The sequence below is a fragment of the Pseudophryne corroboree genome, chromosome 1, assembly GCF_028390025.1.
Source record: "Pseudophryne corroboree isolate aPseCor3 chromosome 1, aPseCor3.hap2, whole genome shotgun sequence".
Taxonomy (NCBI): domain Eukaryota; kingdom Metazoa; phylum Chordata; class Amphibia; order Anura; family Myobatrachidae; genus Pseudophryne; species Pseudophryne corroboree.
In genome coordinates this window covers 663429390-663573568 of record NC_086444.1, presented here as the reverse complement: position 1 = coordinate 663573568, position 144179 = coordinate 663429390, and positions in this window count along the sequence as shown.

Sequence of the window (144179 nt, the reverse complement as noted above, 5' to 3'; positions counted from 1 at the left end):
CTAAACGTGTCATCATACATTTCAGTGATATTATCTAACAAATTTGCAAGCGCAGATATGTATTTATAATTCAACACTCCTCTGGCGGTGCGAGTGATGTCTAACGCGATTAGAAACTGAATACCGGTGGATTCATGGATCATGTCAGAGGCCGGATGCTCTGTTCTTTCTATCAGGTGCCGTTTAACTACGTGCTCGTAATGGGTGTGAGTATAAGGAGTTTGGGCAACACGGTGTATGTCTTTCATTTTGTCATGTGATACAGTCATTACTTCAGGCAGTACTTTTCCAATATAACACAATCCTTCAGAGTTTGGGGCAAGCCAATTATACGCCTTTCTCCCGCATATGAAATATGCATCATCGGGGAGAACATATGGGACGGAGTAGGACATAACCATATTACACACCTTCCATGTGAAATCTCCTAACCCTAATTCTTCCATCTGCTTAGTACACGTATCAGGTTGTACGATATGTACACAGTATCCTGGTGATACCTCTCCAACTCTCGTAATCCTATTTCCTAAGGTATACCTATATCGGAAAGATTTTCCTCTACTGGCTATGTGGCGTATTAGCTCTGTATCTGTAGGCATTCTATCTGCTCTATGCGAAAAGGTCATGGTTTGGTTACTCCATGACACTTCCCAATTTCCTGGTTTTCGGGGATTGGAGATGTTAAAACATAATAGGGACCTATCCACATGGTATTGGTGGAGCTTCAAACTAGGAGGGCTGGAGATATTAAACCTCCTGTCCACCGGTCTCCCACCACTTAACTCAAGTACCTCCCCTAACGTTAAAGGAAATGGTACTAGCCCTGATTTGCTATGACCTTGAGGTACTTGAGAGCATACCCAACAATCTGTTTTATTTAACACACTACCCACTAAGGAGTGATAGTCACTCAATGGATGCCGGTCCATATGGATATTAAAACTGGATTGGCATTTCTTAATGCACCCATCCTCCACTACGTTGTCACAGAGCCTACAGATACAGTTTTCTTCAGCTAACAATCCTTCACAATTTCTTCTATTGTCAATGCTATCGGATCGTTTTCTGATACTCGCCTTTACTTGTTGGTTAAGTTGTTCTTGGAAAATTACGCCTCCATCTTTATCATCAGAACCCATTCCAGAACCTCTCTCGACCTCCATGGTACTCTCGCCGGAACAGACTGCTCTGGTCAACATCATGGTCAACAGGAAAATCCGGATCACAGTCTCTTGGGGCAAGTCCATCTTGTAGGAGGAAACGGAGAAGAATGAGAAGGGGGAAAAAATAATTTGAGGGAGAGGGGATGGGAAGTTGGAGAAAAACAATAAAAGGGAACAGGGGATCGACAACTGCTTTTGGTCTTGTGATTTTCAATGCTCAGGTGCCGCCTCAATCCTCCTGGAACAGACACTCCAGTGATACAACCTCTACCGTCTGTTCCTTATCACGGGACCTCTCTGGATCAGCAACCTTCTTACAGTGGGACGAATGAACCCAAGTCTCTCTCTCAGCAACCTTCAATGCTGTAGTGCTAGTCAATAAGACCTGGTATGGTCCTTCCCATCTGTCAATAAGGCAACCTGAGCGTAGAAAATTCTGTATCATTACATAATCCCCAGGTTCAATGTCATGACAATTACTATCTGGTAAATCAGGAATCACCAACTTCAGATTATCATTTTGATTCCTTAACTGTTTACTCATGTTAATCAAGTATTTTACAGTCACTTCATTGTTACACTTCAAATCATCCTGAGGGTTAATCATAACATGCGGTTGTCGACCAAACAAGATTTCAAAGGGAGACAGATTAAGAGGGGACCTGGGAGTGGTTCTGATGCTGTACAGTACAATGGGTAAAGCTTCTGGCCATGTCAATCCTGTCTCTGCCATCACTTTACTCAGTTTATTTTTAATAGTGCTGTTCACTCTTTCCACTTTCGCACTCGCCTGTGGACGGTATGGAGTGTGCAGCTTGCTATCAATTCCCATCAATTTACACATTCCTTGAAAGACATCACCTGTAAAATGGGTACCCCTATCACTTTCGATAATTCTAGGGATACCATATCTACATACAAATTCCTGCACAATTTTCTTAGCAGTAAACATAGCGGTATTTGTGGCCGCCGGAAATGCTTCGACCCAATTTGAGAAAACATCTATACAAACAAGTACATATTTCAAATTTCGACAAGGGGGTAATTGTATAAAGTCAATCTGTATTACCTGGAAAGGGCCGCCGGCAGGTGGGATATGAGATGGTTCTGTAGGTATTGCCTTTCCGATGTTCTTTCTCAAACAGGTAAGGCATGACATTGCTCTTTTACTCGCATGAGATGAAAATCCTGGGGCACACCAATATGCTCTTACCAACTTGCACATCCCTTCCTTGCCCAGATGAGTCAGCCCGTGAGCTGCCTCAGCTAAACATGGAAGGTATGCTCTGGGGGCCACTGGTTTACCGTGTCCATCCGTCCAGAGTCCTGAGGACTCCTGGCCATATCCTTTTGCCTTCCAGACTGCCTTTTCCTGTGTGGAACACAAATTTTGCATCTCACACAACTTCTGTGTGTTGATGGTATTAAATACCATCAGTTGTGTGGTGTCTGTCTGTCTGGGGGTACCAGCTGCTAACTTAGCAGCTTCGTCTGCTCGGCTGTTACCAAGTGATACTGGGTCTTGGCTATATGTGTGTGCTTTACATTTGATAACAGCCACTCTGTCGGGTTCCTGTATCGCTGTTAGAAGCCTTTTTATGTGAGCTGCATGCGCTATCGGTGTACCAGCTGCCGTCATGAAATTTCTGAGGCGCCATAGGGCTCCGAAATCATGGACTACCCCGAATGCGTATCTAGAGTCGGTGTAGATATTGGCTGATTTGCCCTTAGCCAATTCACATGCTCTGGTTATGGCGACCAGTTCAGCAACCTGGGCTGAGTGAGGTGGGCCTAGCGGTTCCGCTTCTATGGTGCCTTGGTCATCTACGACTGCGTATCCAGTACACAAGTCTCCCGAGTCTGACTGTCTATGACAACTACCGTCCGTGTAGAACGTAAGTTCTACATCTTCCAGTGGGTTGTCACTGATGTCAGGCCTTGCGGTAAAATTTTGGGTCAAATATTCCATACAATCATGTGTGTCTTCCTTTGTATTAAATCCTCCTTCCCCACCACTCTCATCCTCCACCCTTTGTGCCTGTCCAGGCACGCCTGGGAGATATGTTGCAGGATTTAATGCACTGCATCTCCTTATGGTGATGTTTACGGGGGCCATTAGTGCCAATTCCCATCTTGTAAACCGCGCTGATGAGACGTGCCTGGTTTGGGCAGAATTCAGCAAGGCTGACACTGCATGTGGTGTATGAATTGTGAGGTTGTGACCTAGCACGACATCTTCGCTTTTCGTTACTAGCAATGCTATCGCAGCAACGCTTCGCAAGCATGTGGGGAGGGATCGCGCTACCGTGTCTAGCTGAGCGCTGTAATATGCTACTGGCCTGCTGGCATCACCGTGCTTTTGGGTTAGTACGCCTGCCGCGCAACCAGCACTTTCTGTTCCGTATAGCTCAAAGGGTTTCCCATAGTCTGGCATACCTAATGCTGGTGCCTGCGTTAGGCACTGTTTAAGTCTCTCAAATACCGTCTCAGACTCGTCTGTATGCGAAATCCGATCAGGTTTGTTTGAGGAGACCATCTCCTGCAAAGGTAACGCTAGAATGTAAAATCCTGGGATCCAGTTACGGCAATACCCACACATTCCTAAAAACGTTCTGATCTGTTGCTGGGTTTGTGGCAGAGTCATGTCTCTAATTGCTTGAATTCTATCAGCGGTCAGGTGTCTCAGTCCTTGTGTTAGACAGTGTCCCAAATATTTTACCTTAGTTTGGCATAATTGCAACTTGTCTTTGGAAACCTTGTGTCCTGTGTCTGAAAGATGAAACAGGAGCTGTTTCGTATCCTTCAGGGATGCTTCCAATGAATCAGAACACAGTAGTAGATCATCCACGTACTGTATTAATACTGATCCACTCTCTGGTTGGAAAGACTGTAAACAATCATGCAAAGCCTGGGAAAATATACTTGGACTGTCTATGAAACCTTGTGGTAATCGAGTCCATGTGTATTGGACTCCTCTGTATGTGAATGCAAACAAATATTGGCTGTCAGGGTGCAGAGGTACCGAAAAGAAAGCGGAGCAGAGGTCAATAACAGTGAAAAATTTCGCAGTGGGAGGGATTTGCATAAGGATGACAGTTGGATTTGGCACTACGGGGAACTGACTCTCAACTATTTTGTTAATCCCCCTTAGATCCTGCACTAGCCGGTAACCCCTCCCCCCACTCTTTTTCACAGGGAAGATGGGACTATTGGCAGTGCTGGACGTTCTTACCAGAATGCCCTGTTGTAGCAAGCGCTCTATTACTGGGTAAACTCCTAACTCCACCTCTGGCTTCAGAGGGTACTGTGGGATTTTTGGAGCTATCCTACCATCTTTTACTTGTACAACTACCGGAGCTACGTTTGCCATTAATCCAGTGTCCTGTCCATCTTTAGTCCAAAGTGACTCTGGTATCTGAGATGTCATTTCTTCTACTTGGGAGGGAGTCCTATTTGTCATAGTGGTATGTGACATTAATTTTGATGGGGAGTCTAACATGTCTCGCACTTCCTGAGCGTGATTCTCAGGTATGTCCAAGAATACACCTTCAGGAGTACAATAAATGACGCACCCCATTTTACACAGTAAGTCTCTTCCCAGGAGATTAGTCGGTGCCGATGCAGCCAGCAAAAAGGAATGCTTGGTATGTAAAGGCCCTATTGTAATCTCGGCTGGTTTGCTAACAGGGTAATGCTGGACTACTCCTGTTACTCCCATGGCTGGAATTGTCCTACCAGTGGTTCTCATGCCCACTGTCGAATTTATCACTGATTTGGCCGCCCCCGTATCTACAAGAAAGTTTAATGATTTACCAGCTACATTAATTGCAACTTCGGGTTCACTTCCAAGGCTTGCAATCAATTTTACTGGCTGCAGATTACAGGTATGGCCACACCCCTATTGGGTATGGTGACCTCCCTGAATCCCGCTGGCAGCAACTACTTGTGAGGGAGTTAGCTGGGAACTACCAGAGGCGTGCCAGTCTCTGTTCGGGGGGTATCTTTTTGTTTCCCCTGTATGTGGCTCATGACTCCGTCTCTGTGGACCCTGATCCCAATGTCGTGTGTCGTGTCGTTGTCTAGGGGGTTGATAAGATTTTTGTACATTTCTCGATCTACAGTCTCGTGCAAAGTGTCCTTGTTTGTGACAAAAATAACATGTTACCACATTTGACTTACCCACAGGGTTTGGTGATATTAACACAGGCTGTTTTGTGGTCAGGGCCTGTATACTTACTGACATTAACTTATCACCTTGTGACTCCCTGTGTCTGGTGATATTCCTGTCGTGATCAATAGCAGCCTCTCTCAAAGTAGCCACAGACAGACCTCGCCAACATGGTTGTGTGGTCTGTACCCTAGTCTTTAATGACTCTTTTAAACCATCCATCAGTACCGATACTGCTACTTCTCGATGGTTTATGTTTGTTTTAATGTCCTCTATGCCTGTGTATTTTGCCATCTCTGATAATGCTCTGTGAAAATACTCTGCAGCTGTTTCTGACTCCTTTTGTTTAATGGAGAATATCTTGTTCCATTTAACTACCGCTGGGAAATACTCCTTTAACTGTAAACTTATTCTTTTTACATTATCTTTGTTGTACACATCTGTAAGAGGTACATCCTGATCTAATCCACAGTCAGCTAAAAATTGAGTTGCGTCGACATTGGAGGGTAAACAAGCTCTTAGCAGTACTTGCCAATCTTTATTATTGGGCTCTAAAGTGTTTCCTAGGTCTCTGATGTATTTTTGGCTAGCAACTAAATCTTTTCTAGGGTCAGGGAATTCAGACACTATGGTCCTTAATTCCATTCGGGTAAACGGGCTATACATGGCGATGTTCCTAACAGGAGTGACTCCTGAAGTGTCCGTTTTCCCATTTGGCACTACTATTACCTTAACAGGATTAATTCTAACAACATCATTCTGTGTAGATTCTGCAGTTTGTGGTGAAATAGTTTCAGCATAGTGTATGGTGCCGTACTTACCCGTTGATACGACCTCACCTGTCCCTCCGCTAGGGGGCTTTGTTACTAATCTTATGGGTTGGGCCGTGCCTACTGTTGTTTCTGATATGGTGGCTGCTAGAGAGAGCGCTGATATTGTTGCCGATTCGTCCTCTTGATCACACTCCTGGGGAAAGTTCAAAACAGGGTACAACTTGCACGGGTTAATACTTGCCTTGGTTAATTGGTTAACATTATCTTTAACATTTACACAGTTGCTAAGTGTTTGTTTGTTACACCTTAGTGCGTCATTCTCCGCAACCAATTTTTCTCCCGTTATGTATGGTGGCGGTGGGGCCGTGGCTATCAGTTTCCTGATCGAGCCAGATCCCGCCGCCTGAGCCAATCCTCTCTGTATGTCACCCTCCTGTTGCCACAACTGCAAATAATCATAATGCTTGATTCGTCTCTTTGCTGATTTAATGAGACATATCCTTCTCCTTAAATTCGTTAACACTTCTGTGCTGAAGCTACCTACTCTTGGGAATTTCTCCCCGTCATGTACTGTCATTCTCTCCCATTCATCACATAAAGCTTCTGTGTGACTTCCGTACTTTTCACACATTACGTACCTTGCCGACCCGACTGGTCGGTTTATAGAATCAACCCGAACCGAGGTTGATCGCCCCCTTCCTGAACAACTGGCCCCCATAATTTGCAGGTGTTACGGAACCTTACAAAAAACCAAGATATTCACGATAGGTTGGCGGTGAAGTTTACCGAGCACCTCACTCACTCGCCCACGCCGACCAATACGACCTGATCACACTGATATAGTGCTGGCGTACTCGACCCAGGGCCCCTATTAACCTTTGTTTACTGGAACATGTGAGTGTGATCCGCAGAGCATTAACCCTTTCCAGTAAAGGTGTGGTTGTCAGATAGTTCCTGAGTGACCAGCGAACTTCCCTTTTTGAAAAAATAAAAAATTACACAAATCACGTTAGAATGTACAAATAGCGTTTATGACCTTCGTACACAAATAGTACTGGTCAGGTTTACTAATGCACACAATTACGTGCGGTACAATCGTTCAGCACATAAGCAACTAATCTTATGTACGGAGCGACCAGCGGAATCGAAAATTGCGGCTGCGAATTCCTTCAGCAAGAGCTTGTATGGCCTATATGGGTGTTGCACCAACCCTTTTTTTTGGTGTTGTGCCTGTGGACTCTATAGCGGACTTCCTTGTCTGCTGTACCTAGACCTACTGGTCTGTTATGACCTCCTGGTCTGCTACAGTATGACCTCCTGGTCTGCTATACTCTAATGCTCAAATTTTATGTTTAACCAAGGATGCCTCCCTAGCCACCGTGCATGTCACTTACACGTATGTACCTCACGAGAACTCGATGATTTCTTTTGGTTCAATCCTCAAAATTGTAAAAACAAACACTCACTCACCACATATACACTTTTGTTTCTATTTCTATTTCTGCGCAGAAATTTCTCTTTAGACCAGATGTGTTACAAATTAGGAGAAGGATCTATTAATTTAAATTTCGAATTTAAAATAGATTTGCGCTACTTATCGCCTGTTGCGCTATTTATCGCTTGTTGCGTTACTTAAAAATCAACACTATCGTGTGACTTGAGTTACGTGGGCGTACCCAGACGCTCCGTTGCGTAATTTACGCTGCGTGCGTCGGCCTTTGCGTACGCGAGTCTCAGCCCTTTGTTAGAGACACGTGTACACAAAACCAATGTCCACCGTAACACAACTAACACGTTTATCAATGTAGATGATCCTCGATCATCTACCGCGCACCACACCAATCTCTCCTTTTACCTTTAGGTAGAGCTGTGTGTATTTCTATACCTTAACTGTATTACCTTTACTCTTTAACTATGAAATAGCGGCAAATCTCTCTTAGTACGTTTATCAATTATACAATGGCAAACAGGAGAGTGATATATGAAAATACACGAATGAAAAGAAATGCAGATATGCGTGCGTGTGTACGCAAGACAGAAATAAACAGTTTTAAAAAGACACTATCGTTTTGTTCTTACCTCCGGTCCCGGATTCCTTCAGCACCCTTTACTAAGTGAAGCAGACGCTTATCCAAACAGCACTACGAGGAATATGACCTCCCGCCCTTTGCTGCTGGATAATGTCTGCTGTATCTACCTAGTGCAGATATGTGAAGGACGGGCGAGCCGCCAATTGATAAAGCTCAATTTATCTTATATAAAACCCTTTATGAGGTCTAAGAACACTGGCCCTCATTCCGAGTCGTTCGCTCGGTATTTTTCATCGCATCGCAATGAAAATCCGCTTAGTACGCATGCGCAATATTCGCACTGTGACTGCGCCAAGTAATTTAACAATGAAGATAGTATTTTTACTCACGGCTTTTTCATCGCTCCGGCGATCGTAATGTGATTGACAGGAAATGGGTGTTACTGGGCGGAAACACGGCGTTTTATGGGCGTGTGGATGAAAACGCTACCGTTTCCAGAAAAAACGCAGGAGTGGCTGGAGAAACGGGGGAGTGTCTGAGCGAACGCTGGGTGTGTTTGTGACGTCAAACCTGGAACGACAAGCACTGAACTGATCGCACAGGCAGAGTAAGGTTGAAGTTACTCAGAAACTGCAAAGTAGTTTGTAATCGCAATATTGCGATTACATCGGTCGCAATTTTAAGAAGCTAAGATACACTCCCAGTAGGCGTAGGCTTAGCGTGTGTAACTCTGCTAAATTCGCCTTGCGACCGATCAACTCGGAATGAGGGCCACTGTACGCTATTCACGTATGGAGTACCGTAAGGGTACGCTCGTTGCGTAGCAATCGCTTAGCCGTAGTCGAGACGCTCAAGCGTCACGTTCGCTCACGGCCAAGAGATCACAGGCAGGCACGCTATTGGCTGCCGTCTAACGTAATGATTCGCTATAGCGTAGCGGACGCTCGGGACCACGAGGAGATCACCAGCGGCGCTGACGCTCACAATGTTAAACCTTTATATCTAAACCATAAACAATGTAATATGCTGTAAAGCCTTAGTGTAGAGATAGGGTGTAGATGCAACCTAGTGTAACCTTATTAACTTAAAAGCTGTTTGAGCGTCACCGACGCTCTGAGAATACTAAACACTATAAGAAATACACAGATACCTGGGCTTAGGGTCCAACGCCTAATATATATATATATTATGAATGATATACTTGCAAAAGAATTAACACAATACAAGTCATACACTACAATATAACATAGACTACCTAACCAGATAACTACACAGGAAATACAATACAATACAATACAATTATGTTTTAAGGGAAAATAAGAGAGAAAGAGGAGAAGAGAGAGAGAGAGAGAGAGAAATGGCCCACAATAACAGTAAGAACAATATGATTGCGGAGAAACACTTACGCACAAGGGGAACGATCGCATGCGCCTCTGGACATCCAGCTCCCGATTTTCAGCAATGATAACCGTTGAAGAGTGAGAGCTGGATGTGATCGGCTTGTCTATTTATGCCCCACACACAATACAATTCAATGGTCCCTACAATCTCATTGTTCATTGGACACAGGAATTCAGCTTCGCACTATAACAAAAGGTCATAGGTTGATTCATACAGGTGGGCTGTGACGATTTCCAACAGCTCAGGTGGGTGGGATACTGGGTTTCCCGCCGCATGGCTAAGTAAGAGCAAATAATAGTAAATGGACATAAACTTCTTATGTCCATAACTATTCGCACGAGCGATTAATCCGCTCCAAACCAACACCGGAATATTGCTAATTAAATACTCTTCCGATGGGTACTAAACATCACTGTATGACCCCTGTTAGACCCTTCGTACAATACAAAGAGGGATCTCTCTGTCCAGGAACATGCTATATTAACTAAACTTTCAGAATCTATCAAAGGGACCATGATCTACAAAATACATTATATAGTGAAAATATGTAACGATTGAGTCGCACGCTACGATCACATAAACTCTACCGTAAATACGCATACCGTGCGCCTGCGGGTGCCCGCGACTGTGAGTATGCGCACGTACGGGAGAGCGCACGCATGCGCAGCGCGGACGTGTATGAGGTGCAAATATGGCAGTGTGTATAGAGATATTTTTCTGACTTTGACACCAGTGACAGCCAGGACAGCCAGGACAGCACCCCTAACAGCACATGAAACTTCAATGAAAGCCAGGACAGCACCCCTAACATCACACTGACCCCACATGACATCACCACCCACAGAGAGACAGAGGTCTGTCTCACTCACTCTCCAAGTCTGGAGTGAAAATGGCAGCAATGCACGGCTGTTTATATGGAATTCAAAACCCGTGCAAATCCGACAGCGTGATGATGATGTTTATCCTCATTCTGGTTTCCGAGTCTGGTGGGAAGTCCCGAGCCGGACTTTGGATTCTGGCTCGGAACATGAAGTCCAGGGGTTTTGGTTCTCTGAGAACCCGCTCATCTCTAATTATACTGCAATGGGCAGGATGTACCAACCTCTTGCGGAATATCCCGCCACACATCTCACCAACACTAATCACATATGTATTAACCTATGCGACTATTACCACAAAGGGCAACTCTCCCAATAAAATCCACCCTTTGCAGTGGCCACAGGTCCCTGGGATTCCGGGTTTATGACCCGGGAGTCATTTGTGATTTTGCAGTGACGCAGGTGGCCGTGAGGGATGCTGGGGGGATCCGTTTATAGGTTTCTATAGGGTAATGCCAGCTGGTCTTACCCTACGCATCAGAAAACCAGTTGCGGGGCTTTAGTACATATGGAAAATGTGGTAAAACACGAAAAAGGTTTTTTTTCCCGCATTTCCCCGTTAGTACATCCCGCCCATGTGAGATCCATTATGTATGTTATAGCACAGGCACCACACTGGTGAGGAGCTGCAGAAATACATTTACTACATAAGATTACAAATTTAACATTTCGACATTGGGGTGTATTCAATTCAAGTCAGAAAGACAACAGTTTCTGACTTTTTTTGTCAAATAGAGTTACGTCCTATTCAATTTTCCGACAGGTTGGCAATCCCAACTTGTCGCAAAACACGTGGATCTGTGGATAAGCCGTGGATACACATGTTTTGTCGGATTTGCGGCCAAATCCGACAGCTTTAAACCCCGTTTTCAACAATGTCAATCCGACTTTAAAAAAAAGTCAGATTGAGATTGTCGAGGTCGCCCAAGTCCTGTCGGATTTGGACGTAAATTGAATACTGCATTGTTGGATCCTTTCTGTTGGAAAGAGATTTAGCTGTAAAGAGTTTATATTCATGCGGCGATGCAGCGGCCACATAATCTATTCATGATGAGTCTGGGATTTCCGTGGATGACAATGAGAGTTTGAGCACTGGGATAAAGCAGAGAAAATGACAATAAAGTAAAGAGCAAAGTTCCATCAATAGGGTGCAGCGGTGATAACAGATTAATTAATGTTATAGTAGAATAGAAAGCAGTGTCCAGCACAACACGTGCAATCATCGACCTGACCGCTCGGACGTGGCCCTGGAGCTGAGCAGATGTTATATGAGAGTCCTCCTGCGTCATCCTCCAGATGTGTCTCAGTATAGATCTGACGCTGAGCCCGATACACAGACACGTCATAGACAAGGGCAGACAGAATCTGATCAGCGAGCTGCTGACAATATAACCAGTATTCCAGGTATTATCACAACCATCCAGACTGGGCGCACCAGTGTGATTTCTGGGACAGTCAGTGGTCATTGTAAATAAGATTGGAACGTTCACGACCAAGGAAAATAGCAGCGATCCCATTATGAGATGAGGAACAGAAGACGGGAACCTTGATTTGATACGAAGGAATAGCTGGTTGGTAGCATTCACCAGTCTGACGCAGTAGAAGACGGAGAGCCAGGTGGTGTTCCAGAAACTGACAGCAAATAGGGAATTCTGTAACATATACAAGAATAATACTATGTGTTTGTCCAGCATCAGATATATCCCAGAGTGTTCTAGATAATAATACACAGTCTGGATTGCCTGGAAGAGGAGATTGGTCAGCAGGGTAACAAAGTGGATTTTCTCACAAACACCCGGATTGCTGGTCTCTCTCCAGTGTCTGATGTACACAATGAAAACTGCGCAGCAAACGATGGTCCCGGATATCCCAATAATCATTGAAATCATTAATTTAGTAATATTCACAGGAAACATCTTTGTCTCTCAGTGTCTGATCTTTGTGTGATTGCCCTTTAGCAATGATTGATTACACAGAGGCAGGAGCGTCATATTAATATGAGCATCTGATGCAAATATACTCAGTACCTGGATCACAGGTGTGCGCTGCGTATAATGGACGGTGCATACAGTATATATTCAGGTTACACAGTGACACTTGGCTTCATCTGATTCCTGAATATTTAAAATCAGGAAAATGTTATCTGAGGAAAGTTTCCCCTAGAACAGAAGCCACGTCATATGATATTCTTTCATTTGCATTTTATTTTTATCATAGAGATTAAACTGATGACAGAATCTGGAGAAGAAGTGTTTGTTTTACTACTTACATATCTATAAAATATTGTACTTGGAATTAGTGACCAGCGCAGTATTTGCAACACTCCGTGTATTATGAATTGCGTATATTACAGAGATAACTAATTGCACTAGGTTTAATTTAAGATTTACATAAGATTTGTATGATAGACAGATGGAGTTGTGGAGGTAAATGCAATAGGTTGTGATTCTATTAAATGTGCGAGATTCCTGCCAAAAACATGCGAGTTTCCAATTGCCGTATGTACTGTAATAAGCTTCAGGAATATGTAATCTCACACGAAACTCGCATCAACCATTCTCGGACCGGAAAAACAGACCATACAGAAGTTGTCCATGTTAAACATACAACTGGATGCTATATATATATATATATATATATATATTAGAGATGAGCGGGTTCGGTTCCGGAACTGAACCCTCCCGAACTTTGCCTTCCGAGTCCGGATCCGAGCCCGGCTCGGGTTCTCCCGCCTGACGCGGAAACCCGAACGAGGCAAAACGTCATCATCCCGCTGTAGGATTCTCGCAGGATTTGGATTCCATATAAGGAGCCGCGCGTTGCGCCCATTTTCACTCCAGTCTCGGAGAGTGAGAGGACGTGTATTCAGTGTGCTCAGTCTCTGTTTATTGGGGCAGGAAAGTGGGGTGACAAGTGTTGTGCTGCTCAGTCCAGTCCATATAGCCAGTGTAGCTATAAAGTGGTGCTGTTTTGTGCAGACCAGTCCATTGTAGTCAGTGTATTGTGCTGTATCAGTCCAGCAATTCACAGTGTTGTTGTTCTCTGCTGCCGTATATCAATAATTCCAGTATATATATCAGTAATTCCAGTGACGATATACGCTGCTGCTATATATCCACTGCTGCAGTATAACAATTATAACAGAAAACAAACAAACAAAACAGGACCCCGCCTCATTATCCACCTTGATTAAGGTATCTACACCAGCATCTCTTTTCCGAGTTCCCACGGACTTCTCTATCGGCACTCTGGTTCCCGCAAGCCGCATACACCAGCCTGCGGCTCTCATCTGTTATATCGGCCTCACTTGCTACAACAGCCCGGCAGTCATCGGCCTCACTTGCTACAACAGCCCGGCGGTCATCACCATCTCCTTGCTGCATAGCACTAGAGGGCAACGCAGGACTAAGAACCGGGGACGCCCGGTTTCGGACCAGCCCACAGGAGAGGTACAAATTATAAGCAGCAGAGCTATGTGACAGGAACTTTGTGCATTACCTGGGACCATTCCTTATTCAATCACACAAATGAATCCACAAGTGTTAACCTTGTGAGTGATTACAGGATCTTCAGCAAGTTCAATTTACAAGCTGCTTATAAAATCTCATAAGATGTCTATATTTATCAAGGTGTGTTCTATAAACATCCTAGTGATATTTGGTGGACCCCTTCATTTAAAGTAAAGCCTTCTTTACCTCTAATACCAAGAAATAAAGACACGGAGACTTGAATTTGGCAGAAAAATTGCTAGCTATTTATTTGACCCTAACCATAGCAAACCTGTAAATGAAAACTTTGTTAAGATGCCGATTCAGCCGGCATATGGTGGCAGAAAAAAGAACGGCTCTATTAAACTAACGCTAACCTTAAAATGCTAAAATTCGAAACCATCCTAATTTAACTACAAACTATCAAACTCGGTAATAGGTGACAACTCAACCCCCACAGTGACTACCCACCCTGATGGGTGCCCTGCCGCTGCCTCCCGGACGGGTGGTCGAGCGGCCAATAAGTCGATGGAGGTGAGTGCACCTAAACCACACCAAACTGTAAATCACTACAGCTTACCATACAACTACAAACTGCCGTTCTTTTCCGCCAACAGCGAAAGACTCTTCCCCAGAGTCTTCGCACCGCCACCATAACCTCACCCTAACTCCTGCAACACTAGACACAGATCCTCCAGGAAAAGCATCATCCCCTCATTGGATAGATGCACACCATCAGGCCGAAAAAGGTGGCTGTCTCGGAACCGAATCCTAGGGTGGTGAACTACTTTGCCTCCGTGGGACAGCACCCACTTCGCCACCGCCCCATTCACCTTTTTTCTGGCCTCATCAATTACGCGACCGTCCGCCACACCTCGCCAATTCAACCTTGGCACCATCAAGGAGAACACCAATACGCAATTGGTCCATGTTGCGGCCACACTTGCCAGATCCTGTATCATGGCCCACCGCAGCTCCAAAGACGTCCTCTTCCCCAGGTCGTTGCCACCTAGATGGACAACTAGCACCCTAGGGACTCCATGCTTGCTGGCCTGACTGACTAGTCTACTTCGCAGATCTTTCCACATCATCCCTCGCCAACCAAGCCAACGAACTCCCTGAGCCCTAGGAAACATCTGAGCCCCCTCCGAGGCCAGAAACTTGGCGGCCCAATACACATAAGAGTGGCCAACCACCCAAATAGCCAAGTCATCTTCAAACCAACCTGAAGAGGAGGAAAAGGGGGTAAAATTGGTTACTAATTATCAATATCTTGTTTATTAAATGCCCTCATTGCATTAACCTGAAGGATCTGCCAAAAAGAAAAATTGGAGTTTTTGTCTATTGCAGAAGTCACGGCCTAGCCGATCTGCACAAGCTTCTAGCCATTTTGAAGCGAACATGAACACACAATGGGAAAAATCGAATTAAAATAAGAAATTAAACGGTTGGGGGGGGGGTATAAAATGGGAAAAACATGTAAGAACTCAGCTGGAGGTGAAAGCGTAAAACCTGCTGAGGGACTTTGATTAGAACTGATCAGCCAAATTGTGGATTAGAATTCAGTCCGTCAAGTCAGGCAAAAATCGCAAAAGAACTCCAGACCCCCGCTGCCGGCTCATGCCAGCAACGGCGAGTAGCTAATCCCTGAGTAGGATAAAAAGGGGGGACAAACAAACGCACAACACCATAACGCACTGAACTATAACAACATGATTATACAACTGTAATTAAACAAAAACCACGCGCAAGCCAACATCTCATGCAACGGGGCGAATATATCGTCTGTAACTCGACGACTTCCATCGCCCCCACCGCCTGGATTTCAGCCATGGAAAATCCCGCCGCCGCAGCCGACGTCGCAGCCCCTATGCGGAAGGAATGCGTCCCGAACGCAGCGGGTGGAAGGCCCAAGCTCGCCAGACAGCGACCCAGCATCCAACGAAATTGATACTTCGTCACCGGCAGCCCGTCATAATGCAGCAGCCATGACCCCCGACCGTCAGGCCGTACTGCCTCATACTGCACTGCCAACCTTACTGGGCAAATGCTCTCCTCAAGTGCCGGAACCAAGGTGACCCATCGACCTTTCCCCACTTGGTCCGTCTTAGAGCGCCGCAATCTGCATAGCAAGGACCTCTCACCCACCACCACGTCCCTGACCAGCATGCGCGAATCTGCTCGCTTAGAAGGCGCTACCAATTCCGAAACCCTAAAGGCCCCGTGGTAAGCCATTGAGAACGCCAAACTGAACAACAGCGACTCGAACATGGACGACGCGACGCCTCCAACCGCCCTGATGACAGCCGGCAACAAAGCCGCATCAATGGGCCGCCTCCTGTCAGGCGGCGTCGGCGCGACTCGCGCCCATCCTTTCATCGCCTTCAGCAGAATCTCGCTTTTTGTCACGTCAGGGACGCCCTTTATTTTGCTGAAAAACTAAATACCAGCCAAGTACCGGGATACCACCGCTCTGGACCTACCCGAAACATACAGCTGCCAAATAAAAGAAAGCATCATCCGATGCCCGCTCTTACCTTGTTGATTTCGTCCACGAACAAACTCCTTCCACTCGCTCCAAGCTTGTCCGTAAGCCTTAAGCGTGGTTGGCGCGACTGACCGCAACGCTAGACCCTCCAGTCCGGCTTGATCACCTGCCAAACATAACCGGGACAATGAAAACCATGCTCGTCGGCCTCAAAACCTTTCCCACTGCCCTCGCGACAAAGCGTCGGCAATTCCGTTCTCCAGACCGAGCACATGCTGCGCGCGGAACAACAGGTTCCTACGTAGGCATGTCAATAGCAACTGTCCCAGCACCCTCAGCACCGCCAGCGACTTTGCCCTCTGGTTATTTATCGCATGCACCACGCCCAGATTGTCACATCTAAACAAGATGCTGCGATGAGCCAGCCGATCGCCCCAGACCTCCAGCGCCACCATAATGGGGAAAAGCTCCAGAAGCAACAGGTCCTTAGTTAAACCTTCGCGATGCCATTCCGCCGGCCATGAGGCCGCGCACCAAAATCCCTCCAGATAGCAACCGAATCCAGAGGCACCCGCTGCGTCGGTGAACAGCTGCAACCTAGCGCTGTCCACCGTTGGCGCCTGCCATATACACACCCCGTTGAAGTCCTCCAGGAACGAGGCCCATACGGCCAAATCCCTCTTAATCTCGGAGGACAATCGCACGAAATGGTGTGGTCTGGCACACCCCGCAGTTGCCCTTTCTAGCTTCCGGCAGAAAACCCTGCCCATCGGGATTACCCGACAAGCAAAGTTCAACATGCCCAGCAAGGACTGCGCGTGCCGCAGTGTGACTTTACGCGACCCCTCGAACCGGCAAATAGCGTCACGGAGCTTCACCACCTTGTCCCGAGGCAGCCGACACGATCCCGCCACAGTGTCAATCTCAATCCCCAAAAAGGACAAACAGGAGGCCGGTCCCTCTGTTTTATCCTCGGCCATGGGAACGCCGAAGTGGAAAAACAGAGCTCGGATGCTGAAAAGCAAGTCGCCGCACCGTGAAGAATTTGCCGGACCCGCACACAGGAAGTCATCGAGGTAATGGGCGACCCCATGACCCCCCGACGAAGACTCCACGCACCAATGTAGAAACGAGCTAAACCGTTCGAAAAACGAGCATGAAACGGAACATCCCATCGGCAAACATTTGTCGATGAAATACTCCATTCCTATCCGAAAACCCATAAAACGGAATGAGTCCGGATGTAACGGCAGCAACCGAAAAGCGGACTCAACATCAATCTTAGCCATGAGGGCCCCAGTCCCGTAACTGCGGACCAGCTCCAGCGCCTCATCAAACGACTGATACACCACCGAGCAATGAGCCGGCGGTATCGCGTCATTGACCGACGCACCCAACGTGTAAGAAAGATGCTGAATGAGCCGAAAAGCGCCTGGAGTCTTCTTGGGAACCACCCCCACTGGAGAGATGACCAAACCATCCACCGGGGGCGATGTAAACGGTCCCTCCATCCTGCCCAACCTGACCTCCTTATCGACTTTCTCCCGCAGCACCAACAGCAAGGCATGGGCAGACTGGAGGTTCCGCTGGGCCCGCACCGACACCTCGCTCGCAACAGGCAAGCGAAAACCAAAACGAAAACCGGAAAACAAAAATTTTGCATCCGCCCTATTTGGATACCAATCCAACCACTTGCCCATCGTATCCAAATTAATTGGCGTTGGAGCTCTGCGGAGCGCTCCCGCCCGCGGCCTGTCTCGGGTAAGTTTGCTTACCCCGGGCACCCTGACGACTGCCTTTGAAGCAAGAGGAGGCTGGGTGGGGTCCGCCACATTGCAAGCACGAGTGTCGAAAACGACACTGCTTGCCGAAGGAACAGGCCGCGTTGTTGAACGAGAAACATTTCCCTTTTGTGGCGGCTTGCCCCCCTGCACGGACGGCCGACCTACCTGGCTTGGCCGATTCGCCGTCTGCGCCGGACCCCAGGGCGGACGACCCCGCGCGGTACCCGTCCGCCCCCGCGTTCCGGGGCTCCTTAGCCTGTTGCGAAGCTCGAGTGACCTTGAGCCAGACTTCCACGTCCTTACACCCAAAGTCCATGACTTGCAACCCATCCTGCTTCTCCCTGAATTCCTGGTCATACCGACGCCATTCGGAGCCCGAAGATGTGCGCTGCATGTCGTGTATGAGATGCAGGTACCGAATGATGTTCATGTGCTCGTCCGGTCTATCTTCCAGGTAACAAGCCGCGAAGACCCAAAAACCGGCCAGCCAGTTATCGAAGGTACGGAAGGCCTCGGCCCCGATGCCCTTCTTTGCTGCCGCCGCCTTATACTCCTTCTTCGCGTCCTTCGTCAAGACGAACACATCAACAAAGTCCCCCCTGCAAATCTTCCTATGGCAGCTATCCCTCAGCCCCCGCATCACTGCCGTGTAGTCGCAGCGAACAACACCGGGCAAATCGCGGCGTTTCTTGGCCCTGCGAGCTTCCTCGCTCAGCCGCTTGCGCCTCTTCCGCCTCTTCTGCTGTCCCGCCGCCCTCTTGGCGAATTTCGTCGCACGCTTCTTCGCCCTAGTCGTACTACTAACGTCAGACGCCGGCAACGACAGAGAAGATGAAGAGGAGGAAGAGGAAGAATTACGAGAACTAGAGCTCGTGGAGGAGCCCGATACCGACTGCACCCCCTCACCTGATGCCGTCGACTGCCCCGACACGGAATCCTCCGGTGTGGCCAAACCGACGTCTTCCTCCTAGGACTCTGCCATCTCCACTTCCCTGCGATCCCCTGTAGAAGAGAAAGGAGCGGAGGACCCAGCAAGCAATCGCGGCGCATGCCGAGCAATACGTGAGGGGGGCGTCGCCGCCGCGCGCCCCTGCCCGTCCTGTCCCGGACCATGATCCATTTCTGCGGCGGCCGCCCCGAGCTCCCGGCAGGCGCGGGCAACTCGCTGCGCCGCCGAAACCCTCCGCTCACTGGACCCGCCTGCCACCGCAGGTGTGCCGGAACTTGCAGCTACCCTCGGGGAAGCAGCCGCGGCCAGCGGCCCTAATGCCACCACCACCGTGGCCAGGGCCGACGCCAGCGCTCCGGAGGGGTCCTGACCGCCCCAAAACGCGGCATCGGACCCCGAGGGACCTCCAGCTGGGGCCCGCGCGCGACCACTTGCTCGACGCCCAACAGGCATTAACCGGGCACCCGACGCCCGCTGCCCCGGCGGGGAAAAGGGGGCGTCCCTGACCGACTGCGAACCAGTCCCCCACCAAACCCCACCTCTACCGGGGGACTGGTCGTCGGTGCCAGCGCTGCCCTCACTCTCCACCTCCACATACGCCCCCTCCCCCTGAGGATCGGAGCTATCTCCGGCCGCTGGGGGGGAGCCGCTGCGAGACCGGGCATCGCGTGCAGCAGCCCTGCGGCCACTAACCCATTCCCTGTCCCCCCTCCTCCCCCGCAGGCCGCTGGATTCCGGCTCCAGGGGAGTGAATTGGGGAGACAGAGAAACCTGCGGCGCAGCAGCGCGCGCACGCGTGCGCACGGCGCCGCTTGCAGTGGGCACGGGCTTGCGCGCATCCCGTGCGCGCGCCCCGTCCCCGCGCGCTGCAACACCCCTTTGCGTAGACCCTGCCTCCTGTTGTGCAGCCCTGCTGCCTCCTATACGTGCCCTGCCTCTCCTCCCCCCCCCGGCCCCCGCCGGACTCCGGCTGCCGGGGAGTGATCTGGGGAGACACTGGGGCTAGCGGCGCCGCTGCGCGCGCACATGCATCCTGCCATCGAGCTCCCGTCTGAAGTCCCCGTGTCACCTGCCGCGCGAGGCTCCGTAACAAGCCCCGCGCGGCGAGCAGCTGACCCCCGCCCGGCCTCCCCCCCCCCCCGCCTGGCACTTCCACTCGGCCTCGGCAAGGGGGGAGTGATAGGGGCCGAGTACGGATCTACCGCGGGCGCCGGACACCGCTGCTACGTCTCCCGCACTCGGTGGCGAGGGCTGCTGCCCGTCCTCCGGGCGGCCTGACCGGACCTCCGGCCTACCCCGCCGCCCGCACCCGCCCGGCAGAGCCGGCCCGGCCCCCAGCGGCGAGGCTGACCTGGTCCGCTGCGCTGCGTTCCTGCCCGAGCCCATGGAGGCCCCAAGGGACGGAGCCCCGTCCCCCAGGCCTGCCACCCCTTCCTCGGGTCCAGCTCCACCGCCAGAAGCGCGGTACCGAGCTGGGGTACCGAGCTGGGGTCCCGGCGGAACGACGAGGGCGAGAAGCCATGACAGCTAAAGGAATGCAGGGGAGAGCTACCAAGAACAAATCCTCTGATAATTACAATCACAAATTGGGGAGCTCTGCTATGCAGCACTCACCCACTCATAAGGCAATTCACCGACAAGAGAGAGCAAAATGGCCTAGCCTTCCCTATATATATTAAACCCTCCCCTTTTCCAAAGGCTGTACTTTCCTCACAGCTAGGTCCACCCCTCACAAGATGTTTAACTCATTCCTTTCCTATGCAGTCAATTCTCTCTCCTTATATAGCCATACACATTAACTATTTTACATCATTGGTATTATTATCAGCATGTTTTTATTAAGTGTTCTGGTTAATAAATTGTGTTAATTTTTTTAAACGTCGGCTCTCATTAATTTCTTTCCCTGTTACATGGCGCAGCCGTTTCTTTGTTTTCTGTGATTTCTCTATGACACTCACCTAGTGTTGTCGGCCGCGCATTATATCAGGGGAATTCTCTAACATTGCACAGTCTACTAGTTGGGCGCTTATAAGCAGTCATATAGTTTTTTGGTTCTTAACAATTATAACAACCTGTTGGGCTGCATCAGACCAGTGGTAGTGTCCTGTGTCATCAGTAATTCCAGAGGCAATATACGCTGCTGCTTTATATCAACTGCTGCAGTATAACAATTATAACAACCTGTTGGGCTGCATCAGACCAGTGGTAGTGTCCTGTGTCATCAGTAATTCCAGAGGCAATATACGCTGCTGCTTTATATCAACTGCTGCAGTATAACAATTATAACAACCTGTTTGGCTGCATCAGACCAGTGGTAGTGTCCTGTGTCATCAGTAATTCCAGTGACGATATACGCTGCTGCTATATGTCCACTGCTGCAGTATAACAATTATAAAAGCCTGTTTGGCTGCATCAGACCAGTGGTAGTGTCCTGTGTCATTAGTAATTCCAGAGGCGATATACGCTGCTGCTATATATATCCACTGCTGCAGTATAACAATTATAACAACCTGTTTGGCTGCATCAGACCAGTGGTAGTGTCCTGTGTCATCAGTAATTCCAGTGACGATATACGCTGCTGCTATATATCCAATGCTGCAGTATAACAATTATAACAACCTGTTTGGCTGCATCAGACCAGTGGTAGTGTCCTGTGTCATCAGTAATTCCAGTGACGATATACGCTGCTGCTATATATCCAATGCTGCAGTATAACAATTATAACAACCTGTTTGGCTGCATCAGACCAGTGGTAGTGTCCTGTGTCATCAGTAATTCCAGTGACGATATACGCTGCTGCTATATATCCAATGCTGCAGTATAACAATTATAACAACCTGTTAGGCTGCATCAGACCAGTGGTAGTGTCCTGTGTCATCAGTAATTCCAGAGGCGATATACGCTGCTGCTATATATCCAATGCTGCAGTATAACAATTATAACAACCTGTTTGGCTGCATCAGACCAGTGGTAGTGTCCTGTGTCATCAGTAATTCCAGAGGCAATATACGCTGCTGCTATATATACGCTGCTGCAGTATAACAATTATAACAACCTGTTAGGCTGCATCAGACCAGTGGTAGTGTCCTGTGTCATCAGTAATTCCAGTCATTCCTGTGACGCATATTGTCTCATATAACTCCCAAAAAATAATGGAGAACAAAAATTTAGAGGAGAAAATAGGGAAAGATCAAGAAGAACCACTTCCTCCTAGTGCTGAAGCTGCTGCCACTAGCCATGACATAGACGATGAAATGCCATCAATGTCGTCTGCCAAGGCCGATGCCCAATGTGATAGTAGAGGGCATGTAAAATCCAAAAAGCCAAAGTTCAGCAAAAAGACCCAAAAAAAGAAATTTAAATGGTCTGAGGAGAAAGGTAAACTTGCCAATATGCCATTTACGACACGGAGTAGCAAGGAACGGCTGAAGCCCTGGCCTATGTTCATGACTAGTGGTTCAGCTTCACATGACGATGGACGTAGCATTACAGTGATTTTACCAATTAATATCAGTGATTTATCATTATTGCAGTGATCTTGCCAATTTATTCCAGTGATTTGGACGTAGCATTACAGTGATTTTACCAATTAATATCAGTGATTTTGTTTATAATTATTAATTACAGTGATCTTGCCAAATAATGCCAGTGATTTGGACGTAGCATTACAGTGATTTTACCAATTAATATCAGTGATTTATAATTATTAATTACAGTGATCTTGACAAATAATTCCAGTGATTTGGATGTAGCAATACAGTGATTTTACCAGTTAATATCAGTGATTTATAATTATTACAGTGATCTTGCCAAATAATTCCAGTGATTTGGACATAGCATTACAGTGAATTTACCAATTAATATCAGTGATTTATAATTATTACAGTGATCTTGCCAAATAATTCCAGCAATTTGGACGTAGCATTACAGTGATTTTACCAATTAATATCATTGATTTGTAATTATTACAGTGATCAGGCCAAGTAATTCCAGTGATTTGAACATATAATTCCAGTTGGAATTGCTTGTGTCGCTTGGCTTAGTCATACAGCTACCTCATTGCACATCTTTGCATGAGGTGCTGTTTGGGGCCTAGTTTTTGAAAAGTGCCATCCTGTGTGACACTGCCGTAAGAGTCCAGGGGTACTGCTGTATTAGTCCTGGGGTACTGCCGTATAACTCCACCAATTGCAGATTTTTTTTAAAGTGACTGGAGCGTGCTGGAGATGCTGTCAGTGGACCGAACAATTGCGGCCCACTCTTGACATTCAGCCACTGCGTGACACTACTAGATGGGCCAGGTGGTTGTGTCGCTTGGCTTAGTCATGCAGCTAATTCATTGCACCTTTTTTTCTTCTTTGCATCATGTGCTGTTAGGGGCCCTTTTTTATATCTGCCCTCCTGTCTGACACTGCAGTGTCACTCCTAGATGGGCCAGGTGTTTGTGCCGCCCACTTGGGTCGCTTAGCTTAGTCATCCAGTGACCTCGGTACAACCTTTTGGCCTAAAAACAATATTGTGAGGTGTGAGGTGTTCAGAATAGACTGGAAATTAGTGGAAATGAATGTTATTGAGGTTAATAATACCGTAGGAGCAAAATTACCCCCAAATTCTGTGATTTTAGCTGTTTTTATGTTTTTTTTAAAAAATCATCCAGATCCAAAACCAAAACACGAAAGGGTGGTTTTGGCAAAACCAAGCCAAAACCAAAACATGAAAGTGGAATTAGAACCAAAACCAAAACACAAAACACGAAAAGTGCCAGCCGCACATCTCTAGAAAACACCCCTTTTCACATTATTTTAGTAAAAATAATGTTAATAAATAGGCCCCATAGAATGAAGGGGGAGGGGGACACAGGGACACATAAACTGAAGGGGGGAGAGAGACACAGAAAGACATAGAATGAAGGGGGGAGACACAGAGAAAGGGTCGGATTAAGCCTTGGGAGGACCCGGGGCACTTAAAGGGGCCCCGGGGAAGGGGGGTGAATATGAGATTGTGCTCTGTTCCTGGGGTATCCGGACAAAAGGTCGACACCAATAAGGTCGACACCACTTAGGTTGACACCATTTGGTCGACGCACCTTAGGTCGACGCCTGAAATAGGTCGACATTGACAAAAGGTCGACATGATCAAGATTGACATGGAAAAAGGTCGACATGAGTTTTTCACTTTTTTTCTTCATTTTTTGAACTAATTATTATACTTTATGATCCACATGGACTACATTTGGGAATGGTAACCTGTTCCAAGTGCAGCAAGGCACCTTGCCCGAAGCATGGCGAGTGAAGAGAGCCATGCGAGGGGACACGGTGCACTAATTGGGGTTCCCAATCACATTACGGAGAAAACGACACCAAAAAAACATTAAAAAACCCATGTTGACCTTTCTCCATGGAGACCTTGTTCATGTCGACCCTTTGTCCATGTCGACCTATTTCAGGTGTCGACCTAATTGCTGTCAACCTTGAGTCCCAGATCTGTTCCTGGACCTCTTAATATATGATTGGCGTCACCTGTGTTAAACTATTTAATTGATAAGAAAGGTATTTCAGTACAGAAGAGTAGGAGATGCTGGGATCCCTAGGACACTTACAGCTCTCATCCCGCTCCTATCTCTACTCTGGTCAGGAAGCTCCATCGATAGCTCAGGAAACCTGATACTCCTGCGTTTCTACCTGCTCTGCACACTGCCCTTCTCACATTTTGACTGTCTGGTTCTGCTGCTGCATTAGCTAGTGATGTCAGAGAGCGGGTTCCACGGAGACATGGAATGAAGAGGGGGTACACCGAGAGACACAAAATGAAGTGGGTGAGGCTGTTTGACACAGAGTGAAGGGAGGGGAAGACTGAGAGACACAGAGTTAAAGGTAAGGTGAGAGACACAGGTGGAACATGATGGTGTGGTAGAGAGATTCAGTCAGGAGATGATGATGTGGCAGAGATGCAGGCAGAAGATACTAGTGTGGTTGACAGATATGCAGGGGGAGATGATGGTGTGGTTGAGAGAGATGCAGGGGGAGATGATGGTGTTGTTGAGAGAGATGTAGGGGAGGAGATGATGGTGTGGTTGAGAGAGATGCAGGGGGAGATAATGGTGTGCTGAGAGACAATGGATGGGTGAGATGATTGTGTGCTGAGAAACAATTCATGAAGAGATGACAGTGGGAATAGATGATGGCTTGGCTGAGAGATGACCCAGAGGGGAGATAATGGTGTGCCTGAGAGATGCAGGTAGGATTTGATGGTGTGGCTGAGAGATGCAGGAAGGAGATGATGGTATGGGTGAGAGAAGCAGGGGGAGATAATGGTGTGGCTGAGAGATGCAGGGAGGTGATCATAGTGTGGCTGAGAGGTGACACATGGAGATGATGGGGTAGCTGAGAGAAACAGGGGGTAAATGGTTTGGCTGAGATTTGCAGGAAGGAAATGACGGAGTAGCTTAGGGACACATGGGGAGATGATGGTGTGGCTGAGAGATGCAGGGGTAAATGGTGTGGCTGAGATATGCAGGAAGGAGATGAAGGAGTGGCTGAGAGATGCAGGGGGAGATAATGGTATGGCTGAGAGATGCAGGGAGGAGATGATGGTGTGGCTGAAAGACCCAGGGGGTAGATGGTGTGGCTGAGATATGCAGGAAGAAGATGATGGAGTGACTGAGAGACGCAGGGGGAGATGATGGTGTGACTGGGAGATGCAGGGAGGGATGGTGTGGCTGAAAGATGCAGAGGGAGATGACAGAATGGCTGAGAGATGCAGGGAGAGATAATGGTATGGCTGAGAAGTAATGCAGATAGGAGATGATGGTGTGGCTGAGAAACATAAGGGGGAGAAGGTGTGGCAGAAAGATGCAAAGAGGGAGACGGTGAGCTGAGAGATGCAAAGGGGAGATGGTGTGGCTGAGAGATGCAGGGGGAAGATGGTGTGGCTGAGACAGAAGGAGAGATTGTGTGGCTTAGAGACACAGGGGGTATGGCATGAGACAGGGGGCACAAGTCTGGTTGAACCGCTGTTGTATGATGATGACCTTTGTAATATTCCTACACAAGCAGGTATTGTATGTACAAGGTGATATCATACATGAATAGTGAATACCAGCAGAAGAAGCCATCTTCCCAGAGAGGATACATTTCTTCAGAGGTTCCCCATTGTGAGAAACCATCATATAGGTAAGGTGCATATGAAATGGAAACTGATGTTCCGAGAGTAATGAGAAATGGGTGGCGTGTCATGTTGATATGCTGCATTTTCAGTGGACATGCCCCTTCTGGTATGTGGCTACACCCATTTTAAAGGTGCACCTTTGGCACGCACACATAGTTTCAGGTGGGGAAGAGAGGCACCGTTCTTCATCTTGACCTGGGCACTAGAGACCCTAGTTATGCCTCTGCCTGGCACACTGTTTTGTATACTTTTGGAAACTTACTTCAGTCTGTTGGAAATCTGGCACCGCAAATTCCAGCTTGCATCAAGCTTTCCAAAACTGAATATGTCTAATTTTGTATGATCTTGTGCTGAGTTCTTCGCCAGCTGATACATGTTGATTTATAATAAACTCAGTGATAATTATGGTTTTATGAGATCTGAATTCCCACCAGGCAAATAGCTAAGAGGAACTACTCCCACTGAAAAAATGGGAGAACACAACAAGCTGCTGCTGCTTCAGCTAAATTGGTAAGGTATGCCAGGTCATGCACACCCCGTCATCCACAAGAAGAGAAGAAGAGTGCTCAGCTGTTACTCCTACAAAAGCATCTCTGCCTGCTCAGAAATCCTCTAATACATTAGAATATGATATTACATTACAGCAGGTTTTGGATTCAGTATTGGGGAAGTGCAATCTATTATTTGTCAAGAGCTTAAAAAGGTTTGTGAAAGGGTTGGTGAAGCAGAGATGTATATCTCCAAGTTAGAGGACTTTTTTTGTAGCTATGAAAATATAGGTTGACTATCTAGACTCTCAAATGGGGGTTGTTCAGAGGAAGGTATCTGATATGGAGGGTCACCTTCGGCCTTTTTATAGAACTTCCAGAGAGACCGGAGGGCCCTCTCCCAGAGGAGCTTCCCAAAAAAATTGGCTGGTGGAGACTTTTGGCCAAGATGCTGTTTTCTTCACATTTTTCAATAGAGAGAGCTCACCGTATACCTACTAGAATGGCACCACGAGGGGCGCCGCCTCAGACACTTATCATTACATTTCTTCATTATGGTGATTATGATGTACTTCTACAGTACGTCTGGCATGTACCAAGGGCCCACTGGAACGAGGTGGTAGTCAAGTTTATGTGCTTCCTTACTTTGCTATAGAGGTACAGAAAGAAAGAGCGCAATTTCTATCAGTCAAGAAACATTTGAGGGGCTTAGATATCCCATATGCTATACTCTTTCCATATAAATTGAGGATCATTGCCGTTGGCGAAACAAAAACAAAAAAATTTTCTCCCCTCGAGAAGTCCCAACCTGGTTGGATCAATATACCTGAACACTGGAAAATGGCTGCTAACTGACCTTGAATACTAGGAAATTTGTCACATATCTATAATGTCTTTTAGCATTATTTATTCCCAACATCCCTTACAAAGCTTAATTGTATTTAATGTACTAGTTTATAATGGTTATAGTCTTTTGTATACTAGTTTTTAATGGTTAAAAAGAAAATATATAAATTGCAATTAATGTATAAACTAAACAAGATAAATTAAGTGGTATTGTATAAATGACAGTAATTGTTATGAAAGCATCTTAGTAATATGCTCTACCAAACCTATATTTATGCGTACTGGAGTACAATTTTACATTGTAACAACACACAGGGAGTGGATTTTATTTTCAAGTAGAATATTTTGATATGATGGCACTTTAGCACTATGCACTATTATATTTGGGTTCAGTATGAGTTACCGATGGATGGAATGCCGGCGGTAAGTATACCGACAGCCCCCTATTTAGCACCCTAACCCTCACTTTTTCCCTACCCTAACCCTCCCTTGTGGGTGCTTAACCCTCCCCGGTGGTGCCTAACCCTAACCCTCCCTGCTTGGTGCCTAACCCTAACCATCCTCGCTTGGTGCTTAACCCTAACCCTCCCTGCTTGGTGCCTAACCCTAACCTTCCCTGCTTGGTGCCTAACCCTAACCCTCCCATCTCCCACTGCCTAAACTTAACCCTCCCCACTTGGTGCTGAACCCTAACCTCCCCTCCTATGTGCCCAACCCGCCCTCCCCGGTCCCTAACTCTTACCTTCCCATGCCTGCACCACAACCCTAACACCCCTTCTGATGCCTAAACCTAACCTCCTCCCACCCCCCAAACTCCCCCACCCCCACCCTACAGCAGGACGGCAGCGCGTCCTGCAGTCAGGATGATCAGGATGCCGGCTGCTGGTATTTTGATGCCAGCATCTCGTTTGGCATTTGTATTTCAACGCCGGGATTGTGTCCTCCCTCTGGATCCTGGCATCTGTATATCATATACCGTTCATCAGGAAGCTAACTGCATCCCTTATATTTATGTAGTACTGCAGTACATTTGTAGGATTGTTTGTAATGATACATTGATATGGAGTTGCCATGGAAAAATATTGATTTAAAGATTTATTAGATTTATTTATATTCATGATTTTGATTAGGTTGTACTGCTTAGTACCACTATGATGTTGGGTTATAGAATATTGTACATGTTTTTTGTTTTGTTTTTTGTATATAGCCCTTGGGGCAGAAGTTTGCTGGAGAGTGCTTTCTGCCTAGTGGCCACTTTGTTCCTTTGTTCCCCTCTTCTGTAAACTGAGAAAAGGGAGGTAATCTCCGCCTTTTATGATTTATTTCTTACTACAGGGTTTAGGTTAGGGGTATAGGTATGCCAAAGTTGGAGCTAAGTATACAGGGAGGGGGTATGGGAAGGATTGTCTATGTTAGGATTTTGTGTATTTTTACTGTGTGGTGGTATTGTCTTTCTTTTTGGGAAAGTCATTTTTTCACCTTCTTCTGTCTTCTCCTTTGTTGGTTCTCTTCATTTTTTCTCTCCATGTTTGGAAGGGTTGGGTATGGCTTACCAGCACTGGGGATTCTGGCGGTCAGCATACCAACCACGGGATCCTTGCAGCAGAATGCTGGTGGGGTGGGCAAGCCCAATGAAGCCCCTTGCGGGCTCGGTGGTTAGATGTGCTCGCCACAGGTTCTATTCCCACTCTATGGGTGTTGTGGACACCCATGAGTGGCAATAGTCCCTGCTAGTCGGCATGCTGACTGTCGGGATTTAGAGAGGGACAGGATGTAGCCGTCTGTATTGTGACCAGCGGTCTCCAGACTGCCGGTCACATAACTACATCCTGTTTGGAATATATGGAACATGTGTGTTTGTATGGGAATGCTGGGCTTAGTATTTATACTGTACATATAATCTGGAATGGCTATGTCGCAGATTAAGGTGCTGAGCTGGAATGTCAGGGGGCTAAATGACAAAATCAAGAGGTTATTGGTCCTCCGGCAGTTCAGCAATATAATGCAGATATAGTATACCTCTCTGAAACACATTTATTAGTTGGTAAGCTGATGTCCTTAAACGAAATCCTGGGATGGTTGGGCATATCACTCCTCATACACAACAGCGTCCTGAGGGGTGTCTGTGTTAATAAAAAAAAATGCGGGTTTTTAATTGGGGTAGACTGACCCTTGGGGGCACTATGTGTTTATTGAATGTCATGTCTCCTCTATGCCCTGCTGTTATGCACACCAGTGCCAGCAGGAATTTACTGGTGTCTGAACGGTGAGGGATGCAAAACAAATGAACTCACAGACAGACTGGGGAATATGACATTACATACACAGAAGGTGATAGGGTAACAAAATAAACACAAAATGAACAGAGAAGCCCAAAGGCTAAGAAACTGGGTGTCTCCCTAGTATTAGGAATGCTCAGATGGAAAGAAGCGAGATGTAGTGATTTAATACGTAGAGAACACGAAATGCTGTTGCTAAGGGCAACAGCAAAAACCCTAAAGGGTTACCAACGGGTGTGGCAGTAAACTCCTTGGTCAGAGATGGAATAATAGACACAAGGAGAGTCTCCACAATCCTAGTCCTCACTTGCAGTGCACTGGTTCAGCTTACTGCCACTAAACTGACACCTGAACACCTTGCACAGTGAGAAAGGATTTTGGCAGGCAAGTCTGAGAATACAGCCGCAAACTTGCTAGGTTCACAGAGTAGCAAAAGAACCCCAGCAGGTTAAACGACTGACTCCAGTCTTACTGCTAGGTCTGGATTGGCAGAGTGTAATACCAAATCCCAAGGCCTATTTGCAGTAAGCAACAAACAAATACAAAGTTTACACAGTACTAGCTAGCTTTCAGGAACTGACTAACCAACAAAGATTCAGCAGCATCTGCCTAACCTGAGAAGAGGGTTTATATAGCAGGTGCTGTCCACGCCCCACTCAGACCTCACAGACTGTGAGCACAAAAACCAGCACCGGATCCCCTGCCGTGCACAGAGCCTGTAACCACTGCACAGCAAAATACCCGAACCGGAGTATCAGCTATGCTTAGGTTACTCCGCTAGCACTTGTCTCTCGGTTGCCATGACGACGTGGCAGCACAGAGCAGGAGACCCTAACAGTACCCCCCCTCTGACGAGGGGTCAAAGAACCCCTACCACCGGGTTTATCGGGGAACTGCGAGAAGAAAGAGCGTAACAGTCTGGGGGCATGAAGATCACAACTGCGCACCCACGACCGCTCCTCCGGGCCATACCCCTTCCAGTGCACCAAAAATGACAGCCGACCCCAAACCATCTTGGAGTCAAGAATCCTTTCAACAACAAACTCCCTCTGGCCACGTATCAGAAGAGGGGAAGGTCTTCCACTGGAAGAAGGATTACTAATCGCCCGTTTTAAAAGGGAACAATTAAATGTTTTATTGATACCCAAAGAACGGGGTAGATCTAACTGAAATGCCACCGGATTGATAACCCTAGTGATCTTATAAGGACCGCCTAACTTATAAGGGGGCCTAACTTATGAGATGGCTGTCTCAACTTCAAATTCTTGGTAGACAACCAGACGAAGTCTCCTAATTTGAAGCTGCAGGGTCTTTTCCGCTTATCAAAAACCCTTTTGGTCACTAATGACACAGACACAAGGGCTTTCTTCACTTTCCTCCAAATACCTCTAAGGACCAAAACCACAGAGGAACCACCAGGCGTGGAGTCCAGGGGGTCAAAAGAATTGGCCTTAGGATGATGCCCATACACACAAAGGAAGGGAGAGATCCCTGTAGCAGAGTGAGCCGCGTTGTTATAGGCAAACTCCGCCATGGACAGATGAGCCACCCAGTCAGTCTGACACTTGGAGACATAACACCTGAGGAACTGCTCCAAGGACTGGTTCACCCTTTCAGTCTGCCCATTAGACTGCGGATGGTAGCCTGACGACAAGCTGACAGAAATCTGGAGATCGGAACAAAATGCCCTCCAGAATTTGGCCACAAACTGGGATCCGCGGTCAGAGACCACATCAAGTGGCAGCCCGTGGAGGCGCACAACATGCAGCATAAATAATTCAGACAGGCGTCTGGCCGATGGCAGCCCAACCAATGGAACGAAGTGCGCCATCTTCGAAAACCTGTCAACGACAACCCAGATGGCTGTCATCCCCGAGGATTTGGGCAAGTCCACCACAAAATCCATTGAAATGTGGGTCCATGGCTTAGATAGAATAGAGAGTGGATGTAATGGGCCAACAGGAACCCCTCTAGGAGTCTTATTTCGGGCACAGATGTCACATGCCCGAACCCACTGATCCACATCCCTAGCCACCGAGGGCCACCACACCGCCCTAGATAGCAACTCCCGAGTTCTGGCAATACCCGGGTGACCTGCCGACTTCTTGGCATGGAATTCCAGGAACACTCGCTGTCTTAACCTAGGAGGCACAAACAAAAGACCTACCGGAAGGTCTGGAGGAGCCTGCTCCTGTGCTCTAAGGACTAATGACAAGAGGTCCTGGGTAATGCCCACTTTAATACATGATGGGGACACAATGGGCAATGGCTCCTCGGTGGTCTCCTGGATTGGAGCAAAACTCAGCGAGAGCGCATCAGCCTTGATGTTTTTTGACCCAGGGCGATATGTTATCAAAAAATTAAAGCGAGCAAAAAACAAAGCCCATCGTGCCTGCCTGGCATTGAGGCGCTTCGCTGACTCTAAATATGCCAAATTCTTATGGTCGGTGAGAATTGAGACCACAAACTTAGCCCCCTCAAGCCAGTGTCTCCACTCCTCGAGTGCATCCTTAATAGCCAACAATTCCCGGTTACCCACGTCATAATTCATCTCGGCAGGTGAAAATTTACGGGAAAAGTAAGCACAGGGATGAAGGCGATTATCAGATATCCCCATCTGAGAGAGCACTGCCCCAATACCCATCTCAGAGGCATCCACCTCCACCACAAAAGGACGCTCTGGATCTGGGTGTCGCAGCACCTTGGCCGAGACATATGCCCTTTTGAGACGGGCAAAAGCCGCTTTGGCCTCACAAGACCAGTGAGCAACATCCACCCCTTTCTTAGTGAGTGCCACCAAGGGCGCCACTATAGACGAAAATCCAGCGATAAATCGTCTATAAAAATTCGCAAAGCCCAGAAAACGCTGAAGCGCCTTCAAACTAGTGGGCTGCACCCAATGCAGGACTGCCTGTACCTTGGAACCCTCCATTTGGAAACCTTCTGGGGAGATAATATATCCTAGAAATGCGATTTGCTGAACTTCAAATTCGCACTTCTCCAGCTTCGCCCCCAGCCGGTGGTCTCTGAGTTTCTGGAGGACTAAGCGTACATGCTTCCGATGTTCCTCCAGGGAATGGGAGAAGATTAGGATGTCATCTAAGTATACAACTAAGAATCTATCCAAATATTCCCTGAGCACATCGTTCATGAAGTCCTGGAAGACTGCCGGGGCATTACAGAGCCCAAAAGGCATCACCAAATATTCATAATGCCCTGAGTGGGTATTAAAGGCAGTCTTCCATTCATCCCCCTCTCTTATTCGGATTAGATTGTACGCACCGCGTAGGTCAATCTTAGAAAAAATGGTGACATTACGAAGCTGGTCAAACAAGACCGAAATGAGAGGCAGTGGGTATGAGTTTTTAATCGTGATACGGTTCAATTCCCTGAAGTCGATGCAGGGTCGCAACGAACCGTCCTTTTTACCCACGAAGAAGAACCCCGACCCAACTGGAGACTATGAAGGTCTGATAAATCCCTTAGCCAAGTTCTCCTGAATGTACTCTGCCATAGCCTGAGTCTCAGGACGTGACAGGGAGTACAACCTGCTCTTGGGAAGCTTAGCATTCGGCAACAAATCAATGGCACAGTCATAGGGGCGATGGGGAGGTAGTACCTCTGCAACTCTTTTGGAGAACACGTCCGCAAAATCTGCATAACATCCTGGCAATCCTGGCAAACTTAGCTGCGAAAGCCTGACTGGAAGGCTCAAGCAACTCCTGAAACAATCAGTACCCCAACTAAGAATCTCCCCAGAGACCCAGTCAAATTGAGGATTGTGGGCCCTTAACCAGGGTAACCCCAACACCAATGGGGCAAAAGTACAGACAGTCACATAAAAGGACAATTTTTCAGAGTGTGTGGCTCCAATAAACAAAGAAATCTGGCTAGTGCAAGAGGTAATTTTACCCTGGGATAATGGTTCCCCGTTTAACCCACAAATCTCAATTTCCGATGCCAAGGGTACTAAGGGAACAGAGTGTTTCAGGGCGAATTGGCGGTCCATAAAAACCCCGTCGGCCCCACTGTCCACAAAGGCCTCAGTCTTGACAGTTTGACCGAGGATCTTCAAGGTCACCGGAATGATAAAAGTCTTCTTGGGAAATTCCGACTTCTGACCTGACAGGATATTTCCCATCACCCTCAGGCCCTGAAGTTTTCCGGCTTTTCTGGGCATGATACTACCACATGACCTTTATTCCCACAGTACAAACATAACCCCTGCTGTCTCCTCCGCGTCTTCTCACGCGAGGAGAGGCGGGTAGCCCCAATCTGCATAGGCTCCTCGGAAAATTCCTCAGAGTCTGAGGTTCCCTTGGGAAAGAAGGAAACCTCGGTCTCCCTTTCAAGCCTGCGCTCTCTCAGCCGTCTATCCACCCGAATGGATAACTGCATGAGCTTATCCAAGCTATCAGGCAAGGGATATTGTACCAGTTGGTCTTTTAACTGGTTAGAAAGACCTCTTCGGTACTGGTGTCTCAGGGCTGGGTCATTCCACTGGGTATCATGGGCCAACCTCCGAAACTCCATACAATAAACCTCAACTGGCCTTCGCCCTTGCTTAAGGATCGAAATCTGAGCCTCGGCTGAGGCCGTCTTGTCAGGGTCATCATACAACATGCCCAGTGCCGTAAAAAAAGCATCAACACTTTTAAGCGACGGACAGTCAGGCTGCAACCCATATGCCCAGACCTGTGGGTCTCCTTGTAGCAAGGAAATCACTATGCCCACCCGCTGAATCTCCGACCCAGAAGACTGAGGCCTAAGCTGGAAATATAGCTTGCAGCTCTCCTTGAAACAAAAGAACTGCGAGCGATCTCCAGAAAAACGATCCGGGAGATTTACTTTCGGCTCCTTAACCCCTGAAGGTACTGCTGCTGCGGGAGCTCCGCCAGCTGCCTGCGAGGTGTGCATTTTAATGGACAAATCATTAAATTGTCGAGTCAGGACCTGCACCTGATCGACCACCTGTTGCAAAGTATTTTGAGGGGTATGCTCCATATTCCCACAAAATTTCAACAGGAGTATTAGGCTGCTGAATATGTTATGCACACCAGTGCCAGCAGGAATGTACTGGTGTCTGAACGGTGAGGGATGCAAAACAAATGAACTCACAGACAGACTGGGGAATATGACATTACATACACAGAAGGTGATAGGGTAACAAAATAAACACAAAATGAACAGAGAAGCCCAAAGGCTAAGAAACTGGGTGTCTCCCTAGTATTAGGAATGCTCAGATGGAAAGAAGCGAGATGTAGTGATTTAATACGTAGAGAACCCGAAATGCTGTTGCTAAGGGCACCAGCAAAAACCCTAAAGGGTTACCAATGGGTGTGGCAGTAAACTCCTTGGTCAGAGATGGAATAATAGACACAAGCAGAGTCTCCACAATCCTAGTCCTCACTTGCAGTGCACTGGTTCAGCTTACTGCCACTAAACTGACACCTGAACACCTTGCACAGTGAGAAAGGATTTTGGCAGGCAAGTCTGAGAATACAGCCGCAAACTTGCTAGGTTCACAGAGTAGCAAAAGAACCCCAGCAGGTTAAATGACTTACTCCAGTCTTACTGCTAGGTCTGGATTGGCAGAGTGTAATACCAAATCCCAAGGCCTATTTGCAGTAAGCAACAAACAAATACAAAGTTTACACAGTACTAGCTAGCTTTCAGGAACTGACTAACCAACAAAGATTCAGCAGCATCTGCCTAACCTGAGAAGAGGGTTTATATAGCAGGTGCTGTCCACGCCCCACTCAGACCTCACAGACTGTGAGCACAAAAACCAGCACCGGATCCCCTGCCGTGCACAGAGCCTGTAACCACTGCACAGCAAAAGACCCGAACCGGAGTATCAGCTACGCTCAGGTTACTCCGCTAGCACTTGTCTCCCGGTTGCCATGACGACGTGGCAGCACAGAGCAGGAGACCCTAACACCTGCCTAATATTGTCAGTATATTTTTCCCCACCTTATTCACATGAAATTGTTAATTCAGTTCCCTGATATCCTGGTTATTTGTATGGGGGATTTTAATAATATTCTGGATGAATTGTTGGAAGCTGAATGTTAGCTCTCTTCCTATTAAGCGAGGTTTGTGGCAGAGATGAGCTTGTTGGATGCATGGAGGATGAGAAATTCTAGTGTGAGGCAATATTCTAGCTTATCATATACGTATGGTTCATTTTCCAGTACAGACCTTACCCTTGTCTCTTCTGTCGATTAGCAACAGCCCTAGAGGGATATTGGACCATTCACCACTGATGTTCGACCTGGATGGGGATATACAGAAGCGACAACTCATTTTGTTTAACACTAATGGGAGACTGTTGGGGTTTGGAAATGGCGGGGGTGGGATACTTCGCTACTAATAATGGATCGGCCTGGGTGGAGGTAGTGTGACATGCTTTTAAATAATTTCAATGGTGCACCCTGATAAAATGAGCAGTGGAGCTTAAATCTATTTAGAAGCATCAGGCAGAGCTGGATTTAGATCTCATGGATTCCTAGGCAGTCAGCTAGTTGGCCTTGTGGGGAATCCTCTTGCAGACTGGAATTGGAGTATATAAGTATGGGCACTGAGTCATCAAAGTTAGTATGGCTGGACTCACAAAGAGATAATCATCTCCTAGCTAAGACTCAGTTTAGGCTCTTATTTACATCTCATTCACAATATATATTTGTAGAATAGAAGACCGTTCCTCCAATATAGTGTTAGAGGTTATGATGAAAATGGAGTCTTAAGTAAGACTCCAGATATTGTGGGGGTATTTGTTCATTTCTATCAGACCCTTTATGCTTCTAAGTTGATATGTATAGTATTAAAGATGTGAGTAGGTATTTGGCAGAGATTCCCCTTCCCACATTATCTATTGCAGTTAGGGATTTTTGTGATTCTCTGCTCGGGAGGTGGTTGGTTGGTTGGTTGGTTGGTTGGTTGGTTGGTTGGTTGATAGATAGATAGATAGATAGATAGATAGATAGATAGATAGATAGATAGATAGACAGACAGTTAAAAGATCAACAGTCAATAGGTCAACACCTTAGTGTTGACAGTCAAAAGATTGGCAGGGTGAAAAGGTCAAAAGGTTGACAGTCAAAAGGACTACAGGGTCAATAGGCTGATAGTGTCAAAGGGCGACATAAGGTTGACACTTTTTTTAGGGGTTTTTCACATTTTTACAACTTTTGCTGCATTTACTATCCATGCCACAAACTATTACCTTTAGTAACCTTGGGGCAGATGCATTATCCTGGAGAAGGCATAAGGAAGTGATAAACCTGTGATAAGTGCAAGGTGATAAACCCACCAGCCAATCAGCTCCTAACTGTCAATTTGAATATTGCAGCTGATTGGCTGTTTTGTTTATCACCTTGCACTTATCACTGGTTTATCACTTCCATATGCCTTCTCCAGGTTAATACATCTGCCCCCTTGTAGCAAGTTAAGCAAGCCAACAAGCTCAAAGCGTGGCGATCGAAGCCAGCCCGCGAGGGGACGCATTTCAACAAATTTACTATTGATGTCACAAACTATTATCTACTGTATAGTAACCTTGTAGTGAATGAAGCAGTGCGTAGCGAGCCACCGAACCCGAAGGGTGGCGAGCAAAGCAAGCCTGCGAGCAGACGCATTTCAACAATTTGGGTAAAAAAATGTTTAAAAATACAAAATAACATTCCAATTTTTTTGTGTTTTGACCTTTTGACCCTGTCGACCTTTTGACTGTCAGCCTTTTGACCCTGTCGACCCTATGGTGTAGACCTGACTGCTTGTCTTTTTATTGTCTATCTTCTGTATCACACCCCTCTGCTCACAAAGGAGAAAGTAGAGTCTGCACTTAGCTCCTTCTCTGGAAAAAAGGCTCCTGGTTTGGATGATGTGCCTCTTGACCTATTTAAAAAGGATGTCTCCTTTTACTTGCCTCATTTATTGGAATTGTACAATCAATTATTTGTAAAAGCTGTTCTTCTACAATCCATGTCAGATGCTCTCATAGTGGTATTGCATAAAACCAAGTCATATCGTCCTATTTCTGTACTCTCAACTGATGTTGGCGAATATATTAGCAACTGTGCTTAATCAGGTGATTTCACAGATTATTCACCCGATTCAGCGTCTATTAATATTAAACATCAGTTTACTTATTTACCGGCCTCTTATAAAGAGGAGATATCCTCAGTAACTGTCACTTTTGATGCAAGTAAGCAGTTTGACTCTGTTGAGAGGTCCTTTTTGTGGGAGACCATGAAATGGTGTGTAATACGTCCGGTGTATATTAAATGGATTCAGCTTTTGTATTTGGCTCCAGTAGCTCATATTTCTGTGAATGGACACATATATTCTCCCCATTTTCTCTACAACGTGGTATGAGGGAAGTTTGTCTCTCTTTCTAGTGTTATTTGCCTTTAGTAATTGAGAATTTTGCATGTATATTACATTCACACTAAGGCATTCGGAGGTTTGAGTTGGACCCTAGGATAGATAAATGGTGTTATAAGCGGATGATATTTATTATTTTTAATTTTTATATTAACAGTTTCTTATTGATGTGTTTCCAGTAAAGGAAAGATACCAGTAGAGAGAGTGAGAGATTACAGATGTTAGTTATGGTTGGAATGAGCACCGTAGACAGAGCTTTACTTGTGAGGGTATAGGATCAAGAGAGGTAGTAAAGTAGCAGGATGAGAAGAGTGTTGATACTTGTGGGATCAAATGAAGAGAAAGTGCAAGAGGGTTAAGGTAGGGAATTGAGTAGGTCACTGGTTGAGGAAGAGCATACCATGGTATCTTGGATCTTATCAATCTTCTCCTTGAAGTATGAAGCAAGATCTTGTGCCTTAATAGTGGCTGGTGGGTAGGGTAAAGGAGGGTTGAGAAGTGATTTAAATGTATTAAAAAGTTGTTTGGGGTTAGAGGCTTGAGCAGAGATGAGAGTTTGGAAATATGTTTGTTTGGCAGTGTCCAGGGCATTATGGTAAGAGTGGAAGACAGTCTTATATGTGAGGAAGTCACTTGGAATACGAGATTAACGCAACCGGCATTCAACTTTACGTGACAGTTTTTTGTAGGTGTCTTGTTACTTCAGCGTGCCATGGTTGACAGTTAGACCTACGTGGAGTGTGATGGGTAGCTGGAGCCACTTCATCAAGGGCTATCTCTAGAGTCTGGTTCAGGTGTGATACAGCAATCTCAGGATAAGTGAATGCAGAAATAGGTGAAAGCAGTTGTTGGAGTGAGGTGGGTTTGAGGAGGATTGGAGGTCTTCATAGTAACATAGTATCTAAGGTTGAAAAAAGACAATTGTCCATCGACCTATTTGTGGTCTCCTATGCAGGATTATTTTGGTCTAAAATTTGGACTGATGCTGATGTCAGCCTCTTTTTATAGTAACTATAGTGCGTGACTATGCACCATAACCCTGGATATCCTTATCCATTTGGAATTTATCTAACCCATTCTTAAAGGTGTTGACTGAGTCCGCCATTACAACTCCCTCAGGCAGGGAATTCCAAACACGTATTGTCCTTACCATGAAAAAGCCTTTACGCCGTATTGTGCGGAATCTCCTCTAACCTGAGCGAGTGTCCACGATCTAACCAAAAACAGGTTCCGCGCAAGCTCTGTGTATTGTCCCCTTATATATTTGTAGATGTTGATCATGTCCCCTCTTAGTCTCCTCTTTTCCAGTGTAAACATGCCTAGTCTTGCAAGCCTTTCCTCGTATTCCAGCATCTCCATGCCCTTAATTAATTTGGTCACCCACCTCTGAACCTTTTCTAGCTCCAGGATATCCTTTTTGTAGTATGGTGCCCAGAATTGTACAAAGTATTCAAGGTGTGGCCTCACTAGTGATTTACATAATGGGAGTATAACACTCTCGTCCCTTGTATCAATTCAAAGTCTAAAAAGATTACATCCACTTCTTTACCCTGATCGAGGTTTGCACTTACTGTTTCATAAAAGCCAAGTAAATTGGTTTGACAGGATCTGTCCTTCACAAATCCATGATGAATCCTTTTAATGACCTTATTGGCTTCAATGAACTTCTGAATAGCCTTAGAATACCTTCCAATACTTTCCCCACTATAGATGTAAGACTAACTGGTCTATAATTACCTGGTTCAGCTTTACTTCCCTTTTTGAATATGGGCACTACTTCCGCTATACGTCAGTCTTTGGGAACCATACCTGATATAACTGAATCCTTAAAGATCAAAAATAGCGGTGACACTGAGTTGGAATTCAGAAACCGAGCATAGTCTGGTGAATACTAGATTAAGGCAGTGGTACTTCTGATGAGTAAAGGAGTCAGTCCTATGTGAGGGGCCGAGAGAGGAGGTTAGAGAGAGCAGCAGATTTTGGACTATCAATAGCAATATTGAAATCTCCCATGATAATGGTGGAGATGTCAGACGATAGGAAGTGAGGGAGCCAGGTATAAAAATCTTCTAGAAATTGTTTGGGTTGCCCAGGTAGGCAATAGATAGCTGCAACAAGCAGAGAGAAAAGAGTGTAAATTCTGTACTTCAAATTATGTAAATGTGAGTGATGAAACCTGTTGTAGAACTGTGTATGCGAAAAATTGGGATAGTAATAATCCAACCCCACCACCTTTACTATTACCAGGCCTGAGGGGGGGGGGGGGGGTGAAGTGGAGACCACCGTGTGACAGTGCTGCAGGGGAGGCAGTATCTTGTTGTGTGAGCCATGTTTCTGTAATAGCCAGCAGGTTGAAGTTGTTAGATATGAAAAGGTCATGAACGGATGGTAATTTGTTACAAACAGAGCGTGCATTCCTTAAGCCACATTTTAGTGATTTGGAGGGTGATGGGAGACATGTGATGTTTATGAGGTTAGCTGTATTTCTATATTGCTGTGAATCAGGGGAATGTGAGTGGGGCAAGTGTTTGGGGCATGGATTAGCTGAAATGTCACCAGCTAATAGCAGTAAGAGAGAAAGTGTGAATGATTTTTTTATGGTGAGCACTTGTGGATGTTATTGTCAAAGTAAAAAACGAGTTTTATGGTAAGAACTTACCCTTGTTAAAACTCTTTCTGCGAGGTACACTGGGCTCCACAAGTCTGGACAATAGGGTGTAGAGTAGGATCTTGATCCGAGGCACCAACAGGCTCAAAGCTTTGATTGTTCCCAGAATGCACAATGCCACCTCCATTATCACCCCGCCTCCCAGCACAGTAGCTCAGTTTAGTTAACCAGCCCAATGCAGTAGCAGGAAAAGAAACGAAGAAACCACCTTAGGTAAATATCCGGGACGAGTCCTAAGAACCGCCCGGTCACAGTGAAAAATCAGATATGGGGAACTACACGACAAGGCACCCAAATCCGACACTCTTCTAGCAGAGGCAATAGCCAGCAAGAACACCACCTTAAGGGAAAGCCACTTAAGGTCAGCTGAACCAAGAGGTTCAAACGGAGGCTCCTGCAATGCCTCCAAAACCATCGACAAGTCCAAAGGAGCCACAGGCGGGACATAGGGAGGTTGGATACGCAACACACCCTGAGTGAAAGTATGAACATCAGGTAAAGTCACAATTTTTCTCTGAAACCACACCGACAAGGCAGAAATATGAACCTTGAAGGAGGCCAGACGCAGACCTAAATCTAGGCCCTGCTGTAGAAAAGCCAAAAGTTTGGCTGTACTAAACTTGGAAGCGTCATAATGGTTAGATGCTCACCAAACAAAGTAGGAATGCCAGACCCGATGGTAAATCCGAGCAGAGGCCGGTTTCCGGGCCCGCAACATAGTTTTAATGACCTCTTCAGAAAAACCCTTAGCTCTTAAGACGGAAGCTTCAAGAGCCACGCCATCAAAGACAGCCGGGCTAGATCCTGGTAGACACAGGGGCCCTGAACGAGGAGTTCTGGGCGTTGTGGAAGTAGAAGTGGACGCTCTGACGATAGGCCTTGCAGGTCTGAGAACCAGCGCCGTCTGGGCCATGCCGGAGCTATGAGAAGCAGATTTCCTTTATCTTGCTTGAACTTCCGAATTACCCTGGGCAGGAGTGACACCGGAGGGAACACGTACGGCAGCCGAAACCTCCACGGCACTGCCAGCGCATCCACGAATGCTGCTTGAGGATCCCTTGTCCTTGCTCCAAAGACCGGAACCTTGTGATTGTGTCGAGACGCCATCAGATCCACATCTGGAAGACCCCACCTTTCCACGAGGAGTTGAAACACTTCTGGATGGAGGCCCCACTCGCCGGCATGCATGTCCTGACGACTTGCTTCCCAATTCAGGACTCCCGGAATGAATATTGCCGATATTGCCGGTTGATGGCGTTCTGCCCAACGTAGAATCTGTTAGGCTTCCTTCATTGCCAAACGGCTTTGAGTGCCGCCTTGATGATTTATGTAAGCCACTGTGGTGGCGTTGTCCGACTGTACTTGAACAGGACGGTTCTGAATCAAATGCTGGGCTAGGTTCAACGCATTGAAGACCGCCCGCAATTCCAGAATGTTGATCGAGAGGAGAGATTCCTCCTTGGTCCACCGACCCTGCAAGGAGTGCTGCTCCAGCACCGCGCCCCAACCTCTTAGACTGGCATCTGTCGTCAACAGGACCCAGTTGGATATCCAGAAGGGACGGCCTCTGCACAATTGTCGGTCCTGGAGCCGCCAGAGCAGCGACAGACGGACCTCCGGAGTCAAAGAGATCATTTGAGACCTGATCCGGTGAGGCAGGCCATCCCACTTGGCTAGAATCAGCTTCTGGAGGGGGCGAGAATGGAATTGAGCATACTCCACCATGTCGAATGCTGATAACATGAGGCCCAGCACCTGCATTGCCGAATGTATCGACACTTGCGGATGAGAAAGGAAGCAACGAATCCTGTCCTGAAGTTTCAGGACTTTCTCCTGAGACAAGAACAACCTCTGGTTGTGAGTGTCCGACAGCGCTCCCAGATGCACCATGCTCTGAGCAGGGACCAGGGAGGATTTCTTCCAGTTGATGAGCCATCCGTGGGCTTGTAGAAACCGGACCGTCATATCCAGATGACGCAGGAGAAGATCTGGGGAATTTGCCAGGATTAACAAGTCGTCCAGATACGGCAGTATCCTAACCCCTTGACGGCGGAGTACCACCGTCATCACCCCCATAACTTTGGTGAAGACTCGCGGAGTCGTTGTTAAACCAAAAGGTAATGCCCGAAACTGGTAACGGAGGTTGCCAATAGTGAGCCTCAGGTATTGTTGATGTGACACTGCTATAGGAATATGCAGGTAAGCATCCTGTATGTCCAGGGAGACCATGTAGTCCCCAGGTTCCAAGGCCAGAACTATAGAGCGAAGGGTTTCCATACGGAACTTGGAAACCTTCACAAGCTTGTTCAGTGCCTTGAGGTTGAGAATGGGCCGGGAGGACCCATTCGGTTTCGGGACTAGAAACAGCAGAGAATAGTACCCCCGGCCCCTCTGAGCAAGAGGCACCTGTACTACGACTCCTGTATCCAGGAGGGTCTGTACCACCGAATACAGGCCCCCCACCCTGGGATCCCACAGGGGGAGGCCCGCCCCGTCATGCAGCAAGCTTATCGGTCTTGGCTGCTGGCTGACGGGCAGCCCAGGCTCTTTTGGGCTTCGGCTTACCAGGTTTGGAAGTGCGGGCCTGCTTATGGTATGCCTGACCTTTTGCTTCACCTGAAGGACGAAAGGGGCGAAAGGACGTGCCTTTGGCCTTCGACACAGTAGGAGCTGTATTAGGCAGACAGGCAGTTTTGGCAGTAGCCAAGTCAGCCACTATCTTATTTAAGTCCCCCCCAAACAGAATATCCCCCTTGAAAGGGAGTACCTCCAGGGTTTTTCTAGAGTCCAGATCCACAGACCAGGATCTCAGCCACAATATCCTGCGAGCCAGGACTGACGTAGTAGAGGCCTTGGCTGCTAGGATACCGGCATCAGAAGCCGCCTCTTTAATATAGCGAGAAGCTGTGACAATATATGACAAGCATTGTCTAGCATGGTCAGAGGAGATTTCAGCTTCTAACTCCAAGGCCCATGCTTCAATAGCCTCTGCCGCCCATGTAGCTGCAATAGTGGGCGTTTGTGCAGCACCCGTGAGGGTGTAAATCGCTTTTAGACAACCCTCGACACGTTAATCCGTAGGCTGTGATGGTAGTGACAGGTAGAGCTGAGGAAACTACCTCCACATGTGAGTCTACTGGAGGAGGCGTTTCCCAATTCTTAGACAGCTCTGGCGCGAGGTGATAGCGAGCCAGCATCTTCTTTTGAGGCACAAACTTCGTACCCGGGCTTTGCCAGGGTTCCTGACGTATATCCACTAGGTGGTCAGAGTGAGGTAAAACTTGTTTATTCACCTTCTGACGCTTGAACCTATCTGGTTTCTTAGGAGGAACGGATGGCTCGGGATCATCCGTAATCTGCAGAATTAATTTAATAGCCTCCAAAAGATCAGGAACATCCACATGTATACTACCCTCCTCATCAGCCGTATCTGAGTCAGAACCTGTGGGGTCAGTGTATGTGCTGTCTTCATCAGACAAGGTGTCAGTGACAGCAGTGGATTGTGAGGAGACGAGCGCTCGCTTAGAGGACCTCTTGGACTTAGGCGAGTGTTGGTCAGACTTTTTAGTAGCCAGGGACTGGTTCAACTTCTTTAATTGAGCAGATAAATCGTCCGCCCACGGCGGGTTAGCTGCAGGGACCACATATGGTTGTACCGGCATTGGGGGTCCCATAGGGGGTGTTAGTTTATGAACTAGCAGAATCATGGAAAAAGCGGCCCACGGAGGGTCAGTATGTGCCTCCGTTGCCACAGTCCCACTGGGGAGCAAGGAGCCCCCAGAACCAGAGCCCACAGCTGCTATATTCTCCCCATATGTGCCTGTGGCTTCAGCAACACTAGCAGTGTGTTCCGCCCCAGAACCGTTACCCTCAGAAGCAGACATGATATAACTTGCAGTATGAGGTAACACAGTACAATTATTAGCAGCACAATATCCCTAAACCCAAACCCCTGCGCAGTGTAGTCAGCACCAGCAGAGATAAAGAAGAGATATGGTGACTAAATCACAGAGAAAAATACGTAATACAGTATATCTTTGTGAAAATCCTATATTAAATAACACCTGACGCACCAAGCCCCCTCAGGTTATAGAATATAGGGATTGCAAGTTGAGTGAAAGACACGAGATGGACACCACTCAGCTATCAATGCACACACAAATAGTCACAGTTTGTACAATGCAGAGGTTATTACAGACAATAATACTGCACTGGACTAGCTTACACAGCTATATAGTCAATAGATATAACAGTACACAGTAAGAAACTGGATGTATATCACAGGGTAATTGTACTATAAACCCCTGACTAAATGCACTCTTTCTTAACTAACACTGACTAAAAAGGCAGGTAGAATACTTAAGTGGCATGTAAAGTCACAGCGCTGACAACCAGGCGGCTTTACATAGGAGGATTTGCCCAAGCAGTCCCAGGAAAAGTGAGCTGAGGAGTAATGGCGCCGCAGACACTGACAGGGAGTGAGGAAAAGACAGAGATGCAGCTCCAGGGCGGGAACACTTGCTGGAAATGGCGCCCTGGGGCTGGGGGAGGGGCTTCAGGTCTAAGCCTTATCCCCCTTGCTGGCAAAACCACCGGGTACTGTGGACGATATTAAAATCGGTTTTAAGAGAAAACCTGACCTGCGCCCATGCAGTGGTGATCTAGTAGGATCGCCTGTATCTACAGTGTCCACCGCCAGCGCACGCGGCCTGCCTCCCACTAACCTCGCCGGATCGCGATAAAGACCGGGTCCCGCGAGCGGGACCCACCTACCACCTCCCGAAGCGTGGCAACGCGATCCTAGAGAGCCCCAGCCTTGTGTGTCTAACATGAAGAAAACCGGAGCCTCCGCTGTAGGTACCTGGCAACCAGGGCTCGGGAGTGTACAGCGCCGCTGGGGAGAGCTGGAGCTGCAGCAGTGAATGTCACAAGACATTTACCACCGCTGCTGCCCTTGAAGTCTTCACTTTTTACCTCATAAAAAGCTTTTCTTAGGGCTGCCTGGAGCAGCCCCTCTGTTCAGTGCCTGCTTACTGCAGCACCAACTGACAAACTGAGCTCCTGTGCTGGGAGGCGGGGTGATATAGGAGGCGGCGCTGTGCATTCTGGGAACAGTCAAAGCTTTGAGCCTGTTGGTGCCTCGGATCAAGATCCTACTCTACACCCCATTGTCCAGACTTGTGGAGCCCAGTGTACCCCGCAGCAGAAAGATAAGTAAAAGCTCATAAGTGTTAATAAGAGGTGAGTGGATAATTGAGGCGACAATGTGCACAGAGGAGTGGGTTGCAGGGAGGGTGGATGATGTATTTACTTTGGTGAGAATACCATGGAGTGCAATGAAGTACAACAATTTGAGGTGCATGGTGTGTTTGAGAAAGAAGCTATTTAGATTAGAGCATGAATGTATATGCAAGTTTTTAAGTTAAACATTCAAATACTTGATTACTGGTGTTGTTCAGTTGTTCATTTACAAACACCTTGTGAATGTACATGTATGTTGAGCAGCACAGTTGACCCTAGATTGCATGTAATGAATACTATTACTAATGTAATTAAATTTTATGCTGATAAAAGGTGATAGATTACACTGTATTTGACTAGGCACAACAGCCCAATATACGTTCATTAACTATGTATTAATGAGTAAAATTTGAAGTACAAGTACAGTATTATAATTGCATGAAAATCATGATATTGCAAATTATGCTAAGCATAGATTGGTTGCATAGTGATCACAGAGTGAGGATTGCAGAGTAAAATATACATTCATTAGAAGTTGCAAAGAAGTTAATCTGTAGTTGTTTTAGGCACTTTTTTTTTTTTTTTTTCAGTTTTCATCCAGTTTAAGTACAAGATAAGTATAGACTGAAAAATACTTGTATTTCTTCCCTCTAATTTCTTCACCCTGCCTATGACAGCCAGGCTATGTTAGCCTTGTTTCCCTTAATATGTAGACCAAATATCAAGTGTTTGAATGTTCCCTGATTAAGGCCACACCTCACTACCCATCACCCACTGAGGGGTGCAATACATTTAAAATAAACAAATGCTGAGGGGGGAGATACCATCACAGAATCACAAAAACACTAAAGTGGGGTACACACCAGTGACGTGCGGTGGGGTGAGGCAGAGCCTTTCCTGTCATGCTAACGTTTGTGCCAGAGTTTTTACTGTATAAATTATATGAAAAATACAAAGAATATGTTTGAAATATCTTCTTTGCATTATTCTAATCATTTTTATAGCCAAAACTCTGGAGTAAAAAGTCTATGGCAGGTGAAGCAGTGCCTCACCTGCTTATCTTTTCCGCACATCTCTGATCAAAACTCAGAAAATTTCCAGAAGTTTATAATGCTGCACTTGTGTATAATGACCAGATGTACGCTTAGGCTCATATATTGCGTGTAAATCTGTCTCTGGTGCCAGCCAGTGCCTCCTGAACCATTTAGCTCATGCACGTCCCTGGTACACACAGAAAGATCCCTGCTTAAAATCTAAGCAATCTGACTAGATTGCTTAGATTTTAAGCACGGTTCTTTCGTGTGTATGCCCCCCAGCGATAGCGATTTACGGCCCCACGCGTCGCTATTGCCGGGGTCGCTCACTTCAGCGCTGTGTGAAATGAGCGGTCCACCGTCTCCCCCATCCTCGCTCAGCACACATCACGCTGAGTGCTGAGTGGGGGGAGAAATGTGTGCTGAGCGGTCTGTGATAGATCGCTCAGCACACATCTCTCTAGGGTGTACCCCCCTTTACAGATCAGACCGTTTTTAAAATTATTTAAAATTACCTAAGAATGCAGTAATATTAACTAAGCCCAATGTATCAGTGTCTGCAGGAGGGTAGTAGCTGAATTTACCTAAGCATATATATTTTCAATATATTTGATATGTTATTTTTATGTGATATGTTGCTATTTGTCAATAACTATCATACCTCTATGCCAATATTGTTGGAGATGTTTACACGTTTGTCAGTTTCTCTGGTTTGATGACATATTGGGACAAATCATGCATTCTTCCTTTGAGAGGCCCATGTCTGGCTGCTCCATCAGTTAATCTTCCATTTCAGTGGGTAGAGAGATTTAAGTATTTGGGTATTTGGAACTCTTTTATACCTCATTTCTTTCAATGTTAAACCTCAAATGGAATATTTAAAGGAGTGGGTAGGAAGTTGGAGTAGATTACCTCTTACATTGACGGGCCGAGTCAACTTGATAAAAAAAATTGTTATACTCCATACATTGTTTTATGTTTTTCATAATTCCCCATCTCTTCTCTCCACTGTGCTTTTTAGGAATATTGATAGCTTTGTTTCATCTTTTATATGGGTGAATAAACGGCCGCTGAATAAAATTTTATATACTTACAAGTCCTAGACCACGCACGGGAGAAATTGAGGTACCACAATTTCAATAAATTATTTTGTCTCCTAATTGGCTCATTTATGGTGGATGGTGCATCACCCCGGGGTGGGCAGATGTCTAAGCAGAGCTGCCAAATGAAATTGTGGGCCTGGGACTGACATAATAGGGTGCACCCCCAAAAAAAAAAAATAAATAAATAAATATATATATATAAAAATAGATGTACATTTAAAAAGAAAATCCTATGCACATGCAGAGCAACACCATGTTATGCCCTTTGCACCATATTAAGTCCCCACAGTAATGCCCATGTCACGATATTATGCCCCACAGTTGTGCCCCTGTCACCACATTATGCCACACACAGTAATGCCCCTGACACCATATTATGCCCCCACATTAATACCCTTGTCACCATATTATGCTCACAAGGTAACTATGCAAGTACTTGCTCATTGTCAGTGGTTCTGCTTGTTGTCAGGGGTTCTGCTCATTGTCAGGGGATTCCCCCTTGGCTGTATCTGTTGCCGCCACTGTGGATCTGCCGTCCAAGTGGGGGCTGCTGTTTGCGCCTGCCTGCTTCAAACTATTGAAAATGTCCCTCCCAAAATGGCCACCACCTCAGAGTAGACAGTTATTAAAGATACTAGATCCTCCTCTGGACGGATGGGGATCGACACCGGTGAGCAGACGGCATGAGCAGCCCAGGCCCTATCCTCTCTGTCCAGGACAGCTGTGCACCCAGTGCCCCCCCTGATGGCAGCCCTGTGTCTAAGTGGTTTGAAGAGGTTTCACAGATGTTAGATGGCTGATAGACCCTTTCCCTAAGATGTCTTCCCCTGTACCTTGTTTCTTGTAACTGGTGCATAGGATTGATTGATATGCAACAGTGATTCAATGACAGCAGTCTCCAACAAGAAGTGTCTTTATTAGCCTCAGACTTCTGCATTAAAGATGGTTATTAGTAATATGGAAAAAATTGGATAATCAGAATAATGAACATGGAAGAAAACGATTACAAAGATTGAGGATTACAAGAAAATCAAATTTAGCTACAGCTCAGAATACAGTGGAACATTCAAAAATTCAATGGTTTCAATCAATCTAATAACATGTTAGGAACCTCAAAGCCACGCAACGACAAAACCGTTGGACTTGTTAGAATAATGTTTTGGCAGTTGATGATGAGGAAGCACTTGGCTTTAGTGATGTACTGATATTTGAACTTCCAAGACGTTGCAGGGGGCTCCAGAACTAATGGGGTGAGAATCCAAGAGCCCTCAAGAGGTTTTTCCGCCAATAACAACCCCCCACGGTTCTTTTAGTACTGGACATGTACACCGGCACTTAGGGGGCCACCTGTACTTAATACCTCCAGTGGTAGGACCCAATCATCTGAAGACACAAAGTTGTACTGGACGGCTGTTGATAGGCACATGACTGCCGAGGTTTGAGGCACGAGCTGGAAAAGCCTCCAGGCAGGTGTAGACAACATAGATGGTACACAGTCTCCAAGTGGGGAAAGCTAGGATTGGTAGATGGGAGACACCACACCAAGCCTGGGTGACGACAGGCAGTGCAAGATTCCGAACGCTGACAGGCAGGGATTCTGGCAGAGTATCCAAAGGAAATTAATATCGCAAGCACCTGTGGCTTACATGGCATGGGTAGACTATAACCAGCAAGGAAGGAGTGGCCAGCAGGGAATATAAAGGGTATACTGGCCAATTCACAAACAGGCAGTGAGAAGGGAACAGTGATTAGAAATGAAGTGCAGCTGAACTGCTGCAAGTCCACTCATCACGGCTGAGAGGCGGAAGTTAACTACGGGGCGTTACCTAGCAACCGGGAATTCCGTCTGCACCCGATGTCCCGGTTACCAGGCACCCGGCGGCTCCCAACAGGCGTTGCGACCTCCATGTTACTAGGTGCTATGCGGCCACTGTCGGGCTGGGCATCCTGGTTTCCTGGCAACAACAGGACCCTCATCCAGCACTGCCCGCACGGTGATCTGTGACATAACACATATATGCATATTCCGAGAAAAATTAGACAAGAAAAACAGTGAAGACGGTGATTAAGAATGCGATTTTCAGTATCAATTGCTACTTTTCTAAATATCCCTAATACTAAAAATGTCCCAATCTTCAATGGCAATATACGTTGGAACTCATAGATATAACAGTGCCACTGTATTGCAAAGGGAGCTGTGGTGGAACTAGACTTGTTGCACAAGGGATGGAGATCCTACAGTGCCACAGTATTGTAATGGGGGCTGTGTTGTAACTGCACTTTTAGAAGAAAGATTTATCCTAGCTTCAAGTTAGTAAATGTCACTGTACTCCAAGGTTGCATAAGGATGTAGGTAATGAAGGTGTCCTAGGATCAACAAAATTCAACTGACTCTAGCAATTATCTCTTCAAACGAATAAGTCTTTTAGGGGGACATTTACTAAGCAGTGATAAGAGTGGAGAAGTGAGTCAGTGGAGAAGCTGCCCAATCAACCAATCAGCAGCTCTGTATTATTTTGTAGTATGCAAATTATAGATGTTACTTCAGTGCTGATTGGTTGCCATGGGCACTTCTCCACTGACTCACTTCTATGCTCTTATCACTGCTTAGTAAATGTCCCCATTACTCTCTAAAACAACTGAATGTCTCTACGAAGTTCTTCCCACAAGTAATGCCTCTGTACTGGTTAACATTGTGTTTAAACAGGTAGCACCCACTCTTCTCCATGTGTACGTGAGTAGCACAGTATGTGTGTGACAATGGGCAAATGGTCTTTGCACTCATCCTCCTGTAGTCCACAACAACAAACAGTCTCTGCTACTCACTCCAAGCCTCACAGGTTATTCCGCTCTCTTACTGAATTTGTCTCAGCTGTTTCAGCTCTCTCAAGATAGCCACGGCACCTCAGCATAGGCCTGGCAGTGTCTGGTCCCCAGATGAGACGTCTCATGCACGCTCACCCGATTCGCCACACTCACAAAAGCACCCTGCTGCTTCATCTCTGCAGCGCTGATCTCTACCGCCCTGTGTGACTACCTGGTGGTGCTCTGCTGCTCCACTCCTCGACACACATCCAGCTTTTTCAATGGATTCACTCCCAGAAACCAACATCACCACCTTCTTCTTCCCACAAGACTCCGCTTGTTCACTCTTTCACTGTCCAATCAGCTCCTGCCACCTCACAAACATGACACATGACCTGGCTCCTTCCTTTAACTCCATCTGTGCAGGCCAAATGCATCATCAGGTTGTAAACACTGTCATTTATATTTAAAGGGTTATAAACAACTTTCTACGGGGTGCCACATGTGGGTCAATTATATACATCAGGGGCTCCAATTGCAATAGGAATTTTGTTTATCTAATGCTTTATGGGGTTTTTTTTACAACTTAAGCATGCATCATCTACTCATTTTCCTGAAGGCTCTCCACTCAAAAGAAACTGCGCTAAGAAACTGCACTCACCACAGGTTCTATTCCCACTCTATGGGTGTGGTGGGCACTCACAAGTGGGAATAGTCCCTGTAAGTCGGCATGCCTACTGTCAACGTTTCTAGCGTTCTGGATTCCAGGGTCAGTATCCTGACCGCTGGGATCCCGACCGACAGTAACGTGATTACATCTCTAGATGCCTACCCTCACACATACTGCGGGATACTCCTGATTCACTGTGGAGTCTCCCACTGCTCCAGAAAGAAAAGCAAAAACCCAGATTCCGCTGACACGTTGGCAACCCGAAAGTTCGGATCTGGCGGGGCTTTGATGATTATATCTATCTATCTATCTATCTATCTATCTATCTATCTATATGTATATTACAGTATTTGTACTGGTTGGTGCACTTTGTTCACATGCATCTATAAGCCCTGTTATCTGCTAAGTTTGAATTGAGCTTTGAGCTCATAAAAAAAATATAGATGTATTGTTTGTACTGTTCTGTGCACTGTACTCCAGTATGCTGCGGCAGTGTTTCATAAATGTGCTATAAACTGCAGTGTGTTTGTGCAGCTGCTGTCACTTAGTAACCAGTCAGCTTGCTGCAGCCTTGGCCAATATTGGTGAAAACTATTGTGAGCTGTGAGGTGGTCAAAATTTACTTGAAATTACTGGAAATTAATGTTATTAAGCTTAATAATACTCTAGGAACAATAATTCTCTAGGATTTTAGCTTTTTCGTAAATTTAAAAAAAAAATCCATATCCAAATCAGGGTGGTTTGACAAATCCAAAACCAGACAATGGGGTAAATTTACTAAGATCCGTATTTTTCCCGTTTGAGGTCAAAGTTCAATCACGAATGACATCGCAAGTGTAAATTTGCAACTTTTTGAATTAATTACGACTAATTTACTAAGCTGCCGTATTCTGCATTTTCGGTTTTTCCGATGTCGATGTCATTCGTTTTTTTAGGCAGTGTTTTACGTGAGTGACTACCAGCATGCGGTTTTCCGCCGCATGCTGGTACTTGTGGTTCTCCAAGTACCAGCTTGCGGGGGAGGCTTGCTGGGACTTGTAGTACTGCTACTAAAAACAATATTCATTTTTTTACACAATGGCTATCAGCCTCCCATCCGCAGCCCATGGATGGGGGGGACAGCCTCGGCCTCACCCCTGGCCCTTGGGTGGCTGGAGGGGGGGGACCCCTTGATTGAAGGGGTTCCCACTCCTCCAGGGTACCCCGGCCAGGGGTGACTAGTTGGGTATTTAATGCCACGGCCGCAGGGCGCTGTATAAAAGTGACCCCCGGCTGTGGCATTATCTGTCCAGCTAGTGGAGCCCGGTGCTGGTTTCAGAAATACGGGGGACCCCTACGCTTTTTGTCCCCCGTATTTTTGGAACCAGGACCAGGCGCAGAGCCCGGTGCTGGTTGTTTAAATATGGGGGAACCCCTGTCAATTTTTCCCCCATATTTTTGCAACCAGGACCGGCTCAAAGAGCCCGAGGCTGGTTTTGCTTAGGAGGGGGGACCCCACGCAATTTTTTCCCTAAAAATGAACACTTTCCCATCCCCTTCCCACTGATAAACATGCACGGATCTCATGGATCCCTGCATGCCTATCCAAACACGGGTTAAAAAAGCAGGTCTGGTTTTTTTTAGCACTTTTTTACGAATTGTATTTCTGCACGGCAGTGTTTGGCTATTGTCGGCAGTGTTTGTGATTTGCACTTTTTAGTAAATTCCCGATTTCTACCAAATTGCAGGCGTATTTGACCGATGGTGTATTGATTCGTGATTTTTTCCTAGGACTTCCAAAATATTACGAATGCCCTCATCACTGCCGTGATTTTTGCTTAGTAAATTACCGAGATGACACTTTGAAGAAAAAACGGCATATCGGTCAAAATCGGGACCTTAGTAAATATACCCCAATGAATCAGAGCCAAATCCAAAACCAGCAAAAATGGTACAGCGCGCATCTCTAGCAGTGAGGGGGTAGTAGTAGTGGGGGTAACAGTGGGTAATAGTACTGGGTGTAGAATATTCTGCACCTAGCATAGTGCTGCTCCAAGTCCCAAAAAGTTAGCAATTGGGCAAAACCATGTTGCACTGCAGGTGGGGCAGATGTAAAATGTGCAGAGAGATTTTGATATGGGTGTGGTGTGTTCAAACTGAAATCTAAATCTGAAAGTAGAAATTAAGCAGCCAGTATTTACCATGCACAGAAACAATATAACCCACCAAAATCTAAATCTCTCTGCACATGTTACATCTGCCCGATGTGCAGTGCAACATGGTATTGCCCAAGTGCTAACATTTTTGGTTTGCTAACAAACCTGAATAATGGCCCTCATTCCGAGTTGATCGCTCGCAAGGCGAATTTAGCAGAGTTGCTCACGCTAAGCCTACGCCTACTGGGAGTGTATCTTAGCTTCTTAAAATTGCGACCGATGTATTCGCAATATTGCGATTACAAACTACTTAGCAGTTTCAGAGTAGCTTCAGACTTACTCGGTATCTGCGATCAGTTCAGTGCTTGTCGTTCCTGGTTTGACGTCATAAACACACCCAGCGTTCGCCCAGACACTCCCCCGTTTCTCCGGCCACTCCTGCGTTTTTTCCGGAAACGGTAGCGTTTTTATCCACACGCCCCTAAAACGCCGTGTTTCCGCCCAGTAACACCCATTTCCTGTCAATCACACTACGATCGCCGGAGCGAAGAAAAAGCCGTGAGTAAAAATACTATCTTCATTGTAAAATTACTTGGCGCAGTCGCAGTGCGATTATTGCGCATGCGTACTAAGCGGAATTTCACTGCGATGCGATGAAAATTACCGAGCGAACGACTCGGAATGAGGGCCCATGCCCATAGGCAAGTATGAGAATGTGTGGGGGATTGGTTTCTTGACATTCATAACAGCAGCTTCCTCTAAAACGTCACTGGATTTTCCCATTGCAAAACCGATGCACATTACCAGCGTTTTGCAAATCACCCTACAAACTTGCTGCATTGTAAGGCTGGTTTTGCTTAAAAAAAATTGATGTTTTAAATACAGCTGCAAAAATCGAAATTTTTCCCATGTTTTCTGTATGCTGGTTTTTCCTGTGTCTAGGGATGCAGAACACTATGGCATCTTAGAAATCATCAATAATAATAATAATAATGTTATGGTTCCATATCAATCTAATGGCCTAATTCAGACCTGGTCGCTGTTGTGCAAAATTGCACAGTGGCGATTATCGAATGACTGCACATGTGTATGGATCGTAGTGCGCAGGCGTGAGGCCAAACCGTAAATAAATCCTGCGTCTTTTTTGATCACTAGATGAACGCAGGCTGATTGACAGAAAGAAGACATTCGGGGGTGGCAACTGGTCGTTTTCTGAGAGTGTCAGGAAAAACGCAGGCGTTCCCAAACGTTTTCAGGGCAGGTGTGTGACGTCAGCTCCGTCCCTGATCAGCCTGTTTCTTTCGCACTGTAAGAGTAAGTCCTGGGCTACACACAAACTGCAAAATCATTTGATGGTGAGTTGTGAACGGATTTGCACGGCGTATGCATGCATTTGCACACTTGCACGGGGTGGGTTTTCACTCTCTATAAGTAGCGACTATCTGATCGCAGCCATCTGCAAAATCGCAGAGGAACAATCAGGTCTGAATTAGAGATGTGCACTTGAAATTTTTCGGGTTTTGTGTTTTGGTTTTGGGTTCGGTTCCGCGGCCGTGTTTTGGGTTCGACCGCGTTTTGGCAAAACCTCACCGAATTTTTTTTGTCGGATTCGGGTGTGTTTTGGATTCGGGTGTTTTTTTCAAAAAACACTAAAAAACAGCTTAAATCATAGAATTTGGGGGTCATTTTGATCCCAAAGTATTATTAACCTCAAAAACCATAATTTCCACTCATTTTCAGTCTATTCTGAATACCTCACACCTCACAATATTATTTTTAGTCCTAAAATTTGCACCGAGGTCGCTGGATGACTAAGCTAAGCGACCCTAGTGGCCGACACAAACACCTGGCCCATCTAGGAGTGGCACTGCAGTGTCACGCAGGATGGCCCTTCCAAAAAACACTCCCCAAACAGCACATGACGCAAAGAAAAAAAGAGGCGCAATGAGGTAGCTGTGTGAGTAAGATAAGCGACCCTAGTGGCCGACACAAACACCGGGCCCATCTAGGAGTGGCACTGCAGTGTCACGCAGGATGGCCCTTCCAAAAAACACTCCCCAAACAGCACATGACGCAAAGAAAAAAAGAGACGCAATGAGGTAGCTGTGTGAGTAAGATAAGCGACCCTAGTGGCCGACACAAACACCGGGCCCATCTAGGAGTGGCACTGCAGTGTCACGCAGGATGGCCCTTCCAAAAAACACTCCCCAAACAGCACATGACGCAAAGAAAAAAAGAGGCGCAATGAGGTAGCTGTGTGAGTAAGATAAGCGACCCTAGTGGCCGACACAAACACCGTGCCCATCTAGGAGTGGCACTGCAGTGTCACGCAGGATGGCCCTTCCAAAAAACACTCCCCAAACAGCACATGATGCAAAGAAAAAAAGAGGCGCAATGAGGTAGCTGTGTGAGTAAGATAAGCGACCCTAGTGGCCGACACAAACACCGGGCCCATCTAGGAGTGGCACTGCAGTGTCACACAGGATGGCCCTTCCAAAAAACACTCCCCAAACAGCACATGACGCAAAGAAAAAAAGAGGCGCAATGAGGTAGCTGTGTGAGTAAGATAAGCGACCCTAGTGGCCGACACAAACACCGGGCCCATCTAGGAGTGGCACTGCAGTGTCACGCAGGATGGCCCTTCCAAAAAACACTCCCCAAACAGCACATGACGCAAAGAAAAAAAGAGGCGCAATGAGGTAGCTGTGTGAGTAAGATAAGCGACCCTAGTGGCCGACACAAACACCGGGCCCATCTAGGAGTGGCACTGCAGTGTCACGCAGGATGGCCCTTCCAAAAAACACTCCCCAAACAGCACATGACGCAAAGAAAAAAAGAGGCGCAATGAGGTAGCTGTGTGAGTAAGATAAGCGACCCTAGTGGCCGACACAAACACCGGGCCCATCTAGGAGTGGCACTGCAGTGTCACGCAGGATGGCCCTTCCAAAAAACACTCCCCAAACAGCACATGACGCAAAGAAAAAAGAGGCGCAATGAGGTAGCTGTGTGAGTAAGATAAGCGACCCTAGTGGCCGACACAAACACCGGGCCCATCTAGGAGTGGCACTGCAGTGTCACGCAGGATGGCCCTTCCAAAAAACACTCCCCAAACAGCACATGACGCAAAGAAAAAAAGAGGCGCAATGAGGTAGCTGTGTGAGTAAGATAAGCGACCCTAGTGGCCGACACAAACACCGGGCCCATCTAGGAGTGGCACTGCAGTGTCACGCAGGATGGCCCTTCCAAAAAACACTCCCCAAACAGCACATGACGCAAAGAAAAAAATAGGCGCAATGAGGTAGCTGTGTGAGTAAGATAAGCGACCCTAGTGGCCGACACAAACACCGGGCCCATCTAGGAGTGGCACTGCAGTGTCACGCAGGATGGCCCTTCCAAAAAACACTCCCCAAACAGCACATGACGCAAAGAAAAAAAGAGGCGCAATGAGGTAGCTGTGTGAGTAAGATAAGCGACCCTAGTGGCCGACACAAACACCGGGCCCATCTAGGAGTGGCACTGCAGTGTCACGCAGGATGGCCCTTACAAAAAACACTCCCCAAACAGCACATGACGCAAAGAAAAAAAGAGGCGCAATGAGGTAGCTGTGTGAGTAAGATAAGCGACCCTAGTGGCCGACACAAACACCGGGCCCATCTAGGAGTGGCACTGCAGTGTCACGCAGGATGGCCCTTCCAAAAAACACTCCCCAAACAGCACATGACGCAAAGAAAAAAAGAGGCGCAATGAGGTAGCTGTGTGAGTAAGATAAGCGACCCTAGTGGCCGACACAAACACCGGGCCCATCTAGGAGTGGCACTGCAGTGTCACGCAGGATGGCCCTTCCAAAAAACACTCCCCAAACAGCACATGACGCAAAGAAAAAAAGAGGCGCAATGAGGTAGCTGTGTGAGTAAGATAAGCGACCCTAGTGGCCGACACAAACACCGGGCCCATCTAGGAGTGGCACTGCAGTGTCACGCAGGATGGCCTTTCCAAAAAACACTCCCCAAACAGCACATGACGCAAAGAAAAAAAGAGGCGCAATGAGGTAGCTGTGTGAGTAAGATAAGCGACCCTAGTGGCCGACACAAACACCGGGCCCATCTAGGAGTGGCACTGCAGTGTCACGCAGGATGGCCCTTCCAAAAAACACTCCCCAAACAGCACATGACGCAAAGAAAAAAAGAGGCGCAATGAGGTAGCTGTGTGAGTAAGATAAGCGACCCTAGTGGCCGACACAAACACCGGGCCCATCTAGGAGTGGCACTGCAGTGTCACGCAGGATGGCCCTTCCAAAAAACACTCCCCAAACAGCACATGACGCAAAGAAAAAAAGAGGCACAATGAGGTAGCTGTGTGAGTAAGATAAGCGACCCTAGTGGCCGACACAAACAACGGGCCCATCTAGGAGTGGCACTGCAGTGTCACGCAGGATGGCCCTTCCAAAAAACACTCCCCAAACAGCACATGACGCAAAGAAAAAAAGAGGCGCAATGAGGTAGCTGTGTGAGTAAGATAAGCGACCCTAGTGGCCGACACAAACACCGGGCCCATCTAGGAGTGGCACTGCAGTGTCACGCAGGATGGCCCTTCCAAAAAACACTCCCAAACAGCACATGACGCAAAGAAAAAAAGAGGCGCAATGAGGTAGCTGTGTGAGTAAGATAAGCGACCCTAGTGGCCGACACAAACACCGGGCCCATCTAGGAGTGGCACTGCAGTGTCACGCAGGATGGCCCTTCCAAAAAAACACTCCCCAAACAGCACATGACGCAAAGAAAAAAAGAGGCGCAATGAGGTAGCTGTGTGAGTAAGATAAGCGACCCTAGTGGCCGACACAAACACCGGGCCCATCTAGGAGTGGCACTGCAGTGTCACGCAGGATGGCCCTTCCAAAAAACACTCCCCAAACAGCACATGACGCAAAGAAAAAAAGAGGCGCAATGAGGTAGCTGTGTGAGTAAGATAAGCGACCCTAGTGGCCGACACAAACAACGGGCCCATCTAGGAGTGGCACTGCAGTGTCACGCAGGATGGCCCTTCCAAAAAACACTCCCCAAACAGCACATGACGCAAAGAAAAAAAGAGGCGCAATGAGGTAGCTGTGTGAGTAAGATAAGCGACCCTAGTGGCCGACACAAACACTGGGCCCATCTAGGAGTGGCACTGCAGTGTCACGCAGGATGGCCCTTCCAAAAAACACTCCCCAAACAGCACATGACGCAAAGAAAAAAAGAGGCGCAATGAGGTAGCTGTGTGAGTAAGATAAGCGACCCTAGTGGCCGACACAAACACCGGGCCCATCTAGGAGTGGCACTGCAGTGTCACGCAGGATGGCCCTTCCAAAAAAACACTCCCCAAACAGCACATGACGCAAAGAAAAAAAGAGGCGCAATGAGGTAGCTGTGTGAGTAAGATAAGCGACCCTAGTGGCTGACACAAACACCGGGCCCATCTAGGAGTGGCACTGCAGTGTCACGCAGGATGGCCCTTCCAAAAAACACTCCCCAAACAGCACATGACGCAAAGAAAAAAAGAGGCGCAATGAGGTAGCTGTGTGAGTAAGATAAGCGACCCTAGTGGCCGACACAAACACCGGGCCCATCTAGGAGTGGCACTGCAGTGTCACGCAGGATGGCCCTTCCAAAAAACACTCCCCAAACAGCACATGACGCAAAGAAAAAAAGAGGCGCAATGAGGTAGCTGTGTGAGTAAGATAAGCGACCCTAGTGGCCGACACAAACACCAGGCCCATCTAGGAGTGGCACTGCAGTGTCACGCAGGATGGCCCTTCCAAAAAACACTCCCCAAACAGCACATGACGCAAAGAAAAAAAGAGGCGCAATGAGGTAGCTGTGTGAGTAAGATAAGCGACCCTAGTGGCTGACACAAACACCGGGCCCATCTAGGAGTGGCACTGCAGTGTCACGCAGGATGGCCCTTCCAAAAAACACTCCACAAACAGCACATGACGCAAAGAAAAATTAAAGAAAAAAGAGGTGCAAGATGGAATTGTCCTTGGGCCCTCCCACCCACCCTTATGTTGTATAAACAGGACATGCACACTTTAACCAACCCATCATTTCAGTGACAGGGTCTGCCACACGACTGTGACTGAAATGACGGGTTGGTTTGGACCCCCACCAAAAAAGAAGCAATTAATCTCTCCTTGCACAAACTGGCTCTACAGAGGCAAGATGTCCACCTCATCATCATCCTCCGCTATATCACCGTGTACATCCCCCTCCTCACAGATTATCAATTCGTCCCCACTGGAATCCACCATCTCAGCTCCCTGTGTACTTTGTGGAGGCAATTGCTGCTGGTCAATGTCTCCACGGAGGAATTGATTATAATTCATTTTAATGAACATCATCTTCTCCACATTTTCTGGAAGTAACCTCGTACGCCGATTGCTGACAAGGTGAGCGGCGGCACTAAACACTCTTTCGGAGTACACACTTGTGGGAGGGCAACTTAGGTAGAATAAAGCCAGTTTGTGCAAGGGCCTCCAAATTGCCTCTTTTTCCTGCCAGTATAAGTACGGACTGTGTGACGTGCCTACTTGGATGCGGTCACTCATATAATCCTCCACCATTCTTTCAATGGGGAGAGAATCATATGCAGTGACAGTAGACGACATGTCCGTAATCGTCAGGTCCTTCAGTCCGGACCAGATGTCAGCATCAGCAGTCGCTCCAGACTGCCCTGCATCACCGCCAGCGGGTGGGCTCGGAATTCTGAGCCTTTTCCTCGCACCCCCAGTTGCGGGAGAATGTGAAGGAGGAGATGTTGACAGGTCGCGTTCCGCTTGACTTGACAATTTTCTCACCAGCAGGTCTTTGAACCCCAGCAGACTTGTGTCTGCCGGAAAGAGAGATCCAAGGTAGGTTTTAAATCTAGGATCGAGCACGGTGGCCAAAATGTAGTGCTCTGATTTCAACAGATTGACCACCCGTGAATCCTTGTTAAGCGAAATAAGGGCTCCATCCACAAGTCCCACATGCCTAGCGGAATCGCTCCGTGTTAGCTCCTCCTTCAATGTCTCCAGCTTCTTCTGCAAAAGCCTGATGAGGGGAATGACCTGACTCAGGCTGGCAGTGTCTGAACTGACTTCACGTGTGGCAAGTTCAAAGGGCATCAGAACCTTGCACAACGTTGAAATCATTCTCCACTGCGCTTGAGACAGGTGCATTCCACCTCCTATATCGTGCTGAATTGTATAGGCTTGAATGGCCTTTTGCTGCTCCTCCAACCTCTGAAGCATATATAGGGTTGAATTCCACCTCGTTACCACTTCTTGCTTCAGATGATGGCAGGGCAGGTTCAGGCGTTTTTGGTGTTGCTCCAGTCTTCTGTACGTGGTGCCTGTACGCCGAAAGTGTCCCACAATTCTTCTGGCCACCGACAGCATCTCTTGCACGCCCCTGTCGTTTTTTAAAAAATTCTGCACCACCAAATTCAAGGTATGTGCAAAACATGGGACGTGCTGGAATTTGCCCATATTTAATGCACACACAATATTGCTGGGGTTGTCCGATGCCACAAATCCACAGGAGAGTCCAATTGGGGTAAGCCATTCCGCGATGATCTTCCTCAGTTGCCGTAAGAGGTTTTCAGCTGTGTGCGTATTCTGGAAACCGGTGATACAAAGCGTAGCCTGCCTAGGAAAGAGTTGGCGTTTGCGAGATGCTGCTACTGGTGCCGCCGCTGCTGTTCTTGCGGCGGGAGTCCATACATCTACCCAGTGGGCTGTCACAGTCATATAGTCCTGACCCTGCCCTGCTCCACTTGTCCACATGTCCGTGGTTAAGTGGACATTGGGTACAACTGCATTTTTTAGGACACTGGTGAGTCTTTTTCTGACGTCCATGTACATTCTCGGTATCGCCTGCCTAGAGAAGTGGAACCTAGATGGTATTTGGTAACGGGGGCACACTACCTCAAGAAATTGTCTAGTTCCCTGTGAACTAACGGCGGATACCGGACGCACGTCTAACACCAACATAGTTGTCAAGGCCTCAGTTATCCGCTTTGCAACAGGATGACTGCTGTGATATTTCATCTTCCTCGCAAAGGACTGTTGGACAGTCAATTGCTTACTGGAAGTAGTACAAGTGGGCTTACGACTTCCCCTCTGGGATGACCATCGACTCCCAGCAGCAACAACAGCAGCGCCAGCAGCAGTAGGCGTTACACGCAAGGATGCATCGGAGGAATCCCAGGCAGGAGAGGAATCGTCAGAATTGCCAGTGACATGGCCTGCAGGACTATTGGCATTCCTGGGGAAGGAGGAAATTGACACTGAGGGAGTTGGTGGGGTGGTTTGCGTGAGCTTGGTTACAAGAGGAACAGATTTACTGGTCAGTGGACTGCTTCCGCTGTCACCCAAAGTTTTTGAACTTGTCACTGACTTATTATGAATGCGCTGCAGGTGACGTATAAGGGAGGATGTTCCGAGGTGGTTAACGTCCTTACCCCTAATTATTACAGCTTGACAAAGGCAACACACGGCTTGACACCTGTTGTCCGCATTTCTGTTGAAATACTTCCACACCGAAGAGCTGATTTTTTTTGGTATTTTCACCAGGCATGTCAATGGCCATATTCCTCCCACGGACAACAGGGGTCTCCCCGGGTGCCTGACTTAAACAAACCACCTCACCATCAGAATCCTCCTGGTCAATTTCCTCCCCAGCGCCAGCAACACCCATATCTTCCTCATCCTGGTGTACTTCAACACTGACATCTTCAATCTGACTATCAGGAACTGGACTGCGGGTGCTCCTTCCAGCACTTGCAGGGGGCGTGCAAATGGTGGAATGCGCATGCTCTTCACGTCCAGTGTTGGGAAGGTCAGGCATCGCAATCGACACAATTGGACTCTCCTTGTGGATTTGGGATTTCGAAGAACGCACAGTTCTTTGCGGTGCTACTGCTTTTGCCAGCTTGAGTCTTTTCATTTTTCTAGCGAGAGGCTGAGTGCTTCCATCCTCATGTGAAGCTGAACCACTAGCCATGAACATAGGCCAGGGCCTCAGCCGTTCCTTGCCACTCCGTGTGGTAAATGGCATATTGGCAAGTTTACGCTTCTCCTCCGACAATTTTATTTTAGATTTTGGAGTCCTTTTTTTACTGATATTTGGTGTTTTGGATTTTACATGCTCTGTACTATGACATTGGGCATCGGCCTTGGCAGACGACGTTGCTGGCATTTCATCGTCTCGGCCATGACTAGTGGCAGCAGCTTCAGCACGAGGTGGAAGTGGATCTTGATCTTTCCCTAATTTTGGAACCTCAACATTTTTGTTCTCCATATTTTAATAGGCACAACTAAAAGGCACCTCAGGTAAACAATGGAGATGGATGGATACTAGTATACTTATGGATGGACGAGCGACTGCCGACACAGAGGTAGCTACAGCCGTGGACTACCGTACTGTGTCTGCTGCTAATATAGACTGGATGATAATGAGATGAAATTAATATATATATATATAATATCACTAGTACTGCAGCCGGACAGGTATATATATTTATTATGTAATGACTGATGACGGACCTGCTGGACACTGTCAGCTCAGCAGCACCGCAGACTGCTACAGTAAGCTACTATAGTAGTATGTATAAAGAAGAAAGAAAGAAAAAAAACCACGGGTAGGTGGTATACAATTATGGATGGACGAGCGACTGCCGACACAGGTAGCTACAGCCGTGGACTACCGTACTGTGTCTGCTGCTAATATAGACTGGATGATAATGAGATGAAATTAATATATATATATATATAATATCACTAGTACTGCAGCCAGACAGGTATATATATTTATTATGTAATGACTGATGACGGACCTGCTGGACACTGTCAGCTCAGCAGCACCGCAGACTGCTACAGTAAGCTACTATAGTAGTATGTATCAAGAAGAAAGGAAAAAAAAACCACGGGTAGGTGGTATACAATTATGGATGGACGAGCGACTGCCGACACAGAGGTAGCTACAGCCGTGGACTACCGTACTGTGTCTGCTGCTAATATAGACTGGATGATAATGAGATGAAATTAATATATATATATATATAATATCTCTAGTACTGCAGCCAGACAGGTATATATATTTATTATGTAATGACTGATGACGGACCTGCTGGACACTGTCAGCTCAGCAGCACCGCAGACTGCTACAGTAAGCTACTATAGTAGTATGTATCAAGAAGAAAGAAAAAAAAAACCACGGGTAGGTGGTATACAATTATGGATGGACGAGCGACTGCCGACACAGAGGTAGCTACAGCCGTGGACTACCGTACTGTGTCTGCTGCTAATATAGACTGGATGATAATGAGATGAAATTAATATATATATATATATATATATATAATATCACTAGTACTGCAGCCGGACAGGTATATATATTTATTATGTAATGACTGATGACGGACCTGCTGGACACTGTCAGCTCAGCAGCACTGCAGACTGCTACAGTAAGCTACTATAGTAGTATGTATCAAGAAGAAAGAAAAAAAAAACACGGGTAGGTGGTATACAATTATATATATATTATATACAATTATATATATATATATATATATATATATATATATATTAAACTGGTGGTGATTAATTAAACTGGTGGTCAGGTCACTGGTCACACTATCAGCAACTTGCAAGTAGTACTCCTAAGCAGACAATCACAATATATACTGGTGGTCAGTGTGGTCACAATGGCAGTGTGGCACTCTGGCAGCAAAAGTGTGCACTGTACGTTAAAATATGTACTCCTGCTCTCAGACTCTAACTGCTCCCCATTGTCAGTGTCTCCCCCACAAGTCAGATATACAGTCACACTATCACTTTAGCAAGTAGTAGTACTCCTCCTAATGCTCCCCAAAATTACTACTGTGTCTCTCTCTACTCTAGTCTCACTCTCTTCTCTATAAACGGAGAGGACGCCAGCCACGTCCTCTCCCTATGAATCTCAATGCACGTGTGAAAATGGCGGCGACGCGCGGCTCCTTATATAGAATCCGAGTCTCGCGATAGAATCCGAGCCTCGCGAGAATCCGACAGCGGGATGATGACGTTCGGGCGCGCTCGGGTTAACCGAGCAAGGCGGGAAGATCCGAGTCGCTCGGCCCCGTGTAAAAAAAACTGAAGTTCGGGCGGGTTCGGATTCCGAGGAACCGAACCCGCTCATCTCTAGTCTGAATTAGGTTCTAAATCCTTTGACTGACTACAGTCTTTTCAAACTTGTGAAAAGGGATTACAAAGTTACAAAGTTTTTTCTTTGGGGGTTTCTCTCTGCTTAAATCTCTTTCTTCCCTCATTATCTTCCTTTCTCTTTCTCTCTAAATCTGGTGCCTTGTCAAAGAAGCAGCTAGTATGATTGAATATGACCGAGATGTTAGTGTTTTCTGAATTTTTCATGAAATGCAAAATGACAGCTAAAATTCCGCACAAAACACTTTAGGCCAAATCCTGTCATAGAAACATGCAAAATTCCACACCTACATGAGGACTGAGGTGAACATTCTTCAGATAAGTTTTTAAAATGTTGCTTATTTCTACTTACAGGTTACATGTAGTAGCTGTGGATGGGAGAGGAACTACATCCTGTGAAATTGTTATTAGAAAAACTATAAGATGTTAGAAAACCATTCTTGCCTACTTTAGAAAAATCATTTCAGGGAGATTGTGAAAGTAAAGGCGTATACACACTGAGCGATTTTCCCCCTGCCCAACGATGTCAGCGGGGATGAACAGCTTTACATAGCAGGGCGCTATGGGAAGCCGTCCACCCCGCCGTTCATCTACTGGTAATACCAGCAGAGGAACAGCGGCCGCCGGCGATGAAGTGGGGGCGCGCATCAGCGCTCGCCGCTCATTGCCGGGGCACACACTGGGCGATTTTGAGCTGAAAGCAGCTCAAACCACCAAAAGTGACCTGCTTTCAGCTCAAAATCGCCCAGTGTGTACGGGCCTTTACACCTACCAGCGCTGGCGTGTATTGCTACATCTGAGAGGCGTGTCATAACAATGACATACATCCAAATGTAAATGATCCCCAAAGTTAGTAAGATCTAGTTGTTGAAGAAAAGACGCTGATTTTTTTTTCAGGATTTGTTCATGTATTGCATACCTCCCAACTCCTCATTCAAAGCCACGTGCGACACGGAAAGGAGTGGTGACCCCGGACAGAATGGGTGTGGCTTCTGCTTAGTGTGCACGGCCTTGCGACACCTACCCATTTGCCTTCATTTTGGGGGCGTGCTCAGAGCTCCCTGAGCTGCTGGGCAGCCCCCTACTCACCTCCCAGCACTGAATACATGTTATGTGCGTGCACAGTGAAATCACTCGCTGGTTTGCAGAGCAGAGCAGTGGGTGATCAAAGGCTTCCCCAACTGACCCCCCACCCCCACCCCCCGCCTTGCTTGCGGGACACTGTGACCCACTACCGTAACTAGACATTTTAGCGCTGTGTGCAAGAAACAGCATCAGCGCCCCCCCCCCTTATTTAAACTAGGGCCAGTGCGCTACAAAATAATACCAATTCATATTACGCTGCACAGTAGTCACCATTATTCAAATTATGCCACACAGTAGCGCCACTACACCAGGTGGAGCCCCTTTTCCACATTACACCAGGTAGAGTCCCCCTTTTACACATTACGGCAGGTAGAGTCCCCTTTTACATATTATGGCAGACAGAGTACACTTATAAAATAAAAAAATGGCGCCCCTTAAATTGTCATTTAAAATTCTGTCTGAATTTGCATGCACACACATAAACTGACACTACACAGGGGTCCATACACAAACATACAGTACACTGACTATACAGGGGGTCCATACGCACACATACAGTACACTGACACTATACAGGGGGTCCATACACACACATACAGTACACTGACACTATACAGGGGTCCATACGCACACATACAGTACACTGACACTATACAGGGGTCCATACACACACATACAGTACACTGACACTATACAGGGGTCCATACACACACATACAGTACACTGACACTATACAGGGGGTCCATACACACACACACACACACACACACACACACACTACACTGACACTATACAGGGGTCCATACGCACACATACAGTACACTGACACTATACAGGGGTCCATACACACACACACACACACACACACACACACACACTACACTGACACAATACAGGGGTCCATACACACACATACAGTACACTGACACTATACAGGGGGTCCATACACACACACACAGTACACTGACACTATACAGGGGTCCATACGCACACATACAGTACATTGACACTATACAGGGGGTCCCTACACACGCATACAGTACATTGACACTATACAGGGGGTCCATACACACACACACACAGTACACTGACACTATACAGGGGTCCATACGCACACATACAGTACATTGAAAATATACAGGGGTCCATACTCACACATACAGTACACTGACATTATACAGTGGTCCATACGCACACATACAGGACATTGACACTATGCAGGGGTCCATACGCACACATACAGTACACTGACACTATACAGGGGGTCCATATTGATAAAGCTAAATATTTATCTTACTTAAAACCCTTTAAGAGGTCAAAGAACACAGTACGCTATTGGCGTATGGTATACCGTAAGGGTACGCACGTTGCGTAACAATCGCTTAGCCGTAGTCGAGACGCTCGAGCGTCACGTTCGCTCACGGCCAAGAGATCACAGGCAGGCACGCTATTGGCTGCCGACTAACGTAATGATACGCTATTAGCGTAGCGGACGCTCGGGACCACGAGGAGATCACAAGCGGCGCTGACGCTCACAGTATAAAACCTTTATAACTATACCATAAAACAATGTATTATGCAGTAAACCTTGGTGTAGTGATAGGGTGTAAATGTAACACAGTGTAACCTTATTAACTTAAAGCTGTACGAGCGTCTCCGACGCTCAGAGAATACTTAGAAATATAAGAAATACACAGATACCGATCTTAGGTTCTAACACCTTATATGAACGTTCTATTTGCAAAAGAATAATACAATACAAGTCATACACTACAAATATAACATAGACTAACTAACCAGATAACTACACATGAAATACAATAACAGTACAATAACAATTTAAGAGGAAAAGAGAGAGAAAAGGGGAGAAGAGAGAGAGAGAGAGAGAGATATGGCTCACAATAACAATAAAGACAATATGATTGCGGAGAAACTTACGCACAAGGGGAACAATCGCATGCGCCTTTCTGAATATCCAGCTCCCGATTATCAGTGATGAGAATCGTTGAAGAGAGTAGAGTGGAGCTGGATCAGATCGGCTCGTCTATATATACACCACTCACAATACAATACAATGGTCCCTACAATCTCATTGTTCATTGGACACAGGAATTCGTCTTCGCATTATAACAAAAGGTCATAGGTTGATTCATACAGGTGGGCTGTGACTATTTCCAACTGCTCAGGTGGGTGGGAAACTAGGTTTCCCGCCGCATGGATAATAAAGTGCAAATAATAGCAAATGTCCATAAACTTCTTATGTCCATAACTATTCGCACGAGCGATTAATCTGCTTCAAACCAACACCGGAATATTGCTAATTAAATACTCTTCCGATGGATACTAAACACCACTGTATAACCTCTGTCTGACCCTTCGTATCAAACAAAGAGGGATCTCTTTGTCTATGAACATGCTACATTAACTAAACTTTCAGATTCTATCAAAGGGACCATAATCTACAAAATACATTATATGGTTAAAATATGTAACGATCGAGTCGCCCGCTAGACGCACACAAACTCTACCGTAAATGCGCATACCGTGCGCCTGCGGGTGCACGTAACAGCGAGTATGCGCACGCACGGGAGAGCGTACGCATGCGCAGCGGGGACATGTATGCGGTGCAAATATGGCAGTGTGCATCATGATATTTTTCTGACTTTGACAGTCCACCCTTTGGCAGTCACCAATAACTGCCACTTCCTAAAATATTTCAAAAAGAGAAAAATATATGTCATGTGTAAATATTTCTATGGTTGGGTAGGGGAGGAGAGGAGAAGGTGAGAAAAGGGTATGACCTAGTGAGATAGCAGAAGCATGTGTGTATGAATCCATGTTTGGGGGGTCATGTATCATCGTGCCGTACGTGTCTTAAATCAAGCTTCGAGGTATTGCGAAGTATACATTTGAATTCCTTCTTATCCCGTGGTACGGGTCTGTGGATGGGCTGTCAAACTTTACCGAGCTCTTTTCGGCTTTTGGTTGCAACAAAATGGGGGAGCACATTTTAGTTGATGATACATGAATGGGGGAATATGTGATTGCTGATATCTGTGCCTGTATTCCCTATCGACTATGTGTGTTGTTACCTGAAGGTTGTAGAGATGAAGATAAAGAACACTTATGGTAAATGCATTGATAAACTATGTGAGTTTAATATACATTTGCCGATTGAGGTCTTGTCTGAAGTCTTGTCTGAAGTCTTGTCTGAAGTCTCCTTTGGGCTTTTGCTATTAACGGTATGCAAAAAGCCTTGTCAATGTCCATAGACTTACAAAAAAAAAATTGGGCTAGCGTAATTTTAAAATTTCTATGGAAACTGGGGGTCTATGGCATAGTCCATCTGTTGTTTGCGTACAAGGTTGTCAAACTTCTTCTTTAATCCATCTGTTGTCTGTATATAAGGTCATCAAATTCCTCTTCCAAGCAGGTCTTTTTATCTTGGAGAAAAGGAGAAACAGGTGAAAGAAACGGACCGTAGAATCACATTTTCATCACATCATTGTCTCTATCGTTGGGTCATAGATCAAATCCATTGGAATTACAATTTCCTCACTCCTTAGACTCATTACCCTGGTACTCCGTTTGCACTTCGTTAAAGCCTGACCGCATCTAAATATCAAGCCAATCGATATGGCAACACCTAAGATACATAGAAGAAATTTCCCTACATCCATTATGACTCCTTGAGCCCATTCTCCTAAACCAGAGAACCAATTTCGCGGGTTCAACCATGACACCCAACCAGTCAGCTCATTACCCACAGCAGCAAGGGTGAGATTGTGTCTCCTGCGAAATTCCCACTTTAATTGGAGAATATCGTCCATCTTTTGGTCTATGACCTCGACCGGGTCCTCGGTGCTATTCGTAATATAAGTGCAGCATTTCACGCCGTACTGCGTTGCCAGTGTGACACAATATCCACCTGTCACTGCTGTGAGATAATTAAGAACCATCCTATGCTGAACCAGTTCTGTTTTATAAGCTTGGAGCTCTCTTCCGGTATATCTAAAAGTGTCGTCATACATTTCTGTGATATTGTCTAATAAATTTGCAAGCGCAGATATATATCTATAGTTCAGCACTCCTCTAGCGGTGCGAGTGAAATCTAACGCAAGTAGAACCTGAATCCCGGTGGATTCATGGATCATGTCAAAGGCCGGATGCTCTGTCCTTTCTGTCAGTTGCCTTTTAACGACGTGCTCGTAATGAGTGTGAGTATAAGGAGCTTGGGCACCACGGTGTATATCTTTCATTTTGGTATGTGATACAGTCATTACCTCAGGCAGTACTTTTCCAATATAACACAATCCTTCAGAGTTTGGGGCAAGCCACTTATACGCCTTCCTCCCGCATATGAAATATGCATCATCGGGGAGAACATATGGGACGGAGTAGGACATAACCATATTACACATCTTCCATGTGAAATCTCCTAACCCTAATTCTCCCATCTGTCTAGTACACGTATCTGTTTGTATGATATGTGCACAGTATCCTGGTGATACCTCTCCAACTCTCATGATCCTATTTCCTAGGGTATACCTATATCGGAAAGATTTTTCCCTACCGGCTATGTGGCGTATAAGCTCTGTATCTGTAGGCATTCTATCTGCTCTATATGAAAAGGTCATGGTTTGGTTACTCCATGACACTTCCCAATTTCCCGGCTTTCGGGGATTGGAAATGTTGAAACATATTAGGGATCTATCCACATGATATTGGTGGAGCTTCAAACTAGGAGGACTGGAGATATTAAACCTCCTGTCCACCGGTCTCCCACCCTTTAGCTCAAGTACCTCCCCTATCGTTAAAGGAAATGGTACTAGCCCTGATTTGCTATGGCCTTGAGGTACTTGAGAGCATACCCAACAATCTGTCTGATTTAACACATTACCCACTAAGGAGTGATAGTCACTCAATGGATGCCGGTCCATGTGGATATTAAAACTGGATTGGCATTTCTTGATGCACCCATCCTCAACTACATTGTCACAGAGCCTACAGATACAGTTTTCTTCAGCTAACAATCCTTCACAATGTTTACAAATAACATGGCTGCTAGATCGTTTCCGGTACTCGCCTTTGCTTGGTGATTGTGTTGCTATTGGAACTTTACACCTCCGTCTCAGTCATCAGAAATCCATTCTGGATCCTTTCTCGACCTCACTGGTACTCTCACCGAAACAGACTGCTCTGGTCAACATCAGGGTCAACATAATAACACGGCTCACAGTCTCTCGAGGCGAGTCCATCTTACAGGAGGAGAAAGGGAGAAATTTGTAATGGGGGTACAGGAAAACAGTTTGAGGGGGAGAGAAACTTGTTACGATAATTAGTTCTCTAGTCTTGTTGTTCTTCTTGTTCTGCTGTCATCTCAAAGGTGCTGTCTCTCAGTCTTCTAAACATTCTGGTGATACAATATTTCTTCTAGCTCAGCGCTCTTTCTGTAAGGAGAATAAATCTTGCATTACCATTTGTCCAACTAATGTGTGACATACCATCTGTAACGTTATGAGAACATGAGAAAGAAGAGAGAGAGAAAAAAAACAACGAGAGAGAGAACCGTTCATATATATATGCATCACATAAATCAACAATAAACAACAGGCAAAAAAAAAAAATTTTCAAAACACTTTGTAAAACATTGTTCATCAGGCTGTCATATCTACATGTCCAATGGTATCCTTGCGCAGTCCCTCCCACCAGCACCTCCATACTCCACCCTCTGTATCTGGCCAGGATACATTGATGCGGGTAGGTCATGCTGGGGTTTGGTAGACTTCTGCAAAGACCAAGTAGCTATGTAATGTTTGAGTCCTGCCGATAATCGTCAGAGATGGGGAGAGAAAAAAAACATTTTACAGATACATTTACAACGTTTCACCCGGTCATTCCTGTGTCTTCAGGGAATGACCTCCCAATTTATTAACCGTTACCTCAGGCTTACCATCAGTCCTAATGATCACCTTTCCTGACTATATATTATGGGTGTGGCCCAAAATTCTTCCTATATGATCCCTGATTATAGTTTGGTGTGTCATAATTTTGCTCATTTCTCTGTCTAGGGGGTCTGACTTTATGTGTGCTGTTACAGTTGCTGGCATAATGCCCTTCTCTTTTAAAAAGGTAACAAACCCGGGGCTTCCTCCAAGTGTCAGTGACCTGAGGTTTTGGTTGATTTGATGCCTCCTCAAACGCTCGGATGCTCATCACCATCAACCGCTTTCCCTGTACTTCCCTGCTTCCTTGGATATCATGGTTATGTTGTTGTCTAGGGGGTTGATATGACTTTTGTATTTCTCTTGATCTACAATCTCTCGCAAAGTGTCCCTTTTTATGACAATTGTAACAGACTTCCACATCTGAATTTCTCACAGGGGTTTGGGGCTTATGCTGAAGTGGTCTTGTGGCTAGGGCCTGTATACTTGCGGCCATTAACTTATCACTTTGTGACTCCCTGTATCTGGTGATATTCTGATCATGATTAATAGCGGACTCTCTTAATGCGGCCACCGAGATATTTCTCCAGTTTGGGTTGGTGGTCTGTATCCTAGTTCTCAATACCTCCTTTAAACCATTCATTAATACCTTAACCGCTATTTCTCTATGCTGTGCATTAGTTTTGATGTCTGTGATCCCAGTGTTTCTAGCCATTACTTGCAGTGCTCGATTGAAATAATTAGAAATACTTTCCCCTTCGTTTTGTCTTATGGAGAAAATTTCATTCCACTTGACAACGGCAGGGAAATATACTTCTAACTGTCGGTTAATCTGCTTAATACATTCCTGATTGTGTTCCTCCGTACAAGGTACCTCCGTGTCTAATTTACAATCAGCAATAAATTTTGCAGGGTCAACACTGGAGGGCAAACATGCCCTCAGCACTGTCCGCCACTCTTTGTTGGTGGGTTCTGTGGCGTTTCCTAGTTCTTTAATAAACCTTTGACATGCGACTAGATTTTTCCTAGGATCAGGAAATTCAGACATAATTGATCTCAATTCGGTCCGGGACCAGAGACAGCGCATTGCACTGTCCTTGACGGGAATGATTCCCTGATCGTCAGTCTTTCCATTGGGGACTGTGATCACCCTGACAGGATCAAGTTCAACTACATCATCTTGCGTTGGTTCTACAATATGGGGTACATTTGTTTGTGTGTGGTATAAAACATTGTACGTACCTGTGGACACGACCTCACCTGACCCTCCGTTAGGGGGTTTGATTATTGCCTTTACCGATTTGGTCGCGTCCACCTGGATGTCTTGTGTGATGGCTGCTGGGAGAGGTGCCGACATCGTGCTGGGCTCACTTTCTTGCTCGTATTCCTGAGGGAAGTTTGACATGGCGTGCGACTTGCACGGGTTAACATTTGTAATTTTTACACTTTCATTTTCATAAACATTATTACATTTTACACTTTCATTCTTAATACAGTTGCTAAGTGCATTTTTATCGTACAACATTGTGCCTTTCTCCGCAACCATAATCCTCTCCATTGCCATGTCTCTCCTCCCAAGATGAGAGTCAAATATGTCAGTTAACTCTCTTTGCATTTCACTTTCCTGTTGCCACAATTTTAAACAATCATAATGTTTGATCCGTCTCTTTGCTGATTTAATAAGATCTATCCTTCTCCTTAGATTTAGTAACACATCTGGGCTAAAGCTGCCTACTCTTGGGAACTTCTCCTCGTCATGTACAGTCATTCTTTCCCATTCATCACATAAAACCTCTGTGTGTGAACCGTATTTTTCACACATTACATACCTCGCCGACCCGATTGGTCGGTTTACTAAATCAACCCGAACCGAGGTTGATCGCCCCCTACCTGAACAACTGGCCCCCATAGCTTGCAGGTGTTGCTTGCACTACCTCTGACCTTTATATCAGGGTCTTCCGCGAACACTTACAAAAACCAAGATGTTCCAGATAGGTTGACGGTGGTAGTTTACCGAGTACCCCACTCACTCGCCCACGCCGACCAATATGCCTACACACTGTTTTAGCGCTGGCGTACTCGACCCAGGGCCCCTATGAACCTTTGTTTACTGGAACATGCGAGTGTGATCCGAAGAGCATTAACCCTTTCCAGTAACTGTTGGTTGTTGGATAATTCCTGAGTGACCAGCGAACTTCCCTTAAAAAATAAAAAATTACACAAATCACGTTAGAATGTACAAATAGCGTTTATGACCCCTTCCGTACGCAAATGGTACTGGGTCAAATTACTAACTAATGCACACAATTACGTGCGGTACAATCGTTCAGCACATAAGCAACTAATCTTATGTGCGGAGCGACCAGTGGAATCGAAATTTAGCAGCTGCGAATTCCTTCAGCCTGAGCTTTATGGCCTATATGGGTTCCGCACCAACCCTTCCTGGTGTTGGGCTACTTGTCTCTATAGCGGACTTCTTTGTCTGCTGTACCTAGACCTCCTGGTCTGTTCCGGACCTCCTGGTCTGCTACAGTATGACCTCCTGGTCTGCTACACTCTAATGCTCTTTATATGTTTAACAAGGGATGCCTCCCTAGCCACCATGTATGTCACTTACACGTATGTACTTCACGAGAACTCGATGATTTCCTGTGGTTCAATCCCAAAAATTGTAGAAACTTATATAATTGCAAACACTCACTCACCACATGTACACTTTACTTTTGTTTCTATTTCTTTCTATTTCTGCGCAGAAATTTCTTCCCTTTAGACCAGATGAGTTGTAAATTGGAGAAGGATCTATTAGCTTAAATTTCGGACACTAAAATCGATTTGCGCTATTTATCGCGTTGCCACCTTTTCGCCTGTTTAAAATAACACTATCGTGTGATTTGTTACGTGGGCGTACCCAGACGCTCCGTTGCGTAATATACGCTGCGTGCGTCGGCCTTTGGGTTGCGCACGCGGGTCTCAGCCTTTTGTTAGAGACACGTGTACGCAAGGCAGATATCCACCGTAACACAATTAACACGTTTATCAATGTAGGTGATCCTCGATCATCTACCGAGCACCACACAGATCTCTCCTTGTATCCTTAGGCCGAGCTGTGTGCGTGCTTTACAATTTACCCCTTAATGTATTACTTTTACTCTTTAACTATTAATAGCGACAAATCTCTCTTAGCACGTTTATCAATTATAAAATGGCAAACAGGAGAGTGATATGAAAATACACGAATAAAAAAGAAATGCAGATATATGCGTGCATGTGTGCGTACGCAAAACAGAAAAAAACAGTTTTAAAAGACACTAGCGTGTTGTTCTTACCTCCGGTTCCGGGTTCCTTCAGCACCCTTTACTAAGCGAAGCAGACGCTTATCCAGGCAGCACTACGAGGAATATGATCTCCCGCCCTTTGCTGATGGATAATGTCTGCTGAAATTACCTAGTACAGATATGTGAAGGACGGACGAGCCGCCAATTGATAAAGCTAAATATTTATCTTACTTAAAACCCTTTAAGAGGTCAAAGAACACAGTACGCTATTGGCGTATGGTATACCGTAAGGGTACGCACGTTGCGTAACAATCGCTTAGCCGTAGTCGAGACGCTCAAGCGTCACGTTCGCTCACGGCCAAGAGATCACAGGCAGGCACGCTATTGGCTGCCGACTAACGTAATGATACGCTATTAGCGTAGCGGACGCTCGGGACCACGAGGAGATCACAAGCGGCGCTGACGCTCACAGTATAAAACCTTTATAACTATACCATAAAACAATGTATTATGCAGTAAACCTTGGTGTAGTGATAGAGTGTGAATGTAACACAGTGTAACCTTATTAACTTAAAGCTGTACGAGCGTCTCCGACGCTCAGAGAATACTTAGAAATATAAGAAATACACAGATACCGATCTTAGGTTCTAACACCTTATATGAACGTTCTATTTGCAAAAGAATAATACAATACAAGTCATACACTACAAATATAACATAGACTAACTAACCAGATAAAGATAACTACACATGAAATACAATAACAGTACAATAACAATTTAAGAGGAAAAGAGAGAGAAAAGGGGAGAAGAGAGAGAGAGAGATATGGCTCACAATAACAATAAAGACAATATGATTGCGGAGAAACTTACGCACAAGGGGAACAATCGCATGCGCCTTTCTGAATATCCAGCTCCCGATTATCAGTGATGAGAACCGTTGAAGAGAGTAGAGTGGAGCTGGATCAGATCGGCTCGTCTATATATACACCACTCACAATACAATACAATGGTCCCTACAATCTCATTGTTCATTGGACACAGGAATTCGTCTTCGCATTATAACAAAAGGTCATAGGTTGATTCATACAGGTGGGCTGTGACTATTTCCAACTGCTCAGGTGGGTGGGAAACTAGGTTTCCCGCCGCATGGATAATAAAGTGCAAATAATAGCAAATGTCCATAAACTTCTTATGTCCATAACTATTCGCACGAGCGATTAATCTGCTTCAAACCAACACCGGAATATTGCTAATTAAATACTCTTCCGATGGATACTAAACACCACTGTATAACCTCTGTCTGACCCTTCGTATCAAACAAAGAGGGATCTCTTTGTCTATGAACATGCTACATTAACTAAACTTTCAGATTCTATCAAAGGGACCATAATCTACAAAATACATTAGATGGTTAAAATATGTAACGATCGAGTCGCCCGCTAGACGCACACAAACTCTACCGTAAATGCGCATACCGTGCGCCTGCGGGTGCACGTAACAGCGAGTATGCGCACGCACGGGAGAGCGTACGCATGCGCAGCGGGGACATGTATGCGGTGCAAATATGGCAGTGTGCATCATGATATTTTTCTGACTTTGACAATACGTACACATTCAGTACACTGACACTATGCAGGGGTCCATACACACACATACAGTACACTGACACTATACAGGGGGTCCATACACACACATACAGTACATTGACACTACACAGGGGTCCATACACACACACACACACACACACACACACACACACAGTACACTGACACTATACAGGGGTCCATACGCACACATACAGTACATTGAAAATATACAGGGGTCCATACTCACACATACAGTACACTGACATTATACAGTGGTCCATACGCACACATACAGGACATTGACACTATACAGGGGTCCATACGCACACATACAGTACACTGACACTATACAGGGGGTCCATACGTACACATACAGTACACTGACACTATACAGGGGTCCATACGCACACATACAGTACGCTGACACTATACAGGGTGTCCATACGTACACATACAGTACACTGACACTCTGCAGGGGGTCCATACGCACACATACAGTACACTGACACTATACAGGGTGTCCATACGTACACATACAGTACACTGACACTATACAGGGGTCCATAAGCACACATACAGTACACTGACACTATACAGGGGGTCCATACGTACACATACAGTACACTGACACTATACAGGGTGTCCATACGCACACATACAGTACACTGACACTATACAGGGTGTCCATACGTACACATACAGTACACTGACACTCTGCAGGGGTCCATACACACACATACAGTACATTGACACTATACAGGGGGTCCCTACACACACATACAGTACATTGACACTATAAAGGGGGTCCATACACACACACACACACACACACACACACACACACACACACAGTACACTGACACTATACAGGGGTCCATACGCACACATACAGTACATTGAAAATATACAGGGGTCCATACTCACACATACAGTACACTGACATTATACAGTGGTCCATACGCACACATACAGGACATTGACACTATGCAGGGGTCCATACGCACACATACAGTACACTGACACTATACAGGGGGTCCATACGTACACATACAGTACACTGACACTATGCAGGGGTCCATACACACACATACAGTACACTGACACTATACAGGGGGTCCATACACACACATACAGTACATTGACACTACACAGGGGTCCATACACACACACACACACACACACACACACACAGTACACTGACACTATACAGGGGTCCATACGCACACATACAGTACATTGAAAATATACAGGGGTCCATACTCTCACATACAGTACACTGACATTATACAGTGGTCCATACGCACACATATAGGACATTGACACTATACAGGGGTCCATACGCACACATACAGTACACTGACACTATACAGGGGGTCCATACGTACACATACAGTACACTGACACTATACAGGGTGTCCATACGCACACATACAGTACACTGACACTATACAGGGGGTCCATACGTACACATACAGTACACTGACACTATACAGGGTGTCCATACGTACACATACAGTACACTGACACTCTGCAGGGGTCCATACACACACATACAGTACACTGACACTATACAGGGGGTCCATACACACACACACACACACACACACACACACACACACACACACACTGACACTATACAGGGGTCCATACGCACACATACAGTACACTGACACTATACAGGGGGTCCATACACACACACACACATACATACAGTACACTGACACTATACAGGGGGTCCATACGCACACATACAGTACACTGACACTTTACAGGGGTCCATACGCACACATACAGTGCACTGCCACTATACAGGGGTCCATACGCACACATACAGTACACTGACACTATACAGGGGTCCATAAGCACACATACAGTACACTGACCATAGGCGTGCGCACGGGGGGTGCCTGGTGCACACAGGCACCCCCTAATGTCCGGCACCCCCCTCAAGCACGCCTGCTGTAGTGATCGCCAGCACTCACGGGGGGAGGAGGGGGTGCAGCATCAGGCGTTCATTGCCTGTCCTCCCTGATCCCCAGTCTAGCAGGTGACGGGCTCCGGTGCTGGCGTGTGGGGAGGGGATGGGGGGCGGGTGCTTTCTGTAGATTGGCTCTTTCCCCTGCTTGCTTAGCAGCAGCGTGGTTGGGGGAGAGCTGTGAGGCGGCAGAGTGTACCTGCCATGCGGAGACTTCTGCTCGCGGCCGTGAAGGGAGGGGGGGTCGCGGGTGCCTCCCGCTGTCAGGGCAGGCTATGCTGCTGTGCCTGAGTCTGTTCAGTGCTGGTCTCCCCTTTGATCTACTGGCTGCTGCTGTGAATGGACACTTTGGCTTCTGGCCCCTGCGCAGGAACCATTTCTTATGACTTCTTCCTGCTGCTGTGGAATGCTCCTGTTGCTGCAGGCAGACCCTTATGTTATCTACACCACCTCAAAGGTATTGTTTTATCCCACTTCTAACCACTCTCCTATTGTGCACCAGTCCTCCTGCACCTTGAAACTGCATTGCCTGCAAATGACACCCCTGCATCTTACATCCCTGTACCCTACATGTACCCACCAACAATATGCACCTTCAACCAGCACCCTACACCTTCCCTCCCTGCACCCTGTACCTGCCCACCTCTGCACCATACGCCTTCCCTCCCTGCACCCTGTACCTGCCCACCTCTGCACCATACGCCTTCCCTCCCTGCACCCTGTACCTGCCCACCTCTGCACCATACGCCTTCCTTTCCTGCACCCTGTACCTGCCCACCTCTGCACCCTACGCCTTCGATCCCTGCACCCTGTAATTGCCCTCCTCTGCACCCTATGCCTTCCCTACCTGCACCCTGTAACTGCCCACCTCTGCACCCTACACCTTCGATCCCTGCACCCTGTAACTGCCCAACTCTGCACCCTATTCCTTCCCTCCCTGCACCCTGTAACTGCCCACCTCTGCACCCTATTCCTTCCCTCCCTGCACCCTATTCCTTCCCTCCCTGCACCTTGTACCTGCCCACCTCTGTACCCTATTCCTTCCCTCCCTGCACCCTGTAACTGCCCTCCTTTGCACCCTATACCTTCCCTCCCTGCACCCTATTCCTTCCCTCCCTGCACCCTGTAACTGCCCTCCTCTGCACCCTATGCCTTCGCTCCCTGCACCCTATTCCTTCCCTCCCTGCACCTTGTACCTGCCCACCTCTGCACCCTATTCCTTCCCTCCCTGCACCCTGTAACTGCCCTCCTTTGCACCCTATGCCTTCCCGCCCTGCACCCTATTTCTTCCCTCCCTGCACCCTGTAACTGCCCTCCTCTGCACCCTATGCCTTCCCTCCCTGCACCCTATTCCTTCCCTCCCTGCACCTTGTACCTGCCCACCCCTGCACCCTATTCCTTCCCTCCCTGCACCCTGTAACTGCCCTCCTTTGCACCCTATACCTTCCCTCTCTGCACCCTATTCCTTCCCTCCCTGCACCCTCTGACTGCCCACCTCTGCACCCTACACCTTCCCAAATATGTTTTATAACAGTTCATTGTCCATACCTATTGCAAGTGCGGCTAGTAAGAAGGGATTTGGTAAGGGGTAACATGTATAAGGGACGCTACTGTGCGGTGTAATGTGAACAATGGACACTACTGTGCAGTTTAATTTAAGTAAGGGTCACTACTATGTGGTGTTACGTGTGAATTGAAGGGGGATTGTGAGAGATGCAGACGGGAGATGATGGCGTGACTGAGAAACAATGCAGGGATGAGATGATGGCGTGGTTGAGAGATGCAGGCAGGAGATGATGGTGTGGCTGAGAAACGATGCAGGGAAGAGATGATGCTATGGCTGAGAGATGCAGGGAGCAGGAGGTGACACAAGTCTGCTTGAATCTCTGTTGCATGATGATGACATTGGTCATATATCTACACAAACAGGCATCTTCCGTACCATGTGATATCCTACATGAATAGTGAATACCAACTGAAGACGCCGTCTGCCCAGGGAGGACATTTCTTCAGAGGTTCCCCGTTGTGAGAAGCCACCATATAGGTAAGGTGCATATGGAATGAAAAGGAATGTCAATAGGCGGTGCTAGATACGCCCGACAGGCGTTGTGAGACACGCCCAATAGGTGATGCTAGACACGTCCCTCCGACAGTGCACCCCCTAATAAAATGTGCTGCGCACGCCTATGACACTGACACTATACAGGGGGTCCATACGCACACATACAGTACACTGACACTACACAGGGGGTCCATACACACACACATACACTGACACTATACAGGGGTCCATATTACGCACACATACAGTACACTGAAACTACACAGGGGTCAATATACGCACACATACAGTACACTGACACTATACGGGGATTTATAAGCGATCGCGGGGGTGGAGCGAGGGGGTGGAGACATCTAATGTAATTAGGCAGGATGGTTGTTACTGAACAGATTGACAGCACTGGAGTGAGAGAAAGACTGTCTTACCAGCATTAACAGCGGCCGGGCTGATCCGCGGCACTGGTCCTAATGATCCTCGTCCCGCTCTGCTCTGCCTCTATTGCTGCGATCTTTGACTGACAGATGTCCCTCCGCTACAGGCTGGTTGTCTGTTGCGGGTGCTAGCGCGCGCACGGGGGGGCATGATCATCTGTGCAGTTCAAGCGGGAGCGTTGCCTGGTGATTAGGAGTGAAGGAGACAGGGTGTTCTGCCAGGGACGGTGTGCGTGAAGGGGAGAAGCAGAGACAGTGGGGGCGCTGGCAGCAGCCTCCGGGAGACTGGTTTGGATGCTGCCTGTAATAAGATCACGTCTTAGCTATGAGCTTGGACAATACCTGCCTCTCTAGCCTGCCCTGCCGCCTCTTCTGCTGCGGCTCCAGAGTCTCCCTCCTTCCTCCCCTGCCCCCGGACTGCGTCTCTGCTCCTCTCCTCGCTCCGGCCGGGGCAGCGGACAGTACAGACGGCTTGTAATGAGTCAGTCTGACTCATTACAATGCTGCAGACTTTTGGGTCCCTTGATGGCGCGCGTGGTGGCTTAAATAAGGATGCGGGCAGTTGCGCCTCCCGGGTGACTGCGCTGTGTGCCAGGCACCGCTGGCACATACGTAGTTACGGCCCTGCTGTGACCTGCAGGTGGGACAGTATCCGAATAGCAGGAATGTCCCACTGGAATTGGGACAGTTCGGAGGTATAGTTTTGTGTTCTACAGGAGGTTCCATATATTGTAAGTGGCCACGAGAAACCTTATTTAAAATGCATGTAGCCATAGGGATCATTGTGCCTTATAATAACCAATGCAGGGAAATGGCACTGATGTGCTCATTTAATTTTTTCCCCAAGAATGTAACAACTACATAATGGGTATAAGGGGAGATTGCTGGTCTATTCAGGGAGTTAGCAAACCTCTCAACTGTCACGATTTCAGTGCGACAGTCCTGCTATTCGGACACTGTCCTGCTATCCCTCCCGCGGGTCGCAGTGTCCCGCGGGCGGGGGGCAGTTGAGGTAGTCTTTGATCACCTGCTGCAGCCGGTGATCACTGAATAGATGCCGTGGTTGGGAGGGGAGCAGGGGGCTCCCCAGCTGCTGGGGGAGTGCTGGGCACACCCCAAAAATGCCAAAAACGGGTCCGTGGCACTCAGCCACTCAGCTGAAGCCATGCCCCTCCCATGCTAAGCCACACTCCCTTTTCGGGTCGCACGCAGCTTCGCCGCGCAGGGGTCCCACTTCCTCCCTCTTCAAAGTTGGGAGGTATGAGTTAGGGAGATTGTTGTTATTTCATGTAGTCTCCTGCAGAATGCAGAAGGGTAGGCAACAATGTATAAAACATAATACCCCCCCAACATGACCCTCTCCAGGAGGGACACAATACTCTGCTCCTGGACTTGCCTCTTAATTTATGATTGCAGACACCTGTGTTGAACAGGTTAATGGATAAGAATTTTGTTTCCGCACAGGTGCCAGCAATCATACATTAAGAGAAAAGTCCAGGAGCAGAGCATTGTGTCCCTCCTGGAAAGGGTCATGTTGGGAGGTATATGCATACTATACAAAAGAAAAAGTGAACTGCTCCAACTAAGCAAAACAAATCTATTAAACACAACACTGTGTTCCAAGAATAAAATAAAAGTGAGTCACTAAGCATAGAGTTCCATTTCCTATGGCGAAAGTACAGGTAATTATCAGGTAACATAATGAGTGCAAAGAGCAATGGTTATATAAGTGATTCAGAAGGATAGGAAGAATTTTTGAATAAAGAATAAAGTACACAATGTGCTTATCAAGCACAGGCAAAAGACAAAGCAAATGAGCAGATTTTATACCCATATTCCAAAACTTTTCAGATGAAAAAATATATACATAAGGCCTGATGGCAAACAAAGGAACTGTTGCCTAGGATCAACTCATAAAAAGGAAAAGGAGGAAAAATGATGTGTGTTTATTATAAGTAATAACAGCTGTATATACATGCAATTTCTTATATAAACAAGACCATAGTAAAGTCCCTACCAACAGACATATAATACTTCTAACACCAGAGTTTCCTAGTGTTGTGATCGAACAGAATTGAATGCAGCTATTCTCAAGGGTAATTGGTTTTAACCCCTTATATACAGGGGCACTGGAATGTTTTTAGGTTGACGGGGGGGGGGTGTAGAAAAAAAATATTTTGGTGCCCCCTGGTGCCGGCCTCCTCTACCTTTTTAGCCCCCCACTGCTGTGCGGATGAGCGCTTACCTGCAGAACCACGCGGGCGGCATCTCCTTTAAAAACAGCCTGCTACCGCAGGGTGCTGTGTCCTCCTATCTTCGTTCGTTGTGTCCTAGCCACCGCCGGCTGTCTCTCCTTCACAGATGCATTACTGGGAGGAGGCATGGCCAGGCTGGGACATCCCGGGACCATAGCCACGCCTCCTCCCAGTAATGCAACTGTAACCCTACCCTCAATACCTTGAACGAGAGTTGTCTATGTATTCTATTAAGGGATGGTTACCTAATAGCTGTGCCTCCACTCAAGCTATGTGTAGTATTTAACTACCGTTAAGGCTTGCTTGAGTAAGCCTGATCTCTATCCTTAGGGGATGATTCCCTTATATCATAGATATATTATCTAATATACCTGTCTCTTTCTTCCAGGATCTTCAGATCAACTTCCAGACGGACCAGACACACATGGCAAGTATAACACTTTAATGACCAGTACCAAATGGAGTAAGTATACATTAACATTTCATCAATTACACATTCCCCTTTAAGTCATTAATCCATGCTAACCCCCGGTCAATTAGGCCTATACACAGTACCTGCATGCAATACAACAAATCCTTTTTCTTTTCAACACACCCTTAGGTGTTAGAGTGACCCGGGTACTCTTAATATGATAGTGCACTATAAGGGCCCATAAACTTCCTAAAAATAACAGCAGTTAATACAGAATGTCTGACACTATGTTTTAGTATCAACTATCAGTTCTCCCTTCAGTTAAAGAGAAAGATGTTTGGCTCAGTCTACTTATGGTAGCGATTACTTTCTCCTATAAGGTTACTTATAGTTCCTCCTTGGCAGATAACAGAAAGTATCTATTTAGCTCATAGATAGTAACATCAACAGTTGATTACCAAGGAATCTGTATCCTTTCCTCAGTAAAAATGTTACTGTAGTTGTCCAGTATTAAACTAAACTCCTAAGAAGCTGGTATGATAAACCTTTGTTATGCTGCGTCCTTGTGTCCATTTGAAGTAGCTGATGCTTTCTATAGTTCAGAGCATATATAGCTTTTCGATTCCTGTATGCCTCAAATTATTGTTGTCTCTTAGGATGAGTCTATATTAAATATATCTGCAAGAGATGGTTTCTCTTATCATAGTCACAGCGAGCTCAAATCCTTTAACTTTAAAACTAATAGTCTCTTACGTGTCAGTCCTTCTTACGGGTTCACGAATATACATATAACACAGTTGTATTAAAGTGCCACAAGCTAGTCCTTGAATCGGGATGATAGTCTAATCCTTTGTGGCTAAGAGGCTTTAACATTCATCTAATGTCACTGTAGTATGGCTACCTTTAATGTCCTTGACTCTAATTCTGCTAATTCAGGGGCATAAATACACACATTAGGTGGCAGCTTTTGGGTGTTACTTTCTATTTAGCGCTGCGGAACAATGTCTCTGGCTCTCCTTTGACTGATGTGATGTTGATATATGGGGGAGTTTTAAAACTATTTATGAAGCGTTAAACAGTTCAAGTTTCACTCCACTCCTCCTGTTACATATATATACCCAGTGCTTTCTACCTTCTCCTTAGCACTATGATTAAGCCATACATGGAACTGTCATTATAGGTCACTCTGACTACTGTGACCCATTACTATCCTCCTGCTTAATAGCCATTATTGCGGCCTAGCCCTGGAGTCCTTAGTCCCAATATGAAATTGACTATGTACAATAATCACCTATGGCTTGCTGTGCTTAGTGTAGGGGTAATATAAATGGCTGGATTATACACTCACACTTCTACGATCTAGTGATGCTGCAGCAGGATGCTCCCCCGACTCCTCCCTTACACTTACAGCCACACAGAATGGAGCCTCTGCTGCTGGTCCTGGCTTCTTTGTTGTGGCTGTCAGAGTCTGTGCCGGTAATAGGTAGGAAGGAACCCTCTCTGTCTCCCTGTCATAGATGCGCCCTTCCAATACTGCTGGGTGAGTTGACTAGCGCTGATCTTGGGTTCTATGAACAGTTCTGAGTCTCAATGCTGCTGTCACCACCTTTACAGTAAGGAAGCCCTGTTCTGGCTACACACACTAAGCCCCCTCCGGCCGCCGCAATGTATACCGCTCAGCTCTAATGCGGGCGACGGCCGGAGCAGCAAAAAACTATGTCCTCTCACCAAGGGATATGCCGTCTCTCCCTCAGCTACACTCACAGCACCTCTCCACCCCTCTCTTGTAGTCACATGACCCACTCTGAGGTGATGCCCCGCCCACTGGCAATCACCCCACTAGGTGATTGACAGTTAGGAGCACAAGGACATTAACCCTTTAGATACACTGTGAAACCATAAAATAAGCCTTCATTGTATTCACCACTACATTTACATCAATGTACATACAATTACATATATGTGAACTGTATTATTTACCTCAAAACATGCATACAGTATTACAACATCCATTAACTTTTATATGAATAATATATATGCTTATACTCCATTTTAGTCACCATATTATAACTACCTCAGTATAAGTGTTGTTTAAACCCTAAATCAGGGTTACATTTCTCCCCCTGGTGCATTGTCACTGTTTAACATCTTTAGGTGCCAATGCACCATCTACCTTACTCACTATGCTAAAATAGTATATATTCATTCACATCCATTAGCAAGCCACCTCATCTCAACCATTTTAACTGTTGGCCAAATAGGGAGGGATGGCACTACATAGCCTTCATGCCTCCCAGGGATAGTGTTCTCTGATCGTGCTGGTTTCCCTAGCTCTTCTATACCTGATTTATTGACTTCTTTTAGTACTGGACTTCGGATGGAAGATTTAAGAGATTGTGCTAGGGTAAAGTTATCATGTACCTCACTACGATTTTCACTGAGACTAGTTTCTTTCTCTGACGAAGCTTCTAAAGTTATCAAGTCTTTAGCATCTGAATTTTCCGTTTCTTGATCCTGGGACTGATTTACTCTACCATTGAATCTCGAGGGAGGTCGGTAATGTAAGGTTGTAGAAGGATGACATGGAGCTGGATCTCTCCCTTGCCTTTGTTCTGAATATGCACTTCCTTCATCAACCGCTTTTTCTCGTGGTTGATAACAATAACTGTATGATCCTCGTCGGTTTGGAGCAAATCGACTCCCTTTCACTGGTACTCCACCTATGCCAGTCACATTTGCTGCATGTACACCCTTTTCCCCTTCCAACACTTCAAATTCTACTTTCTCTCCATCTCCTACACTGTACAACAGTTTTAGGGGGTTATTCTTCGTTATGGATGTCCAATGTACAAATATGTCTTCTCCGGTGTCATGCCTTTTAATGAAGCCATAGCCTTTCTTCACATGGAACCATATTACTGTGCCAGTCATTTTAAAAGACATATACTGTGTCCCTTTACTATCAACTTTATTCATAGAAGATTGTCTCAGCAATATACCATCCACTACCTCAGTCTGTAATGCTATGTCCTTAGTATCCGGTCACATAGAAAATTCATGGATACGGTCTTCAGGACAGTTGTTTAGGAAGTTGGCATCCTTGAGTATTTTATTCTCAGATTCTAGCTGAGACAGTCTTTCTTTCATTTCATTCAGACAAATATGATCCTCCTTTTCAGTTTCTTTACCCACTTCCAATAATTCAGACAACTCAGTTATTTTTGATTCCAGAGAATGAATATTGTCTTCCTGCTGCTGGTACATTATCAACTTTTGTTGCTCCTGATCCACTCTGGTTTGTCTTTCATCAGATGCCATGGTTTCCATCTCTCTCTGTATAAACCAAAGTTCTCTTTCAAGCTCTTTGTTCCTCTCATCAATTTTGGTGTTAAACATCTGTTCTTCTTTTAGCTTCCATCGGGTTTCATCTAGAACCTCCAACAACTGATAAATATGTTTAGACCTGTCCAGTGCTATATGTCTTATCACCTCTATCGGGGTCTGTAGATCCACTGGGCTATTTCTTCTTGTTGGTTCCTCAATGGAAGTTGGAAACAGGGAAAGCAGGTCCTTCTGTTGATCTTTTGGAAGAGCTAATACTAATTGTCCATGTTTCTTATAATCCTCAGCTATTTGCTTTAGCACAGTTTCTAATCTCTGTATACCTACATCTATCTTCACTTCCCCTGGAACTCTCTCTTTCAGTGGTAGAACATTCTTATCTCCTTTCATTCCATAATCCATGTTAGCGACCAAAGTATGAGCAAGGTTGTCACTAACACCTCCCTCACTATCCTTTAGGTGGGGATCAAGTCTGACTTTCTTGTCCTTTGATTTTTTCTTTCTCTTCTCCAACTCTACAGGGACATCTAATATTTTTTCATTTTTCACACCTAGGTTATTTACAAAAGTTCCCACAAACTTGCATGTCACCTCTTCCTTTAAGCCTGGTCCCTTATGGTACTCTTGTTTGTCCATACTTTTACATTCTCTATTGGCTTCAACTCTCCCAACTGATACAGCAATGGCTTTATGTCCAACCTTCTCCCTGTTCCTTTGCTTCTTTCCCATATTTGTATTTTATTTTTAGGGATGTGAGGACTTTATCAATAATAATTAATGGCAGCTGACACCTGTGGTGTAACAGGGCCTGAGTGTAACTTCTATCTCAGCAGTGCCTCCAAATGTAACCCTACCCTCAATACCTTGAACGAGAGTTGTCTATGTATTCTATTAAGGGATGGTTACCTAATAGCTGTGCCTCCACTCAAGCTATGTGTAGTATTTAACTACCGTTAAGGCTTGCTTGAGTAAGCCTGATCTCTATCCTTAGGGGATGATTCCCTTATATCATAGATATATTATCTAATATACCTGTCTCTTTCTTCCAGGATCTTCAGATCAACTTCCAGACGGACCAGACACACATGGCAAGTATAACACTTTAATGACCAGTACCAAATGGAGTAAGTATACATTAACATTTCATCAATTACACATTCCCCTTTAAGTCATTAATCCATGCTAACCCCCGGTCAATTAGGCCTATACACAGTACCTGCATGCAATACAACAAATCCTTTTTCTTTTCAACACACCCTTAGGTGTTAGAGTGACCCGGGTACTCTTAATATGATAGTGCACTATAAGGGCCCATAAACTTCCTAAAAATAACAGCAGTTAATACAGAATGTCTGACACTATGTTTTAGTATCAACTATCAGTTCTCCCTTCAGTTAAAGAGAAAGATGTTTGGCTCAGTCTACTTATGGTAGCGATTACTTTCTCCTATAAGGTTACTTATAGTTCCTCCTTGGCAGATAACAGAAAGTATCTATTTAGCTCATAGATAGTAACATCAACAGTTGATTACCAAGGAATCTGTATCCTTTCCTCAGTAAAAATGTTACTGTAGTTGTCCAGTATTAAACTAAACTCCTAAGAAGCTGGTATGATAAACCTTTGTTATGCTGCGTCCTTGTGTCCATTTGAAGTAGCTGATGCTTTCTATAGTTCAGAGCATATATAGCTTTTCGATTCCTGTATGCCTCAAATTATTGTTGTCTCTTAGGATGAGTCTATATTAAATATATCTGCAAGAGATGGTTTCTCTTATCATAGTCACAGCGAGCTCAAATCCTTTAACTTTAAAACTAATAGTCTCTTACGTGTCAGTCCTTCTTACGGGTTCACGAATATACATATAACACAGTTGTATTAAAGTGCCACAAGCTAGTCCTTGAATCGGGATGATAGTCTAATCCTTTGTGGCTAAGAGGCTTTAACATTCATCTAATGTCACTGTAGTATGGCTACCTTTAATGTCCTTGACTCTAATTCTGCTAATTCAGGGGCATAAATACACACATTAGGTGGCAGCTTTTGGGTGTTACTTTCTATTTAGCGCTGCGGAACAATGTCTCTGGCTCTCCTTTGACTGATGTGATGTTGATATATGGGGGAGTTTTAAAACTATTTATGAAGCGTTAAACAGTTCAAGTTTCACTCCACTCCTCCTGTTACATATATATACCCAGTGCTTTCTACCTTCTCCTTAGCACTATGATTAAGCCATACATGGAACTGTCATTATAGGTCACTCTGACTACTGTGACCCATTACTATCCTCCTGCTTAATAGCCATTATTGCGGCCTAGCCCTGGAGTCCTTAGTCCCAATATGAAATTGACTATGTACAATAATCACCTATGGCTTGCTGTGCTTAGTGTAGGGGTAATATAAATGGCTGGATTATACACTCACACTTCTACGATCTAGTGATGCTGCAGCAGGATGCTCCCCCGACTCCTCCCTTACACTTACAGCCACACAGAATGGAGCCTCTGCTGCTGGTCCTGGCTTCTTTGTTGTGGCTGTCAGAGTCTGTGCCGGTAATAGGTAGGAAGGAACCCTCTCTGTCTCCCTGTCATAGATGCGCCCTTCCAATACTGCTGGGTGAGTTGACTAGCGCTGATCTTGGGTTCTATGAACAGTTCTGAGTCTCAATGCTGCTGTCACCACCTTTACAGTAAGGAAGCCCTGTTCTGGCTACACACACTAAGCCCCCTCCGGCCGCCGCAATGTATACCGCTCAGCTCTAATGCGGGCGACGGCCGGAGCAGCAAAAAACTATGTCCTCTCACCAAGGGATATGCAGTCTCTCCCTCAGCTACACTCACAGCACCTCTCCACCCCTCTCTTGTAGTCACATGACCCACTCTGAGGTGATGCCCCGCCCACTGGCAATCACCCCACTAGGTGATTGACAGTTAGGAGCACAAGGACATTAACCCTTTAGATACACTGTGAAACCATAAAATAAGCCTTCATTGTATTCACCACTACATTTACATCAATGTACATACAATTACATATATGTGAACTGTATTATTTACCTCAAAACATGCATACAGTATTACAACATCCATTAACTTTTATATGAATAATATATATGCTTATACTCCATTTTAGTCACCATATTATAACTACCTCAGTATAAGTGTTGTTTAAACCCTAAATCAGGGTTACACAACTGTGAAGGAGAGACAGCCGGCGGTGGCTAGGACACAACGAACGAAGATAGGAGGACACAGCACCCTGCGGTAGCAGGCTGTTTTTAAAGGAGATGCCGCTCGCGTGGATCTGCAGGCAATTCAAATTATGCCACACAGTATTACAATCTTATTCGCATTACCCCAAACGTAGTGCACCTGATTTATATTATGCCACAAAATAGTGCCTCTTATTCACATTACGTCACACAGTAATGCCCCTTATACATGTTACGCCACTTATACACAGTACTATCCCTTATACACAATGCCCACATACAGTAGTGCTCCTTATCAGAGGTATAGCTAGGTGCCATGGTGCCCTGAGCAAAGGTATGTTTCAGTGCCACCTCCTCTGTATTGAATTGAGGGCATCTTGCATTTGAAAAGAAAAAGATAGTTTAAAAAAAAAATCGATGACAGGGCCAGTTCTAGACCTTGAGGAGCTCAGGGCGAAAGTTTCCTTTGGTACCCGCCATGCTGAAAACAGGGACAGTGTGCGCCGAAGGTGCGCAAAAAAAATAGAGAGCCAAAGAATAGTACCAATTCACATTACCCTGTACAGTAGTGTCCGTTAGTCACATTACACCGCACAGAAGTTTCCGTTATTCACATTACACTGCACAGTAGTACCCTTATACACGTTACAGCACACAGAAGAGCCACTTATACAAGTTATGCCAGAGTAAAAGCCTCTTATACACGTTACGCCACAGTAGAGCACCTTATACATGTTATGCCAGGTAGAGTCCCTTATACACATTATAGGGTTCATTCAGACCCCGCCGCAAAAGCGGCCTGCAGTGCAGTTTGTTGGTGGCAGCACACTGCGCATGCGCTGTGGGCGTGAGGCCATATACATTGTGGTCGCTTCTCCGATGGATGCAACCACAATGTGATTGACAGGTGCCAGCGTAGCGGGATTAAGGCAGGGTGGTGACGGAAAAATAGGGGCAGGCCGGGAACATTTTTGGGGCGGCTGCATGACGTCACACACAGACGCTCCCCCAATAAAAATGTCTGCTGACCGCCTGACAGCGCAGCCAGCCAACACAACCTAATCTAATTGCGGACGCATCGGGAGGCGGCCTTGCCCTGTGCTGGGCAGCCCTCAGCATGTGCAGGGATGAATGCAGATCTGGCTACGTATGTAGCAATCTGCTTTCATCTCTGAATAACCCCCTATGCCAAGTACAGCCCTCGTTCCCTCCACAGTGCGGCCCCAGTACCTGCAGGAGGTCCCGGCTCAGGCGCTCACTCTCCTCTCTCTTTCCCGTCTCCGGTGTCTCGCAGGCTCCGTTACTCCAGCAGCAGCGGCTCCATCCTATGTCGTCAGTGACGTCGAGATGAGGGGGGGGGGAGCAGGTACTTATTACCCAGACCTGGGACTGATAGAGGGGTCTGCCGGGGGCCCTGGTGCACTGCACTCCCACCCCTCTCCCTCCTTACTGGGCAACAGCATAAGCTCTCATGTTGGCAGAACAGCACATGCTGCAGTGTGCTGTGCTGCAGTCAGGCAGATAGGCTGCTGTTCTTTCTCAGCCCCTGCCTTTTCCTGTATAGGTGGGGAGGGTGATCACACTGATCACATTTCCCCCCCCCCCCCCCCCCTCGAATTGACCCTGGCTTAGGGGCTGAGCCAGGTCTGGGGACTCAGTCAGGGGTCAGGCACTGCACAGATTCCCCCACCATCACTTTTTCCATAAAGGGGCGTGGTCACGCCTCCCTCGATTAGGCCACGGCCCCCAAAACATCTCGCCAGCAGCGTAGCAGTGTGTGGGCAGAGGCCGCACACTGGGGGAGTGAGCGGCGCTACACGGGGCCAGCGCTGCCACTACCTGTCATCCAGTTTGATAGGCGCAGCAGCAGGGTAGCAAAGCAGGGAGAGTGCCTCCCTGCCTTGTATACCCTTGCTGAGCGAGCAGCGCCGGCTCCCCTGTGCCTCTGTCATATTTGGGGGGGGGGGGGCAAGCTGCCCCCTTGCCCCCCCTGTTCCGACGCCCCTGCTTATATATAAAACAGAAACAATAAGAACCAACGAGAATGCGCCAACTCAATCTATTGTAGGTTTTAATCCAAATAATATTTAGACATATACATTAATGATACCGGCCAGCATCACATGAACATTACAGAACACATATTAAAAAAACACAAAATAAGCATATATTAAAAGCTCCTTAGAAAACAATGGTGGTCATTCCGAGTTGTTCGCTCGCTAGCTGCTTTTAGCAGCATTGCAAACGCTAGGCCGCCGCCCTCTGGGAGTGTATCTTAGTTTAGCAGAATAGCGAACGAAAGATTAGCACAATTGCTACTAAATAATTCCTTGCAGTTTCTGAGTAGCTCCAGACCTACTCCTAGATTGCGATCACTGCAGACTGTTTAGTTCCTGGTTTGACGTCACAAACACGCCCTGCCACTCCCCCGTTTCTCCAGCCACTCCTGCATTTTTACCTGGTATGCCTGCGTTTTTTAGCACACTTCCTGAAAATGGCCAGTTTCCGCCCAGAAACACCCACTTCCTGTCAATCACACTACGATCACTCGAGCGTTGAAGAAACGTCGCTCGAGCTTGTGTAAATCTCCAAAGTTTTGTGTTAAATTGCTTAGCACATGCGTGCTGCGTACCATGCGCATGCGCATTTTCCACCTAATCTCATAGTTCAACTCCAGAACCAGATGCGCTCGTCGGATTGGTTGCAGCGGAACACAGCGGAGAACTTTTCCCAGCAGAACCCTGAGGTCTTCCAAGTCTACAGCAAGTATCTGGGGAAGCAGTGAGCAGAACAGGGGCTCCTGCCCTTGATTTCTCTCTCCTACCATTAAGCACAAAATCCCACTCAGCATAGGCGGCATTGCAGCTCCTGCTCCATATCTATCTTACACTAATGTACTAGTGGGCTGGACCCCAGTGAAAATAAATGAATTTCAATTGAAGTTACCAGGTTCTCCTCGTTGCTCAGCATTAGCTCTTCAGGATGGCTGCTGCCAGGATACACACTGGTTGGAGCACTGCCCCAACACTACGATGGCTGAATAGTGAAGTTGACCCAAAACTAAGATGGCTGTATAGTGAAGCTGCCCCAACACTACCATGGCTGGAAAGTGAAGCTGCCCCAACACTACGATGACTGGATAGTGAAGCTGTCCCAACACTACGATGGCTGGATAGTGAAGCTGCTCCAACACTACGATGGCTGGAAAGGGAAGCTGCCCCACCCGTCCTCTTAGCTCTGCTAATGCACGCCAACTCTCCTGCCTTCGGATTACTTCCTCCCACTCCTACCTCCAAGATTTTTCACGTGCTGCACCACTTCTTTGGAATTCCCTACCTCTACCCCTCCGACTCTCCACCTCTCTACAAAACTTCAAACGGGCTCTCAAGACCCACTTCTTCACCAAACCCAGCCAAATCTCATCCTAACCCTCTGTTCTACGCTCTCTATGTACCCCATCTGTGTCACCCCTGTCTGTCTACCCCTCCCCTTTAGAATGTAAGCTCTCACGAGCAGGGCCCTCTTCCCTCATGTGCTTATCCTTTCTTACTTTAATAATATTCAACTGTACCACATCCAGCAGTCTTCTGCCACCTGATACTTATTCCAGTGTCATCTGCTGATGTAACTGTGTATTTACCCTGTACTTGTCCTATACTGTCATCAACTGTAAGTTGCTGTTTTCCTGTTTGATTATTTGTTTATGTACTCTGTAATTGGGCGCCGCAGAACCCTTGTGGCGCCATATGAATAAAGGATAATAATAATAATAATAATAATAATCGCTGTGTTGCGAAAAATGGCAATGAGCGAACAACTCGGAATGACCACCAATGTTCTCACATTAACACACAGAAAAAGAAGCCGTTTCCTGGGTGCACTGAGAGCCTAATAATTACAATTTGTTATATAAAACATATCTTTTATTGTTATCATTTAATATTTTTCAGCCATATGAAATATATAAAAGTAAAGTAAGATAGGTGAAGAAAGATTCCGAAATTGTGATATTAAAATAAATGTCTTTTCCACAGAGACTGCTGCTGCTATGCTGAAGGTTTTTCTTCTGATAAAGGCATAATAGCCCCCGCTGCTATAGAAAGCTTTAATTGTAATCTTCTGCTGACTTTCAGTATCACTTTTCAGCAGTTATAAAGAGTTCTTACTTTATATTGCTAAAGGGTATCAAATACCACATATAATATGTAACTCTTTTTATGTTTCAAATAAAGCTATTTTACAAGAGATGTGTGTTTTATTTACAGCTCTTGCTCTCACAATAAATGGGATAAATATGCATGTGTCTTATTATTTGTATTATATATCCACTGCTGTTATCCTCTTACTAACTTGTATATACTCCACTTATAATCCGTATAACCTCTCTACACAGTTTATACCACTGTGCCGGTGTCCTGCATGACCGCTAGTGACACCGCATCATGTGTTTTTCTAACCACATGCAAAGAGTCACTATTGTTTATCTAGAGCAGCCGTATATATTGATCCACATATGCATTTACTAAAGGTTACACAAGATATCCTTTACCCATGAGGTGTGATACGGGTGCTTAACTGATATCACTGTCCTATCTCAATAACTAATTCTGCTTGTCAGATATATATATATATATATATATATATATATATATATATATATATATATATATGTATGATAAGGTACAGTGTTTGTGCTTAGAACTGGTGCCAGCAGCCACATTCACGTTTTAGCGGTGGATCTCACACTGTATGATCTAAGCTGCGTGCAGTGGCTACGGATACCCGCCACGTGCGGCTAGCTGATCTCCTGTAGCACGTGTGTCCCTGCACCCGCTCCTGATTCAGCCGCTGACTGCGGTTAGGTGTTACTTGGGCGCTCTCATCGCCTTTACCCCCATTTAGCGGTACATGAATCAGAAAACTGTGCAAGAGCATATAGGCATAGACGCTTTTACATTTCTAATACATTAGCAGCGGCAGGGCCGGCTCCAGGCCTACTAGCATCCTGTGCGAGAAAATGTAAAAGCGCCCCCCAACCCGCGCGCGCTTCGGGAAAAGTGGGCGTGGCCTCCTGGGAAAGTGGGTGTGGCCTCGTAACTTCATATTATTAAACTATAAATAAATATATTTTTTCACACCCCCTCTATGCACACAATTAGCAGCCTTATGCAGAACAGCCACAGTAGTGTTCCTTACACACAATGTCTCCAGTGTAGTGCCAGCTACACATGACATGCCCCGCAGCAGTGCCAGCAACACATGACATGCCCCGCAGCAGTGCCAGCTACACATGACATGCCCCGCAGCAGTGCCAGCTACACATGACATGCCCCGCAGCAGTGCCAGCTACACATGACATGCCCCTCAACAGTGCCAGCTACACACAATAGACCCCCAGCAGTGCCAGCTACACATGATAGTGTTCACGTTTTAGGGCAGGGTGCTGATCACAAGGAGGGCACATTTTTAAGTAAGGAGGGCAAAATGATGTACATACTGTAATGCTTGGTGCTCCTCCACCCACATGCTGAAGCAGGGACAGTGCGCGCCGAAGGCGCGCAGCAAAAATTTAGGGCCGTTGCTTCGTGGGGAAGGTGCATGACCACAGAGTAGTGGCAATTCGCATTACACCACATAGTAGTGCAGCTAATACACATTGCACCAGGTAGAACCTCCTATACACTTTGCGCCAGGCAGAGCACGTTAGACACTTTGCGCCAGGCAGAGCACGATAGACACTTTGCGCCAGGCAGAGCACGATAGACACTTTGCGCCAGGCAGCGCACGATAGACACTTTGCGCCAGGCAGCGCACGATAGACACATTGCCTAGCCACAGACGCCTAGTAGATACACTACATGATATGCCCCCCAGCAGTGCCAGCTACACGTGACATACCCCCCAGGAGTGCCAGCTACACGTGACATGCCCCCCAGCAGTGCCAGATACATAAATGGCCACACAGTGCAGATATGCCCCCAGTGCCAGATACATAAATGCCCCCACAATGCCAGATACATAAATGACCACACAATGCCAGATACATAAGTGCCCCCACAGTGCCAGATGCATCAATGACCCCACAGTGCCAGATACATAAGTGCCAGATACATAAATGCCCCCAGTGCCACAAAACACAAATGCCCCCACAGTGCCAGATAAATAAATGCCCGCCGTGCCACAAAACATAAAAGCCCCCACAGTGCAGATATGCCCCCACAGTGCCAGATACATAAATGCCCCCACAGTGCAGATATGCCCCCCACAGTGCCAGAAAAATAATGCCCCCACAGTGCAGATATGCCCCCACAGTGCCAGAAAAATAATGCCCCCACAGTGCAGATATGCCCCCACAGTGCCAGAAAAATAATGCCCCCACAGTGCAGATATGCCCCCACAGTGCCAGAAAAATAATGCCCCCACAGTGCAGATATGCCCCCACAGTGCCAGAAAAATAATGCCCACAGTGCAGATATGCCCCCACAGTGCCAGAAAAATAATGCCCCCACAGTGCCAGAAAAATAATGCCCCCACAGTGCAGATATGCCCCCACAGTGCCAGAAAAATAATGCCCCCACAGTGCCAGAAACATAATGCCCCCACAGTGCAGATATGCCCCCACAGTGCCAGAAAAATAATGCCCCCACAGTGCAGATATGCCCCCACAGTGCCAGAAAAACAATGCCCCCACAGTGCCAGAAAAATAATGCCCCCACAGTGCAGATATGCCCCCACAGTGCCAGAAAAATAATGCCCCCACAGTGCCAGAAAAATAAACGGCCCCACACAGTGCCAGACAGATTTTAACTTACCTGTCTGTCACTGACACTGCGGTGCTGCTGGGAGCCGGGAATACTGCTGTGGGCGGGCCGCGGACGGAGGAACAAAACTGTGTGCGCGCTATGCACGCTGCACGGCGCCGGCGTCCAACGTCAGACGCCGGCGCCGCACAGCGCGCTGCATAGCGCGCACACAAGCGGCCGGGAGTCGGAGTCGGACACACAGAGGCTGGCTCCAGGCAGGAAAATGGCGGCCGCAACGTGCGGCGCCCTGTAAGAGTGGTGCCCCGCGCGGCCGCTCTAGTCGAACATGCCTGGAGCCGGCCCTGAGCAGCGGTAATATCATAGCATGCAGCAGTCTCTGAAAAATGCCAACGCACGTTTAACAGAGGCTGCTTCGTCAGGGCATCATCCTAATTGTCACTATTGGCAGGTTTATATACCCCTCCCTCTGTTCCTATTGGTCATCGTTTTAATCCAGTGACATTTATGAATGAATCGTATATTGCAGTTATATACCTTTCTGCATTTCCCTTTGTTGTTTCAATATCATTTTTCACACATATAGAGGAGATTTCACTTTTCTCCTGATTATAATCAGATTGACACATCTATATACATTCCTTTTTAGAATTAATTTATATCAACTCTAATGTCATTTAATCTTTATTTTATTTCCCTTTTTATTATGGAGTTCATCTATTGTCGATTAATCAATTATTATTTATGGTTCCTTGACTAGTGTATATTTTAAAGTAACCAGAAATAAATCCATATCTAGTCCAGTCAAGCTTTTTTTATTTTCAGATGTTCCTAAAATTAGTCCATATATACCTGGATTAGTATAAACATGAAATACAGTATACAAGAGGGGGAAAAGTAGACAGTTGCCAAAAATTCTAAATTATCTCTATATTTCTAAATATTCTCATAAGACTCACACAATATAAAATATAAGCGTGAAGTGCAATAATAATGAATCATGCTTTGTTTTGCTTTTTTAATAATACTTATATTGTTTTTTGTTTTAAAAAACGTGATTATTCTAAATTTCATATTAATAGCTGTGATAAAATATATGTGAATAATGATTATTCTTGTTATTGTGATCATCCTGTGTTCCTTGTGAATTATTTTAATATGAATTTTATTATATGTGTAAATGTATAGACTTACATAATTTAATCTTTTTTAGTGCCTCTAACCTAATAGGTATATAAATACCTGTGATATAAATAACAGTGCTAAACCATAACCATTATAACTACACTCAGTGACCAAATCCTGTGCTCCCTATTGGTATTCTTATTCTCCTTCCTTCTTATGTGATTAAAATGTATTATATAATAAAGCTCGTGTCAGTCTTTATAGTTTAATCCTATCTAAATTAATATAGTGATACTTCTATTATTTCTTTATAATATTAGCCTCCTTTATTCCATATCCCCAATTTTTTTTTTTTTTTTTCACCTCCAAACATATTCCATGCTTGTATCTATTGATTCGGACTTCGCACTCAATGGAACCCAACTCCCTGTATTCCTGTGGTAAGTATCTGGTTATTGATTTTTATTTAGTATTTATATGTTAGTCATATTATTATGGAAGCTAGTTCTCTTACCTAATTTCTAATAAGAGACTATAATAATTACTTGAGATATATTCTCATTAATGTATTATGCAGGTACTCCCCCATATTTCTTCAATATTATATCTGAATCTCCATAAAGCTTCTATCGATCTCTAATAGAATGCAATCATTATCTGATGTATCCATTACCCTTCTTCTTTTCTTCCCTAAACTCATAAGGGGATAAGATAAGACAGTTACGTTCCATCATGGAGCTTTATCTCACAAGATTACATACACAAACGTCATGATTTTCATAAATCTGTGACTTTTTCTATCCCTCCATACACTGGACTGCAGAAATTCCCATATTGATTACATCTTGTTCAGTCCAAAAAGGAGGAAAACTGGTTATGTTCATTGAGACCTTTTGGATCTACCCTATTCATCAGGAAAATCCATTTGGTTTCTCTCTTCAAGAGTTCTCTCATCATGTCCCCTCCTCGGATTCCTAGCTGTATTTTCTCTAACCCCCTTATTTTTAGACTCTCTGAGTTGCCATTATGGCATCTGAGGAAATGTCTAGCTACACTTGTTAAGCTTTTAGATCTTGTTTGGTCCTGTGCAGCATTTTTTATATTCCTTATATGCTCAACCAGTCTCATTCTGAGTTGTCTACTTGTTAATCCAACATATTTTTGTCCGCATACACAATTTAGACAGTATATAACCCCTATGGTCTTACAATTAATAAAATCTCTTATGGGGTGGGTTTTCCTGTATCTATCTACCACTTCCTTAGTTTGCTCCACATATTTACACGTTTTGCAATTTCCACACTGGAAACATCCTTTTGTTCCTCCTTCCTTTCTTTTCTGATTTTCAAAATGGCTATTTACCAGTTTGTCTCTGAGATTAGGAGATTTTCTCCAACTGGTATTCACCCTTCCTCCTATTAATTTTGCCATTTATTTATCATTAGTAAGGATGTTCCAATGTTTCTGGAGGATTTCTCTTATATCCTCCCATTCATTGCAATAAGTACCAATGAATCTTATCTTGGAATCTGCCTCCTTGTTTTTTGCTTTTGGGCAGATCAGGGAGCTCCTATTTTTAGTTGTTGCCACTTTAAATCCTTTCTTTATGAGGTTTTTACTATAACCTCTTTGTTCCAATCTGTCCCCCAATTCTTGGGCTCTTACTTTAAATTTATCATCTTTGGAGCAGTTTCTGCGCGTCCGCAAAAATTCTCCTTTTGGAACACCCTTAATTGTGGCAGGTAGATGCAAACTCTCTGCATGTAATATGCTGTTGCTAGCTGTCCCTTTTCTGAACATATCTGATGACAATTTTCCATCCTTATCAATTTCTATAGTGAGATCCAAGAATGTGATTCTCTTCTGGCTCATCTCTGTTGTTAGTCTCAGATTTAGAGAATTCTTATTCAATTTCTCAAGAAATTCTTTCAAAAGTTCAACCTCTCCCTCCCAGATCATTAGTATGTAATCTATATACCTGGCCCAACTTAACACATGATCTGTGTATTGGTCATTGTCCGGTGAGAAGACATGCTTTTTGTCCCACCACCCGAGGTACAAATTGGCATACGTTAGTGCACATGTACTGCCCATTGCTGTACCCCGGGTCTGTGGGTAGAATCTTTTGTTAAACATGAAATAATTCTTCGTGAGAATGAACCTTAACAGTTTGATGATGAAATCATCGAATGTGTCCTTTCATTTCGTACCTAGAAAGTATTCTGCTGCCTGAATCCCTCTCTCATGATCTATGCTCGTATAAAGAGACTCGACATCACATGTACATAGCCATGTCCCCGGAGTGACTACCAGGTATTCCAGCTTGTTAAGTATATCCATTGTATCTCTCGTATAGGAAGGCAGTTCCGTAACAAAACCTCTCAGATGTTTATCAACAAATATGCTCGCCTATTCTGTTAGTCCCCCAATTCCTGAAACTATAGGTCTCCCTGGTGGTTTAGTCAGATTTTTATGGACTTTTGGGAGTGCATAAAATGTTGGTATTCTGGGGTTGGTTACTTCCAGGAATTCTTTCTCTCTCTCTTATTAATAATTCCTGTATGGAAATGTCCTTCCACTAGATTTTGATACTGTTTTAAAAAATTAGCTGTTGGATTGAATATTAATCTCTGGTAGCACTCCTGGTTATGACGTTGTCTCATAATTTCTTCTAAGTACATTTCTTTCTTCCAAAGGACCACATTCCCCCCTTTATCCGAGGGTTTTATTTAAATTTCATTCCAATTTTGGACCTCTTGTAAGTCTTTATTCTCATCTCTTGTAAGAATGTATTTGCTGTGACTATTTCTACCACAATACAATTTATCCAAATCCTTGGATACTAAATCCAGATAGATTTTAGCTTCTGGAAAAATTTTAAAGTTTGGAAAGAAGGTGGACTTTTCTCAATGTTGTGTCTCTTAATGTTTCAGGGTTTTCATCTTCTGTAGAAAGTTCTTCTAACATTCTAAGGGCTTCATTATCAGATTCGTCAAGTGAGGAATTGTTATATCTCTCATACTTCCATTTTTCTTTTGATAGGAAGAATTTTTTAAGTAATATCTTCCTCATAAATAGGTGTAGATCTTTCTCTACCCCGAATCTGTTCATAGTCTGTGTTGGAGAGAATGTGAGGCCTTTGGAGAGGACATTCAGATGGCATTCATTCAGTTGTCTATCGGAGAGATTAATAACCTTCAATGTATCTTGTTCTTTCATTTTCTGTATATATTGTATTTTCTCTGGGGATTTAGTCCCCAATCCCCTCTCCCCCTTTTTCTTTGATTTTTTTTGTTGTTGTGTCCTCTCCTAGTTCTCTTGCAGGACCTCTTTGATCCATTTGACCAGCCCCTAAAAAATTATATTGTCTTTTTCCTAAATTCTTTCTATTATCTGAAGAATTATCTGAGAGTTCACCATCAGTTGTCTCCATTTCCGAAGTAGAGTTCATCTCACTAGCTCTCCTATCACCCCTTAAATTTCTTTTTATTCCATTTAAACATGGTATTATTGGAATAATCGTTCTTATCCCATAGGAATTTTTGTTGTTTTCTCTCAATCAAATTCTTTTAAAAAATTTCTATTTCTGTTTTATGTTTTTGGTATACTTTCTGAAATGCTTCCAAGTTCTCATATTCCTTTAATTTGGCACTAATGACAGTAATTTCCTCTGTACATTGTTTCATTCTTGCTTCATCATGCTTAATGAGTATATTTATAAGTTCATGTGAGCAGCTTAACAATGCTTCTTCCCATTCCTTTTTTAAGGTTTCTTCTAACTCAAAGGCCGGGAAGACCTTGGGATGTAGTCCCCTTGGTGTCAATCTACTCTGCTGATAACTCTCAAACATGGCTTTATTCCAGAAGACTTTCGTCTGTTTCGTCTCACATTACCTATGCATTTATATTCTTATATATGCAAATAATATGTGATATTATCTACTGTTGGATCATAAGACTGTCCTTAGATTCTCCACATATCCAGATATAGAGTTAGTAGTATCAGTGCAATATTGCAATCAGTCCTTTTCACAACTTGTGTTAGTGACTAGAAGGGTCCCGTGTTAATATGATGTTAATAGTAATAGTCAATGCATATGGAAACTTAGTAATAAAGCAGTGTATACACCAGTGTATTATTTAGTGCGTAGAACAGTTCAGAAATTCAGTGAGTTTTTATATATATTTTTCATGCATGGACACGTTAAGAATATGGTGTACCACTGGCCTTGTCATTAACATCACTGGCTGGATGTAAATGTACCAATATGATATTGATGTATATAGTGAGCACCATGAATCATCCTTATGTCTCTTTATTACCAACATCATCTGGAAAATGGAACATATTTACTCACACATTAGGACTCTTCTTTCCCTTCTCATACTGGATATTTTATTATTTGAAATATTGATATATGTGTGTCAAAATATGTTACCAACCCTCTCTGCTGTGTGTAGTGGTTTAGATAACCTATTGTGTGAATTTACGTGCATATTAATCATAATATGCCCCCTGTATAATAATAAACTCCAGAGGGATCCTTTCATTATTAGGATGTCAGCAGTGGCTAGGCCGGCGATTGTGCATTCCACATACTGACTGTGGAGCGCACGATAAAACAGCCGGAAGGATGCATTCCACCACTGACAGGTGGAACACACTACTATCTAAGGTGCAGCGGGACGTCACTTCCGCCGTGAGTTTGTGTTCCACCATGGACAGGTGGAACGCACGTAAAAGTGCTCAGCAACGTCGGGACGTCATTTCCGCCAGAAGTATGCGTTCTACTGCAGATAGGTGGAACGCATACAAGAGCGCTGAACAGCGCGGATAGGCGCTGGTAGTTAGTACTCCCCTCACTTCCGCCGGAAGCCGTGTGTTCCACGACTGACAGGTGGAACGCATGGCGTTTTTAAGTTTGAGTTTTAACCACCTCATTAGGAGGGATTAATATATGGATGGTTTTTAGGATCATGACCCGATTATCATGTCAGCAAAATCTATATTTTCATTCTAGATATGGTTTTAGTTTTGTGACCCAGAGACACTGATCCCACCCACCATTAAGGGACTTCCTGTCTGGGGGTATAAATACCTCAGTGTTGGCCCTCAGCACACACCTTTACAAAGACTACGGTCGAACCGCGTTGGTGTGGGGGTACCTGAGACCTCTCCAGGGCACTATTTCTAGAGGTGAGATAATCCGGATATTTCCCATCTCGATAATTGTGACTAACATCTCCTGGATTGATGTCAGGGGTGGAGCCCTTTTATCTTTATTTTTTCCTGATGTTTTTATGAATAAATCTTTTTTTAACATTATTCGTACTCCTGATACATAATTCTATTTATATTGAGATTGGGAGAATTCGACATTAATGATTCAGGTTTGTGAAAACCTGAGATAAAGTCAAAAGCAACCTTTATGAATACATCTCCATCTTGAACACTGTGAGTGGGGTACGCCTGTCTCCTTACAGCGTTTTCTCTTAACCAGTAGTTTGCCATATCTGTATATTGAAGAACAATTTAAAGATACCTTTATGTGTATACATCAGTACTCACGGATATGAGTACGGTACATTATTGTACATTTATCTCTGGATGAACTTATAGGAAACACATTACTTTGCAATCCCACTGATATTTGGTTATTTCCTCCCCAATTTTTCCGACTTGGATACGACGTCCTGAAAAATGGAAAGGACTGTGAAAGACCATCTACCCTGATAGGAGGAGTCGGAATGTGAAAAGAAACCTTTACATGAGGATAACTATTCGTTGAGACGTGAGAACAGTACGAATTATCCTCACACATCCCAGAAAACAGGATTTTATAACCTACCAGTAAATCCTTTTCTCATAGTCCGTATAGGATGCTGGGGTCCACATTAGTACCTTGGGGTATAGACGGGTCCACTGGAGCCTTCGGCAATTTAAAATTTTAATAGTGTGGGCTGGCTTTTCCCTCTATGCCCCTCCCACAGACCTCAGTTATAGAAACTGTGCCCGAGGATACGGACAACCTCAAGAGAGGGATATTACTCAGATAGTGGCGAGATCCACACAAGCTCACACCAATTTATAAACATGCAACCAGCATGGAACACATAGAAACCATGCCAATATGCATGAACAAAAGTGGCAGCAACATCTGCCATTACTTAACAAGTAACAACTGTGCAGGAGTAACTGAAGCACTGGGCTGGCGCCCAGCATCCTCTACAGACTACGAAAAAAGGATTTACCGGTAGGTTATAAAATCCTATTATCTCTTATGTCCTAGAGGATGCTGGGGTCCACATTAGTACCTTGGGGCTATACCAAAGCTCCGCTCAAGGGCGGGAAGTGCACCAGGTTCCTGCAAAACCGCTTGACCAAACCGTAGGTCATCAGAGGCCAAAGTATCAAACTTGTAAAATTTTGCAAACGAGTTTGATCCTGACCAAGTAGCTGCTCGGCATAAAAGCATAGCCGAGACACCCCGGGCAGCTGCCCAGGAAGAACCCACCTTACGAGTAGAGTGGGCCTTTACCGAAGTCGGTACCAGCAATCCTGCCGTGGAAAAAGCATACTGGATAGTACATCTGATCCAGCGCGCAATAGTCTGCTTTAAAGCAGGACACCCAATCTTGTTGGGATCTTATAGCACAAAGAGTGCTTCAGACTTCCTGTGACGAACAGTCCTCGCCACATAAATTTTCAAAGCCCTGACAACGTCCAAGGATCTTGCGAAAGCTGAAGTGTCAGTAGTCACTGGCACCACAACAGGTTGGCTGATATGAAAAGCTGATACCACCTTTGGAAGAAATTGCTGACGAGTTCTGAGTTCAGCTCTATCCTCATTGAATATCAAGTAAGGACTCATATGAGACAACGCTCCCAATTCTGACACCCGCTTCGCGGATGCCAGGGCCAACAGTGTGACCACCTTCCACGTGAGAAACTTTAGGTCCACTTTCCCTAAAGGTTCATACCAGTCCGATTGTAGGAACTGCAACACAATATTTACATCCCATGGTGCCGTTGGAGGCACAAAAGGAGGTTGGATGTGCAGAACCCCTTTCAGGAAAGTCTGAACCTCCGGGAGGACCGCCAATTGTCTCTGGAAGAAAATGGACAAGGCCGAAATCTGAACCTTGATCGAGCCTAGGCATAGGCCCACATCCACACCTGCCTGTAGAAACAGGAGCAAACGCCCTAGTTCAAAATCCACCGAAGGAAATTTCTTGTATTCACACCAAGACACGTATTTCCTCCAAAGTCGATGGTAGTGTTTCAACGTTACCCCCTTCCTAGCCTGGATGAGTGTTGGAATGACCTTAGAAGGAAAGCCCTTTCGGGCTAAGATCTGTTGTTCAACCTCCATGCCGTCAAACGTAGCCACGATAAATCTTGATAAGCAAATGGCCCCTGCTGAAGCAGGTCTTCTCTGAGTGGAAGAGGCCGAGGATCTTCTAGGAGCAAGTCCAGAAGATCTGGGTACCAAGCCCTCCTTGTCCAGTCTGGAGCAATGAGAATTGCTTGAACTTTTGTTCTTTTTATCAACTTGAGAATCCTTGGGATTAGCGGAAGTGGAGGGAACACATACACTGTTTGGAACACCCACGGAGTTATCAGTCCGTCCACTGCCACTGCTTGTGGGTCTCTCGACCTGGAACAATATCTCCAAAGTTTCTTGTTGAGACGAGATGCCATCATGTCTACCTGAGGAACTCCCCAAAGACTTGTTATCTCTGCGAATACCTCCGGATGGAGGCCCCATTCTCCTGGATGGAGATCGTGTCTGCTGAGGAAGTCTGCTTCCCAGTTGTCCACTCCTGGAATGAAGACTACTGACACTGCCCTTGCTTGTCTTTCCGCCCAGAGGAGTATCCTTGTCACCTCTGCCATTGCAGCTCTGTTTTTCGTTCCGCCTTGGCGGTTTATGTAAGATACTGTCGTCACGTTGTCCGACTGGACTAGAATGGCTTGATCTGTTAGTAGATGAGCCGCTTGCAGAAGTCCGTTGTAAACTGCTCTCAGTTCCAGGATGTTTATGTGAAGAAGAACTTCTTGACTTGACCATCTTCCTTGGAAGTTTTCCCCTTGAGTGACTGCTCCCCAACCTCTTAGACTTGCATCCGTAGTCAGGAGGATCCAATTCTGAATCCCGAACCTGCGTCCCTCGAGCAGGTGAGAAGTCTGCAGCCACCAGAGGAGTGAGATCCTGGCTTTCGGCGACAGGCGTATCCGCTGTTGTAGGTGAAGATGTGATCTGGACCATTTGTCCAGGAGATCCAGTTGGTAGGACCTGGCATGGAAACGTCTGAACTGTAGGGCTTCGTAAGCAGCTACCATCTTTCCTAGCAAGCGAATGCATTGATGGGCCGGTACTCGGTCTGGCTTCAAGATCTCTTGAACCATTGATTGAATCACCAACGCTTTCTCCAATGGGAGAAACACCCTCTGTACTGTTGTGTCGAGAATCATTCCTAAGAATGCTAATTTCTGTGTTGGTTCCAACTGAGACTTTGGATGATTGAGAATCCAACAATGGTCCTAGAGTAGCTGCACTGTAAGTGTGATACTCTGTAGCAACTTTTCCCTGGAAGTTGACTTTATTAATAGATCGTCCAGATATGGGATAATGTTCACTCCTTGCTTGCGCAGGAGAACCATCATCTCTGCCATCACCTTTGTGAATATCCTCGGTGCTGTTGACAGCCCGAATGGTAGCATCTGGAACTGATAGTGACATTACAGGACAGCAAATCTTAAGTAGGATTGATGAGGAGGCCAAATGAGGACATGCAGGTACGCGTCCTTGATGTCCAGAGACACCAGGAATTCCCCTTTCTCCAGGCTGGAGATCACTGCCCTTAGGGACTCCATCTTGAACTTGAATTCCTTTAAGAATGGGTTCAATGCCTTGAGATTTAAAATTGCTCTTACTGAGCCATCTGGCTTCGGTACCACAAACAGACTGGAGTAAAACCCTCTGCCTTGTTGTTGCTGTGGGATGGGAACAATTACCCTGTCTCGGACCAACTTCTGAATGGCCTCCAGAGTCTTTGACTTTTCTTCTGGAGAAACTAGTAAGGTTGACATGAAAAATCAGCAAGGAATTCCAGTCTGTACCCCTGGGACACAAGTTGTATTATCCAGGGATCTAAGCCTGATATGGCCCACATCTGACTCAAATTCTGTAAGGTGCTCCCACCTGTAGGGGAGCCCCAGCGTCATGGTGAGGTTTTGGAGGAAGAAGTGGATTTCTGTTCCTGGGAACCTGCTGCTGCTGCTGTGGTTGTTCTCTTGGATTTTCCACGTCCTCCCCTGAAGTAGGATTGGCCACCCCTGCCCCTTTTGGCTTTTGCGGCCTGAAAGGAATCCATCGGAGGGGTGCTGTACGGTTTCCGTGGTGGAGCTGGTGTGGAGGTAAGAAATGTTCACTTACCCGCCGTTGCTTTGGATATCCAGGTATCCAGTGCCTCTCTGAATAGCGCCTCCCCGGTATAGCAAAGAGTCTCAATACTCCTCTTTGATTCTGTGTCCGAAGTCCACTGGCGAATCCAGAGACCTCTGCGTGCTGAGATAGACATAGCCGACATTCTTGCTGCTATAAGTCCTATGTCTTTCATGGCCTCTACCATGAAACCTGCAGAATCTTCAATGTGACCAAGGAGTAAAACCACATCATCCCTATCCATAGTATCTAGTTCTTCTGATAAATTCTCAGACCATTTTACAATGGCACTAGATACCCATGCACATGCTATAGTGGGCCTAAGAATAGTACCTGAGGCCGTGTAAAGGCATTTGAGTGTAGATTTAATTTTTCGGTCGGCTGGTTCTTTAAGTGATGCCGTACATGGTCCAGGTAAAGTAATCCTTTTTGATAGTCTGGACACCGAAGCATCGACCATAGGCGGGGTTTCCCATTTTTTCCTATCGTCTGTTGGGAATGGATAAGCTACCAGAATTCTCTTTGGAATTTGGATTTTTTTTTCTGGACTTAACCAGGATTTTTCAAATAGAGTGTTAAGTTCCTCTGAAGGAGGAAAAGTAACTTCAGGTTTTTTATGCAATTTAAAATAAGCCTTCTTTTCCTGTACTGGGGCAGTGTCAGTCACCGCTAACATTTCTTCTATGGCTTGAATCATGTGTCTTATACATTTAGCCAGGGCAGCGTCAGCAATCCTGGTGTCCTCTGAGCCCTCCCCCGTATCAGAGTCGCTATCCGTGTCAACTTGCATAATTTTAGCAAGCGAACGCTTTTTTGCTGGTTTTGTAGAAGTAGAGGGTTCTGCAAACAAAGCACTCTCTACAGACTGTCTCCAAACCTGTGTTTCTTTCTCAGTATGAAACATCTTGTGGGAAATTTGAGATATCATTCCCTTTATTCCCTTAAGCCATATAGGTTCATCCCCTGAGGGAAGAGCTACTACATTGCAATCTTGAGTCCCTAAAATGGCGTCCTCTAAGTATTCCACCTCTGCTGCACCCGATTCTTGAGACATAATAATGTGCAAAATGACACACAAAACACAGTCACACAGGGATATGTCAGGGACAGTATTCCTACCAAAATCGTGAGAGGAACCACAGAGTTCAGAGCCAGCCCCCATGCGCCCTTTGAAGTTTTATATATGCAATTATATATGCCACCTCAGCGCAATATTAACCTATAAGGTTATGCTACTATGTACTGCCCCCTTCTATAACACCCTGGTACCGCAGGAGTTAAGAGGAAGTCAGCGTCCTGTCAGTGTCCTGTTCCTAGGATCTGCAGGGAGAAAATGGCGCTGGTGAGTGCTGGGTCATAGTGAGGAAGAAGACCCACCCGCGTAATGGCGCGGCTCTCTCCCGACGTTTTAGAGATAATACTGGCCTGAGGGATTTATGCTGGACAGCGGGATCTAGCCCCTGTACAGCTTTTGTCGACCAGTGTAGGGAAATGCCGGCTCAGAGCACCCCTCTGCGCTCTGCACCCTTAAGTGTCACTGTGAGCCCGCCGGAGCGCAGCCTGTCACTGCTGCATTCCGTCCCTTATGCTGCCCTAAATAAAACGCCAGTATCCCATTCTGGCGGTCCGCTGGCGGTATACTCACCACTCAGCAACTCTTCAGCATGTTAGGAGGTGGCGGGGCTGTGCTGCGGGAGTGAGCGTTCACTATCTAGAGCTATGCGATCAGTACCCTCAGGAGCTGATGGTGTCCTGTCAGCGGAGTCAAGAGCCATTGAACTATGCAGGAAGTTGGATCTTGCTCCCCTCCTAACTCCCTCGAAGCAGGGAAGCTGTTGCCAGCAGCCTTCCTGTGTTGATTTAAAACCTTGGAATTATCATTTAGTAAAACCCTTGTGGGTGCTCCACTAGCTGCATCCGGCTCTCTCAGGCACAAATTCTAAACTGAGGTCTGTGGGAGGGCCATAGAGGGAGAAGCCAACCCACACTATTAAACTTTTAAAGTGCTGAAGGCTCCAGGGAACCCATCTATACCCCAAGGTACTAATGTGGACCCAAGCATCCTCTAGGATGTAAGAGAAAAATAGATTTGAACACCACTGGACCAGAGACATATCACACAATATTGTTTTTCCATCTTTTGTCTTTTGAGGGACATAGGACTAACTCAGAGGGAATTCCGTTGGATAAAGACTAGGAAAGACTGTGAAAGGACTCCCCATATATTGGCACCTTTTAGTACAGTGACTCTACATTTTTTATCTTTATGTATTTCGACTTTCCGTGATTACGTATATGGTGATTTATTTTATATAGTAAGCAGTGCACAGTTGAGAAAACACTCACTTTTTGGTTTTGGTATCTTGTACCATACTGCTGGCAATAGTGTATCTCAATAACCATATTGTGACAGTGTGCTTGCCTGGTTCCCCTGCATGTCAGCGGCTTAACACTGAGGAAGCCGCTGACACGCACAAGGAGGCCGAGAAACGCATCTGTTGGGATCTCCAAGTAAGGGACACGGCTCCGAATACGTCCCTACATGCATATCTGGCCGTTCGGCCTCTCAATTTAGAAACCCCAGTGCTAAGGGGAACTAGGCAAGCACACTGTCACCATTGCTCGTGTACTCCGGATAAGGCTGGTAGAGAGAGAAATCAGCTGGGAGAGGGGGCATAAAGTTGCCTGAATGCAATACAAGCATATGTAAGCATGTCATATGGTTATTGAGATACACTATTGCCAGCACTATGGTACAAGAATTTATGAACTGTTCTACGCACTAAATAATACACTGGTGTATAAACTGCTTTATTACTAACAAAGTTTTCATATGCATGGACTATTACTATTAACATCATATTAACACAGGACCCGTCTAGTCACTAACACAAGTTGTGAAAAGGACTGATTGCAATATTGCACTGATACTACTAACTCTATATCTGGATATGTGGAGAATCTAAGGACAGTCTTATGATCCAACAGTAGATAATATCACATATTATTTGCATATATAAGAATATAAATGCATGGGTAATGTGAGAACATTGTTTTTTAAGGAGCTTTTAATATATGCTTATTTTGTGTTTTTTTAATGTGTGTTCTGTAATGTTCATGTGATGCTGGCCGGTATCATTAATGTATATGTCTAAATAATATTTGGATTAAAACCTACAACAGATTGAATTGGCGCATCTCATTGGTTCTTATTGTTTCAGACATAGAATACACTGATTCTGCAGTGGATGCAAAAGGCACAGCAACTCTGTCTTTGGACGCAGTAGCTGTGCAAAAATATGCTAATGCCGCAGGAGGCGTCTTGTGTTAAAAGACACCCACTGCCGGCATCTTAGATCCAAAGCCTGCATCTGAAGATGCAGCATCGCATCACTGTCACGGCCATCAGTCACAGCATCTGAGTAACCCTAAGGTATTGTGCAGTTGACCCCTTCTCCTCCCTTAAAAAAACCCCAGCCTATCAGTCGGCACATGCACTCTGCGTCCCCGGAGCAGGCGCAGCCCCCAAAACATCAGTCAATTGCGACCAGGGGCGACTCCAGAGGTGGGGCTGCAGCTCAGTTCAAAATTCAAATAGGGGGGGCCACACCAACTGCCAGTGGGACCACACCGCAGCCGTATGGAGGAGCAAACAGAAGATCGAGGTAAATAGTGATGGGGGTGGAGTAGCACAAACACAGGCTGCTGCTGCAGAGGTATATGGGGAAGAGACACTGGCTGCTGCAGTGATACGGCTGTATGGGGGGACCAAATTGCTGCTTTGCCCCGGGTGACAAAAATCCTAGTTTTAGCCGTAACCCGTCCGGTTTAAGCCTTGAGGGGGCCTGGGGCCCTGTAGAATGGGGGAGTATATTAGATTGTGCATAACTCCCAACGTGACCCATTCTAGGAGGGACAAAATGCTCTCTACCTGGACTTTCCTCTTAATATATGATTGGTGTCACTTGTGTTGAACTATTTAATTGACAGAGGCGATTGTAATAATAAATTAAGAGGAAAGTCCAGCATGTAAAGAGCATTTTGTCCCTCATGGAATGGGTCATGTTGGGAGGTATGGATTGTGTGTATTAAATTGAAACCAATGGTGTATATTAAATTGAAGTAATAGTTTAATATTGCCTCGGTATTGTTTATAGCGCCACCTAATTGAGAGACAACTATTTTACTAAGTTTTCTTGTAGTGGAACAAAGACAACTTAAACAACCTTAAATACACATAGAAAATCTATCATTTATCTTGCAAAAAAGCAATAGCAGCAGCCTCCATATTAGGTACACCCTGGACAGGACTCAGGAGAGTGTGTGTGTGTGTGTGTGTGTGTGTGTGTGTGTGTGTGTGTGTGTGTGTGTGTGTGTGTGTGTGTGTGTGTGTGTGTGTGTGTGTGTGTGTGTGTGTGTGTGTGTGTGTGTGTGTGTGTGTGTGTGTGTGTCCAGACCCTCATTAGATTACAGATTACACAGGACCCAGACACCCAGGTGGGGAGGAGGAGAAGAGCTGGGATCACTGGGTCACTTACAGCTCTCTCCCCCCTCTTATCACTCCTCTGGTTGTGAAGCTCCATTGGTAGCTCATGACATCTAATACTCATGTGTACATCCTGTACTGCATACTATCCTGCTCACATTCTGGCTGCCTGGTTCTGCTGCTGCACAAGAGGGAGAGCTACTGATGTAAGTGTGCTCTGGTCGGGTGGGCTCCCTGACAGAGGGGGGCCCGGGGTACAGTATGCCTGTCCCCACCTTAATCTGGCTATGGACGTAACATATGCTGCAGCAAACAGGTGTATGGATGCAAGTCACCAGCTTTGAATCGATGGTAGTTGAGTTAACATGCCTCTTTTCTGCTCTCTTTATATCAAAAAGTCTCTTCCCTAATTCATTCCGACTCACTAGTGGTGAGGTGTCAAAAAAATTAGATGGGTCCAAGTCTGCATATGTCTGGGCATGTACTGGGTGAGACAACACATTTCACGTTATACAAACTGTCATATCTCAACTCTACATCAGGTTCACATTCACAATATTTTAATTATGAAAGCCTAAGGTAATAAGATTAGCAAATTACATAAATCACCATGAAGAAGGGAGAACAAACAACCCCAAAGGCAGTGTTTTCACTGGTAACATAAACATTAGCAGTAATTGAAAATTCTGCACTTAAGATGCTTTGTAACACAAGTTAATCTATACTTGCTAACTGTCCTGTAATGTACGGCAGACTCCCCAGCCTACTCCCCCTGATCCTGCGCACTTGAAGTGGGTGGGTCCTTGGCAAATCATATCATTACAGCCCAGCCACCCTCTGTGATACCTTGAATTGTGAAGAATATCGTGTCACTGCATCCCTCACTTTTTGCCAAGGACCTCCCCCTCTGGTATCTTTGGGAGTGGTATAGTAAGATATTGGAAAATATAAGTTAAACATATGTGGACATGAATTTAACCTGTGTTTCGTTGCAGCACACAGTTTTATACTGTACCTTTTCATGTACCACTTCAGTGTCTCTAGGACAGGAGAAGATAGTAATAAATAATAATAGGATTTTAATACCTACACGGTAAATCTTTTTCTCTTAGTCCGTAGAGGATGCTGCAGTCACATCAAGAACCATGGGATATAGACGGGATCCACAGGAGACATGGGCACTTTAAGACTTTCAAAGGGGTGTGAACTGGCTCCTCCCTCTATGCCCCTCCTCCAGACTCCAGTTATAGGAACTGTGCCCAGGGAGACGGACATTTCGAGGAAAAGGATTTATTGTTAAACTAAGGTGAGATACATATCAGCTCACACCTCAAGCACGCCGTACAACATGGCATTTAACACAACGCAAGTCAACGGCATGAAAGACATCAGCAACAGACTGACTATAAACATAACACAACATGTGTGCAACCACAACTAATAACTGCAGATACAGTACGCACTGGGACGGGCGCCCAGCATCCTCTACGGACTAAGAGAAAAGGATTTACGGGTAGGTAATAAAATCCTATTTTCTCATACGTCCTAGAGGATGCTGGGGTCACATCAAGAACCATGGGGTTTATACCAAAGCTCTAGAATGGGCGGGAGAGTGCGGATGACTCTGCAGCACCGATTGACCAAACATGAGGTCCTCATTAGCCAGGTGTCACACGCCAGGGGCAGCGGCCGCCGCGCTGACCCCTGCGTGTCCGCTGGTCCTCCTGGCGGTCCCCGCCTCCGGTGGTCGCTGGGTCCCGGCGTCTGGCGGCGCTGCTTCCGGTGGTTCCCCGGAGCGTGGGCGCCGCCATTGCGCCAGGCTGTCACGTGGGTGGTGGGCGGGTGACGTCGCTGGCTCCTCTCCACCAATCGGAGGAAGGCGGGGAATTCAAAAGTGGACGCCGGACAGAGCCCGGCGCCTGAGTATCGTCTCTCCTTAGTGATAGACTCCAGTGCTCCCTTAGTGCAAGCGTGTTCCCTGTTTCACAGTCTCCAGTGTTACCAGCCTCCAGTGTGTCCTCCGTCTCACAGTCTCCAGTGTTCTCAGCATTCAGCGTGTCCTCCGTCTCACAGTCTCCAGTGTTCTCAGCATTCAGCGTGTCCTCCGTCTCGCAGTCTCCAGTGTTCTCAGCATTCAGCGTGTCCTCCGTCTCGCAGTCTCCAGTGTTCTCAGCATTCAGCGTGTCCTCCGTCTCACAGTCTCCAGTGTTCTCAGCATTCAGCGTGTTCCTCTGTCACACAGTCGCCAGTGCTTTCAGCATCGCTCACAAGCTTCTCACCACTCAGTGTGCTTCAGCATCGCTCATACGTTTCTCACCACTCAGTGTGCTTCAGCATCGCTCACAAGTTTATCACCGCTCAGTGTGCTTCAGCATCGCTCACAAGCGTCTCACCACTCCGTGTGCTTCAGCATCGCACACAAATTTCTCATCACTCCGTGTGCTTCAGCATCGCTACAGGGATTCTTTGGCATATCTCACAGTAATCACCAGCACCTTTCTCAAGTCCTGTCTTTCAGGAGGATTCCAGTATCCGTCACGAGCTCTGCCTACCGCTAAAGTCCTGCATGAAGAAAACCTATATTCGGCCATCTCTACTTCGGCCCAGCTGTGGTTCCCCTTCCCGGTCACCGGAAGAACCCCCGAGTTCACAACACTCTCAACACAGGTCAGTGATAGTATACTCAGGCCAGATGGACCCGGGGGATCGGAACACAGAGTCGAGCGCCATCCAAAATTTGGCTTCCCGAGTTCAGAGTCAGGAGGCGACACAGGGCCAGGGGATGCAGTATCTCCAGGAATTGTCCGGTTGATTGGATCAAATTCAAGCATCTTTAGCTTCGGTAATTCCGGTTCCAGTTCCCATAACCGCTCCAGTTGCCGTTTCCAGTAATGTCCAACCTTCGACCGGTACCAGGTCACGCCTTCAGCTTCCTACTCCTTCCAGCTATAATGGGAATCCAAAGAATTGCCGCGGTTTTCAAAACCAGTGCGAGGTGCACTTTGAACTTCTTTCACACAATTTCGCCACGGATCGGTCTAAAGTGTCTTATATTATTTACTTGCTAGAAGGTTCAGCGTTGGATTGGGTGTCTCCGTTATGGGAACGATCTGATCCTTTGGTTTCCAATTACACCAATTTCATCACGTCCTTCCGAAGAATCTTTGACGAGCCCGGCAGGGCAACCGCCGCTTCCTCTGATTTGCTTCGTGTTCGTCAAAGCTCCCGTTCTGTGGGGCAGTACGTTGTTCATTTCCAGACCATTGCCTCAGAACTACGCTGGAATAATGACGCTCTCAGGGCCGCCTTTTGGAACGGGCTCTCTGACCGTCTGAAAGACGAGCTGGTCACTAGGGATCTGCCGGATCCACTAGAAGAGTTGATCTCACTCTGCGTCAAGGTGGACCTCTGCATGCAGGAGCGTGGTGGTGAACGTAGTCAGTCGGATCGGTCCAGGTTTCGGCTTCCTCCTCCTAGGCAAGCAGTTGTACCATGTCCGGACGAGCCCATGCAAATTAACCGATCTCGACTGTCTCCGGAGGAACGACAGCGCCGTTGTGAGGGTAAACTGTGCCTGTACTATGGAGCCGCAGATCACTTTATCAAGTTCTGTAAATCCCATCCGGGAAACGGGCAGGCCTAGCTTGTTCTGGAGGAGTCAAGTTTCGGGTCACGACCAAATCTTCTCCGACTGTGGATTGTCTACTCTCCGTGTCTCTGTTTCCTGAGTCAGTTGCCAAACCTCTTAATGCCCTACTGGACTCTGGGGCTGCAGGGATTATGTTTCTCTTCCTTGTGTTCAGAGGCTGGGTTTAGAGCTGCAGTCTATCAAAAGACCTATTGCGCTGACTGCTATCAACGGTACCAAAATAACCAATGGTCTTATTACAAGTCGTACAAAGCCCATCAAGCTACAGGTCGGAGCTCTACATCAAGAGCGTTTAGAGTTCCTAGTGATTCCGGAGATGCCCCACGATCTTGTCCTGGGGTTGCCTTGGCTCAAAATTCATAACCCTCACGTCGACTGGAAGTCATCGCAAATATTGTCCTGGAGCTCGTTTTGTCACTCTAGTTGCATCACACCCGTTTATCCGCTCCGTGCATCTTCCAGGTCGGATGAAGAACTCATTCCGAAGATCTATCGGGAGTTCGCAGATGTCTTCTCTGAACAGGCGGCTGATCATTTACCACCCCATAGACCCTGGGACTGTCCCATTGAGCTTATCCCAGGGAAGATGCCACCCCGGGGGCGCACGTATCCCTTGTCACTACCTGAGACCCAGGCTATGTCGGAATATATTAAGTCTAATCTTCTTAAAGGATTCATCCGTCCCTCTACCTCCCCGGCTGGAGCGGGTTTCTTCTTCGTGAAGAAGAAGGACGGGAGATTAAGACCATGTATCGATTATCGTGGTTTAAACGATATCACATTAAGAATAAATATCCCTTGCCACTAATCACGGAGCTATTTGACAGGGTTCGTGGAGCCCATGTTTTTCCGAAGCTCGACTTGAGAGGAGCCTATAATCTTATACGCATTCGACAGGGGGATGAATGGAAGACTGCCTTCAATACCAGGGACGGGCATTACGAATATCTGGTAATGCCGTTCGGTCTCAGTAATGCTCCTGCCGTTTTCCAGGGATTCGTAAATGAAGTCTTCCGAGATATGTTATATCAAAGTGTAATGGTGTATTTGGATGACATTCTGATTTTTCCAAGAGTCTTGCGGAGCACCGAGTACAGGTCAAAGAGGTACTTTCCCGCCTACGAAGAAATCGTCTTTACGGCAAAATTTCCAAATGTACCTTTGAGGTCCCTTCAATTCCGTTTCTCGGTTATGTCATCTCAGGCACCGAGCTTCGCATGGATCCGGAAAAACTCTCGGCCATTCGGGATTGGACTCAGCCTCTTTCTCTCAAAGCAGTACAAAGATTCCTGGGCTTTGCGAATTACTACAGAAAATTCATTAAGGGATTCTCCACCATTGTTGCACCCATTACTGCATTGACAAAAAAGGGATCCGATCCAAGTCTGTGGTCTTCTGAAGCCATAGTAGCGTTTGCCCGGTTGAAATCAGCTTTTATGTCAGCTCCGGTACTCCAACAGCCAAATTTCACAGAACCATTCTTCCTGGCAGTCGATGCTTCCTCAGTCGGCATTGGAGCCGTTTTTTCACAGTACTCTTCTGATGGGAAGTTGCATCCATGTGGTTTCCATTCTCGGAAGTTCTCCTCTGCGGAACGAAACTACACTATTGGAGATCAGGAACTTTTGGCAATAAAATCTGCCTTGGAGGAATGGAGATATTTATTGGAAGGTGCTAAACATCTAATTACTATTTACACCGATCATAAGACCTTGCTGTATATCAAAACTGCCCAATGTCTAAACCCCCGTCAAGCTAGATGGGCGCTCTTCTTCACTCGGTTCTCGTTTGTTATTAAGTACCGGGCTGGGACTCTCAACGCCAAAGCTGACGCTCTGTCCCGTTCCCTAACGGCCTCAGATGACGAGAATTCCCTTGAGAAGAGTCTAATTCTCAGTCCAGTTTCCTTTTCCCCAGCTCCCACTTCTCTAGGGCCTTCTCCTGGGAGAATGTACCAGTGGAATTTCGACCAAAGTTACTGCAGTGGGCCCATATATCCAAGTTCTCCGGTCACCCGGGAGCCCAGAAAATGTTCGAGTTTCTACGAAGGACATATTGGTGGAACACCATGAGGAGGGATATACAAGACTATGTTAACTCTTGTCCACAGTGTGCCCAGCACAAAACTCCTCGTTTGCCCCCTGCCGGTTTGCTTCGTCCACTGTCCATTCCTAGGAAACCATGAACCCATATTTCTATGGACTTCATTACCGAGTTACCTCTCTCCAAGGGTTGCAATACCATCTGGGTGATTATTGACCGCGTCTCAAAAATGGCACACTTTGTTCCGTTGACAGGTCTACCAACGGCTCCCAAGTTGGCTCTACTATTTATCCGAGAACACTTTCGCTTGCATGGTTTACCTCAGGAAATAGTCTCTGATCGAGGGGTACAGTTCACTGCAAGGTTATGGAGGGCTCTCTGTTCGGCGTTGCAAATAAAACTCAAGTTTTCATCTGCTTATCATCCACAAACCAATGGTCAAACCGAACGAGTCAACCAGGATTTAGAGACATTTCTCCGCATTTATCTCTCTCCTTCACAGGACGACTGGGTGGAGCTGTTACCCTGGGCTGAGTTCGCCCATAACCATTTGTATCATGCTTTCACTGGTGAGTCCCCATTCTTCATCAATTATGGATTCCATCCACGAATTCCAGAATTACCACTCCTTCCTTCAGAGGATGTTCCTGCTGTTACTTCAACTCTTTGGCACTTCAGTCAAATTTGGAGTAAGGTTCATGCTAATCTCAAGAAAATCTCCATTCGGTACAAGTTCTTTGCAGACAAAAAACGACGAGCAGCTCCTCAATACAAGGTTGGCGACAGGGTATGGCTCTCCACCCGCAACCTCCGTCTAAAAGTGCCCGCTATGAAGTTTGCTCCAAGATTCATAGGGCCTTACCCAGTTTTACAAGTCCTAAACCCTGTAGTCTGCAAATTGGGTTTGCCCTCTCACTTTCGTGTACCAAATTCTTTCCATGTTTCTCTCCTCCGGCCTCTCATTTTAAATCGTTTCCAGTCAGTGTCTCCTAGTTCGGTCTCGGTGGAGACCGAAGTTGGAATAGAATTTGAAATCAAAACGATTCTTGACTCCCGCTACTACCACAAGAATCTAGTGGAGTGGAAAGGCTATGGTCCTGAGGAAAGAAGTTGGGTAAAAGCTTCCGAAGTCACTGCTCCTCGACTAGTTCGGATCTTCCATTCCAAACATCCAACGAAACCCGGAAAGTGTCCAGGGGCCACTCCTGGAGGAGGGGGTACTGTCACACGCCAGGGGCAGCGGCCGTCGCTCTTACCCCTGCGCATCCGCTGGTCCTCCTGGCGGTCCTCGCCTCCAGTGGTCGCTGGGTCCCGGCGTCTGGTGGCGCTGCTCCCGGTGGTTCCCCGGAGCGTGGGCGCCGCCATTGCGCCCGGCTGTCACGTGGGTGGTGGGCGGGTGACGTCGCTGCCTCCCCTCCACCAATCGGAGGAAGGTGGGGAATTCAAAGGTGGATGCCGGACAGAGCCCGGTGCCTGAGTATCGTCTCTCCTTAGTGATAGATTCCAGTGCTCCCTTAGTGCAAGCGTGTTCCCTGTTTCACAGTCTCCAGTGTTACCAGCCTCCAGTGTGTCCTCCGTCTCACAGTCTCCAGTGTTCCCAGCATTCAGCGTGTCCTCCGTCTCACAGTCTCCAGTGTTCTCAGCATTCAGAGTGTCCTCCGTCTCACAGTCTCCAGTGTTCTCAGCATTCAGCGTGTCCTCCGTCTCGCAGTCTCCAGTGTTCTCAGCATTCAGCGTGTCCTCCGTCTCACAGTCTCCAGTGTTCTCAGCATTCAGCGTGTTCCTCTGTCACACAGTCGCCAGTGCTTTCAGCATAGCTCACAAGCTTCTCACCACTCAGTGTGCTTCAGCATCGCTCATACGTTTCTCACCACTCAGTGTGCTTCAGCATCGCTCACAAGTTTCTCACCACTCAGTGTGCTTCAGCATCGCTCACAAGCTTCTCACCACTCAGTGTGCTTCAGCATCGCTCACAAGTTTCTCACCACTCCGTGTGCTTCAGCATCGCTCACAAATTTCTCATCACTAAGTGTGCTTCAACATCGCTACAGGGATTCTTTAGCATATCTCACAGTAATCACCAGCACCTTTCTCAAGTCCTGTCTTTCAGGAGGATTCCAGTATCCGTCACGAGCTCTGCCTACCGCTAAAGTCCTGCATGAAGAAAACCTATATTCGGCCATCTCTACTTCAGCCCAGCTGTGGTTCCCCTTCCCGGTCACCGGAAGAACCCCCGAGTTCACAACACTCTCAACCCAGGTCAGTGATAGTAGGGTATCAAACTTGTAGAACTTCGCAACGGTGTTTGAACCCGACCAAGTAGCTGCTCGGCAAAGTTGTAATGCCGAGACCCCCCAAGCAGCCGCCCAGGAAGAGCCCACCTTCCTGGTAGAATGGCCCTTCACCGATTTCGGTAACGGCAATCCAGCCGTAGAATGAGCCTGTTGAATCGTATGACAGATCCAGCGCGCAATAGTCTGCTTGGAAGCAGGAGCCCCAATTTCTGGAAGGGAGGCCAATTGTTTTTGGAAGAAAACCGATAAAGCTGAAATTTGAACTTTAATTGAGCCCAACTTTAGGCCCGCATCCACACCGGCTTGTAGAAAATGGAGAAAACGTCCTAACAGAAATTCTTCCGTAGGAGCTTTCTTGGATTCACACCAAGACACGTATTTTCTCCAAATACGGTGGTAATGTTTAGACGTTACTCCTTTCCTGGCCTGAATAAGAGTGGGGATGACTTCCTTGGGAATACCCTTTCGGGCTAGAATCCGGCGTTCAACCTCCAAGCTGTCAAACGAAGCCGCGGTAAGTCTTGGAACACGCACGGCCCCTGCTGTAACAGATCCTCCCTCAGAGGAAGAGGCCAGGGATCTCCTATGAGTAATTCCTGAAGCTCTGGATACCAAGCCCTTCTTGGCCCGTCTGGAACAATGAGGATCGCTTGAACCTTTGTTTTTTTTATGATCTTTATCACTTTTGGAATGAGTGGAAGCGGAGGAAACACGTACACTGACCGAAAAACCCACGGTGTCACTAGGACGTCCACTGCTATTGCTTGAGGGTCTCTCGACCTGGAACAATATCTCTGAAGTTTCTTGTTGAGGGGAGACGCCATCAAGTCTATTTGAGGAATTTCCCAAAGACTTGTCACTTCTGCAAAGCCCTCTTGATGAAGACCCCACTCTCCTGGATGGAGATCGTGTCTGCTGAGGAAGTCTGCTTCCCAGTTGTCTACTCCCGGAATGAAGATCGCTGATAGAGTGCTTGCATGCCTTTCCGCCCAACGGAGCACCTTTGTGGCCTCTGCCATTGCCGCTCTGCTCTTTGTTCCGCCCTGGCGGTTTATGTACGCTACTGTCGGTATGTACGCTACTGTCGTTATGTTGTCCGACTGAATTAAGACGTGCCGATTTCAAAGAAAATGTTCCGCTGGCAGAACGCTGTTGTGCTGGTTTCAGAATTTGCTTGAGCAGGTTCTGAATTTCCAGAGCCTTTTCCACTGGAAGAAAAACTCTCTGTAATTCTGTGTCCAGAATCATTCCCAAAAACGACAGCCGTCTCGTCTGGACCAACTGCGATTTTGGCTAGTTTAGGAGCCAACCATGTTGCTGCAGAATTGTCAGGGAGAGCGTAAAGTTCTGCAGTAATTGGTCCCTGGATCTCACCTTTATCAGGAGATCGTCCAAGTACGGGATAATTGTGACTCCTTGTTTGCGCAAGAGAACCATCATTTCGGCCATTACTTTGGTGAAAACCCTTGGAGCCGTGGACAGACCAAACGGCAACATCTGAAATTGGTAATGACAATCCTGAACTGGAGGATAAATGGGAACATGTAAGTAGGCATCCTTTATGTCTACTGACGGGATCAGTACCAAATGCCGCCGGTCGGAATCCCGGCGGTCGAAATACCGACGCCGGAATCCCGACCACACAATCCCGACAGGGGTGGTGAGCGGAACGAAGCACACTATTATATTCTCCCTCTATGGGTGTCGTGGACACCCACGGAGGGAGAATATGTCGGGATTGTGGCGGTCGGGATTCCGGCATTGGTATTTCGACAGCCGGGATTCCGTCCGGCGGCATCCTGACCGCATTCCCTACTGACACCATAAAATCCCCCTCCTCCAGACTGGAGATCACAGCCCGGAGAGATTCCATCTTGAATTTGAATTTTTTTAGGTAGAAATTGAGGGATTTGAGGTTCAGGATTGGTCTGACTGAGCCATCTGGCTTCAGAACCACAAACAGGCTTGAATAAAAGCCTTCTCCCTGTTGTGACGGAGGAACCCTGACAATGACTTGATTGTGACACAATTTTTGTATCGCGGCGCATACCACTCTCCTGTCTGGAAGAGAAGCTGGTAAGGCTGATTCGAAAAATCGGTGAGGGGGGACGTCTTGAAACTCCAGTTTGTACCCTTGGGACACTATTTCTATAACCCATGGGTCTAGGCCCAAACGAGCCCAGAACTGACTGAAGAGCCTGAGACGTGCCCCCACCGGTGCGGACTCCCGCAGAGGAGCCCCAGCGTCATGCGGTGGACTTGGCAGAAGCCAGGGAGGACTTCTGCTCCTGGGAACCGGCCACGGCCGGTGATCGCTTACCCTTTCCCTTTCCTCTAGTAGCAAGGAAGGAAGACCCTCGGCCTTTTCTGTATTTATAGGGGCGAAAGGACTGCATCTGATACTGGTGTGCTTTCCTTTGTGGTGCCGGTACATAAGGTAAAAATGATGACTTACCCGCGGTAGCCGTAGATACCAGCTCAGCGAGGCCGTCACCAAACAATACACCACCTTTATATACGGTAGAGACTCCAAAGCTTTTTTGGAGTCAGCATCAGCATTCCATTGATGAATCCACACTGCTCTCCTAGCTGAGACTGCCATGGCATTGGCCCGTGAACCCAAGAGGCCAATATCTCTCGCAGCTTCCATTAGGTAGACTGCAGCGTCCCTGATATGACCTAGCATCAGAAGAATGTTATCCCTATCCAGGGTATCCAATTCAGATGACAGGTTATCTGCCCATTTTTCGATAGCACTACTCACCCATGCAGATGCAATGGCTGGTCTGAGTAGCGTACCCGTGGAAATATAAATGGATTTCAATGTATTTTCCTGCCTACGATCCGCAGGATCCTTTAGGGCTGCCGTGTCAGGGGACGGAAGAGCCACTTTTTTGGACAGCCGTGATAAAGCCTTGTCCACAATGGGGGGTGACTCCCATTTTTTCCTATCCCCAAAGGGAAACGGATACGCCACTACAATCCTTTTGGGAATCTGAAACTTTTTGTCAGGATTTTCCCAAACCTTTTCACAAAGTGCGTTCAGTTCATGAGAGGGAGGAAAAGTTACCTCAGGTTTCTTCCCTTTATACATACAGACCTTAGTATCAGGAACAGCAGGGTCCTCAGTGATATGTAATACATCTTTTATAGCCACAATCATGTACTGAATGCTCTTTGCCAGTTTTGGATCTAATCTGGCATCACTATAGTCGACACTTGAGTCAGTGTCCGTGTCGGTATCCGTGTCTCCCAGCTGGGCAAATGAACGTTTTTGTGACCCTGAAGGGGTCTGGACTTGAAACAACACATCCTCTACGGATTTCTTCCAAGCCTGGTTCTGAGACTCAGATTTATCCAATCTTTTATTAATCAGAGCCACATTTGCATTCAAAGCACTCAAAACATTCACCCAATCCGGTGACGGCGGTGCCAACAGGGTCACTCCCACAGCCTTTTGTGTCCCCAACACAGGCCAGTATTTACTAAAAATCCGAGTTTGGCCGATTTGTGTTTTTTTTTCTAAGTCCCAATCCGGGAATTTACTAAGCACCAATCTCGGCAGTATCTGGTCTATTCGTAATGGTTTGAATGACAGCCTTCCGAAATACGAATGAATAGACCATCGGTCAAACGCGGCTGTTATTTCATAGAATACGGCCATTCACTATTCATTCGTATTTGGGTGTTAGTTTCTGAGTGCTCAAGTGCGGGTCTGTTTTTTTTTTTTGATTCGTTAAAAAAAGCAGCAAAAAAATAGACCTGCTTTTTCCAGTCGAGTTTGTATAACCATGCACGGATCAGTGAGATCTGTGCATGGTTATCTTTGGGAAAGGGTCTGTTTAGTGTTAAATCAGTAAAAAAAATTGCGTGGGGTCCCCCCTCCTAAGCATAACCAGCCTCGGGCTCTTTGAGCCGGTCCTGGTTTAAAAAATATGGGGGGGGGGAAATGACAGGGGTTCCCCCATATGTAATCAACCAGCACCGGGCTCTGCGCCTGGCCCGCTGGTACCTGTAGTACTCTACTAAAAAAATACCCCAATAAAAACAGGACACACACACCGTGACAGTACAACTTTATTACATACATGCACACCAACATACACACATACTTACCTATGTTCCCACGAAGCTCGGTCCTCTTCTCCATGTAGAATCCTCGGGGTACCAGTGAAAAAAATTATACTCACATAATCCAGTGAAGAATCCGGCCTTTGAATAATCCACGTACTTAACAAAAAAATAAAACGCAAAGCCGACCACGCACTGAAAGGGGTCCCATGTTTACACATGGGACCCCTTTCCCCGACTGCCAGGACCCCCCTGACTCCTGTCAAAGAGGGTCCCTTCAGCCAATCAGGGAGCGCCACATCGTGGCACCCTCCTGATTGGCTGTGTGCTCCTGTAGTGTCTGTCAGGTAGCACACGGCAGTGATACAATGTAGCGCCTATGCGCTCCATTGTAACCAATGGTGGGAACTTTGTGGTCAGCGGTTGACCGAAAGTAACCTCACCGCTGACCACAAAGTTCCCACCATTGGTTACAATGGAGCGCATAGGCGCTACATTGTATCACTGCCGTGTGCTACCTGACAGACACTACAGGAGCACACAGCCAATCAGGAGGGTGCCACGACGTGGCACTCCCTGATTGGCTGAGGGGACCCTCTTTGACAGGAGTCAGGGGGGGTCCTGGCAGTCGGGGAAAGGGGTCCCATGTGTAAACATGGGACCCCTTTCAGTGCGTGGTCGGCTTTGCGTTTTATTTTTTTGCCAAGTACGTGGATTATTCAAAGGCCGGATTCTTCACTGGATTATGTGAGTATAATTTTTTTCACAGGTACCCCGAGGATTCTACATGGAGAAGAGGACCGAGCCTCGTGGGAACATAGGTAAGTATGTGTGTATGTTGGTGTGCATGTATGTAATAAAGTTGTACTGTCACGGTGTGTGTGTCCTGTTTTTATTGGGGTATTCTTTTAGTAGTAGTACTACAGGTACCAGCGGGCCCGGTTTACCACTGCATGCTGGTACTTGTGGTTCTCCAAGTACCAGCTTGCGGGGAGGCTTGCTGGGACTTGTAGTACTGCTACTAAAAACAATATTCACAATTTCACACTTGGCTATCAGCCCCCCATCCGCCGCCCTTGGATGGGGGGGACAGCCTCGGGCTTCACCCCTGGCCCTTGGGTGGCTGGAGGGGGTGACCCCTTGATTGAAGGGGTCCCCACTCCTCCAGGGAACCCCGGCCAGGGGTGACTAGTTGGGGTTTTAATGGCACGGCCGCAGGGACCGATATCAAAGTGTCCCCCGGCTGTGGCATTATCTCCCCAGCTAGTGGAGCCCGGTGCTGGTTTCAGAAATACGGGGGACCCCTACGCTTTTTGTCCCCCATATTTTTGGAACCAGGACCAGGCGCAGAGCCCGGTGCTGGTTGATTAAATATGGGGGAACCCCTGTCATTTTTTTCCCCATATTTTTTCAACCAGGACCGGCTCAAAGAGCCCGAGGCTGGTTATCCTTAGGAGGGGGGACCCCACGCAATTTTTTTCAGATTTTTAAAGACTTTAATGAATTTTTTAAGGTACACAATGAAGCCCTGCACGGATCTCACAGATCCGGCCGGGTTTCCTTGTGTTTTTTCAGGCAGTGTTTTACTCATCACTCCCGTAAAACACTGCCTGATATTACGAATCACATCGACATCGGAAAAAACGATTGAGCAAAACTCGGCAGCTTAGTGAATGACCGTATCAGGATTCAAAAAGTTGCAGTAAAATGCACCCGATACCATTCGAGTTCAAACACCCTTCAAAACGGACAAAACACGAATATTAGTAAATAAACCCCACAGTCTCCTCCTGGGAGGAGCACTCCGCCTCAGACATGCCGACACACGTGCACCCACCACACGCAGATACTCTGGGCCTATAGGGGACAGACCTACAGCAAAGCCTGTCAGAGAAACACAGAGGGAGATATAGACAGCCCACACCCCAGCGCCCACAATCCGGTCTGAACACTACAGCCAATGTCCCAGACCTGCAGCGCTTTTCTAAACTAGTATAATGCACCAAAATCACTGTGCCCCCCCACCCCCCATTTTCCACCCTGTTACTTGTTACAGCAGTGTGAGGAAGGACCAGCGTCTCTGCAGCCATGTGAAGAGAAATGGCGCCGGGCTGTGTGCTGTGAGGGCTAAGCCCCGCCCCCTTAGTAGCGCGCTTCAGACCCGCTCATTTGTAAACTTTTTTACACTGGCGGGGGTCCGGACGGTGCCCAGGCACCTTGTCCGCTGTTGCCAGATAGATAAATGAGGTTTATATGCTGCCCAGGGCGCCCCCCCCCCCTCCCCCCCTCGCGCCCTGCAGTGCTGTTGTGTGTGTGGGAGCATGGCGCGCAGCGCGGCCGCTGTGCGGTACCTCAAAGCCGTCACTGAAGTCTTCTGATCTTCTTCTACTCATCTGTCTTCTGACTTCTGGCTCTGCAAGGGGGTGACGGCGGGCTCTGGGAATGAACCCCTAGGCGTACCTAGTGTTCCAAACTCTCAGGAGCTAATGGTGTCCTGTAGCCAAAGAAGCAGATCCTTTAAACTCACAGATGTAGGTCTGACTTCTCTTCCCTAAGTCCCACGATGCAGGGAGACTGTTGCCAGCAGTGCTCCCTGAAAATAAAAAACCTAACTTAAAGTCTTTTCAGAGAAACTCAGTAGAGCTCCTCAGTGTGCATCCAGTCTGCCTGGGCACAGATTCTAAACTGGAGTCTGGAGGAGGGGCATAGAGGGAGGAGCCAGTTCACACCCCTTTGAAAGTCTTAAAGTGCCCATGTCTCCTGTGGATCCCGTCTATACCCCATGGTTCTTGATGTGACCCCAGCATCCTCTAGGACATGTAAGAAATAGTGAGATGCAGTTAAGGAGAGTTTACATTTGGCTGTTCACATATTTTTGGCTTAAAGACAAAAACTTCCTGCCACAGGCACATTTAAAAACACACGCAGAATAAATGCATATTAAGCATATTCATAAATGCACAGTATGCACTATGGTTTATAAGTATTTGTTTACCAGGTCTGACTCTGCCTCTAGGCAAACTAATGTGATTGTCTAAGGCACCACTGAGTAGGGGGCACCTAAAACAATGACTATAGGGTCTATTTACTAAGACTTGGGGGGATATCCAATTATCCCCGGTAAAGCATCTGGTCCGGCAAACGGCCGAAAACTGCAGTTTTTCTGACTTTTTCTGATGTTTCACTGATTATTTTTTTTTACAGGCTATCCAAAATGGATCCCCCGTAAAAAAATGAAAGCTGATCTCCCCGAAAACACACAGGTTCAGTGAAACCTGTGTGCTTTCGGATGAAACAGCCACGTTTCCGCACGAAAACGGGGCTGTTTCCGGGGTTTTCGGTTATTGCTTCGCCTGCCTGAGGCAGGTGAAAAAAATCCCAGATATGCTGCGTTTCATGCCGGCTTATCGGGGATAATTGGATAGCCCCCGGCGGGACTATTACGGGGCTAATAGGATATCCCCCCTTGGATGGAGTTAAAGTGGACGGAGATAAAGTGTCAACCAATCAGCTCGTAACTGTCATGTCACAGAATGGGTTTAAAAAATAACAGTTACGAGCTGATTGGCTGGTACTTTAACAATGTCCACTTTATCTCCACCCAAGGCTTAGTACATAGACCCCTAAGTGATATAATATCATTCATCCAGTTCTTTATTGTCACCCCAGTGAACCCACATTGAGAATCAGCCATTAACATGAAGGGGTAACAACTTATCTGCTGTAAGAAGCTGTGGCTATTGCGCCTCCATGTTTGTAAAGGGCTACAGGTATTATATCATTGCCTAGTGACACACTCAAAGATGTCACTGAGCTGAAGGGCACTTAGGTCACCAAGAATTCCTGCTTTAGCTCGGTTTTCACTTTCATTTTAATATGCAATAAAAAAGCATTGCAAATGCCAATGTACGTAGCATTAGATTAAACAAAAACTATTGGTGGGTACAACTAGGGATTTTTTTTTCTTTTGTGTCAAGGCTTTGGGGTTGTTCCTTTTCTATTAGGCTATAAAATGTATTGCATGGTGTGGATTACTGAACATTGATTTTCATATTTTAGATCGACATTAACATTTTATGAATAATGTAAAAATCATACACACAGCAATACCAATAAACAGGAATGACAGATGAAAAATAAACGCATCAAGAAACCTTTTCCACACTGCATGAAAGCAGTTTCATATAATTGTATTGATGTTCTCACTGTTGCCAGTGAGAACCAGAATTGAATATTAATGGACCAACCCAGTGGAATGTTTCATTATGGTGAATCATGCTGATAGTAGAACAGCTGCTACTAGGAAAAGCTGAAGGTACTGGTGATGTCATGAAATACTCTGTGTATATGTATTCAGTGAGTGTTCTGGGTTACAGGGTGTAGATCAGGTTTCTAAGCAATACTTCCCTTCCTGAGCTAGAACAATGTCACTGCCCTATTTCTAGTAAAACTTGTTTGTGAGTTTCACTACACTCTGATCACCTGCCTGTATTTCTAGCAAATGAATACCGAGTTACAACTTACTATGAAAGTACAGACAAATTGCAAGCCCAATCCCAAGTATATCATTTATCTGTTTAATTAAGAAATATGTCAAAGTGCAATTAAACTATAAAAAATGTGCCCTATTATATGGACTAAACTGAACGTACATGCATCTTACATTAAACAGTTTTGAAATTAGGTTAAAAAAAATAAGAATAAAAAAAAATCCTGTTTTTGTCAGCGATGGGGTTTCACCCTATATGTCATCAGTCATCGTCAGCAAAAGATTCACCAGTGATCACATCTCCGTATGCAAATCAATTGATGTTTTCACACTGTACATGCAACTGAGCCGCAGTGTGCATGAAGCAATTGAATTGCATGGCAGTCACAACGAGGGATTAGTTGTAAAGTGAGTGAGGGGGAAGGGGGGGGGCAGTGGTTGAGTAAATGAAGGCATATCATGGCCATTTAGATGGCATTTGCCGGGCGTGCATAAATTAGCAGTTGTGATCTTACTTGCTACCAGAAAGCCCTCTGAATCCCAAATGAGCAGCTCATCCCGTGCGTCTTCAGAGGCACTCAGAATCTGGGGGATGACCCAGTATGTGACAATTGTACTGATGTTTTAGCCATTGGACGGAAATAAAGAGACATCAGTGGATGTCCCTATGCTCAGGTTAACTTCTTCCAAAATTAGCATACAGTCACAATTGCAAATGGCAAAAGATAGCAATCGCAAGAACAACCACATCTGAACAAGGCCCATTATGCCAGGTAGCGCCCCTTATACAGATTATGCCAGGTAGAGCCCTTTATAAACATTAAACCAGGTAATGCCCCTCCTCCTTTTCCTTGTGCCTCCCCCCCCAACAGAACAGCTCTTGTACCCAGCAGAAGCCTTTCTGGAGAGACGTCATGGCGTCTCTCCCAGTCCCTACAGATATTGCAGGAGATAAGGTGTGGGGTAGGCAGCTGCAGTGCTACTCGCTGTAATATATATTAGCAACGGTGCATCTAGCAGAGAAGGAACTGGGTGCACCGCTAATATTATACATTGCAGTGGCCAGCGAGCAGTGGCAGCAGTGGTGCATTCGCAGTTGGCTCGCGGGTGTAGGTGACTGGTTCCACCCTCAGGGCACCCTAGTTATAGCTGTGCTAATCAGTATTATCTAGTACAAATTGCTGATTCTGCCCACCATGTTATACCTCTTTAACCACTTGCCTGTTGAACCAAGCCGGGCTGGGCTTTCCCTGACATGTTCTCCCCTCATTCCAGCACTGCCCCCCCAGTATGAATACCCAGTGGTAGCAGACTCTGGAGACATAGAAACATACTAGCACCTCTGCCTTCCACTGCGCCCATCAATGTCTTTTGAATATTAGCCAACGATCATCAAGCTGTTGTTTTTTTCCAGTTTTTAGAATATTTATAAATTAAATAATTTTGTGAATCCTTTGGATTATGGTGATCCCGTATCGATCAAGAATATCAATACGGTTTGGGTATCCTTTTTGATCTGATTATTGCATGGGTGTTACTGATCTGATTATTGCATTGGCGCAATGGAACTTATATCCTCACCTCTTACACCTTGAGTTATGCCAATAAACCTCTCCTTGCTAATGTGGCAGCAACTGCAAAGAAGACCATTATTTTCCAATGGGTCTCCCCTGATGTACCAAGCTTATCTCTCCTCTTACCTTTTAAACATTCCACCAATTTTTACATGGATTGGACAGAAATGTACATAGAGAAGGAGGGCAGGGCGGATAAATTAAGGCTTGAGACTGAAACCACTCTAATAGGCCCTACACATTAGGCGACATCCATGAAGAGATGAACGATCTCGTTCATTAATGAACGAGAACTCGTTCTTATCTTTCAGTGTGTAGGCACCAATGATGAACGATGCGCGGCCCCGTGCTCGTTTATTGTTGGTTCCCAGGTCACTTATACATGCAGGCCAATATGGACAATCTTGTCTATATTAGCATGCATTGCTATGGGGCCGGGTGACAGAGGGAGTGAAGAAACTTCACTCCCCCCGTCACTTTTCTCCTGCTGCCGGGTCACCCGTTGGCTGTATCGGCCGTCAGGCACCTCGGCGACATAGCAACTAATGTGTAGGGCCCGTTAGAACAGTGACTCTGATGAGACCCCTCCATTCTGATATAACCATGTACTGTCAATAGATTCTGTCCTCTCACCACTACCACCCTCCTATGCACGGCATAATTTCCTCAGGGCTATTTATGGCTGACACTAAATAATGGAGATTATTTCCCTTATTTTGTGAATCACTAAAGGGGAAATCCTAACTTCTCCAGACTTTTCCTTTCTGTGTTGTACTAATGATTTTGATGTACTGTTTGTATCTCTTGCTCCTTTCAATAAACAAATTAATAAACCGATAAATTCAAGTATGGCTAACCTTAAATCTTGCACTGTTAGTGTGCTTTGAGGACCGTGGCTGGAAACCACTGCAATAAGACAACCAGTAACGCACGGGACTGACATAAATTCTGACAATTTTTAAGATAAACTTCTTTTACAAAGCATATCTCTTTCTCATATTGGACGTAATTCATATGCATTGCCAAATTATGGATTATAACGTTTCCCTGTTGCTGTCAGGTATATACAAATCCATTTACTATAACTAGCTTTTTGACTGTATGAAATACTGTGCTAAGCTTAAAATCTATTTTATTATAATAGCATAGAAATGAAAGGTAGATGTGCTTACAGGTGGCTGTAACTAGGCTTACCATCCCATCCCTTTAAACCAAGACACACATGAATTCCACAGGTTCTGTGACTGATTAAAACCAGGGGAAATTCAGCTTTGTAGTCAGCCAGCTACAGAACCTGTGTAATTTATGAGTGTCCCAGTTTAGGGGATAGTATGATAAGCCTAGCTGTAACAAATGACTATGGGGTTATTCAGAGATAGACACAGATCTTGCTTCCCGCAGCAAGATATGTGTCCATCTACTCACATGCTGGGGGCCGCCCAGCACCGGGCAAGGCCGCCCAGCATGTGTGTAGTGCCACTCAATATACATTTGCAATTTAATTGCAAACGTATCGGTTAGAGGTTGACCCCCTGCCTGCACAGCACTGCTGCACTGGACGGCAGTCCGGCGCCATTTTTTGCTCAGAGCGACTGAGTGTGATGTCACACAGCTGTCCGAAAATGGTCCAGTCACATCTGCGATGTCCAGACCGGGCCCACAAAAGAACGCAACGATGACCCCCAATGTCCACCGCTATCAATCCCCTTGCTGCGGCATTCTGGAAGGATGCAGCCGCATGGTGAAGGGTCGTACATGCGCACTATGGCCAGTGTGTGTGTGCAGACCCCCTGGATGCATCCAGGTCTGAATAGATCCCTTTGTGTATTCCTATTGAGACTTTTTTCCATAGAATAGTAGCGACTTTGAACTAGAGCGCCTTCCTTCATTAGTTATTTTTTTCACTCACATATGGGCCAGATGTACTAAGCCTGAAAAGTGATAAATATCACTGTGATAAAGTACCAGCCAATCGGCTCCTGTCATTTTTCAAACACAGCCTGTGACATGGCAGTTAGGAGCCGATTGGCTGGTGCTTTATCACAGTGATATTTATCACTTTTCAGGCTTAGTACATCTACCCCATAGTACTTGTTGCTTTGTAATGACAAATCAGAAATGTGAGCAATTGGTGGGTTTAGAAATCTATCAGGAGAACACTTGTTATTGTACATAACTTCAGACTTCATGCTCTAAGGAGTGATTTGCAGTAAAAACAACTTCTATGTATAGTAAGTCACATTTCTATTCGTTCAAATGACAGTTCCCCTTCCCTTATAGTATAATTGCAGTATCGGTCACCTACACTATCTACCTCTTTGATCAAATATGAAAACAACTGTAATAAATTGATTTTAAACAGTCAACCCTTCTCAAACGTGAGTGCTTCCCCTGCGCCCATGTTCCATCAATCTAAGATGGGCTTAGCAGCATGAAAATGCAATAACAAAGCACCTTATACTGTAAGTGGGAAATAGAGATAAGGTTATCTCTACAGACCAGCTGTCAGTGCCAAGGATGAGACAGGCAGTAATCATTACTATCATTGCCATGTATATGTTTCTTTGCGTTGCCTGTACTGAGTCCTCCTCCACCATGGCTGACAGACTGGCATGCATCACTCTTTTTTCCATATTTGCTTTGTTACATGGACCCCAATGTCCTTCAATATTTAACCCAAGTCAATGACATACAGTAGTGTGGAGGGCAGCATTTGCCAGGCTTAGGACTCATACTGGTTCCATCGCTCTGTCATGTAGAATATTGTTGACTAATTAAATACAGTACAGCGTTTACAATTTAAAGCCACTGCATTAATCAAGTCTGCTGATACATTTCTGTTAAGGACATTTTTGTTCTCTGCTACTCTTACTTTATATAGTTTACAATATATTAATTCAAAAGTGTTTTTTGTGAATTTTTGAAACATTATTAGGGCTGGATCACACAAGGGGCCTAATTCAGATCAGATCGCTGCTGTGCGTTTTCAACCAGCGGGCGATCAGATCCGAAATGCGCGTGCGTCGGACGGCTACAACAGGCATCGGCAGTCAGCAACGGGATGGTGCAAAGGATCCATTCGCACGGGCGTTCGCAAGGTGATTGACAGGAAGAGGCCGTTTCTGGGTGGCAACTAACTGTTTTCCTGGAGTGTCCGGAAAAACGCAGGCGTGTCCAATAATTTTCAGGGAGGGTGTCTGACGTCAGCTCCGGCCCCGATCAGCAGGATTCAATCACACTGGATAAGTAAGTCCATGGGCCAGTATTTACTAAAAATCCGAGTTTGGCCGATTTGTGTTTTTTTTTTCTAAGTCCCAATCCGGGAATTCACTAAGCACCAATCTCGGCAGTGTCTGGTCTATTCGTAATGATTTGAATGACAGCGTTCCGAAATACGAATGAATAGACCATCGGTCAAACGCGGCTGTTATTTCATAGAATACGGGAATTCACTATTCATTCGTATTTGGGTGTTAGTTTCTGAGTACTCAAGTGCGGGTCTGTTTTTTTTCGATTCGTTAAAAAAGCAGCAATAAAATAGACCTGCTTTTTCCAGTCGAGTTTGGATAACCATGCACGGATCAGTGAGATCTGTGCACGGTTATCTATGGGAAAGGGTCTGTTTAGTGTAAAATCTGAAAAAAAAATTGCGTGGGGTCCCCCCTCCTAAGTATAACCAGCCTCGGGCTCTTTGAGCCGGTCCTGGTTGAAAAAATATGGGGGGGAAAATGACAGGGGTCCCCCCATATTTAATCAACCAGCACCGGGCTCTGCGCCTGGTCCTGGTTCCAAAAATACGGGGGACAAAAAGCGTAGGGGTCCCCCGTATTTCTGAAACCAGCACCGGGCTCCACTAGCTGGGGAGATAATGCCACAGCCGGGGGACACTTTGATATCGGTCCCTGCGGCCGTGCCATTAAAACCCCAACTAGTCACCCCTGGCCGGGGTACCCTGGAGGAGTGGGGACCCCTTCAATCAAGGGGTCCCCCCCTCCAGCCACCCAAGGGCCAGGGGTGAAGCCCGAGGCTGTCCCCCCCATCCAAGGGCGGCGGATGGGGGGCTGATAGCCAAGTGTGAAATTGTGAATATTGTTTTTAGTAGCAGTACTACAAGTCCCAGCAAGCCTCCCCCGCAAAAAAATAAAACGCAAACCCGACCACGCACTGAAAGGGGTCCCATGTTTACACATGGGACCCCTTTCCCCGACTGCCAGGACCCCCCCTGACTCCTGTCAAAGAGGGTCCCTTCAGCCAATCAGGGAGCGCCACGTCGTGGCACCCTCCTGATTGGCTGTGTGCTCCTGTAGTGTCTGTCAGGCAGCACACGGCAGTGATACAATGTAGCGCCTATGCGCTCCATTGTAGCCAATGGTGGGAACTTTGCGGTCAGCGGTGAGGTTACTTTCGGTCAACTGCTGACAGGAGTCAGGGGCGGTCCTGGCAGTCGGGGAAAGGGGTCCCATGTGTAAACATGGGACCCCTTTCAGTGCGTGGTTGGGTTTGCGTTTTATTTTTTTGCCAAGTACGTGGATTATTCAAAGGCCGGATTCTTCACTGGATTATGTGAGTATAATTTTATTCACAGGTACCCCTAGGATTCTACATGGAGAAGAGGACCATAGGTAAGTATGTGTGTATGTTGGTGTGCATGTATGTAATAAAGTTGTACTGTCACGGTGTGTGTGTCCTGTTTTTATTGGGGTATTTTTTTAGTAGTAGTACTACAGGTACCAGCGGGCCTGGTTTTCCACCGCATGCTGGTACTTGTGGTTCTCCAAGTACCAGCTTGCGGGGGAGGCTTGCTGGGACTTGTAGTACTGCTACTAAAAACAATATTCATAATTTCACACTTGGCTTTCAGCCCCCCATCCGCTGCCCTTGGATGGGGGGGACAGCCTCGGGCTTCACCCCTGGCCCTTGGGTGGCTGGAGGGGGGGGACCCCTTGATTGAAGGGGTCCCCACTCCTCCAGGGTAACCCGGTCAGGGGTGACTAGTTGGGGTTTTAATGGCACGGCCGCAGGGACCGATATCAAAGTGTCCCCCGGCTGTGGCATTATCTCCCCAGCTAGTGGAGCCCGGTGCTTGTTTCAGAAATACGGGGGACCCCTACACTTTTTGTCCCCCGTATTTATGGAACCAGGACCAGGCGCAGAGCCCGGTGCTGGTTGATTAAATATGGAGGGACCCCTGTCATTTTCCCCCCCATATTTTTTCAACCAGGACCGGCTCAAAGAGCCCGAGGCTGCTTATGCTTAGGAGGGGGGACCCCACGCAATTTTTTTCAGAATTTTAAAGACTTTAATGAACTTTTTAAGGTACACAATGAAGCCCTGCACGGATCTCACAGATCCGGCCGGGATTCCTTGTGTTTTTTCAGGCAGTGTTTTACTCATCACTCCCGTAAATCACTGCCTAATATTACGAATCACATCGACATCGGAAAAAACGATTGTGCAAAACTCGGCAGCTTAGTGAATGATCGTATCAGGATTCAAAAAGTTGCAGTAAAATGCACCCGATACCATTCGAGTTCAAACACCCTTCAAAACGGTCAAAACACGAATATTAGTAAATAAACCCCCTGGGCTGTGCAGAGACTGCACAAATTGATTTTTGTGCAGCTCTGCAACACATAGGAATGCACACTTGCACAGCGATCTCACCCTCCCCCTTTAGGCAGTGACTATCTGATCGCAGGGCAGCAAAAAAATGCAGCCCAGTGATCAGATCTGAATTACCCCCTAAGTACAGGCATGGCTTAATACTGACGTAGTATGATAGGTCAAGAGTTGTCAAGTAAACATGCATCAGGTACGACATTAGAATGCTGACATCGTCCAAATGTCAGGTTGCAGCATATTGACATGAGTAACATGTTGACAATGACTATGTCGACGTGTCTACACAGATGACGTGTTCACATAACAAAATCTCAACCTAATGTCCCTCTGGTGGCCCAGCGGAACAACATAGTCCTCTGGTCCCGATAGCAGCAGCAGCTTCAGCTGGTTTAGGTGGTCATGTGATTCCGTCACTTCCGACGCAGACCTCTGCAGGCCTTTCGTTAAGTATTTTCCTCCTATACCTAACCCCTACTGCCTAACCCTAACCCTCCCAGTTGTGCCTAAACTTAACCATCGGCATTCTGAGAATGTCAACAGTCCACCTAGCAGCATTTCAGACATTGTGAACAAGTCAACGTTCCGAGGATGTCAACGTATTGAACATACGTCGACATATTGAACAATGTCATTCTAGCAGGGACGTGCAGTCAGGGGAGGCTGCTTATGATACTATGACACATATTCTGGGGCAAAAGAGCCCATCGAAAAAAGCAGTAACAGTGGCACCTATAGAAGTGCCTCGTTGACAGGGACGTGCTTTCAGTTCACAAGAAAGCACGCACCTGTGAGGCAGATGTGATTGGACAGCAGATCAATCACTGGATACAGCTGCCCAGTGATGGATCCGTTGTCATCGGTGGTGGGTAGCGGGCTTATGCAGCGAGGAAGCGGCGGAGGTTCGGGCTTTAGTGGCGTGACCTGACAGGGATAGCTGACATGGCGGCAGGCCTGGATCCAAGAGTATCTGCAGAGTTCGGCAGCGGTTTAAATTTCAAGAATGGTGCCTTAGCAACATTTTGAAAAATCAAAGTTGGCCCCTCGTCATAGCTCAGCCCACACGGCTGGTTTATACAAGCCAGCGGCGAGTCACGGCTGGCAGATTGCCAGCGGGGAGGGAGCGAGCAAAAGCTCCTGAAGAAAGAAGATGCTGGAAGCCCTGGGTAGGTGGCTACCATGCATTTACAGCTTAAAGGCTGCCGCCCCCCAGGTAAAGACACTGGAAGCCCTGGAGAGGCGGTGGCCATGCAAAAGAACTGAACAGCCGACGCCCCTAGTTGAAGACCCTGTATAATATAAATGAAAACATTGTGTCTTGTATTTATTTAAATATTTCCATTACAGGCAGACTGTAGATGCCAGCTGGACCTTACTGTCCGGGCATGCAGGCACTTGTAGATCTCCATGCTGGGGCAGGCTTGCTGTGACCTGTAGGCCACCTGTAATGAACAATACTATCATACCATGAATCACACCGCCACCAGTGATTCTAGGCATAGCCAGTGCTGGTTGTCGCTCGGGACGGGGGACTTCCATTATTATTATTTTTGGGGGGTGCCCACTTTCTGAGAAATTCCAGCCCTGTGCTGATTGGGTCGAGGGGTATTTAATGTGATAGAAGGGGGACCCCACACTGGGTTCACTATGGCTGGCCAGCGGTCGGGCTCCCGGCGACCAGCATCCCGGCGCCGGGAGCCCGACCGCCGGCTTACCGACAGCGTGGCGAGCACAAATGAGCCCCTTGCTGGCTCGCTGCGCTCGCCATGCTACGGGCACGGTGGCGCGCTACGCGAGCCACACTATTTTATTCTCCCTCTATGGGGGTCGTGGACCCCCACGAGGGAAAATAAGTGTCGGTATGCCGGCTGTCGGGCTCTCGGCGCCGGTATACTGAGCGCCGGGAGCCCGACCGCCGGCATACAGAAGACCACCCCCCACACTGAGTGTCCCCCCTGCTATGGCATTATTCCCCTTACTGGTCAGCCTGGTGCTGGTTATGGTTACATAAGGGGAACCCTACACCTTTTTTTTTTTTAAACGGGAGTGGTGGTGGTGGTGGTGGTGGTGGTGGTGGTGTGTGTGTGTGTGTGTAGGTAATCAGTTAGTGCATCCCCAGCCACTGACCTCACTGCTTGTCACTGCATTCTAGTGACGTAGTAGTGTCATTGTAACTGTCAACAATGTAATTGGATCCCTTTCCCACTATTCAGATTAATAAGCAGTTTGTTGTGAATTTCTTATCCCATGTTTGCAGTTTTTAAAAACTACAGTATTCTATCCCAAAAAAATGTATATGAAACAATCTGACATACCTTTTTTATTAGCATTTCCAAATTGACATTTTGTATTTCATGGTGTCATTTTGACTACATGGTTTCTATTTCATTACTCATAACATATTATTATGTTACTGATAATGAGTCCAACATTGGTTGCACCCATGGGCATAGCTATAGTGAGTGTAGAGGGTGCCATTGCTATGTGGCCCAGAGGCTTTGGGGGCTCCGAACACAGGGCCTATTTCAGACTGGATCGCTGCAGTGGCAGTGATCGCAGTCTGAAGTCCTTTGGGGAGTGCGCATGTGCAGCGGTAGCACTGCGCGTGTATACCCCAGAGGGCCCCGTGAGATGCTAAAAGCATCTCAAGGCTGCGATCACCTCTGCCTGATTGACAAGCAGAGGCGGTCGTGGGGCGATAGGGGGTGTGCCAATGGCGTTAGAACGCCGTTGGTTGGGGGCGGTCCGGACAACGCAGGTGTGTACAGGCCGTTGCGGGGGTGGTCCGCAGTGGCTGCATGACATCACACGCAGCTGCTGCGACCCAGGGCACGGCGGGTTGCCGTCTACCAGCGCTGCTATGCTGCGCAGGCAGGGAGCTACTCAGTGGGTGCAAAAGCATCGCCGCCGTGCGATGCTTTCACACCCGTGTGGGGGCGACAGAGACTGACATGTGGGGTGGACTAGCCCTGTGCTGGGCGTCCCCACGCATGTCTGAGTAACTGATCGTAGATCAGATCTGAATCACCCCCACAGATCATATTATTGTCTAACAAGTCCTCAGCATTGCTAAACAATTGAGTCTGACCCGCTGCCGGTCCTAAATGGGGTCACATTCTATTTTTAGTGAATGATGTATGCAATAGATGTTATAATGGTAAAGGGTGCCTGTTAGGTGGCATAATATGAACTGGAGGCACTATAGTATGGCATAATATGATCAAGGGAAACTGTAATGTAGCACAATATAAACTGGAGGCACTATAGTATGGCATAATATGATCAAGGGAAACTGTAATGTAGCACAATATAAACTGGAGGCACTATAGTATGGCATAATATGATCAAGGGAAACTGTAATGTAGCACAATATAAACTGGAGGCACTATAGTATGGCATAATATGATCAAGGGAAACTGTAATGTAGCACAATATAAACTGGAGGCACTATAGTATGGCATAATATGATCAAGAGAAACTGTAATGTAGCACAATATAAACTGGAGGCACTATAGTATAGCATAATATGATCAAGGGAAACTGTAATGTAGCACAATATAAACTGGAGGCACTATAGTATGGCATAATATGATCAAGGGAAACTGTAATGTAGCACAATATAAACTGGAGGCACTATAGTATGGCATAATATGATCAAGGGAAACTGTAATGTAGCACAATATAAACTGGAGGCACTATAGTATGGCATAATATGATCAAGGGAAACTGTAATGTGGTATACTATGAACTGGAGGGCACTGCAATGTGATATAATATAAATTGGGGGCATAGAAATTTGGCACTGCATGAACTGCGTTCTACAGTGTGGCTCTACAGTGTAATATAATATAAACTGGGGGCACTACAGTATGGCTTAAAATTAACTGGGGCCAGTACAATGTGGAATGATATAACCTGAAGGCATTATAAACTGAGGATGATTCAATGTAACATAATATGTACTGTACTGGGGATACTGTATGGGATTATGTGAATTGGAGGCACTGTATGCCATAATGCGAATTGGGGATACTGTGTGGCATAATGTGTACTTGCAGTCCTACAACATGGCATATTGTGAACTAGTTTACTACTATGGGGCATACAAAGGGTGAGATTCAAATGATATATCACGCCCAATTTCCTTTCTAAAATGATGTCCGTTATCATGCATATTGCACCCATAGTAATCAGGTTTAGCTGTGTAAAGGGTTGGGTGCCTCGCTACTCCGAGGGTAGCAAGCTGAAATAATGATACAAAGTCCCTGAGGGCAGAAACAGAACGAGTGTGGAAAGAGGTGGAAAGAATTGAATCCCGCCCAAAGAATCATATTTACCAACTCACTTTCATGATTCATAATGTTTCAGGTAGCCCCCGTACCACTGAAAGAGTGGGTGGATCTGATACATTCCGTCCATTTCCTAGTGAAGTGGTAGGGTGGATAATAATACCGGGATTCGTGGGTCCAATCTCATTGTGTGAGCCCCACCCCTTCCACATGGACCCATGGTTTGTGGCATTTTGCTTTGACAGGGCAGGGCCTAATGACGTGAGGAGCTCGGCTTGCCCCCAAAATGGTCAGCTGTATCTCCTCTTCAAGCTTCTCCTGGAGAGGATAAATAGAAAGTAGGCAAGTATGTCATAACTAGGACACTATTATGGGACATAAAATTATATAGGGCACTACTATGGGGCATAACATTGACTCAGGTACTACTATGGGGTAAAACATTAACTAGGGCATTACCATAAAAGAACAACTGCTGCAGGAAAATGTGTCTCTCTAGAAGGATTAGAATGGGGGCCCTTTCAAAATGATGTTATGAGGCGGACAAGGTTCTGGCTATGCCCCCAGTTGCACTCTTTGCTTTACAATAAATAGATTTATGTGTGATGTAAGGACATAGTATTGTTTGTGTCAGTCATGCAGTTTCTCTTCCTGTACAAGAAACACAAGTCATCCTATGCAATAAAAAACTAAACCTGCTCCTCACCTCTGTTATGTGTGCCACCAGCCACTTGGGGCCCACCCTATGGACCAAATGACTCCTTAGGCTTTCACAGTTGAAAGTGAAAGTGATCATACAGGGAGCTGTTACAACCTGCTGCTAATTAATTAACAATACTGATCTGACTATTTCACACTTGCTGCATATGGAGAGAAGGTACTGGGGAGAGAGTGGGGATAGGGGTGGGTTTTTGGTGTAGCAGCTGCCATTTATAACGATGTTATGAGCCACGGCTGTTGCTCATTCCTGTTTTGCATGTCAGTTAGGTATTTTATGTTATTCTTCTGTTCATGTTCCCCGTGGGTGTCATGGGGTGCTCGGAACTCACCCTTAAGGAGGGGATGCTGTTATGAACCACAGGTAGTGGTTCATTCCTATTTTATGTTTATAACTTGTTTCGCAGGCCAGGATTTCCTGTTGCTCTGTTTAAGAGTACTCTTGGTTGCTGCCGCTGGTGAGTCTGTGTAATTGCAGCTTGTTCCCATGTGTTCAGCCTCACCTGGCTGCTAATTGCATCTTGTCAGTTTGGAGTCATGCAACAGGGCAGCTGCATGAGATTATTAATTAGGCCTCTCTGTTATATGCTGGCTCTGTGCTATTCACAGACGCTGGTGATATTTCTTGGTTAATAGTCTGCTTGAGTTCTGAGCTTGTTCCTACCAATTCCTGAGCTCCTGTGTAGCAGTGTCTGTCGAACTGCTTCCTGTGTCGATTCCTGTGTCAGTCCCTGTGTCGATTCCTGTGTCTGATCCCATGTCCTGCCGTGAAGTGTTCCTGTACAGAAGTCCAGTGGCTTTGCCTATGCCTGGTCGAGTTTCTGGCTTCTTGGTGTCCACCGGTCTGTCGTTTGGGATTCTGCCTGTCCTCCAGTTCTGAGAGTCTGTGTCAGCAGCATTGGGAGTTCCTGTCCGTTTGCCAGTATTCGTACCGGTTCCGTGAGTAGCGGCTCTGCCGCGTCCGTCGGCCTAGGCCGCTGTTTTCCGTTATTATTTCTGTCACTGGTGTTTTGCAGAGGGTTCTGCTTATGCTGTCACCGCCGGGACACAAGAGTATTGTGTCGGCGTGTGGTCATCATTTCCTTTGTTGTTCTTTTCCTTTGGCGGCAAGCCGCACATACATTTAGTTTTAGGCTAGTTAGTAGCCCCTGGCTTTGGTTGTTTCAGTTAGAGGGCCCCTTGTTATCATCCTGTCTCGGTACACTCTTTGTCTCTCATTTAGACCTGAGGGGGCATCGAAGTTGGGCAGACGTAATCCGCCCTTCAAACGCGGCTGCCATGGGCTCAAGCAACCATAGTCTCGCAAGAGTGTACTGACAGCACGGGCGAGACAACGGAGATAGGGCGCCAGGGGCTATTCCCTTTCCATTCCCCTTTCCCAGCATTACGTTCCAGTGCTCCGGTCCTTGCAATTAGATCTCCTCAGACCAGAGTGCTGGAATCATAACAAACGACCTATATAAATAGCTAACGTTGCTCCTCACCTCGGTGGTGCTGCCGGTGGCCACTGGTGGACGCCCAACAGAGCTCCCTTTGGGGGGGCACCCTATGTACACTGCAACTCCACCATCTACTGCTCCTATGTACACTGCACCCTCATCCTCTTCCATATTCTATACCCCCAACATATACTGCCCCTATATACACACTGCGCCTCCATACCCCTCCATATAGTGACCCCTACATACAGGGCACCTCCCTCCTCCATATACTGCTCCCACCATATACCACATACTCTGCATCCCCTCCTCCATATACTATGCTGCAACCCCAGGTCACTTGCCATCCTGGGACTCGGCAACAAGTAGCAACAGTAACCGGGAAACGGATATAGAAACTACCAGACGGTCCTGCAGCACTCAGAGCGGAGGCACCGGGGACACATGTAGCCACTTACCGGTTGGGGGAGAAGGTGAATTAGTCTGGTAGGAAGAGGGTAGACCCTGTGTGGGATGAGCACTGTGGTGACCGGGAGGAGGAGAGGTCAGTGCTGGGGATGCAGATGATGCGGGTGAGGAGGAGGCAGAGAACCAGCCCAACTGCTTTATTTATACTGTGTGCCAGCTGAGGGGCAGGCCATGATCAGCTGTCTCCGGCCAGCTGCCGGTGGCTACTGGTGTCCTCTACCCCCAGACTGGCCGGGAGCTGTGTGGGGACTGGTGAGCTTACACGTGCCGGTACTGGTGCATACAATGCAGCATCATATAGGCTGCCCATTACAAATACACAGCATATATAAGGCTAATGCTACACACATAGACACACAGACACACACACCTGCTCATTATGACAGAGCCCCGGCTCCCAGCAGCAGAACTTCCAGGAACCCAGCAGCTCTTGTGCTCTCCCTATAATCCAGCCCTGGTGTCCGTCATTTTGACGGGCTTTTAACTAGTTTTTAATACATGCAAAATGATTACCAGATTAAAAGCTAATTTCTAATTACATGCAATTTCAATGCAGTTGGTATGCATCCCAGAGTAAAATGTGCACACTTATACCGCATTCAGATCACAAATGCCGGATCCCACCCGGTAAGAGAAACGTGGCAATATACCGGGTCGGTTGCCATAGCAGCGGTGGGGCGCAGCAGCAGTAGGGCGGGGTTGGAGGCTGCGCTGGGAGATGAGCTCATCTCCTGCGCCGCCTCTCCCTATGCTGTGAATGGGAACCGTGTCGCATCGATGCGGCTCCCATTCACACTGCACCTGACCCGGTATTCAACCCGGGTATAATCCTTCTTTTATACCGGGTTGAATTACCGGGTCAGGCGACCCGCTAATTCCGGCAGAGTGCTTTCACATCGCACACTGACCCGCGTCGACACGGCAATATGCCGTGTCGATACCGGGTTATTTGTGCGATGTGAAAGG